The sequence below is a fragment of the Schistosoma haematobium genome, chromosome ZW (assembly GCF_000699445.3).
Source record: "Schistosoma haematobium chromosome ZW, whole genome shotgun sequence".
Taxonomy (NCBI): Eukaryota; Metazoa; Platyhelminthes; class Trematoda; order Strigeidida; family Schistosomatidae; genus Schistosoma; species Schistosoma haematobium.
Window position 1 is genome coordinate 37,577,813 of NC_067195.1, and position 144,179 is coordinate 37,721,991.

Sequence of the window (144,179 nt, forward strand, 5' to 3'; positions counted from 1 at the left end):
TGATAAATATGAACATAAAAACGAAATTTCATCAACACATCCTTGCTACAGATAAAGGAACGACAAGATATGATGTTGCAAAACAAGTCTAGAAATTGCACATATAGTTAAGTTAACAGTGTAACCACATAGAAATTCTTGTAGTAAACAGAGTTCTTATCTCATATTCACACTTTCTTATGCTCCGAGCTATGTCTTATATTACAGAGCAGAGACTACACAAAAATATGTTTGGGAAACTGAACTTTTATCTAGTTATTAGAGATTCTTGAATGATAATTGTGAAATTTCGTTTCGAATTTCATCGCGGACCTCTCACTGTATCCCAAATCTGTCGTTTATCAGTTCCCTATATTTTTAGAGTTTGTAAATACTGTTTGCTTCGTCTTGGAAGAGAAACCCTTGTGTTACTATGGAAGGCATGCCAGTTTACAGGTAAGATCAAATTGTTACAGAAGATACAGTCTTCACTGTGATGGGTTACTCAGTTAGCTTGATATTTATCAATCTATCTGTGTAGTTGGGAGTGGAGTCACATCTTAGCAGTCGGCTTGTGAAGCGTCTTTGGACATCTTCTACTTTTATCTTGTCTGTGGTATTCATGTTTGAGAATATAAAAGAGCAATATTCAGGGAGGGTCGTATATATATTTTGTAATGGGCAAGTTTAGCCTCTGTTGTGAAGGAAAATTTCATTATGAAACCAATTAGCCGTCTAGATTTAGAAATAATAAAGGAGATATGTTCTTCAAACTTTAGGCTTCCTGTGTAAATGATAACTAGATCGTAAACTGATTTCGGTGTTTGAACTCTACTTTTATTTAAGCGAAGTTGTAAATCATAGGGATGTTGCCCGAAACGCATGATCCCACACTTGTTGAGGCTAAATGGTAATTGTCTATTTTTGCTCCAGGTAGCTAGGTTATTGAGGTCACCTTGAATTTGGGATACACTTTCGCTTAGGGCTTCAGGCTTAAATCTGTGTACTATTTTGAGGTCATCAGTGTATAAGTGTGGTCTCCCAAATTGTATGGTGTTACGTATATCGTTTATATACATAAGAAACAAGAGTGTACGTGATACACTCCCCTGGATGACTCCACCAGTTATTGGTCTAGGTGATGAGAGAGAGTCGTTGCACTTTAACATTTGTTTACGTTCTGTTAAGAATGAAGCGAACCATGAATATAGTGGGTTGCTGAAGGACTTTAGTTTGACGGGATGCCTTTTGTGTTGGAATTTATCAAAGGCTTTCTCAAAGTCTAAGAATAGGACTGATACAAGGAGTCCGTTGGTCTGTTTCATAGCTATGTCATTCAGGTAGTCTACTAGCCATGTATCGCATGATGTGGACCTAAAACACCCATGCTGGGAGGTCGAGTTGAGATTATTAGTAAGTGGATGTTGAAATACCACAGCCTTAACTACTTTCTTCATCACTCCAGATACCATTGGGGTTAAGTTCATGAGCCGGTAATTTCCAACATTTGCTTCAGATCCTGTCCTAATTTTGTGAATGATATGCGTAGTTTTCCATGCAGTAGAGCAACACTTTGTAGGGAGTGATATCGCAAATAGTTTGAGGAGTAAAACACACATATCATCACCCCCACTTTTTAGCATGCCAGCCGGAATACCATCCGTGTAGGAATGTTTCAGTGTGCTAATTGTTTCATAAATATTTTGCACATTAAAGTCTACATTAGTAACTTCACAGGAAGGTACTGGGATTGGTTCTGATCCATTTAATGATTTTTGATGGTTGATGATGAACTAAAGTGTTCACCAATTAGTTTCATAATAAGTTTAGGATATTTACGTACTTGTTTGTCCTTAATGAATACGTTTTCTCCCCTCGATTTAGTACTTACTTACTTACTTACGCCTGCTACTCCCAATGGAGCATAGGCCGCTGACCAGCATTCTCCAACCCACTCTATCCTGGGCCTTCTTTTCCAGTTCCTTCCAATTCTTGTTCATTTTTCTCATGTCTATCTCCATTTCTCGGCGTAATGTGTTCTTTGGTCTTCCTCTTTTCCTTTGACCTTCAGGATTCCATGTGAGGGCTTGTCTTGTGACACAGTTGGGTGCTTTCCTCAATGTGTGTCCTACCCACTTCCGGCGCTTCTTCCTGATTTCTTCCTCCGCTGGGATCTGGTTTGTTCTCTCCCACAGTAGGTTGTTGCTAATACTGTCCGGCCAATGGATCTGAAGTATTTTGCGTAGACAATTGTTAAGAAACACCTGTATTTTCTGGATGATGGCTTTTGTAGTTCTCCAGGTTTCTGCCCCATACAGTAGAACTGTCTTGACATTTGTATTGAAAATCCTGACCTTGGTGTTGGTTGACAGTTGCTTTGAGTTCCAGATGTTCCTCAGTTGTAAATATGCTGCTCTTGCTTTGCCGATCCGCGCCTTCACATCTGCATCAGATCCACCCTGTTCATCAATGATGCTGCCCAAATACGTAAAGGTTTTTACATCTTCCAAATCTTCTCCGTCAATTGTGATTGCATTGGTGCATTCTGTGTTGTATCGGAGAATCCTGCTTTTCCCTTTGTGTATATTGAGACCTATTGCTGCTGAGGCTGCTGCCACACTGTTTGTCTTCTCCTGCATCTGTTGTTGCGTTTGGGATAGAAGGGCCAGATCGTCTGCGAAGTCTAGATCATCCAACTGCATCTTAGATGTCCATTGTATCCCGCGCTTTCCTTCAGACGTTGACGTCTTCATGATCCAGTCGACCACCAGGAGAAAGAGAAAGGGTGAGAGTAAGCAACCTTGCCTAACACCGTTCTTCACTTCAAACGACTTTGTCGACTGTCCACCATGCACAATTTTGCAGTTTAATCCATCATAGGAATTCCGTATGATATTGACTATCTTCTGAGACACGCCGTAGTATCGAAAAAGCTTTCATAGTGTTGTTCTGTCCACGCTATCAAATGCCTTCTCGTAGTCAATGAAGTTGATGTAGAGTGATGAATTCCATTCAATTGATTGTTCCACAATGATCCGTAGAGTTGCGATTTGGTCTGTACACGATCGATCCTTACGGAATCCAGCCTGTTGGTTTCGAAGTTGGGCGCCTACAGAGTCCTTCACTCTGTTTAACAATACTCTGTTGAAGACTTTTCCAGGTATTGAGAGAAGAGTGATGCCCCTGTAGTTATCACAATTGCTGAGATCGCCTTTCTTCGGTATCTTGATCAGAAGTCCTTCTTTCCAGTCTGTTGGTACTTGTTCCTCATCCCAAATCTTGCAGAAGAGAATGTGGAGTATCCTTGCAGTTGCCGCTACGTCTGCTTTTAGTGACTCTGCTGGGATGTTGTCCGGTCCTGCTGCTTTGCCACTCTTGATTTGTCTGATGGCCATGCTGATTTCTCCAATTGTTGGTGGGCCAACATTGATTGGGAGGTCCGTGGGTGCTGCTTCGATGTTGGGTGGGTTCAGTGGAGCTGGTCGATTCAAGAGTTCTTTGAAGTGTTCTACCCACCTGTTTTGTTGCTCTTCAATGTTGATGATTACCTCGCCTTCCTTGCTTTTCACTGGTCGTTCTGGTTTGTGGCGATTTCCAGAGAGTTTCTTTGTCGTGTCATACAATTGTCTCATGTTTCCTTCTCTTGCAGCCTTTTCCGCCGTCGTTGCTAAATCTTCCACATATTTACGTTTGTCGGTTCTGATGCTCCTCTTCACTTGTTTGTTTATTTCCGTGTATTCAGCTTGTGCCTTGGCTTTTTCTGCTCTTGTTCGGCTGGTATTGATCGCTGCCTTCTTGTTCCTCCTTTCTAGAATCTTATCCAGTGTATCAACAGTGATCCATTCCTTGTGGTGGTGCTTCTTGTGACCCAGGACCTCATGACATGTTGAAGTGATTGCCTCTTTGATCCCCTGCCAGTTGCTCTCCACAGTAGTTCCTTCTCCATTGAGTAGATCATGAAAGGCCTGGAACTTATTGCTGAGGACTATCTTGAATTCGTTGAGTTTGTTAGTATCCTGAAGAAAGGCCGTATTGAACTTTTGTGATACTGTCTGCCCCGTTGTCCAGTGCTTCTTGAGTTTCAACTTCATCTTGGCGACCAGCAAGTGGTGATCTGATGCTATATCAGCTCCTCTCTTGGTTCTCACGTCCTCTATAGTCCTCCTGAACGTTTTGTTGATGCAAATATGGTCGATTTGGTTTTGCGTGGTGTGATCCGGTGAAGTCCATGTGGTTTTGTGTATGCGTTTATGTGGAAATATGGTGCCGCCTATGACCAGCTTATTGAAGGCACATAGATTTGCAAATCTCTCACCATTTTCGTTTCTTTCTCCCAGTCCATGTCGTCCCATGATGTCTTCATATCCAGTGTTGTCCGTTCCAACCTTGGCGTTGAAATCTCCCATCAGAATGGTCAGGTCCTTTGTTGGGCACTTCTCGACGATTGACTGCAGCCTATTGTAGAATTGATCTTTAGCGTCTTCATTGTAGTCGTTGGTAGGCACATAGCATTGGATGATGTTCATTGAAATACCCTCTTTCTTTGTTTTGAAGGAGGCTTTGATGATCCTTGGTCCATGAGATTCCCATCCTATAAGTGCATTTTGCGCTTGTTTGGACAGCATCAATGCAACTCCTTGTGTATGTGGTGCATTTTCTTCTTCATGGCCGCAGTATAACAGGAACTCTCCTGTAGTTAGTCGTTGTTGTCCAACTTGTGTCCAATGTGTTTCACTGATCCCAAGCACCTCTAGGTTGTATCTTCTCATTTCTTCAGCAATTTGGAAGGCTCTTCCGGTGTCCCACATTGTACGAACATTCCATGTACCCAAATAAATGGTCGCTCTGGTTGTCAGAAGGGGCATCGGCCTCGTAACTTCCGAAGGGATTCGGCTTTCATCATGAGGCGTCATAATTCTTCTAAATGAAGACCTGACTCCCAGGACAGAGTTTAAAAGGTTTGAATAATTTTTTCTGGTTAGCGTTTTTTTAGCGAGTTAGTTTTCTACGGGATGGGGACGCTAACCCCACGCCCAACCCTCCTCCTTTATCCGGGCTTGGGACCGACAGTAGCCCCCGGCGGGACTCCAGGCGGAGTTTCGATTTGGTACGTTCAGGTTTATTTTGAAGGAGATTGATAAGTGCGGAGGAGTTATTAATAAGTTCACTAGCGCGTTTTTCTTGCGCAACTGTGTTTTGTGTACGTACTGCCTCTGCCTGGAAAAATACTTCTGTTATCGTAACTAAGGAGGAAACCTTATTACGGTTGTGGAATCGCGTACAATGTCTTTGAAGACGTATTCGCGTAGAGACCGGTATATTATTAGGTTTCCGGCATCCTAAAGGCGCGATTTTGTTGAGGATATTTATGACGTTGTGATAGAATATATTAGTGTGTCAGTGTTGTTTACAGTAAAGAAGGTTTCCCAATCAGTGCTTCTCAGGTAATTTTGGGGGGTTTTCTGATCGACCTTGTGATAGTTTTTACGGAATGTCACAGTTTTACGCCCACCGGTTGTGGTTCTTATATTGAGGCTACAGATGACAATGTTATGATCGCTACCTGAAAACTTTTTTCCGTTATACACAGTGTTAAGTATGAGACCACTGGTAAGGACTAAGTCCAAGATATTTTGATGTCTGGGAGGGCTGCTGACATACTGAATCCACTGTCCAAGCTCTGGCCATTCGACAAATGATTCATAATGTTTCGGCGCCTTGACTGGAAACCAAGAAATCTCAGGTATGTTGAAATCACCACACATAAGCTTGCCTGTGAATGGAAGGGATAATGCTAGTGTAAATACTTCTGAAAATATTGCTATCTCACCTAATGATACGTTAGGTTGACGGTAGAGACTGATGATGTCACAGGTATTCAGTGTTTGACAACGCTTCTACCAGTAACACCTTCTAATATATTTCGTTCCCACCCAGAGAAATCAAAAGACAGAGTCGATGAGATCGGAAGAGTATATTTGGCGATGACCAATATATCGGAATTCTCTGATCTAATCTGGCTAGCGATTGCAGTTGATGTTGAGCACGGCGTTACCACACGTGATCTGGTGCGGATGCCTGACCGAGCGCCTTCAGCTAGATGAGTCCACTAAAACATATGGTCAGCATCCAATGTCGAAAACTATTTATTTTGGAGATTTATTTACCGCTACAGACCACTCCCCCCCTAGTGGGTTAGTGATGACCCTAAGACGTGACCAGCCATAAGTTTAAACCCAGTGAGTTTGTCGTTGGTAAACACTCTTCTGATAGCTTACTAAGTGTAGCAGCGTCTGGTCGTCTTTCCTTACTATATGGGACCGAGGTACAACATAGTAAAGAAAGAAAGAGTTACAACGAAAATTTCGACTCCTCGCTAACTGCATCGCTCTTTTCCAGTCGTCCTGGAAAAGAAAAAAGAAAGTGTAAGTGCATGTCGAAATACACTCGTATGTGCGTAAAAACACAATGTCGGCGAAAAAATGGAAAATATACTCAAGCACACGTAATAGCGTTAAAAAATGTTTTTTTTTGTTTTTTTTTAAGTAAAAAAATATAAATATATAAGCATATTAAATTTTTTTTTAAAAAAATTATATATCGTAAAAAGAAAGATCGAGATAATATTAAATGTCGAGTAGTGCTTTACGTGCAGTAGTCGTTTAAATGTTCTGGAAATCTTACTCTTCTTCCAGAACGCGTCGTTTTAGGTTTATTTTCAGATACATTCGGAGTATCATCGCTAGTGTTGGTTGTTGGATGAGTCGTTATAAGTGTCGGAGTCGTGTCGTTCGATTGTACTGAAGGAAAATCGACGTAGATAGGATTTCCTTCTAAATACGCTGCTTTGAGGCGATCGATGCTGATGCTATCGTTTGTTCCGTTCTTATCGATTATATAGTACTTCGATTCGCGTTGAAGAACTTTGAAAGGTCCTTCGTATGCTGATTCGAAGGGTCGTCGATGCGAGTCTCGACGAATGAAAACGTGTGTACCATATCGTAAGTCAGGTTGAACGAAAACATCAGTTGATTGAGGTCGAGTGGAAGCAGGTTTAACTGAACGCATTGCGTTTGTAAGCCTGTTCGTGTAGGAGGTTAGATCCATGTTCATTGACGAGGATGAAGGATCCACGAATTCTCCCGGAAGTCGAAGTGTCGTTCCATAAACGAGTTGAACCGCAGTGTATCCAATGTCGGCTTTCACTGCATTGTGAATACCTAGTAAGACAAGTGGAAGAGCGTCGGTCCACTGTGAAACGTTTGCAGCTGATAGTGAAGCTTTTAGTTGTCGGTGAAAACGTTCTACCAACCCGTTTGCTTGTGGATGGTAGGCGGTCGTTCGGAAGCGAGTGATTCCTAAAAGTGTGGTCAGACGACGGAAAAGTTCAGATTCAAACTGACGTCCGCGGTCTGTGGTGATGGTTGAAGGGCAACCGAAGTTTGCTACCCATCGTTCGACGAAGTTGCGGGCCACTGTTTCAGCAGTGATGTCCTTGATAGGTACTGCTTCTGGCCATCGAGTGAAACGGTCTACGCAGGTTAAAAGATAAGAGTATCCATTTGAATCTGGTAAAGGTCCTACCAAATCCAGATGAACATGGTCGAAACGAGCATCGGGAGTTTTAAACGAGCCTAGGGGACATTTATTGTGTCTGATAACCTTAGATTTTTAGCAGCTTACACAGGAGCGTGCCCACTCCCTCACGTCTTTATTCATGCCAGGCCAGCAAAACCGTTCTGCTATAAGCTTGATGGTTGCACGAACACCTGGATGCGAAAGTTTGTGCAATGTATTGAAGACATTGCGTCGATAATGTTTCGGCACGATTGGGCGATCCCTACCTGTGGATGTGTCACAAAGTAAGGTTTCCTTACCTGTTCCCATCTGTTTGATGCGTAGTTTAAGGGTTGTGGACGATAACTCGTGCTGAAGATCAGTGTCTTCTTTTTGAAGCTCGGCGAGTTTAAGAAGGTCGATCCCTTGGAAACTGTTCAAGGAAGTTATGCGAGATGAGGCGTCTGCAACTACATTGTTTGCTCCAGAAATATGTTGAATATCTGAAGTAAACTGCGAAATGTAGTCCAGTTGTCGAGACTCTCGGGGAGAGTACTTGTCTGAAGGAGAGCTTAGAGAGAAGGTGAGTGGTTTATGGTCAGTGAAAAGAGTGAATTCACAACCTTCGATGTAGTGTTGAAAATGTCGTACAGCACAATACATAGCTAGGAGTTCCCTACCGAATGTGCTGTACCTCGATTCAGTGTCTAGTAACCGTCTAGAGCAAAATGATAATGGTTGCCAGGAGTTGTTAACCCATTGTTGTAAAACTCCTCCGATTGCTGAGTCGGATGCGTCTACTGCGATGCTAATGGGTGCTCGAGTGTCCTGGTGTGCAAGCATTGTTTCTTTCGTGATAAGTTCCTTAACTGTGGAGAATGCTTTTCGTGCGGTGTCGTCCAAATTAATGGACTTCGCATTTCCACGAAGTTGGTCGGTATGAGGTTTCATGAGTGAAGCGCATTTCGGTATGAATCGTCTATAGAAACTTACGAGGCCGTTAAACGTGCGTAATTGCTTGACGGTGGTCGGTTCTGGGTAATCCAGAATGGCCGCCACTTTGGTTCTAAGGGGTCGGATACCTTGAGCATCGATAGTGTGTCCCAGAATGTCTAATGAGTCGGTTCCAAATTGGCATTTCTGAACATTTACAGTAATGCCATGTTTTTGTAGTCGGTCAAAAACAAGATCCAGATGCTTGAGATGTGTTTCTTTGTCCGGACTTGCGATTAGACAGTCGTCAACATACGCATGTACGAAGTTGAGACCTCGAAAAACGTCGTCTATGAATCTTTGGAATGTTTGAGCAGCATTCCTTAGACCGAAAGGCATTCGCAAAAATTCATAGAGTTCGAAGGGAGTTATGATAGCTGTTTTCTGTATGTCGTCAGTAGCCATAGGGATTTGGTTATATGCTTTAACTAAGTCGATTTTCGAAAAGACAGTTGTAACTTTCAAGGTAGCTGTCAAATCGTGAATGTGAGGCAACGGGTAACGATCGGGAATGGTTTTCGCGTTCAATCGCCGATAGTCACCAGTTGGACGCCAATCGTTGCTGTCCTTTTTAGGGACCATGTGCAACGGAGATGCATATGGGCTACTTGACGGTCGTATGATTCCTAAGTCTATCATATGGTCGAATTCGTTTTTCGCTAACCTTAGCTTTTCAGGAGCTAGTCGTCGTGCTTGAGAGAATACAGGTGGTCCTGTAGTCGTGATGTGATGTGTAACATTGCTGGTTACACACGGTAGTTCCGGTTGAGTTTGTTGTATCCCAGGGTACTTATCGAGTAGTGGCTGATAGAGTGGGTCTATCATATGTTTAATTGTGACCGGGGATAATCTGCAACCAGAAAAGGAAGTTACGCAAACGGACAAATTAGTGTTTCCGTCTACTAGCCTCCGTTTGCGCGTGTCGATGATCAGATTGTGGTGTTGTAGAAGGTCCATACCAATGATTGGCATAGAAACATCTGCAATAACGAAAATCCAGTGGATGGGTTTGCGTAAACCCACGTTAAGGTAAACGTACCTTTTGCCATACGTAGCGATCGGTTTTCCGTTTGCCGCCTGTAAGTTAAAAGCCGATTCCTGAAGCCGGTCGTTCTGCGCCAGTGTCGACGAGGTAGCGACCTCTCGTTGTCACATCTGTGACGTATAACAGACGGCTTTGTTCGCCGGCTACGGTTGCCGTTAACGCGTGCCGGCTTGGAAGTTTCCCGAGTTGTTTTTCGAGTCACTCGGTTTCGTGTTGGGAAAATTGCAGGGTTTTCTGCAATTTCTGGAAAACTTTCCATACTGGTTATGATACCAGCACCAGTCGGGGTTATCTGTCTCTCGTGGTCTAGAGACAGATCGCTTACGAGAAATGCTTCTACGTGGTGTGCGCGATCTCTTACGGTCGGTACGAAGACTAAGATAACGCGTGAGTGTGTGACATAAGTCGGCTATATCATTCTGAGTCGTGTGAGGCTTTTCTTTGACTGAAAATACCTCGGTAGTAGGTTTCGTAATTTCTAGAATGCGGTCGGCAGATGCAGCTAGCTCGTCTAAGGCGTTGTTCTGGAACCAGACCAGAACTGCTTGCACCTGTTGGGGAAGTTTTGACAAGAAAAGTTGTTTGAATAGACCTTCGTCGAAAGTTCTTGGGCCTATAACCTCTCTCATCCGTTGCAACATGTCTGTCGCAGAACCATGTTGCAGGTCGATGTTATTGAAGAGTTGATCTAACCTTTGTCGATCGGTTAGGTCTCCTCGTTTAAGAATCGAACGTCTCAAGGTTTCGTAAGGTTCAGAAACATCACTAGTAAACATACTAGGTGTTACGTACCTGTTGAATTCGCGCGGTAGTGCCTTGACTACTGCGAGGAAATGTGCACGTGTGTCGATCACGCCGTGCTCGGAGAAGTCGGCTTCTGCGTAGCAAAACCAGGCTTCGATGTTGTCGGGCCAGAAAGGCATCAGTTGAGACGAAGGCGGGGACAAAGTCTTAAGCTTGAGTACTTTAGGTGTCTGTTCAGTCATGATGAAGTATGAAGTACGATAATGAACGAGGGGAAAATATATATATATCCAAGAAAAAACACGAAAAAAATCACAATGTTTAAAAAAAAAATAAATAATAAGGCAATGATATATAAAAATCCCAGAAAGGAACAGACTCACAGTTGCAATGAGGTGTACCAGATCACGTAGGTCTCACCAATGATGATGTCACAGGTATTCAGTGTTTGACAACGCTTCTACCAGTAACACCTTCTAATATATTTCGTTCCCACCCAGAGAAATCAAAAGACAGAGTCGATGAGATCGGAAGAGTATATTTGGCGATGACCAATATATCGGAATTCTCTGATCTAATCTGGCTAGCGATTGCGGTTGATGTTGAGCACGGCGTTACCACACGTGATCTGGTGCGGATGCCTGACCGAGCGCCTTCAGCTAGATGAGTCCACTAAAACATATGGTCAGCATCCAATGTCGAAAACTATTTATTTTGGAGATTTATTTACCGCTATAAGACAACCGAACAGTAAGGAAATGGAATTCGAAGGTTCTAAAACAATACACACCGAGACCCGCAGTTTTTTTAGTCCAGGCGTGTCACACAAGAGTGAGTTTAGACTAGAGTGAGCGTAAATAAACCATCCTCCGCCTCGTCCTTTCAATCTATCACTTCGATATAAGAAATAGTTATAAAGAGATATAATTAGGTCAAGAATATTACTGTTAGTCCATGTTTTAGAATAGACATCAATAAGAGGATAGGAATCCATCTATTTGATATTAAGTAGTCTGGATGCCTGTCTATCTACACTCAGTGACCAATGTTATTTTATTTTCACTACTATACACCAATATTTTGTGTGTTTAACCCATAAATCTGTTTGCATCTCAACAAGGTATATGATGGACAACTAGGTAGTATTTGTGATTTAGGGTGAGATATCCAAAACGTTTTAGCATACCAAAGATACTATAAGTATTCGGAGTTTGACAAAGCCTTTGTCAGTAACGCCTTTGTGTTCGAACTATGGCAACCCAGTCAAATCAGAAGTCAGGAGTGAAGAGTTTCGAAGTTATACTTGAAAGATATCAATATGTAGAAAAGAGTTTGATCTAAACTGGCTAACAGTTATAGGAGTTGCATAGCACGACGTACCCACTCGTGATCTGGTGCAGATGCTTGACCAAGCTCCCTCAGCTAGATGTGTCCAGTAAAACTAATGAGGTCAGCATCAAATGTCGAAGACTTACAGAACTATTTATTTTGGGGTTTATTTGCCTCCACAATAGAATATGACATACAGGTATACGCTTATCAATATCGGCATTGTCACGACGTGATATTTCTCACGTAGCTTATAACGACTGTGGACTCATTGTACAGTATTGTCTGTTATACCTAAACCTTGCTCTGGTTTGTTATTGAAGCACCGTTGATCGAACCACTCGTAAGTAACAGCCCAAAATTCAAGTGAACCATATTCAAGTTGAAGCACTTATAGTTTATTCGTAAATGGCAATTGCCTAATCCAAAAATACTGGTCTTCTAGTAATTATGACAATTAAACAACAGACGTTTATTTCTTTAGGTCCCCGTAGCAAAATTTCCAAAATACGAAATCAAAAGTGTGAAGTTGAGAATGTCCATAGTTAAAGTTATGAACAAATAAGTCTAGAATCTGAATAAAATAAATATCGACATTTCATCATACTTGTGTGTGGGCTGTGATACTGCCCGGGTGCCCAGACCGAAGCAGGTGGTTTTCTTAAAGGGTCACACCCCGAGCCTTTGACCTAAAGGTCTGACTCACAAGGCAGTGGAGTATCGTGAGAAGATGCGGTCCTGTGGTAGCCGGTGACCAACGAATGGTTCACACTCCATTTGTTCCTTCAGGATACTGGAGCCCATGTGCACCATTGGTTTGGTATCCTGTTCGATTTTCGTCCCCTCACTTTCGTAAACAACACTCCCGCCACGAGAAGGCAGTGAGTAGGACCTCCCTGTCAGAGGCTGTATACGCGTGGCCGTGTGAGAGCATTTCGAGAGGTAGGGCGGCCCACCCCACTCTCGATCATACCAGGGCATTTGGGGCAAATAGCGAACATAGCTAAACATCCATTGACGATTGATCCAAACTAAACACTTAAAAGATCGTTGGTCTGTAGAACATTAAGCGTAGGATTGGTACTTTGAACCAGAAATAGTATTTTTGTTTCGTCTGGGTGGATGCAAGTTTGAAAAACGCAAATCCTATGAAAGTAGTACATCATAAACGTAAAGTGTTCTGTTAGGTACATCTAATGGCCCCATGTTTTGAACATTACTTTCTGCAGATTTAATAATTCAGAGGTCATGAAGGACCCATCAGTATATGTGAGAATCCATCTGTCAATGAATAGGAGAGAACAGGAGTCGTAAGTACATGATCCGTCTGTGAGTAACACAGTTCGCAGACACTTTTCAAATTGCTTATTCGTAGTCAGTTTGAGTGACACATACCCTCAATTTAAATCTATCTGGGTTTGGATTATTGGTACAGTATAGGCATGATTCATTATGATCAAAGCCATTACGAGCGAAATGTAGCATTATGATCGTATCGCCTCCATTTTCCAACGTATAGAATAGAAGCTTAATAATAACGATAATATTATGCATATTTCTGACAGGGTACGTGCACGCCATTTTTACAGGCATGATCAGCCATTTACAACATTAGTTTAGAGATAAGACGCCTCTCAAGCAGAGTTGTTAGATACACAGCACTATATTCGTGCAGATGTACCAGCGAGTTGATAATAAGGTTTATGTGTTAGTAATATACTTTGAGTACAGTTTCTACGATCTGTTTCAAGAATGGCATCCTGACTACAATGTGACCCTCATTAAGGCTCATCGGATCCAAACTCATTATCGGTGTATTGGAATTGTGTTGGTAAGTATTCATGCAATATAACACCAAGAGATTCGTGGGTGTTTTAAAGGGCATATGGATGGCGTTTGGTGTAAGTGGTGCTCTTGAAAGATGCGCGCGTTAAGTTTGTTCCAGATATAATCAATGCGTCAGAAGCTCCATAGTTATGCACCGCGGAAGTGATTTTGACAAAAGGAAATAAACTAGTTGCGGGGTATATGGATATAGAACTCAACAATGCCTAGCGGTTTTCAGTGGAACACACAAGCGTATGTTAAATAAATAAATAAAACTCGTAGTAGCTTTGACTACTAGATTAAAATGTGGTTAAAAGGTTTTCAGGTAAGAGAATACAGTGAAAAAGAACAATTAATTATGATGTATAACAAGATAGAATGAGTTTGAATTATGCAGAGAAAATCAAAGTTAGTTTTATCATATGGTTTCATTCATCAGATCATACTGCAAAAGACTGAGTTTGCATGTCTTTAGTTACCTTGGTATAATAGCAAATACAACATAAAACTTGAAACATGACTCTGAGTACCGGACACAGGAGAACAATTCCAGCATCACTGATTGGTCGCCTCATCCTCAGTCATAAGCTGTCCAAAAAACAAACGTTTGTGCCTATAAACATAGAGGGATTGAAGTCATAGCCCTAACCATCAAAGCTTGCTGGTCAGAAACTCCACCCTCCCTCCTTCTGTGATGTTGGACTTTTTCAAGATTATATTTAGATAAAATATTATGTCCCACACGATGCTTTCTGCTTCATATGCTTTTGGTAAACATCATTTCTAGAGGTACTACTTTACAAGCTTGTCAAGTGGTTACAAAGTATAAACTGCAGGTGAGACATCGACCCAGTGATTCAAGTGACAATAGTACAGATTATAGGTTATAAATAAAGCACAAACATTCAGAAGAGTGTAATAGCGGACAAATGTTTACTGAAGTGAGCGGAAAAGTAAAGGAATATATAAATTATGAATAGAGCAATATGTAAAGACATGAAATTAATAAAAAGCCAAGAAAGTGGGGTTCAAGTACTAGGGTCTGGTATCGGGAACAACAGCCAATGGGTGCATCGATTTTAAGCATTTTGCTAGTGAAATTCCGTTGTATTAATTCCATCCTCAGTATGTCAGATAGGCATAAATCAGAAGATAATGACGAACAGAATTCAGCGATAGATCTTACATGTATTATGTTATTAATGATTCTAGATCCATTTTGAAAAATGCATTGAGAATGAAGCCTCTCGGTTTTCGCATTTTAAATGCTTTAGTAAAAACATGATTCCGCATGTTGATGTTCTGCGGTTACTGTCGGTACCAAACCGGATAAAGGAGGAGGGTTGGGTATAGGGTCGGCGACCACAACCCGTAGTAAACCTTTCTAAAAAACGCTAACCAAACTAAACAAATTAAACTCTCCCCCAATAGTTGAAGGATCTTGATTCAGAAGAATTATAACGCCTCATAGTGAAAATCAGAATTCTTCGGAAGCCATGAGGCCGATGCCCCTTCTAACAACCACAGCAACAATCAATACAGGCATGCCAAATGTCCGGACAATGTGGGAAACTGGGAGGACCAGTCAAATAGCTAGAGATGTGAGAAGATACAACTTGGTGGTTCTCGGAATCAGTGAAACCCATTGGATCCAAGCTGGACAGAAAACGACAGATTCAGGAGAGATGCTGATATACTCGGGTCACAAAGAGGAAAACGCTCCGCACACTTAGGGAGTTGCTCTGATACTGTCCAAAGAAGCACAGAAAGCACTCATAGGATGGGAATTTCATGGACCCAGGATCATCTAAACATCCTTCAAAACAAAGGAGAAATTACAGTGAATATTATCCAATGTTGTGCACCCACCAATGATAGCGATGAGGACGATAAAGGTCAGTTTTACGTGAAGCTGCAATCGATCATAGCGAAATGCCCAGGAAAGGACCTGACCATCTTGATGGGAGACCTAAATGTCAATGTCGGAATGGGCAACACCGGATATGAAAATATCATGGGACGACATGGACTAGGGGAAAAGAACGAGAATGGCAATATATTTGCACAATATTCCCCCCCCCACAAAACCATACACCAAGCCACATGGATTTAACCGGATCACACTGCAGAGAACCAGATCTATCATATTTGCATCAATAAAATGTTTAGAAGGTCAATGGAAGATGTGGGAACCAAGAGAAGAGTTGATATAGCTTCAGATCACCACCTGGTGATTGCCGAGATAAAAATGAATCTAAAAAATGCTGGACAAATTTAGATATTGGTAAACTTAACTGATTCAAGATAACTCTCAGCAACAGGTCACAAGACTTACAAGATATACTCAGAGAAGAGGAAACCACCATAGAGAATAACTGAAAGGAGGTTAAATAGAAAATGACTTCAACATGTTAGGAGGTTCTGCGTCGCAAGAAGCATCATCATAAGGAATGGATTGCTATGGAAACGTTGGACAGGATTCAAGAAAGTAAGTATTTTCCATTACATATATCATGCCATAGTGAACGGTGTACGTTTAGTGTACCTGAAGGTAGACACGAGTAGAATGCAGAGTGATCAGTGTGCTTATGATGCTTCACATTGCTCGCTTCAGTGACTGATTTAGATCTTTTTCAAGTGCTATAGGCATCAGAAGAGATTATGTGTCTTTTAGATGGCCTGGACATTATTGGAAGTAATGTAGATATAAAGTTTAATTAAAAGAACAGCGACAGTTATAACTTAACTTATTAGACGTGTAATGTTCTATGGTAGAATGAGATCCAGTATTAGTTAAGAGCAAATATATTAACGTTAATGAGCGAAAAGAGGTAGACAGCGTGAAAACTAGGAAGATTAATGTATGACGTTGAGTCCCAAAATGAGGTGTCAAGTTGACAGAATCCTATCAGTGATGAATTATTTATCACTGACAAATGTTAAGGGAAAAAGCTTATAGGAAAAAAAATAATACCACATGAAAAAAAGTTACAACATTCAAAAACCGCGCTTTCTGGCACTAAGATTATTTTTTGCTTATGTACTCGATATTAATATCTGGGGCATGAGCTTTGTTTTCATTGTGGGAAAATCATTCACTTAGTAGTTCGCAGATGACAGTTTTATCATAAAACGTCACACTTTCGTTTAGTACGGAATGAGTGTTGCGATCCACATTCTCTTTTAACAGATTTTCAAGGCGATGACATAGGTTTCGGAATTAACATGTGGTTGTGAGTACAGTTCGTTCTTCTGCTTGTCTATGCTTTTTATGCTGACCTTGCGCACCCCCAAGTGCAGTGTTTTTGATTCATGACACTGAAATCTCTTGATTTTTAGCACAACCTCAGTTTTCGTGGCTTAACCTTGTTTATTTAACCATTTGAAAAATTTTAATCGCTACAAATAGTAATTGTCACAAGAGTCATTTTGAAGGGACTAACAGTGTCTAGTGGTGATATTCAATAATCCCAGTGTTTCTGAAAGCTCATCAGTAGTAAAGAAACTACTGCAGTCAGAGTGCATCATTGGAAAGAGAGAGTCCCGTTAGGAAAAATAACACAATCGGAATGTTAATCTTTTTCAACCACAGTAAAGGTAATATTTTCTGGAAATGCTCTCACTGGGTTCTTTGTAAGCGTTTCATCATATTTCTTTGTCTATAATCTGGGCAAAAATCTCCCTTTCATGTGCTCTGTATGGTGATATGTCTTTGTTCCTTATTTCGAGCAAAACATATACCCATAACTACATTCTTTTATTTACGCTTAGTCACCATGTTATTATGGTGCTTAAAGATTCTAAAGTAAGAGGGTTTCCTGTCCATTCACATAAGTTGCATTCAGACAAATGAGAAAAGAACACAGATGCGCTCCAAGTTAAGAGCGTCAACTGCTCAAGTGAGAATGCTGAAAGTTTTCTGAACCAAGTGGGTGAGTTGTTTAAACTTAGTAATCCAAATAACGCTCATCTGATAGGAATATCTAAGAAATATGAACCTCAAGTTACGGATCGAGAGCTGGGAATATCCGTCATATCCTTGTTTAGGATGGGATGGAAAATCCGTATGGGAAGTGGATTCCCATGTACGTACGTTCCTCCTTGGTTGCACATTGCATGTGCACTTTTATTGTGCTTATTGAGATGGTTAAACTCCCCAAGTTGTCCGGCTGAAGTTGCTTATTGAAAGCTTATTATTGGATCTCATCACAACAGTCAGGTGTTGGAAGAATTAGCCCGTCTTATTTGTCTCGAACATTCTAACTTTCTTAAAGCTGACTTAGCTGGACGTACATATACTGGAGGTAATAACTTTATCTAGGCTCTGTTCTTTGATCTAATTACGAGGCCAGGTTTACTTGAAAATGTGAAGTCAGCAGTTCGGTACAGAAACAGTCAGACAACATCATGGTTATACTGTACCTTCTAAAGCAAAGAATCTTCAGTTGACAGACACCCAATCCTAGGAAAAGTGATCAGACAGAACTAAAACCTCTAGCGAACCACAAGGGCCGGAAGTTCGAATGATGTGATATGTCACCTTCAAACAACAATTCGGAGCAGGAATAACGAGAAATATACACCCGGTTTGATGTGTATCCTCACGGGGATTTCTTACTGCACAAAATGACACACATCACCCTGATGGCCGAGGAATGCTCAATCAATGATTCATTGTGCTAACAACCAGTGATTCCCTCCGATATCTTCAAAGGTAAGGGGACCCATAAATTCTGACGACACGTATAAAGTCAAGTATCCTCTATATCTGACTCCAATGATATCCTGTTAACTGAGTATTTAACGCTGGCTAAATCTCCTAGTAGAGTTATGGATTTACTCGAGATTATTCAGAAGCCTGAACAGCAGTTGTATAGATATTTTATTAATAAAGATTAATAATATCCGCAAGCGTACAGCAAGCAAGCACACAGTGAAACCAAGAGAGTGTGTGTATGTGTTAAAAATCCATATTTATTTGTTGAGTGTTGGTCAAGTATGGACAAATTATTGATTGTCTGTGTATCAAAACCAATGGGAGAATAGATTAAAAATTGACATGTGCCCAATCAAACTCACACAGAAAATTACATGGTGGATCAAGTGTCTTAATTACAGTGAACGGATAAATAATACAATAGTTTAATGGGCCTACTACACACGCACAACCATCAAACGTCCAGTAACTTTTTTCTTATCCCAACGCCATGCTTTTTGAAAGGTTCACTCCCCACTAACTACTTGTTGACCGAAACAAGTAGATGGACTACAATCCGTGACTGTAAGGGCAAGGCAGACAGTGTATTCACTGATTATTTCAAGCCTTTGATAGTGTTGATCACTAATGTATTATCTGTGAGCTCAAGCTGATACGTTCTCAGTCCCCACTGGTAGACTAATCTGAATCATATTTAAATAACCGGATTCTTAAGTTCAAGGTAAAATACTAATTTTCACAGACTACAAAGTCTTACTGGGGTCACATGGGGTTTAGTACGAGGACCCTTGCTATTTTCAATTCATATCAATGACTTTCCTGGGCAAATACCCAGTAGAGAGTTGGTTTCCGTCGATGGCACTAAGCGTTGAGGGAACGTCTACACCTGGGACGATAAATTTTTACCTCAGGAGGGTATGACTCAACACTTCAACGTGTAAAGTAGTCCATCTTCAATATGTTCTGAACTACAAATACAACTCGCACAACCCCCTCTCTAGTAGTAGTAGTAGTAGTAGTAGTAGTAGTAGTAGTAGTAGTAGTAGTAGTAGTAGTAGTAGTAGTAACTATAATAATAACAATGTACCTGTACTTCTATTACTTCTGTTTGCTTCATATACCTAGACCCCTTCTTGAAGGCACCGATGATCAACCGCCACTAGGCACAAAAGATGGTTAGGTGAAAACTCCTTCCATCCATTCCACAATCATTGAAGCTTTCGAACCATATCTGTCCAATGACCTTTAAAGTTTGAACATTGTAGTCCCTATTTTTGAGTTGTGTTGTATAGCTTGTAGGGTAAGTGTGGATTGTTTCTAGGATTATAGTTCCAGGTGGCTTATATTCATACATACATCTCACAATACTTCAAGAATCCAGTTTCACTCTTACATATTTCATGAATTAAATAGGTGGCCGTAAAGTTCGATAGCCCTCAGGAGCTTATACTTTGGAGTGTTATGGTATTATGTAGATGACCTAATGTGACTCCTTTATCTCTTGGAAATGAACATTTTAAAGCCGTTTACTGATACAGTTCGTCACTGTTTGTCCTCATAATAACGCGCCACCTACTCTTAAATACTACTAATTTGTTTACGTAGAAATTCTAAGTTGGCTTGTATACCTGTTTATAGTCATTACAATGTTTGTTTTCTGTGGTTAAAAGTAGCTGACAGACATGAGAGTAGATATTGTCGACTCTGTCTGGCTATTTACACAGTATGGTAAGATGTTAGTAAGAGGCGAGAAAAAGGACAGGTGATGCTCAAAAAGCTGTTCTTGATTAGATTAGTTTGTATATCTTTAGTGCATATTTATCAAGCGGTTAGTTCATGTTGCCTGTTAACAACACCGATTTTAAGTCTATTGGACGTCTCTATTTCCTTCATTAGCCATAAATTAAGGTGGATGCAGCTCGTTTAGTTGGTGAACTCAATAGCGTACAGAGCATCGTACCTGTAAGGTGGAAAATAATTTCTCATTACCTTTTCGATACATGGTTTTGGGCTGAAGCGGAGATAGGACTATGAAGCGGTCAGTTAATGGGAAGCCAATATACACTAGGTAATATCTAAATCTCCACAGTTCCTACCCGCTAATGAAATAATGGAAAGCTGTGACTATAATGAAATTGGCTAAATCACCGACTAGTTCAATAAGTAAGGAATTGGTTCGATAACTGTTTAAGCAGTCAGCTTTGTATTTATGTTGATCGTTTAGTATATGGTCAACATGCCGAATGAGGAAGTGACGTGAGACAAGGTTGGGAGTGACGGGTGAAGTGGGGTCCGTTGAATGAGCTGTTGGCGAACTTAGTCAGAAAGGTTGGTCAACATATTCTTGGGGCTGGGAGCAGTTGTTATTAAGGAGAGGGGATTGTCACTTTTTGATTGGAGTATATGTAGAATAACCTTAAAAAATGGAGATGTCGCTTTCAACAGTGGATGACTGCATAGACGCGCTACTGATGAGGAAAGAGCTAAAGATGACGAGATGATGTCTCAGGCTATTGGGTGTCCAAGAGTTCTATGGGGTGGCTTAGCTCTTGTAATGTCTAGTATCGTGGGTCAACATCAGTCAGTCAGCTACAACGTAGGACCAGGCACATATGTGCATCGGTCCAGGTTGCCATACCGCATCAGCACAACAAGATGAACACCGGATCAACATAGCCGATTTTGTACGTACTACAGGGCATTCTAAACCTGTTGTTGTCAATTAAGGAGTTTATATCTTAAATTAGAAATGGGGAGATTGCCTGAGATTATTGCTAACACAAGTGTCCGTGTTATGTGCAGCTGTATCCCAGTTCTCGTAACTTGAGATTACCTTTAAAAAGCTTACGGATGTCGTGAGTAGACGTCTTGGTAGTGAGGCGTAACTGAAAGTTAGAATGATTTGGTACTGTTTGCCTTCTGTGTGTGCTTTAGTTCTGTGGGGAAGAAAGAGAGACAAGCAGCATAGTTTAAGGCAATGGCTAGTTTGTCATCGATGAATCGTTGCACTTCTAAATTGCTTGTAATTTAGAAAATTAAGCTCATGATTTCATACAGACTTAGACTTAATGCAGATGGCTACGTCGTATCTTACTGCATATGCCGATTTACATGTTTGTATGAGTACTTAAATAGAGAGAGGTAACTGAGCAATCTTATTAGGGTTTATAAAATATACGCCTAGATAGATTCAAAACCAATTAATGCCAGTTACCCAGGCAAAAACGGAGTGAAGAACCATATTCAGCAATAGCAAAGCATACAGTTAAAACAGTCGATAGAATGGACATCATTACAACTTGCAAAGCATACGGATGTTAAGGTCGAGTTCCTAGGTTTGTAAGAGTCTTGGCTATTCGTGAATCCAAATTCCCTTTTCACGTGAAGAGTCAATATATTGTAACCCGTATTATGCACTGGTAATCCTTAAAACTTTCTACGACCTAGATTATCGTGATCAATTCCCATTCTCTTCATATTAATCCTTTTTATTTTATTTACATTTACCACCCTATATTTATTTGGACTCATGTTTGATTGATCTTTGTCAGTTTTTATACATAAATGCCTTGAGAAATACATTTGTGATCAGATTGTTCGAAACGTATGACGCAAATATATCACATCATTTAGATCAACTTAGTTTTTATTTTACTGTCAAAATGAAAGAGAAACATATTTTTCTGCCCTATTTAGAAATAGTCACGCTGTGTATTTATTTTGGTTTATTACGTCAGTCAGGCACAACGTAGAACCTGATACTTATGTACATCGGTTCACGTTGCTATACCCCATTAGGACACCGAGATGAAACTGTCAGATCCAAATCCAAGAACCGTAGGGTTAGTAACAACGTTAGTAGTAATTGGGAAGATTAGGCATCGGAAATACTAATCGAGAAAACATAAATTAGTGAGATAAAAACAAATAATGTAGTGAGGAATTTAGAGTCTGAGAATTTGATGAAATACTGAATGGATTGACCTACACTACTGGAAACGATTCTGAGCAATTTCATTCACAGTCTAGAACCATCGGCTACGGTAATCATGCATACTCCAAATAGGTGGTCTACACCAATTAAAATGCCCAAGTTTAATTATCTATGACTTCATGAACTGATGCCATGTTTTGGGTGCACGAACGCAGAACCTAAGAAAAATGTTTGAGGCAAGTCACGCACGGTCTATTTATGGGGTGTTTTTGATATGTCAGCACTGCACTTCGAAAGGCCTTATCAATAAATCAGTTTCCTTATTAAGTCCATCAATAAAAAATATCCTACACGGTGTGGACAGCCGGGAAGTGACAACCATCTTCATAACTTTAACAAGACCCCAGATCATCTTTCTCACGATCGAAACCCCCAACTTAATATTTTCTGAAACCACGCTCGAAACCACATATTGAAACCTCATATGGTCTAAACTTGTCACATAAGCCGGCCAGTTTTTTTTTACCAGATCATTGTTGCTACCTTGACTTGGTAGTCGGGCTTGCCTATCGTGATGAAGCAATCGAAATATACTGGCTGCAACAATCGTTCCTCAAGGTCCTACCATGCCAGACAGGTCGGTTGAAGAGCGGTAAAAGCAACAAACCCAAGGTCCGAAGGCGAAGTCGTACTCTTACTGTACAGAGGTGTGACGGCAGTAAGGTGTTTCCTTCAGACAACCAGCATAACAGCGACGCTGCCTTCCCAGAAAGGAAGGGTGGGGTTAGAAAAGGACAACCTAAAAAATGCACGCTTCGCCAAATCCCGTGGATTCCCTTCTCCGTCGGTAAGTTCTCAACAAGTACGCAGCTAACGCAAAACCTGCCCGCGAAAACGTCGTTCGTGACCGATCTCAGGCAGTTGTCCTTTGGGCACTGGGGTCACGCTCTCAGTTCACTAAGACCACCTTTAATCCAATTCCCCTTTCAGGTACCTCCAAAAGAAACTGTCCACGGTGTGGGCAACCAGGAGTTGATAACCGCCCTTAAGACCACTGTATTCATCACCAACCTCTCCAGTTCCTATAATTCCTCATACATCGACCTTCAACACTAGACTTCCTCTTTTGGCTTCCTCCTCAAGTGTCAGCATGGCCAACGGTCCTAGTGCGCAAAACTGTTCCAGGTCTACTGAAACCTCCCTCCAAACTACACATTGGAGCCTTTAACGTACGCACCTTATGTCAAGTCGGCCACTAGGCCTCCTTGACTAAGACCCTAGAACCTCGTACCATTGATGTATGCTACGTCTCTGAAACACGTATACAGGATCCTAGTGTGGCCATTCACTTGACCTCACCTCGGCAAAACGGAGAGCCGACGAGATACACCCTCAGTGTAACTGGCGACCCGATGATTAGTTCTCGTGGACTGACGGTCGTAGGCATAGCACTAAGTACGAGGGCGGAACAAGCACTATTAGAGTGGATTCCCGTTAACAGTTGCCTATGTGCTGTTCGGCTAAACGGCTGCGTAGGAATTTGGAAGAATAGGGACACACGTCGATGCTTTTCCGTCGTTTCTGCCTACGCTCCCACTGACTGCAGCCTGGATGAAGTGAAAGATGGCTTTTACAGAAAGCTTTCTGAACTTCTTCATAAAGCTAAACGCTCAGACATAGTACTCGTAGCAGGTGAATTTAATGCCCAGGTATATAGGTAGGTTAAACCAAACAGAAGGAAATTTAGATGGGTATTTTGGCTCAATGAATAGATAATGGTGATCGTTTGTTGCAACTGTGCTCAGACAATCGTTTATTTTTAGCAAGCACTAATTTAAAGCATAAGGAGAGACATAGTTTAACATGGCGACCCCTTGCACCAAACAAACGATGGACTCAAATACACCATATAGCCATCAGTTATCGCAGGAGAGGCTCGATAGAAGACTACCGCTCGTTCTGGAGTACATGTTTAGACTCTGATCATGCTCTAATACGAGCACGCACTTGCTTGCGCCTCACTCGACGCGGAAAAGCCATACTAAGAAGACACATTAGAATTTAATTGAGTGATGAGAAAGCCGAAACTAGATTCCAGGAACAACAAGACGGTTCTTCAGACTAATAAAAAACTGGAACCAAAAAGTCAAATGTAAGTGAGACTGTCTCGGAAAAAGACGACACTTATCTGTTCCCAGCCCAGACGTTCAGAACGATAAATGAAAAACTTTAAAGAGCAGTTCAACTGGCCTTCAGCTACTCTACAACTACCCACCATCCAAATGGATTAACTCCATGGGTACCACGCAGCTCTATTTTGTGAAGACCGACGAAACTCAACGTTTCTTAATCGCCTTTGACAGTATTCCTAGCCTTTTTAGGATGAATGTTTCCCGCTCAACTCCATATTATTACTTCAAGACATATTTGCATCAGTGCCTAAACTAATAATATGAATTAACGTAGCTGATTTTAATACCAGTGAGTTAACTGCTATGAATTTGTTGTTCATAGTGTTGTGCTAATGAGGTATGACAACTTGGACCAATATATATATTTAACTGGTCCTACGTTATAGCTGATTGGATGTTGTTTTTTGGCTGACTTCAGAATCTCGTGCGATCGATGTGTGCTGTCTGCGAAACGCACATAAACGATCCCAGAACAGCCATCCATTTGACTTCACCTCGTTTATATGAGCAATTGGAGCTGTTTACCTTTCGAGTATCTAGTGGTGGTTGTACCTTCCCATTCTTCCACACCGTGTAAGGATATTTCTTATTAAGGGACCTAAAAGGAAAACTGGTTATCTAATACGAATTCAACCAAGTGATTGCATACAAGGTGTGAACATTACCTTCGATGCAATCATTAATCACTGTACCATAGTCTGTTGAATTAAATCCATAACGTAGTGATTAAGTGAATTCATTAAATATTCAACTTGGAAATGTGGAATCACATGTCTTATCGAGGTTAAGTGAAATTCTTTACTTTGCTTGATCAATGTAAATCACGGTAATGTATGAATCGGCAATAACTTTTCAATCGTTTATGAAATTTTATTGCAGTTTACTAAGACGTTTTGTCTACCAGAATAAAGTTCACTGAATGTCGTCTGTACAGTAAGTTAAGTGTTTTACTTACACTGAGATTTGTCAGATTTTGTGACTCAACTGACGCTAATGATCAAATAACTCAGAATGGATACAATCAATTCAACATTCTTTGTCCGCGATGTTCCAGTATTGTTCTTCGCAAGAATACAGCAAAGCTAGCCAACAAACAAGTAAGAATTTTAAAATCTAACATTAGTTTTCTCTCACTGTAACGTCCCTGTTCAGTAATTATACACCAGATGAATAATTCGATATATCAGTGTAGAATGCCTCACAAAAACCCATAGACTCAAGTTGGGACACATCTTTCCGATTTCTGCTTATACTCTTGCTACCTCTACCACTACGGGATTTGAATCGACAACTGCATCTTTAGGCTAATGTGGTATGGCAACTCGAACCGATATACGTACGTACGAAGTTCTACGTTGTTACTGACTGAGTGACTGAGATTCCAAGAACAACAAGACAGTTCTTCAGACTCATAGAAGAAACTAGAATCAAGAAGCCAAATGTAAGTGAGACTATCTCGGAAAAAGATGACACTTATCTGTTCCCAGCCCAGACGTTCAGAACGATAGATGAAACACTAAGGAGCAATTCGGCTGGCCTTCAGCTACTCTATAACTACCCACCATCCAGACGGATTAACTCCAGAGGTCTTTAAGGATGATGATCTAGTCTTAGCGATTAGGTTGACTAATATTTTAGCTAAGATCTGGGAGTTAGACGTGATCCCATCTGACTGGTCGCAATTACTGGTCGTCCCAATATATAAGAAGGGGTCAAAACCATCCTGTGATAACCATCGAGGTATTAGTTTGACTTATGTAGCATCTAAAATACTAGACTCAATAATTATCGGGCGCCTAAGAGAAATTTGTGAACTACAAACACGAGAAAATCAGGCTGGCTTCAGATGTAATCAGTAAATAAAGTTGTCATTTGCGTATTCTAACTCAATAGGTAAATCTAGTTGATGATCTACCTTTGAAGAGCTAAACGAAGAATTCAAATAAGCATAAAGGGATTTCGTGACCTTAAAGAATATTACTTAATATTGAGCTATCGCTTGACCAATTCAAATACTACCTTCAAGTTAGGAAATACCACTATGGTCGGTAATCATATCTGTGTTCCGAAACCTGACGAAGGTTGAACATTTGATTGGTGCATCTACATACAGGTCTAAAACCAGTTTGATTTTCCTAGGTTCATTCTTCACAAGTCAGTCAGTTAGTAACAACGTAGAACTTTGTACGTACGTACATCAGTTCGAGTTGTCATACCACATTAGCACAGAGATGCAGTTGTCGATTCAAATCCCGTAGTGGTAGAGGTAGTATGAGTATAAGCAGTAATCGGAAAGATTAGGGTTTGAAGATGTTATTCAAGGAATATAATCCAATGAAATAAATCTGGAAAGAGAAAAAAGGGGACAAGGTAGACTCAGGAGATTAGACTTTGGGAGAACACAAAGAGTGGATGCACCTGCACCATTGCACACGATTTTGAGCCATGTCATTATTATTATTATTATTATTATTATTATTATTATTATTATTAATATTAATGGCTTTATTCAATATTATATTTTGGTACAATATAGAATTCTCAGCACAATCGGTTGCTATCATCTCGCGGTCCCCAACCAGGTAGTCTACACCTACCAACATGGCTCAGTCCACTTGTCAGTGACTTCATGGATTTGTGCCATATTTTGATCTGGCCGCCCCTAGCTTTCTTCCAACCTACTCATATACCATAAAACATCGCTCGTCGAGGCAGTCGGTAGTTGGGCATACGAAACACGTGTCTCAGCCATCTCAACTGATGAAGTTTTACTACTTCACCAATGGATTTGCCATCCTTACCTGGTACCCGTTTCCTAACAACTGCGTTACTTACTCGATGGTCCCAGGATATACGAGTAATGTTTCGAAGACATCTATGATCAAATACTAGTAACCTACGAATATCCTCTACTCTTACCGACCATGTTTCACTGCCATAAAATAGGACGGAACGAACTGCTGCGCAGTAAACACGTCCTTTGGTTGATAGACGGATATCTCGCCTACGCCATAAATGACGCAAGTTTGCAGAAGCTAATCGACCCTTCTGTATCCGTGCTGAGATTTCGTCACACACCAGACCACAAGGGTTGATGAGACTTCCAAGATAAGTGAAGCGGTCGACACGCTCAACTAGTAATATATCAGGTGCGCAACATTGTATGTAATAAATCAGAGACTTCTCTTTGGTTATCACAAGAGAATTTCAGTTCTTTATAGGGCGACCAGTGATTGAGATCATCTTGATGGGACTATGTCCAGCCCTCAAACCAGCTGGTACCTCAGTCAATTAAAATGCTTAGACTGAAACACCATACTTTAGTATCTGAACATTTGATCTATTAGATATAGCTGTTCCTCATTGCTGCGATCTAGATATGGACTTTCCAACTTCGCTAAGATTTGGGAGACTTGTTTCAACTTTCCGTCCAGGTAGTTTAGAAACAATGAATAACTAGGGAGTAGCTGAAGATCAGTTAAGAACATTAAAGTGTTCTAGTCATCATCTCATTCCCATGAACTGAGAGTCGACTGCCGTTCCATCTTCGAAAATAGTTTAATTTAATTCCGGCTTTTCTTGATAAGCCTGAACAGCTGTCTGATATTATCTATTGCTGCTGCATTTTGCATCCCTTTTAGCTTCGTTTCCACCCACTAACTACGATCATCGCGTAGGCTTTTTGTCAATCCATTGTAGTATTCCTCGCTCTCTGAGCCTGCTGGGATGAGTCTACGAGCATCCATCAGTTTAGTGGATGTTTCGAAATCCACTGGTCTTTCTAAACCTTTTGATTTATGCTCCTGGAACTTATCACTGTTGCATTTACAACTGTTTGAATATCAATAAAATCTTATTTGGGAGAAATGTTTTCTTCGTAGTCGACGACGTGCTTAGCCAGTTCTTGGACTCATTCTCGACTTGACTGAACACGTAGAAATGTTTGCTTAATAATAAAGTATGGTCAAAATCTAGACGTGTGCTGCGAAACAAACAGAAATTTTCTATCGGATTTTTCCAACGATGGATGATGAAGAGATGCCTTGCTTATCTACATCGTTGTTGGTCACTGAGGTAAACATCGTCCATCTTTATGCTTCAGCTTAGTGCTTACCCCGGCGACATCTATCAGACTGTTCTGTCCTCCATGACCGGTGACGAATGACCAACTTGACGAGGCGGGAGTCCACAAGGAACTCCAACTCCTAGAGCGCTATAAATCACCGGGTCTAGATGACTTGTCCGCAGCTCTTTCTTAAGGATAGTGGAGAACTTCTAATTAGAGGACTGACTAGATTGTTCGGAAAGGTTTGAGAAACAGTGTCCCGACATAGTGAAACCGAGCAGCCGTTTTCCCCATCTTAAAGAGGGATTACCCATTCTATGCAACGAATATCGGGTATAAGTTTTCCCCCATTTGCTCCCCAATGGTTTACTTCTATCGCACTTCTCAGACTGTTTAGAATCCGTGAATAATTGACTGGCGAGGAGCAGTCCGGTTTTCGTTCGGGTTGTGCATTCATTGAACATAGCTTAATTCTCTGACATACTTCAGGCCAACAATCGTTTTTTGATGTCGCGGTCTCCGATATAATGGACAGGACCGTTTTCTAGGATCGTCTGTTAAAAAGAAGTGTGTCTGAAAAGTTTGAAAACACTTTCAAGGCCGTATACACAAACATCAGACAGTGAGAGTATGCAACTACCTACCACTGTTTCATTCAAGCAGGGATGTTAGACAGTGTTTCCCTATTTCATTACTCTTCAACCTTGGTACTGATGAAATTCTGTTAACAGTCCTAATCGAAGTAGGTGGTGGTCGTGTGGTTTTTTTTTACCTGTAGGAAGAATCTGACGTTGAGTACGCGAATGATCTTGTCTAACTCCGCGTTGATACTCAGGCAATCAGCATCTGTAGGTGTTGTATGTTCTTTGCACTTAAGTGCAAAGTGCCTCTACCAGACTGGCAAGAGCTCGTGCTTCTTTGTACTCACTCGGTGATTAGCCGTTAGGATGAGAAAGTTCGTGTATCTGAGTAGTTGTGGAGTGAGTGATGAGATCAATTTACGTATAACGAAAGCCAGAGGAGCTTATTACAATCCTGGCCATCTTTAGCGACGTCGTGATGTTAGTCTCGCGGCAGATGGTTGGTCTACAACGAGTTAATGGGAGCAGTTTTGGTCTATGCTTGAAAACCCAATCTCTCCAAAGGACTGCTGACATCCAGGAGTGACGCCGTTAGCAATGCTGTGGTTCGGGCACAGTGACGGTAGCTAAATTGATGGCTTGTATGTATTTCACAAATGTTATCCTAGCAGATTCCCCATTGTTCATTATTTGCCGACTCTGGGTCCTATCAAAAAAGTGGAGAGGCATTCAGCTTATGAACAGACGTGTCTCAGTAAAAACCTTATGAAGAAACAATTAGTATTGTATTTTAATAAAAAATAACGGCTAAAATGGTGCAAGACCGGTGACTAGTTATTTTAAACTATATGAGTCATGCGAGTTATCTGATATCTTGTAACTCAACAACAATAAAGCTTTTGCGTACTGATCGTGATAGAAATAGTTGACTATTGTCGCCTTTAGTATAAACCATGAGCTACTGCACTGAGTAACTGATTTGCCCTTACAATAATATTCTCTGCTGTTTATTTGTCGAGCAGGATAATTATCTATCCCCCTGCCCGTCTCATAAATCTGCCTTTCCAGGCACAATTGGACATTTCATTGGAGTTGAAAGTGACATATGTTAGTGATCATGATTTCGACTGAGCGGCACAGGTACTTTTGCGCGAAAAAGCCCTTACATGTCAATCTACAATCTTTTACTCTAGTGGAGCATGATATTCCTTTATCACTACATAAGTAAATGGAGATTTCTTTGCAGATGTGCACTCCATTGGTCCAGGATAGAATATTGTAAAAGTCGATTACCCGATAAGCAGCTTTCCAAAATCTCCACATCCTATTACTCACATGATCAGGACCTTCAAGGCCTTTCATTTAGCAAAGGTTTCCGTAATTTATTAGTGTTATAATCTCTTTCTTATGGTTATGACCCCAGCTATTCCTATTGCTTAGTATTCTCGGACACCGATTCACTCGACAAGTCCCCAAATCAGAACACGGTTGAACAGCAAAGAGATTATATTCCAAATAACAAGGTTAGATGGAAGCAAGAAGCAAGTAAAAAGCATAATAGAGAAAACGTTAGTATATTTATAGTTTTTACATGAGAAGATTCCAGAGTATTCTCCAACTATCAACTAGCGCTGAGTGGATAAGAATTAGCCAATCATCATGCACCAAAGCAATCGTGCATTGAGTATGCTTTAATCCAGTCTATTTCCCGCTAACAACTAGTTGCCCAGTGTGTGTGTGTGTTGGTAGGGGGAACCGCACACTTTTATTCTGTTGTAGCGATATTTGGGTACACACAAACTGTGGTCTCTGTGTGATTCAAATATTTTGCGTAAAATGTATTGTTAGTTGATTACCTCATTCAATTTAACACTAACTTGCACTGGTACGAAACAAATATAACAGGTTGGACATAATTTGTCAAAGTACATTAGTGATTGTCAAAAATATATAAGCCAACTAAACCTACAGAATGCATAGCTTAGTTGCACCCTCAATTTTTGTTCATTTAATAAAATTTCTTATTCATTCTACGAAAAAAGCAGATCAGAGTGTCAATAGACAATCTTGGTTGTCACATCAACTGCTTTAGTATATTGTCACTGTACTACTTTTTAGTGTAAAAATTCCATCATCTGCTAACATCGCGTTTGTGACAAGATATAAAAATCCCAGGGTGTTGACACTTAGCAACCACACTTTTCTAACAAGCTCCCAGATGCTTTGTTAACCGCATTATAAGATTCCTAGCTTATATCAAGTAGAGATAACTGCTGTCCCGTTGTTGGTGTTCAACGTCAATAAAGGGACCAATTCCTAACACCATTCTGTGCAACAAATAGAATGACATTTCGGAGTCAATAAATTTTAAATTTTCTGTTTAATACTCAGTTCACATTCAGCAAAGAAACACTACGTCTATCCTTGGAACAGTCTGAATAAGGAAGTATTCTCCTGTTCTTTTTAGCACAACTTGCCCGTATTTGCTAAAAAATCGGAACTATCTAATCCCTCCAAAGAATTCCCTACGGAACTAACTGAAGAATTTTGGTGTGTTAACGATATGTACGCATTTGAAAATGTTGGATTTACAAACAGCGTAAGCACATTTCGTTACCTAACGTGTGCTGATTGCGATCTTGGGCCATTGGGTTTCCATGATACTCAGGAAGGTCCAACTAATGCATATTATATTGCGCTAACCCGTACCACTACTGAAGGTAAATCAAGCTGTAAAAAATAAGTACTTAATGAAGCACTATTCAAATGATGCTGTATCAATAGTATGGTTCGCCTTTGAGAAAAAATCCTACTTACTGAACGCTCACCAGTGTAAAACTGTCAGCAGACCAGTCCCAATAAACTAAATTAATCGAGTTTTGTATTATTTGCCACTAAAAGGATTACATTTTTATTCCTGCAAGTAATCTTTCGTATTCTTAGTGACATTATTTTATAATTATCGTTTGATTTTCAAGTTTGTATTCCATATGATTTACTCACTGACATGTGGCATAAAATTCTTGGGTAGTTTTCCTTAATATTAGATCAAACCATTAGGAGTAATCCATGATGGAGTTACTAATTATGCCATGCAGCTATTCAGTGGCTAATTGTCTCTACCATTCGGTCATCATTGGAAACGTTTTAGACAACAGACCATCAGGACGAGACTATAATTTATGGACGGATCAATCAGACTTACGATAACAGGTCTTAAATTTCGGCGCAAAATTAATTTATTTATGTGGCTAAAGAGTTTCGGGATTATAGCTGATGTCAGTTCGTGATGAAAAGCTTCAATCTAATTCCTAACCCTAACTATCAACTGTAAATACTAATCGTAATTCCCCATACTGGCTTATAACACCGATTTGGACGTAATATGTACGTGGACACTCTCAAGGTCTTTTTAGCGTCGCTCGAAGTCGTCCATAAATTATAGTCTCACTACCGTCAGCGCTGCTCACCAAGTATTACTTTTAAATTTCTAAGGAAAAGCATCTGGTGATTCAGAACATGGTTAATTATTCTGGACAGAATCTCCTTTAGCGAGAATATGGGAAAGTAATAGATATCGATGGTGAGGTTTCCAGTTAACTACTCAACAAAGCAGTTTGAAGGCACTTTGGTTGAACATCCATATATTTTTCGTATAATGTATTTTGACTTACTACTCATCTTAGCATGTGGAGAATCTGGATTTATTCAAATGCAACTTTGCATTTTTGTCAAGTACCATTTTTATTGATGGATGTAACGCCAAACCAGTGACAATGAAATTAACGTGCGCTTGTATTTTCAAGTCGTTCAAGTTTACTTTTTCCACATACTTGGCAGAAAGACTTAAAGGATTCGAAAGCGAATTAATAAGTACGAGATCTATAAAGAGAATAAATGTTGGGTTAATTTTAAATATCATATCCCTCTAAAAAGTGCTTTATTGAAATAATTTCACTGATAACTTCGAAGGTGGATGTATAGTATTTTAAGGATCTAAGGACTTTAGGAGTAGACATATACTCCCCAAGTATACTGTCTATTGCTAAACAATAACTCACAAATTCATTAAACAACTACTAAGCATTTTCAACATTTTAACCGCTGGACGTGAAACTCAAAAAACATTGGTATCGTATTCATTATATATTTAGGCCACTATGTGAAATTTGTGGTAATCACTATGGAAAAAAATTGATATCACAGAACTTCAGTTACAAAACTTTGGGTAATAATTCAAAGTATAAGATGTTAATTAACTAAACGGTTAAGAAATTCTACCAGTTTTTTGAACGGCGCCGTATATAGACAGCAAGTTCATGGAAAAGAAAACTTATAGGTATAACAGATGTCATTAACCAAAATAATCCTGTTACAAATACCCAGGCTCTGCTGAAATGATAAAAAGGAAAGAAAATGACTTAATATATATAAACATGAGTTGCATTACAAAATTTACTCGACTTGTGTGCCCGCTAAAAAATGCAGTGTAATGAGTATCATAGCTTAAAGATCGCACCTTTTCCGCCCAAAAATATTGTCCCTCAAATGATGTATAGTATATTAGCTGACAAACTAGTTCTTCCAATGCTTTAAAAATTCCCAATACGGATGATATATACGAGCTCACACATGTTCACAGAAAGTGAATCTTAGCTTAGTTTACGGCAGACAGTCGAAATTAAGTAGCAATTAGAAAACTACCACTCCAAACAATTGTTTACACAGAAAATAATGTCAGTTAATCTTTTTCACAACCTACCTATAAACATCATAAATGAAGGTGCAATCATGTGGAAGTAAAAACCAATCGAAGTATATTTTTGGTGTGCACACAGATGTGAGGGCTAAATTAGTAGAGTAGAAAGTGAGCGTAACACAAACAGTCAGTAAAACGATGGACCAAGCACGATTAGACTTGCTGACAAATATATTCATACACGAAAAATACCAATCTCCTTCGAAATTTTGTTTCTTGAGATATATAAACGATAAAAGCAAAAGGATTTCATTAAATAAATTTAATGCACAACTCTTCAGATAATTTTTTGTAGTGCACAAAGTGTACGGGTTTCAAGAGTCAGTGTTAAACAGATTTGGATTGAACCGCGAAATGTGACAAATTGTATCATTTCTTTATTAACAATGGATTTTTTTTACTTACTTTGGGCCAACTCGAAAGTAACTTCGAGGACTGGTATCTGATTGTTGCATATATACTCCTCCACAAGATTTAGTTCTTAGGTTAACGTACGATGTGAATAACCCCAGTTTATGTTATGCGGTAGTGCCTCATATTCAGGTTGATAGGCATGGAATACAAGTGAGGTGTAGGTTTGCAAATACTTCTAGCATGGTTGATGTATGAGTGAGTACATCAGATAACAAAACTGTATGTCATGAAGTGAAGGCCATTTAAACAATTCATCGATTTGTATATCGAAGTGATGTTAAAGCGGCAGTGTTATTCACTTAGCAATTAGTGATATCACAAATGATTAGGTTTGAACATATGATTCAACATCCAAACTGGAGAAATGAATATCATTTGCAATAATCTGCGAAATTTAAGTGAAAAAAAATGCACGCCGTATGGGTTCTCACGATAGGGAATTTAGGGTGTGATAACCTAGTGGACAGCGCCGCCACTCAGAAATTCTAACCATGAAATTCAGCAACTAGTCAGATATCTGTCACCTGAAACAGCGTGTTTCCATCATAATATCAAGTAATTGAGGTTTTTGACTACGTTTTTTAACATAACCTCTGTAGATTAAATTAGTGATCTCGTGAAGCTTGAAAATTTTAATTCTTAGGTGACGACTAACCCCAATCAATTTGACCTGATCACTTTACTTGTCGGTGCAAAAACATGTGTATACTGCACAAAATAAATCAATGGTAAATGGTTCCGCAATGTAATTGAGGTGAAATATTTGCTAAACGATTTGATTTTCAACTTGGGTCATATAATTTTTCTAAGCGTTTGGTTACTTTCTATGTATACATATAGATGATATTATGTATGCGTTTCATATACGCTCATGTATAGAGACTCGTGTGTTGCACTGAAACTTTTAATATTTGCTAACCAGCTACTCCCAGAACATAAAATGGTGGTTTTGCGGTTTCTACTTTTAAAAAACTTAACTGACGACCTTTGAACTATGCCAATGGGAAAAAGCAAACGTCACTCACATTAGTATCACGAAATATACATACAGTGTGTTTCCATAACCCAAATACAGTGAGCTTACTTCCATTTTTCTCTGGTTTATTTCCAAGATATTGGGAATCTAATAACAAATATTTGACGTAACAGAAACATTCTTTTGTAAGGGAATTTTTCGTATAAAAATTACAGAACAAAAATCAAATTTTAGAGCATATCAACCCATGAGGGATCTCAAGTAATTATAGCCAACGTAATGATCCCAAAATTTCGACGTCTGTACATAGATTGTCAAGGTGTAACTCCATTAAAACCCATCAGTGTATATAACATTTGAATTAACCCGAAATATTTGGGTTAACGTAGCTATTTATTTAAGTCGATTCGTTTTACAATGGATTTCGATGCTGGAAGGAGAGCCTTCTCAACGATGCCTCATTACGACTGAGGTTTCTAGATTCCTTTAGTCTTTTACACTTACCAGGACTACGTTGCATTTCCTAAAACCTCTAAAGGCGATCACTTTAGGTAAGTAGCCTTTCGTTGTCAATAAATTCCGTGTATTGGTTTCAATGTAAGCCACGCACGTATACACGAAATTTAGATGACTTGTATCAACAGATGATAATGTGTCTAAGTATTGTTTATCTCTATTCACACTGTTTAGTTCAGTCGTTAGCGGTTTTCATTTAGTCAGCGTATAACTTCCGACCTATACTAATATTCCACTTAGTGTGGACAAGTTAGAATAGCATGTCTTGGTTGACCACCGGATTACATAGATACTCTGTTTACACATCAACTATGGCTAAAAATTAGAGGTGGTTTTAATGTCCAGATTTTAACCGAATGGTCACAGATTTGTACTCCATATTACCTGCTTCATTAGTAACACTAAAACTCCTTGAGGGTCACAAATATATGCCAAAGAAAACTTCCTACAGCTAAATCTACCTACCTAACAAATTACAAACAAAAGCAAACTAACTTGACAGGATTGTATGGTGAAGACTGCGTGTATGTATATTTCGTATAATTTGCACAAGGTGTAAGCAAACCACAACGAGAATATTGTACATTATTATTTCTCTATAGAGTAGCTTATTCTCCAAATTTACAGGTATAAGCATTGTGAAATACCATAACAAAAGAGTAGTAACTGAACATTTGTAAATCACATTAGTATCACTTTGTGGAAAGAAACAAAAAAAACAGGTAAGTTTTTTATCAGTGAATTTGAATTAAAGACTTCAGTATTTGGTTCACTGTTTTGCAAATTTACGAACAACTCGAGTTAAATTGATGGATTTCCAATAATCATAAGTCGTTTACGAATGAATATCACATTTGCTTACAATCAAGATGCTCTTATTCCATTTAGGCACATGTTGCACGTAATGTGTTTTAAGTTGAATAAAATAAAACTGCCGGGAAACACTAGGAGTTGCCTCATTTATAGTTAAACCTTCCCACAAATTAGAATACGCAAATAAAAAAGTGTACCAAAATATGAATAGCTTGAATTAAAAAATCTGATATCAAGAGATAATTTGATGATGTTATTAACTCAGTCATGTGGTACAACTGCATTGATTCAAGGGGAGGTGGCATAAAAAACTAGATATTGTAAAGAGATTTGTTAATGATCTATCCAGTTGTCTAAAATTTGCAAGTGGTGCGGGTAGGATTTACTTTATTGGCATAAATGCAACCGGTAGGAAGTGTCTAGTTCCTAGCAGCTTTTGTCTGGACACTATGCATTTTTCCCAGCTTCCTGGCACCTATTGTCATGACAGGTAAGGATAAATCGAATATGTCCGGGACATTTCAGTTGGTGACTTAACCTCATGAGTAATCACAAAGAAAGGGAATTGTTCTGAAGACAGTTAATGACAGTAAACGTTGTATTTGGAACGTAGTGGCAACATTCCAGCCAAACAATGAGACTAAATTAACAAATAAAATGCTTATCCGGCGTAGGTTATCAATACAGGAGAAATAAAATAGTGAGTTCTAAACATGCCTTCTGTGATGTCGAAAAATCTTAACAACTCGTACCAACATGCAGATATTTAATTGGGATTATTTTATTAAATAAAAACCCTCAAAAAACGTTCCAATTGATGGAGTTATTTGTAATAAAAAACACTGAATTCATCTGATCTTAACACAACTAGATACGATATGACCATTTGTGCCACTTATGATACCATTAATACTTATCCCTCGCTGTGATAGATCAAGTATAATGCTATTGAATTTGTCTTCATATGTACAAAAGTACTGATTCAAAAGTGTAGTTGTTGAACCAAATTATGTCCAGTACTGAGACATTCAACGTGGAATCTAAATCCACTGACTATAAGTGAGTATTATGCACTAACAAACAGTTATCAGACTTATCTGTATTTTGAAAATATCAACGTCTTTATGTTATTTGATCTTTTAGCTACACTGGATTATTTTCTTAACTTGGATGCAGTCTCAATAGGTGTAGGAGAAAGCGTGAGAACAAACATGATCACATATTACGACGCTTCTAGGTTATGACCATATGTTTTTACACAAGAATTAAGTTGACAACCATATTATTCGGCCACTTTTTTAGTTACATGTAAAGTAACACATGAAGCCAGCCTTGTTGGATCAAGTTAGCGATTACAGTGAGATTATATCGGCTTTTTAAATACAATGCGAATTTATAACCAGATATTTTAAATGTTTGCTACCGAAGTCCAGTTCCCGCTTAGTGAAAAAGATTTCAAGAAAAATACGACGTTTCTTTAATTCGAATTGTTTGCAGGATCGGAAGGAACCTCACATTAGTAGAGACAGGTGATGATGTAGATCGTAAGATAGCAAAAGATAAGGCATTTAGGGATCTGATTTTGAAACAGTTAAACGATACAGGTGAAAGTGAATCATTCTTTAAAAGAGTACTGGTCAACTTGGGACTACTTAATCCAAACAGCCTAACAGTATGAAGACTTAGCAGATAAATCACGGATAATCAGCGGGCCAAATATTGTTACTAATGAAATTGTCTTTGTAAGTCATCGCATGCAATTCAAGGAATAATTTTTGACTTTATGTGATGTATTATCCATAACATTAAAAATACAAGAATGTTTTACCTACGAATACGTAAATAGTGATAATTTGAAATACAGTGTTGGCACTAAAATTCGACATTTTAAGGTGCAACTTGGTTACACATTCCTATTTGTCATTCAATTCTAAAATATGTATGCAACCACAAATTTTGTTGACAAACGGTTGTTTGTTCTGACGGTCCCATTGAGCTTCAATCAATACTATTTTTCATAAGTTAGTTATTATCACTAAATGCGTCATATATTTGATTGTAACAAGGGAAAAAAGGAATATGTTCCGCTTCCAGAATATTTCTCCGGTTTTGAAAACACACAAAGAAACAAATTATTAAGCAGGGAGGTTATTGTAAAAATTAAATTTTGTTTGACAAGTTTACTTTTGTATGGTTGTGACTGGAGGTTTTATTACCACGTCTAGATAAATTTGTACTTAGGATATTAGTACGATGCCCAAAGATTAAGCCCAACATAACATTTTGTGGACTCAAATCATTAGGATTTGTGGCGCGTGGTGATAAAGATATGCGAGAATGGTTAGTCATGGGGACACTGGAAGTATTAGTATTTGAGCGAAGGGCTTTGTCATGAATTAAATGATTTTGGGGTGCCGTTAAGGGTATGAGGACGGTTGTCACTTCCTGACTGCTCACACGATGTAAGGGTATTTCTTATTGACGGATCTGAAAAGAATCCGGGTCAGTGGTGATCTTAGAGACCCGTCAACGTAACCACACAGTCCAAGGGACAACTGCCTGAGGCCAGTCGCGCACGAGATGTATTTGATAAGTTAGCTTCACATTTTAAAATGCCTAACCGTCGGAGATGGAAATCTGTGGGGTATGGTGAGGAGTGACATTTTTAAGGTCGATCATTTTTAACCCTACCCTTCTGCTGTAAACGGGGAGCACAACTGAAAACACTGGTTGTCTAAGAGAGATTGCTGTCATACCGCTCTACAGTCAGAGGTATGAATTCGCCTCGGACCTTAAGTTGCTGCTTTTATCCTTACCGTTCCCCAACCCACCTGCCTGCATAGTGGGACCTAAGAGAACATGTGTTCCAGCCAATATGGCTTGGTTGAGTGATCACGATAGGGAAGACCGACCACCACATCAAAGTAACAGATACGGTCGGGATCCTTATCTGTCTAATTTGCTGGATTGGTAGTAACTGTTACGCCCTTTTTCTAGATAATCTCAATAACATCTAACTCCTCAATATTTTTTCTTGATATGTAGGTAGAGTTCTCTAATATTACTTATCATTGCTTTCTAAAGATAAACTATTTAGAGGGATATATACGGTAGTTTATTATTTGTACTATGCAATTATGAGTATTTAAATGTAGATTCATCCAATTTACACCTATCGCTCAACGTTTACAATCACTACTACTAGATTGTTCATTCACGATCACCACACCTCTCCGTTAGGACTAAAGGGGAAAAGTGGACTATTTTTGTTGCTACCTTGACTTGGTAGTCGGGCTTGCCTATCGTGATGAAGCAATCGAAATATACTGGCTGCAACAATCGTTCCTCAAGGTCCTACCATGCCAGACAGGTCGGTTGAAGAGCGGTAAAAGCAACAAACCCAAGGTCCGAAGGCGAAGTCGTACTCTTACTGTACAGAGGTGTGACGGCAGTAAGGTGTTTCCTTCAGACAACCAGCATAACAGCGACGCTGCCTTCCCAGAAAGGAAGGGTGGGGTTAGAAAAGGACAACCTAAAAAATGCACGCTTCGCCAAATCCCGTGGATTCCCTTCTCCGTCGGTAAGTTCTCAACAAGTACGCAGCTAACGCAAAACCTGCCCGCGAAAACGTCGTTCGTGACCGATCTCAGGCAGTTGTCCTTTGGGCACTGGGGTCACGCTCTCAGTTCACTAAGACCACCTTTAATCCAATTCCCCTTTCAGGTACCTCCAAAAAAAACTGTCCACGGTGTGGGCAACCAGGAGTTGATAACCGCCCTTAAGACCACTGTATTCATCACCAACCTCTCCAGTTCCTATAATTCCTCATACATCGACCTTCAACACTAGACTTCCTCTTTTGGCTTCCTCCTCAAGTGTCAGCATGGCCAACGGTCCTAGTGCGCAAAACTGTTCCAGGTCTACTGAAACCTCCCTCCAAACTACACATTGGAGCCTTTAACGTACGCACCTTATGTCAAGTCGGCCACTAGGCCTCCTTGACTAAGACCCTAGAACCTCGTACCATTGATGTATGCTACGTCTCTGAAACACGTATACAGGATCCTAGTGTGGCCATTCACTTGACCTCACCTCGGCAAAACGGAGAGCCGACGAGATACACCCTCAGTGTAACTGGCGACCCGATGATTAGTTCTCGTGGACTGACGGTCGTAGGCATAGCACTAAGTACGAGGGCGGAACAAGCACTATTAGAGTGGATTCCCGTTAACAGTTGCCTATGTGCTGTTCGGCTAAACGGCTGCGTAGGAATTTGGAAGAATAGGGACACACGTCGATGCTTTTCCGTCGTTTCTGCCTACGCTCCCACTGACTGCAGCCTGGATGAAGTGAAAGATGGCTTTTACAGAAAGCTTTCTGAACTTCTTCATAAAGCTAAACGCTCAGACATAGTACTCGTAGCAGGTGAATTTAATGCCCAGGTATATAGGTAGGTTAAACCAAACAGAAGGAAATTTAGATGGGTATTTTGGCTCAATGAATAGATAATGGTGATCGTTTGTTGCAACTGTGCTCAGACAATCGTTTATTTTTAGCAAGCACTAATTTAAAGCATAAGGAGAGACATAGTTTAACATGGCGACCCCTTGCACCAAACAAACGATGGACTCAAATACACCATATAGCCATCAGTTATCGCAGGAGAGGCTCGATAGAAGACTACCGCTCGTTCTGGAGTACATGTTTAGACTCTGATCATGCTCTAATACGAGCACGCACTTGCTTGCGCCTCACTCGACGCGGAAAAGCCATACTAAGAAGACACATTAGAATTTAATTGAGTGATGAGAAAGCCGAAACTAGATTCCAGGAACAACAAGACGGTTCTTCAGACTAATAAAAAACTGGAACCAAAAAGTCAAATGTAAGTGAGACTGTCTCGGAAAAAGACGACACTTATCTGTTCCCAGCCCAGACGTTCAGAACGATAAATGAAAAACTTTAAAGAGCAGTTCAACTGGCCTTCAGCTACTCTACAACTACCCACCATCCAAATGGATTAACTCCATGGGTACCACGCAGCTCTATTTTGTGAAGACCGACGAAACTCAACGTTTCTTAATCGCCTTTGACAGTATTCCTAGCCTTTTAGGATGAATGTTTCCCGCTCCAACTCCATATTATTACTTCAAGACATATTTGCATCAGTGCCTAAACTAATAATATGAATTAACGTAGCTGATTTTTAATACCAGTGAGTTAACTGCTATGAATTTGTTGTTCATAGTGTTGTGCTAATGAGGTATGACAACTTGGACCAATATATATATTTAACTGGTCCTACGTTATAGCTGATTGGATGTTGTTTTTTGGCTGACTTCAGAATCTCGTGCGATCGATGTGTGCTGTCTGCGAAACGCACATAAACGATCCCAGAACAGCCATCCATTTGACTTCACCTCGTTTATATGAGCAATTGGAGCTGTTTACCTTTCGAGTATCTAGTGGTGGTTGTACCTTCCCATTCTTCCACACCGTGTAAGGATATTTCTTATTAAGGGACCTAAAAGGAAAACTGGTTATCTAATACGAATTCAACCAAGTGATTGCATACAAGGTGTGAACATTACCTTCGATGCAATCATTAATCACTGTACCATAGTCTGTTGAATTAAATCCATAACGTAGTGATTAAGTGAATTCATTAAATATTCAACTTGGAAATGTGGAATCACATGTCTTATCGAGGTTAAGTGAAATTCTTTACTTTGCTTGATCAATGTAAATCACGGTAATGTATGAATCGGCAATAACTTTTCAATCGTTTATGAAATTTTATTGCAGTTTACTAAGACGTTTTGTCTACCAGAATAAAGTTCACTGAATGTCGTCTGTACAGTAAGTTAAGTGTTTTACTTACACTGAGATTTGTCAGATTTTGTGACTCAACTGACGCTAATGATCAAATAACTCAGAATGGATACAATCAATTCAACATTCTTTGTCCGCGATGTTCCAGTATTGTTCTTCGCAAGAATACAGCAAAGCTAGCCAACAAACAAGTAAGAATTTTAAAATCTAACATTAGTTTTCTCTCACTGTAACGTCCCTGTTCAGTAATTATACACCAGATGAATAATTCGATATATCAGTGTAGAATGCCTCACAAAAACCCATAGACTCAAGTTGGGACACATCTTTCCGATTTCTGCTTATACTCTTGCTACCTCTACCACTACGGGATTTGAATCGACAACTGCATCTTTAGGCTAATGTGGTATGGCAACTCGAACCGATATACGTACGTACGAAGTTCTACGTTGTTACTGACTGAGTGACTGAGATTCCAAGAACAACAAGACAGTTCTTCAGACTCATAGAAGAAACTAGAATCAAGAAGCCAAATGTAAGTGAGACTATCTCGGAAAAAGACGACACTTATCTGTTCCCAGCCCAGACGTTCAGAACGATAGATGAAACACTAAGGAGCAATTCGGCTGGCCTTCAGCTACTCTATAACTACCCACCATCCAGACGGATTAACTCCAGAGGTCTTTAAGGATGATGATCTAGTCTTAGCGATTAGGTTGACTAATATTTTAGCTAAGATCTGGGAGTTAGACGTGATCCCATCTGACTGGTCGCAATTACTGGTCGTCCCAATATATAAGAAGGGGTCAAAACCATCCTGTGATAACCATCGAGGTATTAGTTTGACTTATGTAGCATCTAAAATACTAGACTCAATAATTATCGGGCGCCTAAGAGAAATTTGTGAACTACAAACACGAGAAAATCAGGCTGGCTTCAGATGTAATCAGTAAATAAAGTTGTCATTTGCGTATTCTAACTCAATAGGTAAATCTAGTTGATGATCTACCTTTGAAGAGCTAAACGAAGAATTCAAATAAGCATAAAGGGATTTCGTGACCTTAAAGAATATTACTTAATATTGAGCTATCGCTTGACCAATTCAAATACTACCTTCAAGTTAGGAAATACCACTATGGTCGGTAATCATATCTGTGTTCCGAAACCTGACGAAGGTTGAACATTTGATTGGTGCATCTACATACAGGTCTAAAACCAGTTTGATTTTCCTAGGTTCATTCTTCACAAGTCAGTCAGTTAGTAACAACGTAGAACTTTGTACGTACGTACATCAGTTCGAGTTGTCATACCACATTAGCACAGAGATGCAGTTGTCGATTCAAATCCCGTAGTGGTAGAGGTAGTATGAGTATAAGCAGTAATCGGAAAGATTAGGGTTTGAAGATGTTATTCAAGGAATATAATCCAATGAAATAAATCTGGAAAGAGAAAAAAGGGGACAAGGTAGACTCAGGAGATTAGACTTTGGGAGAACACAAAGAGTGGATGCACCTGCACCATTGCACACGATTTTGAGCCATGTCATTATTATTATTATTATTATTATTATTATTATTATTATTATTATTATTATTATTATTATTATTAATATTATTAATGGCTTTATTCAATATTATATTTTGGTACAATATAGAATTCTCAGCACAATCGGTTGCTATCATCTCGCGGTCCCCAACCAGGTAGTCTACACCTACCAACATGGCTCAGTCCACTTGTCAGTGACTTCATGGATTTGTGCCATATTTTGATCTGGCCGCCCCTAGCTTTCTTCCAACCTACTCATATACCATAAAACATCGCTCGTCGAGGCAGTCGGTAGTTGGGCATACGAAACACGTGTCTCAGCCATCTCAACTGATGAAGTTTTACTACTTCACCAATGGATTTGCCATCCTTACCTGGTACCCGTTTCCTAACAACTGCGTTACTTACTCGATGGTCCCAGGATATACGATACACAAGCTAGAGGTGCTTGAGATCAGTGAAACACTTTGGACGAAAGTTGGACAACAACGACTAGCTTCAGGGGAGCTTCTGTTATACTCCGGCCATGAAGAAGAAAATGCCCCACATACACAAGGAGTTGCATTGATGCTGTCCAAACAAGCACAAAATGCACTTATAGGATGGGAATCTCATGGACCAAGGATCATCAAAGCGTCCCTCAAAACAAAGAAAGAGGGCATTTCAATGAACGTTATCCAATTTTATGCGCCTACCAACGACTACAATGAAGACGCTAAAGATCAATTCTACAATAGGCTGCAGTCAATCGTCGAGAAGTGCCCAACAAAGGACCTGACCATTTTGATGGGAGATTTAAATACCAAGGTTGGAATGGACAACACCGGATATGAAGCATCATCACAAGGAATGGATCACTGTTGATAAACTGGATAAGATTCAAGAAAGGAGGAACAAGAAGGCAATCAATACCCGCCGAACAAGAGCAGAGAAAACTAAGGCACAAGCTGAATACACAGAAGTAAACAAGCAAGTGAAGAGGAGCATTAGAATCGACAAACGTCAACATGTGGAAGATTTAGCAATGACGGCGGAAAAGGCTGCAAGAGAAGGAAACATGGGACAATTGTATGACACAACAAAGAAACTCTCTGGAAATCACCGTAAACCGCATCGACCAGTGAAAAGCAAGGAAGGCAAAGTAATCACCAACATTGAAGAACAACGAAACTGGTGGGTAGAACACTTCAAAGAACTCTTGAATCGACCAGCTCCACTGAACCCACCCACGGACCTCCAAATGTTGGCCCACCAACAATTAAAGACAGCAGCATGGCTGTCAGACAAATCAAGAGTGGCAAAGCAGCAGGATCAGACAACATTCCAGCAGAGGCACTGAAGGCAGACGTAGCGGCAACTGCAAGGATACTCCACATTCTCTTCAGCAGGATTTGGGATGAGGAACAAGTACCAACAGACTGGAAAGAAGGACTTCTGGTCAAAATACCAAAGAAAGGCGATCTCAGCAACTGTGATAACTACAGGGGCATCACTCTTCTCTCAATACAAGGAAAAGTCTTCAACAGGGTATTGTTAAACAGAGTGAAGGACTCTGTGGACGCCCAACTTCGAGACCAACAGACTGGATTCCGTAAAGATCGATCGTGTACAGACCAAATCGCAACTCTACGGACCATTGTGGAACAATCAATTGAATGGAATTCATCACTCTACATCAACTTCATTGACTACGAGAAAGCATTTGATAGCGTGGACAGAACAACACTATGAAAGCTTTTTCGATACTACGGCGTGTCTCAGAAGATAGTCAATATCATACGGAATTCCTATGATGGATTAAACTGCAAAATTGTGCATGGTGGACAGTTGACAAAGTCGTTTGAAGTGAAGACCGGTGTTAGGCAAGGTTGCTTACTCTCACCCTTTCTCTTTCTTCTGGTGGTCGACTGGATCATGAAGACGTCAACATCTGAAGGGAAACACGGGATATAGTGGACATCTAGGATGTAGTTGGACGATCTAGGCTTCGCAGATGATCTGGCCCTCCTATCGCAAACGCAACAACAAATGCAGAAGACTACCAATGTGGCAGCAGCCTCAGCAGCAGTACGTCTCAATATACACGAAGGGCAAAGCAAGATTCTCCGATACAACACAGCATGCACCAATCCAGTCACAATTGACGGAGAAGATTTGGAAGATGTAAAAACCTTTACATATTTGGCAGTATCATTGATGAACATGGTGCGTGTGATGCAAATGTGAGGGCACGGATCGGTAAAGCAAGAGCAGCATATTTACAACTGAAGAACATCTGGAACTCAAAGCAACTGTCAACCAACACCAAGGTCAGAATTTTCAATACAAATGTCAAGACAGTTCTACTGTATGGGTCGGAAACCTGAAGAACTACGAAAGCCATCATTCCGAAGATACAAGTGTTTATTAACAGATGTCTACGCAAAATACTTCGAATCCGTTGGCCAGACATTATCAGCAACAACCTACTGTGGGAGAGAAGAAATCGGATCTCAGCGGAGGAAGAAACCAGGAAGAAGCGCTGGAAGTGGATAGGACACACATTGAGGAAAGCACCCAACTGCACCACGAGACAAGCCCTCACATAGAATCCTCAAGGTCAAAGGAAAAGAGGAAGACCAAAGAACGTATTACGCCAGGAAATGGAGAAAGACATGAGAAAAATGAACAAGCATTGTATGGAACTAGAAAAGAAGGCTCAGGACAGAGTCGGTTGGAGAATGCTGTTCGGCGGCCTATGCTCCATTAGGAGTAACAGGCGTAAGTAAGTAAGACACACTGATGGAAATGACGTTCTAGTCGACTGAATTTTCGGGCATTGATCTCCTCCTACCAGGAGGTCCACTTACTGACTTAGAATACGCAGATGATATAGTCCTGTTTGGTGAAGACGCTGACAAAATGCAGTCTTTCGGTAGCACTGAGCAACAATGCCAGGATGTTTGGGATGCGTTTCTCCCCTCTAAATGCAAGTTGTTGCTTCATGATTGGCCTGTGTCAACACCTGAACTAAGGATAGGGAATGAAATAGTCGAACGCGTTGACAACTTCACTTATCTTGGAAGTCTGATCAGCCATAATGGGTTGGTGTCTGACGAAATCTCAGCACGGATTCGGAAAGCTCGTTTGGCTTTTGCCAACTTACGTCACCTATGGCGAAGACGAAATATCCGTCTATCAATAAAAGGACGAGTATACTGCGCGGCAGTCCGTTCTGTCTTACTTTACGGCAGCGAAACATGGCCATTACGAGTAGAAGATACTCGTAAGCTACTAGTATTTGATCACAAATGTCTTGGAAATATTTCCTACATCTGCTGGGATCATTGGGTTAGTAATAGTGAGGTTAGACGCAGGGTATTAGGGAGTGAGGGTAAATCAGTTGATGGGGTTGTGAATCTTCATCGACTGAGATGGTTGAGCCACATGTTACGTGTGCTTGAACACCGATAACCACGACTCGCAATGTTGACTACTGTTGAGGATGCTTGGAAGAAAGTTAGGGGCGGTCAAACCAAAACATGACATCAGTCCATAAAGTCACTAACTTCTGGTCTGAGCCGTGTTGGTGGATGTATGCTACTTTGTTGGGGTCTACGCGACTATCGCAACCAATGGTTGGAGACCCTGTGTGACATGGCTCACAATCGCGTCGGTGTATACATTCTCTATATTCCCTTGAACTGTGAGATCGAAATAGCTTCATATGTCCCTTTCTATGAACTATTTCTTTCTTTCTATACTATATCCTTACACAAAACCATTCTTTTATATATCACACCATTGAGTTGACTGTTTTTATGAATCCGGTGTTCGTCTTGCTGTGCTAATGAGGTATGGCAACTTGGACCGATGCATATATGTGCTTGGTCCGACGTTGTAGATGACTGACTGAAATAGGTGAACCCAATAATGTGATATGGATGAGTGATGAGTACACACAAAAACGATGTCTGTCCAAAACCATGGATGAACTGACATCGAAGAAATAACCTCTAATCAGAATAGTAAGTTTTTTCTCTGATAAAATAACGTACTTATACACAAATTATCGGCAGAAAAAGAACATGATTCAATGTCATAAATGATCGTAGGATATCAACTTTGAAGGTCAGTTGCTTACCCATGACATAAGACCTGATATCAATGGACAGATACTTAGTGTATTATTTGTTTCACAAGGAAACAGATATGACGTACATATTCACTGAAATAATGGAAATAAAGACATTTTAGACGTACTAAGACAGGTCATATAAATTTGTGAAATTTACTAGGTACTAGATAATACAAATAAGGTAATCGTTTGCTCACAAAACATAAATGGACAGCAGTCACATACCACTGAAAAACATTGATGATATCTAAATAGAAACAGATTTCTGGTAATACAACCACGTTAAAATACCATACCAGCTTAAGGAAATTATATTGCAACGCACCTTAGAAACCCGTCATACCTATCAGACGATCTGTAGAAAAGGAATGTATCTTCTAAGGGACATGTGGGTGGAGCGACTACAATAACGACATTGAAACATACGACCAAACATAAAAGAAGAGTAAGCACAGTAGCAATTGGATGTAGTGATGCGATACCAAATAACACTGGAAGAAGCAATGGAAAGACAATGCGTGCTTGTCTATACCTTGGTCGATGTTTTGAAACAATTTTCGTCACCTGCATTGACATAGAAATACTGAAAAATAAATTTCAAATGGAAAAATTTATGTAAAACATTGTGTCTGTTAATAATTATTTCTAAAACATACATGTGAGTAACAAATGGATCCCAAGTTTAAGCCCACACCACGTTTTATAGTCAGGTAAAATCAGAAGTCGCCAAATACAAGTGATTCATACCATGACATTCTTTCGGAACAAAAGAGTAGATACTGCTGGCTATCGCAACTTCTTCGTGTGATGTACTGATAGTAATAATTTTGACTAAGATTTATTCCAGGGGGAAGTAAGACACAAAAACTAAAACATTCGTAAATCAATAAGGATAAAAACCGAAAAAAACAATCCCGACCGAAGCTGCCACCTTGACGCGGTGGTCGGACTTGCCTATCGTGATGACCCAACCGAGCTATATTGGCTGGAACATATGTTCCTGTAGGTTCTACCATGCCAGGCAGGTCGATTAGAGAACGGTAAGACTAAAAGCAGCAACTCAAGGTCTGAGGGCGAAGTCGAACTGCTGACTGTACAGAGGTGTGATAGCAGTAAGGTGTTTCCCTCAGAAACCAGCATCTGCAGCGATGCTGCCTTCCCACAAGGAGGGGTGGGGTTAGAAAAGGTCGATCCTAAAAATGTCACACCTCACGGATTTCCGTCTCCGGTGGTAAGGCCCTTTGAAGAACGGAGCTAACACATTAAAAACCTTCCACGAAAAGGCCGTGCGCGACCGGCTGATTGAAACAAACAATTTATAGCTTGGATTACATTCTACTGAGCACGAATGATGATAGGATATTTCAGATGCTGTTTCGCTAGTCTTTAATTTTATGAACTATGTATAATCTTAGCAATATTATTTGGTGAACAGTAACATGAGTTCAATAAAAGTTAAAACTGACTGGTGACCAGAAGCTAGTATTATTAAAGAAAAAGTGAATCCATGGTGCAGAATTTACGTAGATTCTGTGGACCCGATCAGTGGTATTAAATATCTGATCTCGAAATGACCGGAAATTTTCTCCGTGGTACCCCTAAAGCCCCCAAATGCCCTGGTACGACCGAAGATGGGAAGAGTTCGCTCCCTCTCTTGAAACGCTCTCACATGGTCACGCGTATACAGTCACTATCAGGGAAGTCTTACTCATTGTCTTCTGGCAGCGGGGCTGTTGTATAGGAAATTGAGAGAACGAAAAGCGAATGACCGGCGCTTTAACTGCGTTGGTGGGTACAAAATACCAACCTAGGGGAGTCGAAAAAACCTGATTCCAAACCAATGGTGTATATGGGCTCCAGGATTATGAGGGAACAAATGGCGTATGAACCTTTTGTTGGTCACCGGCTACCATGGGACTACATCTCCCAACGTCGCTCCATTACCTTGTGGATTAGACCTTTAGAAAAAAAGGCTCGAGTGTGACCCCCTAAGAAAGCCATGTGCTCAAGTTTTGGCGCCTGGGTAGTATTCTATCCCTCACACAAATCGAATGACAAAGCGTGGCTCATATATATTCGGTGCCTCCTTATACCAATATTTATGTGCTTAAATAAATAAATATAAACTGAACAATATACCGATCAACTTCAATAATTATCGACAGAGCAGTCACCATATTAATGTTAAGTAACATTGGGCTCATTAATACGATGAAAGGCTTTCAAACTCATACGGAATAAATCAATACAAATGGAGGTGCACTGAGATTAATTCAGCAGAACTAGCTATAAATTAATTTATGGACCTTAAGGTTGTTTTCTTCCTAAATGTCGTACTTATGGATTTAATACCCACAACACCCCTTTCAAATAACATATAACCCCTTGGTTCACTTGAGACTGAACCATTCTCCGCCGTTGTCGTCTTCACCATCTTGGACGTAGTCTCACTAATTCTAAAGGTGTTATTTCTGTCCTTTCTAGTCTGTTGTTCGGGGGCTGTGGTTGACCGAGTGTGCCTATTGGTGTTTCTAGAATCGAGTGGCTTGTTCATGTATGTTATCGACGACACGTGTCTTTGTAATTGATTGGGTGTGGAGTCCGTTTGTCTTTTCCAACTTCATACATTACCTGACCGAATCTTCTCGTCACTCACCTTTCTACCTATGCGTCACGTTTCGATCTGTAATGTTGGGAGAACACGAGAGATCCCATTCCAAAATCTGAGACTTTCGGTTTTGTTATTTTCCCATAGCTAATCCTTTCCAGTAGTAGGTGAGGGATTCTCAATCTACGACCCGTGAGGATTCCTGATTCAGTAGTGCATCGTTTGGCGATGAGCGCCCTCCTTTGATTTTGTCAACGTTGTGTTTGAGGGCGTCCATAAATCGCTCTGCTTTTCCATTTGATTGAGGATATAATGGCAGTGTACAGATACGCATATCGGAATTTTGTTGGTAAAATTCCTGAAGTAGGGGAGGTAAGCTGCTGTCCGTTATCTAACCTTTATTGTTGGGCGCTCTGTTCCAGGAAAAATCCTGTGCCCAGAGGGTCTTTGTTATTGTGAAGGGTTGTTAGTTAGTTATTTGTTTGAATACATAAGCATCGGTACAAGGAGACACCAAGTACATATGTGCCACACAATAACAATCAGGCTAGTAGTAGTTATTATTGATTTGTGTAAGGGCTTTGATACTTCCAGGGTTTCCAAACCTAAGCATGTGGCTTTCTTAGGGGGTCACACTCGAGCCTTTTTTTCTAAAGGTCTAATCCACAAGGTAATGGAGCGACGTTGGGAGATGTAGTCCCATGGTAGCCGGTGACCAACAAAAGGTTCATACGCCATTTGTTCCCTCATAATCCTGGAGCCCATATACACCATTGGTTTGGAATCAGGTTTTTTCGACTCCCCTAGGTTGGTATTTTGTACCCACCAACGCAGTTAAAGCGCCGGTCATTCGCTTTTCGTTCTCTCAATTTCCTATACGACACTCGTGCCGCGAGAAGGCAGTTACAGTAGATGTAGATTCAATCGTTGAAGCAGGTATTTATTGCAGCAACCAAGTGGCTTGTTGGTGAATAACTTCTCTTACATCCTGCTAACTTTGTGGATATGTACGTGGAGAACGGTGCTCAACTACATAACAATTGGTCGGTTATCAGGTGTGGGATTATCTACTACTATGGTCAATTATATACACAGACTTACTTCCTATAGATGGTGTAGACTATTTTATTTATTTATTTATTTGAACACATAAATATTGGTACAAGGGGGCATCAAATAGATATGTGTAGACTGCGACAGATTTGTTGGTTTTGTTCAGTAAACTGACCGGCTGTCATGCCAATAGTTTAACTGACGAAAATACATTGCGATCGAATGCAGAAAAACCCAAGAGTTAAGCATAACAATCCTATAAATCTTTTGTAGTGATGCGTCGAAACAGAGATCGGGGTATCTGTAGAATTCAGTAGACATGGATGTAACTGAAATGCAGGCTGAAAACAGTCACGTTCAATATCTGCAATTCAGTTTGCTGGACATTCAAGTATATATATTTATAAATGCATATAAATAAATTCGGCACAAGCAAAAACGTTACCGCCGACTTCCACGCCAACACCTATTGGCAATCGGTTTGCGGCTGAAATGTGAAATTTAAGTCTATTTTTCAGATCCACATAACTATACGCTGTTCCCCATTAAATGTCATAATATCAAACATGAGTGCTAATGGTATGCAGCTAATGTTAGTCTAAGTCTGATGCGCGCAAAAACCCACAGAGCATTGATACTGGATCATCGAGTTTCCATTCTCCTTTGTCGTCTGAAAAGGAACGTTGGACTCATGTCTTCAGCAAGAAGGCATGGACAAATCCGTAGTTCCACTAAATGTATTGGATTATTACTTCACAATCTAGATGGTCATGGTGATGAGAATAATGGATGGTAACTCGAAAACCTTCATGCGCTACATCATTAAGCCTGAAGCTGCTAGCCACTGTACGCTACTTGGTACTACATCTATAAGGGCATTTCAGAGGTGTAAGTCTTATGGCAGCATACGAATAGTGTACGTTTTTGTTTTTAATCATTGGGTGCACTAGCACTATGGTGTTTATCATTAAGTACCACACAAAAAGACCCTCAAAAATCTTGATATGTCAATGTAAGGTCGTTTCTGTGACATGAGATACAAACTCATAGAAAGAAAAGAACGTAAGTTATAACTAGATAATAACCCTTGATTGCTTTTCTATAGGTGGTGTCTATTGTTAACGAACACTTTATGCAGTTAGGTGTTGGTAACAAAAAATACGGAAGTGAAATTATCATAAAGTTTCGTTCGTCTTAAATTCCAGAATTCAAAAGACGGTTACTAAGATTCTGAATAGTAAAATCGATGTAGCAATGGAGCCCTACCGGTTTATAAAATTGGTTGTATTTTAATCCTAATCTTCCAACAGACTGCCATTTATATATGCATCTACTATATCACTTACATACAGTACGTTGAGGAAAATTAGACGTATGTGGTGACAGTGTGTATGATTCCATATTGGGTTGAAAACTAAGACACATCCCTAATAAATAATATCAACAGGCAACTATGACGTTGTTGCAGGTCTTGGTTAAAAACAAACAAACTTTGCACTAACAAAGAAGATGTATGGCAAACGTCGGAGTGTTATTAGCCTCTTTGTAAACTATGGTCTCATTTTCTGTAAATCAGTGTCTTTACCCAGGTTTAAACTTCAGAAAATTAATCTAGTGCTTGAACGTTAATTTTGTAGTAAAAATATAGGCAAACAAAGGAAACATTTGGACTGAGCACATAGTAGTGAGTGAACTTCGCGGAAGTTTAAGTGAGTAGTAGGCTATTTGGTGAGTCATCTACAACGTCGGACCAAGCACATATATGCATCGGTCCAAGTTGCCATACCTCATTAGCACAGCAAGACGAACACCGGATTCATAAAAACAGTCAACTCAATGGTGTGATATATAAAAGAATGGTTTTGTGTAAGGATATAGTATAGAAAGAAAGAAATAGTTCATAGAAAGGGACATATGAAGCTATTTCGATCTCACAGTTCAAGGGAATATAGAGAATGTATACACCGACGCGATTGTGAGCCATGTCACACAGGGTCTCCAACCATTGGTTGCGATAGTCGCGTAGACCCCAACAAAGTAGCATACATCCACCAACACGGCTCAGACCAGAAGTTAGTGACTTTATGGACTGATGTCATGTTTTGGTTTGACCGCCCCTAACTTTCTTCCAAGCATCCTCAACAGTAGTCAACATTGCGAGTCGTGGTTATCGGTGTTCAAGCACACGTAACATGTGGCTCAACCATCTCAGTCGATGAAGATTCACAACCCCATCAACTGATTTACCCTCACTCCCTAATACCCTGCGTCTAACCTCACTATTACTAACCCAATGATCCCAGCAGATGTAGGAAATATTTCCAAGACATTTGTGATCAAATACTAGTAGCTTACGAGTATCTTCTACTCGTAATGGCCATGTTTCGCTGCCGTAAAGTAAGACAGAACGGACTGCCGCGCAGTATACTCGTCCTTTTATTGATAGACGGATATTTCGTCTTCGCCATAGGTGACGTAAGTTGGCAAAAGCCAAACGAGCTTTCCGAATCCGTGCTGAGATTTCGTCAGACACCAACCCATTATGGCTGATCAGACTTCCAAGATAAGTGAAGTTGTCAACGCGTTCGACTATTTCATTCCCTATCCTTAGTTCAGGTGTTGACACAGGCCAATCATGAAGCAACAACTTGCATTTAGAGGGGGAGAAACGCATCCCAAACATCCTGGCATTGTTGCTCAGTGCTATCAAAAGACTCTGCATTTTATCTGGCGTAAATGTAGATCAGAGGTTGACATTTAGTTGTATATTAAGGCGAAAAGCAGACACTCCGCTGAAAATTCAGCGAAATAGCTAGGTCAGGAAGACAAAAATGGCAAAGTCTCACTATTTTCTCACGTCTGGAAACCAAGGAGGCTTTAAACCACAACACTAGATAAAAAGCGATATCATCGAGACACTAAAATATTAACTTGTGTCATTAGATGCTCCGTCAAAAACTGAACATTGTGGTAAGTTAAAGCATACAAGGAAAACGATGTTCTATACTAATATGCTGACCTTGAAGGGGACTGCAGACACCCTTGATATGTTTTGCACTACTCATTTACCACTGGACAACTAAACTATTTTAAACAAGACACTCTGTATAATCCTGTGTTTTTGTGACTAGATAGTATTGGAGTTTTTATATCTTTCAACTATCGTAATTCATCAACGATGTTTTCTAATTCCTCTCAAAGAAATAAACATGCCAATCTTTGCTTCAGAACCCTCGCTTATTTTGGTCCTGCATACAGATACAACAAAACGTGGTCATAAAAGACAATATGATATATCAAAGCACAAACCCTGCATGGGACACAATAATCACCACGTGCTAATTAGTTTCTTAATACTGAAACGATGAGGTGTTTGAATAAACAAATGGTTCAAATGGTTGTGGACGGAATAGAAGAAGCTTCCACTTAACGGGTTTCCGCGCCTAGTAGCAGTGGATCACCAATACTCCAAGGCAGGGACCTAGGTATATTAACTATAATGGATTAGAAAAAAAGAAATCGGTAAATCATAGTAAGATATTATCCTTAGTCCTTAAGAATAGGTCAAGTTTCCTCTTAAATGACTCCTGGGAAGTCGCTTGCACTAGTTCAGTCAGCAGCGAACCCCAGCATTTGATAACTCTTAAGGAGTAGACGTTGTGTCTACAGTCCATTCTGCTATGTTGTATCTCCAATTTCTGGGTGTTACCCCTTAGATTTGTATTGGGACTGAGCTTAAGTAGGTGTTTGGGGGGATGTCCAGGAGTGTTAATGATACTGTAGGCCATTAGGTCACATCTAAGACACCTATACTCTAATGGGTAAAGGTCAAGTGATTGGAGACGCCCTTCATAAGGCTTGATTTTGAGTCCCAGAACTGATTTCGTGGCTCGCCGTTGGATACGCTCCAGAGTGTCCTTATCCTTTTGGAGTGAGGGAGGAAATACAATGTTTCCGTACTCTGAATGGGGACGAATAAAACTGTTGAAGATTATGTGGAAAGTTTTCCTGTCAAACTGGCCAAGAATGCGCTTCAATGTTACCAGTGCAAGATTTTCTCGAAAGGTATTTTTGTCACAGAGTATGACTTCAAACCGTAGGGTACCAGCACTCCTAAATCTTTTTCAACTTGAGATACTTCTAGAGAGGAGTTTCTTAAGTTGTAGTTGCAGTCTGAAAAATGTCTCAGATGGACTACTTTACATTTTGAAGTGTTAAAGATAAGTCCGTTGTCATACGCCTAACTTTGAAGTCGAATCAGATCCTCCTGAAGTGCCTGTATATCGTCTTGGTTGCGTATCTCTCTCCAAAGTTTCACGTCGTCGGCAAAAAGTAATAAGTCTGACGATACCTGTTGTGGAAGATCTTTTATATAAATCAAAAAGAGAAGAGGTCCTAGCACCGAGCCCTGAGGGACCCCACTAGGACATTCCATAGCCTGAGAGAAAGTGAAGTTAACCCTGACCTTAAAATGTCAATTTTTTAGATATGAAGTGAGCCAATCAATTAGAGGTGATTTGATACCCAATCGTTTGAGCCTAATAATAAGACATGTGTGGCTGGACATTTTAAAAGCTTTTGAGAAGTCAAGGTAAATGACATCAACCTTAAGCTTGCGATCAAGGATGGTTGTCCATCTGTCCACCGCAGTCAGCATGTTGGTCATACAAGAATGAAACTTCCTGAAACCATACTGTTGAAGTGAAGATAAGTTTAAGGATAATAAATAGTCGTGTATAGCGTCGCACATCACCGACTCCACAATTTTTGGAGGTATAGAGAGAAGAGCCACCGGTCGGTAGCTTGAAGGTTCGCTGCGTCGACCTCCTTTGAAAATTGGTGTGATGTGAGCCAGCCTCCAAATTTCCGGTAGTTTGCCTCGGCTTAGCAAGTGTGAGAACATCACGCTAAGCGGTGCTGCCAGGAGTGAAGCTGCCTCCCTCAGTATAGCAGGATGAACTATATCCGGGCCAGGAGAAGTGTCTTTTTTACGTGCTGTAGTTTCTGGACACAACAAGTCAGAGCTCAGGTTTACTTTGGAAAGTCCTGTGAAGCTTTCATCAATATAGTTGATGTGGGCCGATTGAAATGTCCGAGAGTATAGTCTAGCCGAAAGGTTAGCGGCGTCGCCGTCGTTATTAATCAGGCCATTAGGACCTAGCAGTTGGGAAACTCCAGTTTCGGACTGTCGAAGAGAGGCTGCATAACGGAATAAGCTTTTCGGATTGGAGATAAATTTATCGATAAGCTTTATCTGTTACTGAAGCCTGTCTTCTCTTACTGCCTTTGTGCATATGTTCCTCATATTTTTGTATTGCCAGTTCGTTTGTATTCTGCCCAACAGTGACTTTTGCGCTTAGTAGGCGAAGAGTGCGGCTCTTGATGATTGTAGGTTGCTTGTAGCTTTTGTGGACCATTTGAGGAACTGTTTGCTTTGTAGCAAGTGCAGTAAGAAGTCCCAATGAACATCGACATCATGTTGAGGGTGAACATACCAATCCACCTGTTGTAGATGTTCCTGTAAAGTTGGCACATTCTACCGTTCGAAATTCCATTGCCTGTTGTTGTTGTTGTGATATCTTAGCTCAGTTTTGCTGATAGAACCGAAGGCTATGACAGCGTGATCGCCTTCCCCCAGGGGAGCCAGGATTGAGAGGTAGTCAACCAGTAATTCTTCGTTTGTAAATGCCCAGTCTCATCGCGACGGTGTCTGACTGTTTCCACAATGCGTTGCCGACTCCACATTTTCGAATAATCCCAAATCCCCAATGAGGTTGAAGAACGGAGCTTCAGTTGATTTTTCACCTCCAATATACGTATATTCTGCGAAATTGACTCTAGGGAGATTTAATTCTGTATGCTTTACTGAGTTTATCCCCTCTAATTCCCTATATTACATGTGTTCAAAATTCTTATTTCGAGGTCACACGTTAACTGTCAAGAGGAACTGCTGCTCAGTTTTAGTTGATGATTGACTGCTGAAGTGGAGAAAACTAGGGCCACCCAGTGGTCAATGGACCAGATATGAACAAAAATAATCGTTAATGAAATACACTTATTTAAAAACTCAGATATAAGCGTGTGAGATTCTCAAGCGCCATAATGAGGTGGGTAAACAGCTAAAATACATCTATTGTACTTTGATGAGGAAGACTCAATACTTCTAACAATTTCATCTAGCGCCTTGGTATAGAATGAGATCAACAAACCACCACAATATATATTTCTAGATTCAGGTATAATCAATAGGATACAATGAGGTTTATAATAAGTGTTTATAGATAGAGCAAATGCTCAGTAAATTAATAAAATAAGGATTAATAAACAGTAGCATAAGATGAAGTATGGGTTTCCAAACAAAAGGAGCTATCAGGAACAAAGTTTTAGGTGAAAAAAATAGAATCTAATACTTTGAAGGAAATGAGTGAAGATTCGAGAGAAAATGGTTAGACAAAGAAAGATACGATAAAAAGACGGGACTAACATTGTTATGGTTAACAATGGTTCTTATGGACGCTTTCTGAGTGTTTCTGAATATCTACTCGAGTAGTCGCTAGTTGCACTAGGTTTCATGTAGACCGGATACAGTTTATTTCTGGGGCCCAGGGTGAAAAATATCATTAGTAGCTGAGCTGCATTTTGTGGAAATGAATAGAAAACTCAAGAGGCACGATCATTCAGTTGTTATGAAAAGGAGCACAACGCATAAAAAAGGGAAACGGATAAAGAGCGTGTTGTTGGCACTGCTTAGTGTAGAATGTGAACTAGAGGCTACAGGAAGTTGAACAATTTGTGGTTGTTGAAGTGACCAAGGGTTGTCAACAGGTTGCTTTTTCACAAGGTTAGATGTTGTGTGGCACATCGTTAAGTATAGCTTAATTTAGATAGGCTGTACAGAGCATGTAGGAAACTTTGAATCGGTCCATAAAGCAGTTCATAGAAGATTTGAACTGGGTTGTAGTCGAACATGATTAAATATTAACTAATGACATATTCCGAAGGTTAGGGTAGAGCGTAACAAAAGACGTTACGAAGGATTAACTCAGTACGCAGCAAAATATATGTACCCAAGATTTTGTGTAACAGAAGAAAGAAACCATGCTTTGGCCAAACGTAAAGCTATCGAGGGTGTCATCAACAAATACAATGAACGATAGGAGTCCTATGACTAACCCCTGGAAGACACAGTCGCATTCTGTGGGTCCTATTTTCACTATCTGTGATCGGTCCTTTAAGGAGGGTGGGATCTAGTTATGAATTTACCCGTTACCTCGATTGCCTTTAATTCACACAAAAGAAATGAGTGTCGTACTGTACCAAACGTTTTAGTGAATTCGAAGCACTAAGTGACGACTAGTTTCCTAATATCCTCATTGTTTATTACATAACCAACGTATCCCAGATGACAGTTTACGCGCTACCTTTCAGAAATGAATCCATGCTATGACTATATGAAAAGTTGGTGATAAACTAAATGGTTACCAATTGCCTCAACAATTTTCTTCATAATTCTAGACGAAGCATAAGTGTCGTTAATCGAGTAACAGTTATCTAGGTCGTCTAGAGCCCTATTTGCAGTGTTGGATAATGTATGTATTTTTCACTGCCAAAGGAAAATGCTCCACCAGAAAGACTAATTAAGTATTGTATCAAGCAAGACAGGAAAGTCTGAGCTGTAATATCTTTCCAGTTAACCGGTATTCAATTAACAGCTTTGAGCAGTAAACCTGACTTCTTTCAAATTATACCTTGTTGTCAGTGGTACGGCACTGGGTAAAAATAATCTAAGAGATGACGGTGGACCCCAACCAAAGTCGAAGGCCTTTTTAAACAATCCTGGAAGATTTGAAGGTTTAGTTTCGCTACTTTTAAGTAGAATTAAAACTGCGGACCATGGATAATAATCAACAAATAGCAGTACTGTTGAAGGAAACACTGGAGAGTCTTTTGAAATATTTGTTCTCTCATAGAATTGGAAGCTGAGTTTTCTAAGCCATATGATCGAGTCATTTCAAAGTCCAACGAACAAACTCGTCAAGTAGAATAGTTACCGACTCCTCTGTCGAAAGATCACACTAGAGTACACTGAACAATCCAATATGCTCTGACTATTGTTAGTTTGGGTGCCATCAACATAATCCGCCACACCATAAAACAACTTAAGGAAATAGCATCACCTCTGAGGTAATTATATTTTTCAGTGCTTCTGAGTGCATGATAGCTAACAACTTACTTTCAGTAAACATATCCTTTCGTCAACTGAGATCACGAGCGATAGACTTTATTCTCTGTGCTATCTTCGTGGGTTTCTGTCGCTTCGTATCCCAATACATCCCATAGACAACAGTAATTAAGCGCTTAGTTGACTGATCATACACACTACACACAATATTACATCTATAGACCCTTTTCTCATCATTAACATGGCTTCTCGCGGTTATAAACAATTCCCTCTCAAAACAACACCCTCGCAAATGAATTTAGTCTTAGTTCAAGACTTCCATTTGTATTCACATCAGCTCTTATGTCGCAAATCTAGGGGACAGGGACTCCTAAACGACCGACCGCAAAAGATTCAGATTTAGTTAATGATGTGAACTGGAGTCCATGGTGAAATCAGATCCTAAAAAAGATGATTATCACTTCAATTTTTCGTATAGTGGCAGTAATTTGGCCTTATTCTCCCACTTAGTTAGTTTACCATACAACAACTTCAGCAGAACATAAGAACATTTAATCCAACAACGTTTTTTATTAAGCTCACTGATGTTATCTCGGCTAATACCAGTTTACTTATACTTCAACCGTACAAAGTGCAAAAGAGCTATAGCTAACTTCGAGATATTTTAGATAGGATTCAGTAACTGAGATTAATATTGAAAACTTGGAGCATACAAGCCTGATCATTCCGACGTAGATAATAGGTATTCATATAATCGATCTCAGAAATATGTAAGAATTTACTAATGAAAGTCATGTTAATGATTATTTTGCAATGGATACTAAATTTAATGACCAGTGATGGATAGTCATTCTGAGTTTTAATCCAGTTCATTATGCGATCCGTTCCACCCAAATTTTAGGGCGTGTCTTTAATCAGGAAGCTTAAATTGACGCATATGGTCAAAATCAGCTGACGACAATCTCTTGTTCAATCAGATAGACATAAAGTTTGATTATTCTCATTCATAGGTCACGATTTATGTTGCTCAAATGATTGACCCATCGATAGAGTCCTCTGCGTTTAGCATGAGAGGGCATGCAGGGTAGAGTACGTGAAAAAAGCCGGAGAGGAGGACAAGAAGAAAAGTGAATTGACAGCCAAAAGGTGGACATGATGTATTTTCTTTTAATAAAGGACTTAACTGACAACAGATAAAATAACACAAGCATGAAATTGAAATAATCTGAAAGTCAAAACTAGGAGTTGGTGCATTACTTTTTGAACCCGTTGAAGTAACAAATCATTTTTAAAATAGGCCCTTTAGCTCCTTTGCTGTGCATGCAGTTATACCGTCAGTCAACGATTTCCGAATTTCAGTGAAGCAAAAATACAATAACCAGCAGAGTTGTTAATAACCAACTTACTTGAATTCGTTCTACGTGGTCTAAAGTTCGTAACAACTTATCGACCAACCAGACTGCATTATTAACATAGTTTGAACGAGGTTCAATACACGATATGTTATCTTAACACTTTTCGTTACATTAAACATTGTTAACGTTGATCGGATGACCTATTCAGTATACAGTTAACCGGAGAACCATTTACCTATCTATATTCGATTATTTTGATGCTTGATTATAATTCCTTGAAAAAGCTTGGACCAGATTGCCGGACGAAACGTTGGATTTACCTCAAATATATTCGCCGAGATTTGACAAATACATTCTTTCACTTCAAGAGAAACACTTCTGACTCACGCCAACCTCATTGAAAAATACCGATTCCATCAGAACATATTTTTATCTGCTAAAACTAAAAACGTCTGCATCGATATCACAGATAAAAATCTATGTTTTCAATAACGTCAAGTTTATACTAAAGGCGTTACTGAACAACTCATGGACTACCTTGACAGGAGCCCTGGAGAGAAACCTAATAAAGGAAAGCTTGATGTTACGTTCTTTCGTATAGTAAAAGGTCAACATGATAATGAAAACTGTTTTATTATGTCCAAACAACGTGCCTTTACTTGATTTAGGATTCATCATCAACCTCCCATGATTTCATTCTTCCAACCCTTCTCATTTGCTCTATTCTGTATCACAGTCCTACACTTTTGTTGTTAGTTCCATAATTTATCTGAATACAATACAACAGCATAGCTACTAAAACAAATGTTAAATCCTAAATACATAAGTGTGCGGGTTTGCATGAGAGTTAAAACATTCCTCCAATATGCACGTTCTAGGACAACGGCATTTTTTCTTCGTTATTACTAAGTTTTCATTATAATGCATCGTTGTTTTGTACATCATACTCAATCTTTAATTCAGGTAAAGGTAGTGCTGAGGCTAACTTGCAGTTATGCGTCTCCCATTGTATTATTTCTCATTTTGATAGTCACTGGAAGATGCAGATTTTGTTTCACTTGATATTTGATTATGGAGGCTGTCATGTTGGTCCACAGACTTTCAACTGGACTTGCTAAAACTAATTGAAATGAATGGGTTTTTTCTGAAACGAAGTGCATTTCTAGTTCGTCCACTAAGTTTGATAAGCAGTTAGTCCTTGCGATACTCAGCTCTTTGGTTAGTTTGACTATTCAGTTTTGAATGGATTAAATTGATCTTTCCAGTAACGTAGATACATTTCCTCTGATCGGCAGAAATATAGTCCTTCTCTGACAAGTAATTAGCTAAGTATTTCCTAGCATTTTTGTAATTATTTTTTTATAGTTCCATTCTATCCAATTCCAGAAGTACTGATCGACTTTTCTAAAACTGCCCAGGTGTGCTGTATATTTTGCAATCATAGTTATTTGTAAAAAATCAGTAACAGGTCTTTTTAGTTACTGATTTTCGGCCATATGCATCGCTATTCTTTACCAGAGAGGAAATAAGGTCGCATAGATTACGGTTTAGGAAGCTGAGTGTTTCTGTACACTATGATCTATACCTCCTTTCAAGTGATAGATTTAGAAATTTCATAAGCATATAAGACTGCTAGATATAGACTGAAATCTGCTTCTGGCTCTCAGTCTATATATCAAGCTTCATGAAGTCATAAAGGTCTCGTAACACTCGGAACTAAAGAGTTTCAGAGGAGAGCGGTTCAGGTGTTACCTTAGGTTTACCACTTTCATCACTGATCACCATTTCCGTCCTCTTGGTTCCGGTAGAATAGAACAAGAATTATATCTCCTTTAAATTAAGGACATTACTACCCAGGTGAATATTCTACGGAACAATAAGTTTGTTTTTTCTATTCAGTGATATTCGAAGTTTCAGTCTCAGTCGTCTGCATTTATAATCGTGCCTAGCTTTGTCGCCGTTCAGTGATCTTGACCGAGCCATTACTCTTTTTGGTAGCAGTATTATCGTTGCTAAAACTTTTATCAAGTAACATTTTCAAAAGACGAAGCATATATAGGTTTCATGAACATTCAGGGATTGAAAACACTCATGCTCGTAACATAATTGAGGACCGGAAGTCAGGAAGGAAGCCTAAGGACATATTTGGAAGATAGTTGGTGTGCCAAAAACTGTGTGAGGATTTATTTGCAGCTACAAATGTCCATTGTAAGCAAATAAATACACCCATAACTTGCGTCTTTGGTAGCAGTATTTCATGCTATCAATATAGTGACATAAATATCCGTTGTGTGGTGGTAGTGAATTTACAGCGCTTCGATCAACTCCTAATGATAGCAATTCTTATATATGCCAACGGGATCTATATAAAAGTAGGACACCATTATTCTAATGGCCCAAAACAGCAAGTACTGAGAGCATGTGACGATGTAAACCTAAGATAAATCAGATTATTCATTTATTAGACACTTCAAAAGATATAACAAAGGGTATGAACTCAAAACTGACATCTCTTGTGCTAATGTCACTAAATTTCAATGTTGAAGTACGTGAAGCAAAAATCTTGAAAAACTAGTTGGTTTCTCGTATTTCTTTCTAAAGAATCACCAAACTATGTGTTGTATGTTTACCAAAAAACAAAAATATATGGAATTATGCAGAAAACATAGCTCATCCATGCCAGTTTTCTTTGGGGCCAGCTAAAATTCGCCTTCTTCGGCCTTTATTGATAATTTATTTATAATTGTCAAAGACGAGCACGCATCAGCTCAATTCAGACCTAACGCCTGGAAATCAAATATACGAGGTATGGTACATTCAGCATCGTCAGTGGATTGGACAATAGAGCCAGAGTCCTCAAATGAAACGGCTCGGGACGTCCTTCAATATTTATACTTAAAAGTTACCGCACCCTACATCTTTTGGACCACACCAATGGGGCCGAGAAACTCCCCACCATGGTTCAGTAGGGAAGTTCGCATACTTCTCCGTAAGAGAAGAAAATTGTAGGATAGATTTCGGTTACTGGGGACTGATGAAACTAAATCCCAGTATAGAAAAGTCCGGAATACTTGTGCCTCGACCCTCCGTAAGTCTAGAAAGTTGTACGAAGAAAAGATTGTTAAGGAATCCATAGAATGTCCTAAACGCTTGTATTCTTATATAAACCAAAGGACAAAGAGCAGAGGAAATATTCCTGCTCTCTGGGGAGACAGTGCTGCCGCGTCACTAGTGGAGGACGACTTTGGTAAGGCTCAAGTGTTCTCAAACTACTTTAGCAATGTATACACCATAGAGGCACCCTTCCCATCGGCGCATACAAATCCTCCACACATACACTGGATAGCGTGACCATTAAAGAACTCGATGTCTTTGGTCTACTAACTAAGCTTGACATAGGTAAATCCACGTGGCCCGATGAATTGCATCCTAGGCTACCGAAGGAATTATCTAACTTCGTTGCGAACCCTTTAAGTATATGCTTTAACCTATCCGTAACGCAGGATCGTTTACCCAAAGACTGAAAAAACGCCATAGTAAGTCCTGTCTCCAAAACAGGTACGAAACACAAACCTGAGAATTACCGCCCCGTTAGCCTAACTAATGTGGCTGTTAAAATCATAGAAAAGATTATTCGGAAGGAGTTGTTTAAGTATCTCGATAAAAACCGGATTCTTTCGGAGAAGCAGCACGGTTTCAGAATAGGTTACTCTTGTCTCACTAACTTATTAGTGGCTCGTGAAAGCTGGTGCGCTCTTAAGGACCAAAAGTTACCTGTAGACGTAGTCTTCATTGATTTCAGCAAAGCTTTTGACAAGGTTCCGCACAACCGGCTGTTATATAAGTTAATAAATGTCGGGATTGGAGGCAATATATTTGTGTGGATAAAAGACTTCTTAGTTGGGCGTCAACAAAGAGTTCGGGTGAACTCAAAGTTACCTAGCTGGGGAATTGTGCTTAGTGGAGTGCCCCAGGGTACAGTTTTGGGGCCAATGCTATTCCTCTTGTATGTTAATAACCTTCCTCGTCCCCTATCATCATTGGTCTTGCTATATGCTGACGATGTCAAGATATGGAGAACGATACGATGTGAGGGTGATAGCTTAGAACTCCAGAATGACCTGGAGAATTCATCTGGATGGTCTCAAACCTGGCAGTTGCCAATAAATACTTCCAAATGTATTGTGATGCATATCGGTCATCAAGATACAGGTACATGCACGATGAACAACACAGAGCTACTTGTTGTCCAGATACACAATGACTTAGGAGTCATCGTTAGCCAAGACTTAAAGACTACTGCACACTGCCGTGCAATAGCCGCCAAATGTTTCAGAACGTTATGGTCAATACGTGGGGCCTTTAGTCATGTCAGCGCTAAAACATTTTTGGCTTTGAATACAGTGTTCGTGCGTCCTAAACTTAAGCACTGCATACAAGCGGCTAGCTCCTGCTTAGAAAAAGACATTGAGGTTTTGGTGAAGGTTCAGAGAACAGCAACTAAGCTGATTCCCGGAATAGCAAACCTACCGTATGATGCTCGACTGGCCAAACTGAACCTTTTCCCGTTGTCATATCGAGGAACTAGAGGAGACTTAAGTACAGTTTTCAAAATGCTTACTGATGAATTTTCACGTGATATGCTCTCACTCTTCTAGTCTTCCAAAACAGAGAACTTACGAGTTTCCAAGCCCGAAACAAATTACTTGTCAGCTGACTATCGACTTTCCCATAGAATCATTAACGAGTGAGATTCATTACCCCAACACTTGGTTGAAGCTCCACTCGTCAACTCTTTCAAAAGAAAGTCGGATCAACTAAGAGACCATCATTGCCAGGACTAACAGGCCATCAATCCTCCTGTCCTTTTCAAACTGAAACTGAGATCATCAGATGGATGGCTCATGGAGAACGTAGAGCCATTATGACATAGGAAGCGCCACAAAGCAGTAAAAGGAGGGCCTTTATTTCAAGGATATAATTTAAACTTTTCGGATGTTTATGCTTATTCAATTGACAATGAACATATCGTTGACAATTGAGGCTTATTTTGTTTAGCTGCATGAGCTGGCAGTGGGCCGACTGAGATCATAGGATATGGTTTCGGAAATCCACAGAAGGGTATGTTCATCTTCTTCCTACCTTCATTTTAAAACTATCATTGCAGTCTTTATTTCACAGAATTGCTGATTCAATTACAGGGTTTGTTCCATCGTCGATTTTACCGGCAATTAATGTAAGTATCGGGTTTCCCATTACCACTATCCAGGTTTCTCCTGCGAAATCGGTTGACCCACTTAAAGGAGATTTGAGAGCTAACCTCAAAAGGACCAATGATGTTCTTGATCATTGTAGTGAACCAGGACCCAAGGATAAAGCATGGGGCTATAAGGAACACAGCTTGAGATATACGAATGTTGACCTTGATGCCACAGATAAATCAGAAAGTGAATGCAGCCTCCACTCCTTTTCTACGAGTGGAGTTTCATCGTTAATGCCTAAGTCGTGGGTATTGGGATGCAAAAACGGCCAAAGTAGATCTACGGCTCAACGTATGGAATTGTGCTCAGATAGCTATACGAACACAGTAGTGTGCAACCCATTAAAAACAACCTGTTGTAAACAATCGCCTTCGTGCCAGACCTCCCGGAGTGACTTCAAAACATATCCTTATCCCTTACCAAAACGCCAGCGCTTGTCCACAACGCCGAACCTTAGTCCTTCATCTACTTGGCGTTCTCGTTTAGGAACTACATACGGGGGAGCTGCCAGTTGTCGTAATGCTCGGGAGTTGTTCGAAGTAAGTTTACTTGTAGTTACAGTTGAATTATTGTCGTTAAACTATAGTACGTTGGAAGAGTGGGTGACCTGTAGTGTTCCCTACGATTAACGATATGACTACGACTTTAGCATTCATAGAGATCATCTCGTGTCTATGTGTAGCACTGTCAGTTGTTGCACACGTGCTGGGTTATATGTTGATTACGACTGATTGAATAACGTCTGGTTTGGTGTGTGGTTTCATGTGCATAAACCAAGCCCAGCGTCTTGTTCTCGATTCCGTGCCAGGCGCGTGTTCTACAAGTTCTAATATTCTTATATGGTTTATGACATCGAATCATGTTAATCTTGATAATATATGAGGACATAATTAGTCATACCGACATATTGTCGTCGGTGCTTCACTACAATATTAGTTTACCAGGTATTCTAAGCCAGAAGTCCGGTTACGTGGGTAGCTACCACTAAATCATATTTCATTCTATTATTGATAAGTGACACGTCCATTTTAACGCCGATGACGCTCATCGAAACCAATCTTTCATAATTACTAGTATTGCGAATTACTAATAAAACGAAACGTTTCTATGACCGTTTTCAATTAACCGGTTATCTGCAAAAATCAACTCTAGTTTAAATTCTATTGCTTTGCCTCCAATTGGATCCTAACCTTATGGTCGGGTTCGTGTTACTGCATATACATGGAACTATTTTTTTAAATTTTAGTTCACTACGCCGTTGAAATTTGACCTATATTCAGATCGAAATTCTCAACTTGGAAGTGCCCCAAGCGCTAATTTGAGTTCTACTGCTCGGAGAATTCTCGAGACGTTAGAAAATCTTTCGGCTCCACTCACTTCAGGTTATTTACAGTCTTCTGTACAAAGACATGTGAAACAGGTATGTATTTCTTTAAGTCCAGTTTCGTCTGAATTTGTAGTTTATTTACATATGTTTAGATTTAGTTTATCAGTACTTTGAGTGCGGTTGAAGATATCTACTCCCATTAACACAATAATATTCCACATAGTTCGGAAACTAAACTGCAAAACTTTCTCTTGGTTTCTCAAGTCACAAAATCTAGTGTTTAGGTATTAAACTTTCTTCCTCATCATTTCTAAGGATTGTGATACATAGGTTTTTGATCCTGCTTACGTGAGCTCTATGTTTGATCGGTCTTCGTAAGCGCACAATTACAACATTCTGATTAAAAAACGGAAGTAAGCGCGAATCATCATACGTAGGCGAAAAGCTAATTATTTTTAATTTGTTCCTGTAATATATCCTTATATGCAATCTTTCCTCTATATATTACGCCATTGAGTTAATTGCTTCTGTGAATTTGGTGTCCATCTTGCTGTGCTAATAAGGTGTGGAAACTTGGACCGATGCACATATGTGCCTGGTCCTATGTTGTAGCTAGCTGACTGACATTCTCTGAACAGGATTAGTGGCCATAACTTTCTTCAGCTGTCTGGGGGCATCGATGCTTGATCATGAGCAAAAGATATACATTTTTTCAAATACCTCATTTTTACTGCTTAACAAGTACTGAAATATTTAGGTACAATTTCTTAAGTATATTGAGTTACTAAAGTTTAAGTTTTCAAATCATTCATTGTTATAATTTTCTGTCTTATAAGGTCAAGGCTCGTGTGAAATCTCATCGGTTTCCACCGTTCTTAAAAAGTTATGAAAAAGTCTATTCTCTTTGTAAAGATTGCAAGTCGCATTCATTTTGTGAAAACGGAGTTCAAAATCATATACAGCCTCATGTTTCATCGAAGCCAACAGTATTTCCTGAGAGATTGCAAAAACAGAGACATGTCACTGTCGAATGTTCAATCTCAGAGACTTGTAAATCAGGAGACAAATTACTACCTGTATACACATTCGCAGATCCAATTCACAACTTTTCTCTGCATGATCGCAAAGCCGCTGTGTCACCTATAGCTCACCATGAATATCTTTTCAGCTGTCCAAGTCGTTCGTGTTCTAAATGCTCGGCAGGTCTAATTGGTTCGGAATCTAACATACAACAAATCACTACTGAAAGTAATTCCGTCAAATCAAAAAGTAAGTATATCTTGATACTATCAAGTATAAGATCTTTTATTGATTTTACTGTCTAACCCTGTTATTGTACTATAACTGCATAACTTAATTATTAACAGGTTAGGCATATGCCAGGTTAATCATTTCTAGTCGCCGACGTTATCTGGTTTCACAAGTAACATCTGGAACATTGTTTTGCCGTTCAAGTTTCTATGCACTTTCTCATCCATATCTGCTGGTCAGCCTTTTCTAGACAGTGGTAGTAGAATAAAGCTACAAATCGGTGATAGCTTACATTGGTCATCGATTACTCGTGATTTGTGACAACATGCTATTGAGTACTACTTTGAATCTAGTCTGCATACTCCGGAGTGTTTACAGACGACTAGTTGGAAGAACTATCCAAAGTCCAAAACGATTTCATGTTCAGAAAGTAGTTTCACACTACCATTAAATATTCTGGGAGTTTACGAAGAAAAAAGGTGGAGTTCCCGTGAAAGTGCATTAAGTAACGTGACTTTAGAGGTAGAATATTCTTGGATTACTAGTATTCGATCATATTTATTTCTCCCGTCCATAGCTTTTATCTTAACGTGGTGGTCGGGCTTGCTGAAATCTGAGGACTGGAAGTAATTTCGTCTGATTGGTCTCGACCGCTATTAATCCGGTGTTCATCTTGTTGTGCTGATGCGGTATGGCAACCTGGACCGATGCACATATGTGCCTGGTCCTACGTTGTAGCTGACTGATGGATTAGCCCATGCGATTTTTAAGAATGCTGGTGCAGTTTGACAGTTAGATTAGCTGAAATCTTAGCTAAAATCTAGGGAATGCACGTTATTCCATCTGGTTAGTCTCGATGGCTAGTCGTCTCACTTTATAAAAAAGACAAGATTCCTCTTTTGACAGTCATAGGAATCAGTAATGTGTCAACCGTAGTTATGTTCTTTGAGCGCGATGGACGTCCTACTTACTGTCTTCTTGCGGAGGGGATGTTGCTTACGAAATCAAGAGAATGTCCGGCGCTTTAACTGGGTGGATATGGAGGATCAATCTAGGGGGAGTTGAGAAACCCTAATTCCAAACTAATGGTGTATATGGGCTCCAGGATCCTGATGAAACAAATGGCGTATGAACCTATTGTTGGTCATCAGCCACTATGGGACTGCATCTCCTGACGTTGCTCTACTACCTTGTAGGTCAGGCCTTTAGGTCGAAGGCTCCAGGTGTGGCCTCTTAAGAAAACCACCTGCTTTTGTTTGAGCACCTTGGCAGTATGACAGCCCCCACACAAATCAAGTGACTTGTGTGGCGGATATATATTCGGTGCCCCTTTGTACCAATATTTGTGTTCAAATAAATAAATACATAAAAGAAGAGTGTTCGACTCGGTCCTGAGGTTCTGTCCCAGTGTTTGTCATTAAAAGGCGTGGCGAAGCAAACTCTGTGCATGCTCTCTATTCAAACATTACTGGTTGAGTTAGCTTATGGCGAAGTGTCATCGGAATTAGTTACTTGGAATAGTGTTCGTCGGGATTGTCCACTTTTCCAATTTTTATTTAACTTTGTCATAGACCTGCTTTCAGAAATAACGTCTCATCGTCTGACTTTTCAGGTATTGATCTTGTACCAGGATGTTACCTTGTTAACTTGGAATAGCTAAATGATTTAGTTTTATTCGGTGAAAACGTTGACAAAATGCAGTCTTCTAACAACCTTTAGCAACAATACTAGCATGTTTGAGATGAGTTTCTCTCGCTTTTAATGTAAAATGTTGTGCCAGTCTCTGAATTAATCATAAGGAGTAAAGTAGTTGAGCGCGTCGACAGCTTCACTTGGGATTTTTATCAGTGCTGATGTCCTTGTATCTGATGAAATTTCGGCACGGATTAAAAAAGTTTGATCGGCTTTTGTTAACTTTCGTAACTTGTGGTGTAGGCGAGATATCCGTCTTCCAATCAAAGGGCGAGTTTACTGCGCAGCATTTCGCTTCGTCCTACTTAATGGATGTGAAACATGACCATTAAAAGTGGGGGATATACGTAGGTTACTTATATTAGCTCATAGGTGTTTACGAAATATTGCTGGTGTGTTTTGGGACCACAGTAAGCAATGCCCAGGTTAGGAATAGAACACTAGTTAGAAATGAGAAATCGATCGATGAAGTAGTAAATCTTCATCGACTGAGGTGGTCGGGGTGCTATGTATGCTCAATCACCGCCTACCTCGATAGATGGTTTTCTGGTGTAGGAGTATGCTGGAATAAAGGTAGTGGTGGCCGAACCAAAACGTGGCATCAGTTTACGAAGACGTTGGTAGTTGGACTGAATTATGATGGTAGGTGCCAGCTTCTTAGTTGAAGTCTTAGCGGTTATACTGACCAATGGTTTGAGACGACAGGTGACATGGCTTGGAATCGGTCACAATAACGCGAACGCGCTCACTTTATTTTCATACCTTACATACTACTTTTTTCATTCATTTTTAAGTTTTTGTATCCCACGAATCCATGTTTTTGGGAATTCGCATATTCATATGTATCTTACTGACCATTAAAACCACAAGCAGTAAAGTTACTGAAAGCTACTTGTGTTTTGAATTGACTCCTGTACGTCTACACTGAATGCAACAATTAATGATGAGTTCGCTTTACGTTAGCAAAGGTAATGTCCATCTTGCCGGCACAGTACTTATTTTCTTATTTAGTCTTCCTAAATTTTGATACTGTAGAGCGCCATCTTCGAAGAACGTCGGATGCCAATGCTTTGAACATAATCTGTAGTAAACTTGACACCTGGAAGTTGCTGCATAGATTACGTAGCCACTTGCTGAGAATGTTGACGACTGACACTTCATCCCACGATGTTTGAACACTCTCAAACCTTTCGGAACGATAAAAAATTCTCTAACCGTAAGTTCATCGTCGGAAAATGTGTAGTAGGTCACCTGAGCTTGATTTTAGAAAGTTGATTCTTTGCTGTCCCCAGTTTCGTTGTAGGAAACTTGGAAAATTTTTGTCTGTAAGCCGCAAGCAACATAACACCGTTTTCATTTCATGAAAATAACCGATGCTTATCTACATTTCGATGCACCCAAAGCTAGACCCAACTCTGGCTTGGTTTGTTATTTGATTGGAACGGCAACTGCTTCAGGATCCTAAGGGAACAAATGGCGTATGAACCTATTGTTGTTCACCGGCTACTATGGAACTGCATCTCATGATGTTGCTGCACTGCTTTATGGATTAGATTCTTAGGTCAAGGGCTCGGGGAGTAGCCTACTTGGAAAACCACCTGCTTAGGTTTTGGCACCCGGGAAGTATCGCAGCCCTCACACAAATTAAATGACGAAGTGTGGCGTATATGTATTCGATGCTTTCTTGTACTTATGTGTGCGTGTTTAAATAAATAAATAAGCAGAACGGTATTCGTCCTCTCAAAATCCCAGAGTCTATGTACACCATCTGTTAAGAATCAAAATTCTCTTCCCTCGAATAGACCCTGTCAACCAACCCTCTGTAAGTGCTGAACATCTACTTCTCATCCTCTCACTTTCGTAAATGATTCTTTAGTTGCGTGAAGATAGGGAGTAGGATTTATTTGAAAGAGATTAAAAACACTTAACCATATGTGAGGGTGTAAAGAGGGAAAGCGAGCTCATCGTTGATATTAGAGCATTCGTGGACCCTGTGATATCTAACATTGATCAGTCTATGCGAATTTCTCCATACCCAATCCCTAATCAAGACATGAAAACCATAAGCTAACTCATTTTTTCAATACGACTGAAAAACAATATATACATCAATTACTAAACCATAACCCCATATATAGGAAATTGAATCTGTACATAATTATTACAGGTACATAAGGAAATGAAATTCATGAACGGTAAGAAAACATTAACATAGATGCATATCTATAATCAGGATAATACATTTGTACCGTAGACCAAGTGTTCATTGTGTATACAATAAATATCCACCAAAAATATTTCTCACAGTCCCCTTCTAGATTTAAACTTTTCTGCTCATGTATAACAGCCCTTAGAATGCGGATCCTGTGCCAAGTACATCTGAATTTTCCATTTGTTAACTAGTTCGTCGACAATCGCGAAAATGCTACTAGAGTATATTAGTGTATAAACTCCCTAATCTGTACCAATTATTTTTTGACTGTAGTTCCGTCCCAATCTTTACAGCTGAATAAAATTTTATGGCAGAACTTTGCTATAGCGATGTTCTTGTGAAACCAGTAAACTTTCGCAAAAATTAATTTGACGTGGATACGATGGTATGCGTTGATAGTATTACAACTAGACGCTTTATTTTCATATTTTCATTAGTTTTCACTCAAATGAATCATCGACAATTTATAGTACTAGATAACAAACTTCAGTTAAAATCTTATAATAAATATTTTTGTTATGTCCCAGTGGGTAGAAAAATTGTATTTTTGACATTTCGTGACTTGATGTAAGCCACTTCAGAGTAAATAAATAACCGGGTTAAGTTGACACAAGTTTAAGTAGTATAAAGGGAACAATGGAGAATATTTTTAGTACGATGAAGATCATAAAAAGTCTGAATATGTTATTGTCAAGTTATTCTTGGTCAAGGTGAATTTTTATAACATGTCACCGTATTAATTTGTGCCTCAGAACGTGGGTATGGTATAAAAAATATACATTTGTAACATGAAGTAGGGTTAAGTTCGAGTTTCTGTCTGTGTATAGATTATATGGGAAATAAATAAGATCAAATGTGATTGTTTGGATAAACGGTCCAAGTTAGATGAATATTCAGGGCAGTGGGATCTAGCGTTATGTGAAACGCTTCGGCTACTCGCCTCTTCGTAATCGGAAAAGCCTTTTTGAATTATTTTAATATTTTTGATTTCAATTTTGGTGATTATTGAAAATAGTATGTACTGCTATTGCTAATGCAAACTGTAAATTTTCCCATTACAGGATTTATTAATAGGTCTTTTTGTATTGCGCAAATATCACATAAATCTGATAACCTTCGTCTTCTTATTGCGTTATCGAAATTTAGCAAAGAGACTAATTGTTTTAAACTTTTGTGTAAATTCCGTGCACCTTAGAATTAGTCGAGATCTAACGGGAAGACTCCAACTCATCGCAATTGACACAACCTAATCTGTAAATAGATAGAATCGTTCATAACGGCGTCGACACGTCCACTTTTGATCTTGACTTTTAATGTTTCTTCGTATATGCCTTTATACCCTATCTTTTCAAATCCTATTCTTAATGCTTCGTATTTTTAATTACTATTGGTTCTACATTATTCCGATCTTTTGGTTGTACATCTCGTTAATTCCGTCTTATCGTGCTAATGTGGTATGTTAGCCTAGCTCAACTCACATCTGTCTCAGGCTCTATGTATATGATGATTGACTGACACAGTTCAATTTCCTGCTCCGGTTTGGGCACCCGGGCAGTATCACAGCCCACACACAAATCAAGTGACTTGTGTGGCGCATATGTATTCGGTGCCCCTTTTGTACAGTTCAATTTACCACCATTTCAGAACGATGAGATGAAATTATCAAAACAAATGCTAGATCATTTTGAGTAATAACAGCATCAAAACTATTAGGAAGCACCGAATATGGGCAGTATGATTTTTAAAAAAATGAATTTTTGGGACAAAAATGTATGTTCTTCAAAACTGAAGAACTAAACGAAGGCAGTAAATGCATTGGCACCTTTGAAAACGGTTATAGGTCATGCCACTTTTATCGTCTGAAGTCGCTTGTTGCAGTTAAGTTGTAGAACTGTATGATAAATGTAGAGGTGTGTTTTGCATATGCTTTTCGTTTTCATGAGTTTTCATTTTTTACTAAACTTCATACTTTCATTAATAAAGCGCTACTATTTGGTAAACCAGAAATGCAAAGCCATATATAATTTAGTGGGATTATATTAACTTATCTGGATTTTATTGACTTCAGAAACTGATTTTATTAGATTAAAACAGTCATTGTCGATTATGGATATGCGTTAATTACTAGTTAAGATTTTAGATATATGAACCATTAAATAACTTTTAAGGATTGTAATAGTAACAACTCAAAAAGAAAAAATGTGAATAAGATTTCTTATTTTTAGTGGTCCTAATTAACACTCGTTAAGCATTCACCGAGTTACTCTATACCGATTACCCAATTGAGATATCTGAGCGTAAATGTTCCCCCTTGCTTTTGCGACTCGCCGCCAAGGTTGAATAGAAAGTACCGTCTGATTTTCAGTCAACATAAACAGGAGTCGGTACCATAAGTGTTACAGCCAAATAGCTCGGTAATTATCATAACTTTAACACTAAGTACTGTGAATAATATTATTACTACAAAATAGTTCACTTTTTTCTCAGTCACAGAAAATAATACATGGCGTTGTGAAACTTGTTTGTTGGAGAATTCAGAGACAAGGGTTGCATGTCAAGGCTGTTCCCTTCCAAAATCAAACCCTCTGCATGCAAAGGATTTATATTATGTATCGTCTGCCCCAACGTCTGTACATACAGTGGAAACATCAGTATCAAGCTTATTAGCAGTCAACAATGAGGCTCCGCAATGGGAGTGTCCTACATGCATGGTATTCAATGAACAAAATGCGACCAATTGTATATGCTGTCAAACTTTAAGGCCTACAAATATCTCGACAAGTGTGTGGGATTGCCCCACTTGTTTGGTACAAAATAACGAGAAATCGGATAAATGCTGCTGTTGCTCTACAGGAAAACCAAATAGTCACATAACTACAAATAACCCGAGCTTATCTAAATTAACTGGTCAACCGTCTGGTCATTTTGAGTTCGGGTTTGGTGTTCGAGGTCCTGCTAATTCGGTAAAGTTAGAAGCTTTTCTTTCGAATGATGTTCGTAATTCGGAGCAAGATCGTAAAGCCCATCCCAATAAGGAAATGAAGTCTTTTGATACACTCAGTAAATCACCTCGAGGAAAACAATCAGAACCATCTATTTGTGGTGGTTCTATTTTGCAGACAAATCATACACCTCAACTCAAGTTGTCATCTCAGTTTGGTATTATTAACAGCAACAATGACTTCAAAGGTATTGAACCGAGTAGTACTACTAGTGTACGTTCGTCCTTGGAGCAAACTCAGTTACTGAATAGCATCGGTTTTAGATTCACATCCACAACCACTAATAATCTTGTTTCAGCCAACCCTATAAATTCAAGTGTTCAGGAAAATAATGCATTATTATGCACATCCAATCCAAGCAGTTCGGCAGCAGTAAACGTATATACGCGTACTTCTCCTTTGACTTTCCCCAATCACTGGGAAACAGGTGTATTTAGTTTCGATCCAGCTTTTAGAATGAGTGGCGACACAATTTCATTCACAACTTCGTCTCAACCTTCAAATTTCATAAATTCAAACGAAGGGTAAGTTAAAAATTTACCAGGTAACTCAAGTAAGGAATATTGTGTTCTGAATAATTTACTTACCTCGGTATCAATATTTTGTGCGACCTAAATATATACATCAGTAACAGTGAATAATGTGCATATAGTCGCTACTTCGTATTGTCAATTAGAACACCTCTAATCCAATTTCCTTTTCGGGTACCTCCAGAAGAACCCTTCCACAGTGTGGGCAACCGGGAAATGATAACCGCCCTCATACCTCTAACAGACCACTGTATTCATAATCAACCTCCATCTTCAACTCTCATTATTCCTCCTACATCAACTTTCAACTCTAATCTACCTCCCTTACTTCCTCCTCAAATGTCACCATATCCAACGATTCTAGTACTCAAAACACTGTCCCAGGTCTACTGAAACCTCGCTCCACACTACACATTGGAGCCTTCAACGTACGAACCCTATGTCAAATCGGTCAGCAGGCTTCCTTGGCTAAAACCCTAGAATCTCTTACCATTGATGTATGCTGTGTCTCCGAAACACGCACACAGGATTCCAGTGTGGTCATTCACTTGACCTCACCTCGGCAAAACGGAGAGCCAACGAGTCACACCCTCCGTGTATCTGGTGGCCCGATGGCCAGTTCTCGTGGACTGGCAGGTATAGGCATAGCACTAAGCATGAGGGCCGAACAAGCACTGCTAGAGTGGATCCCCGTTAACAGTCGTCTATGTGCTGTTCGGCTAAACGGCTACGTAAGAACTCGGAAGGATAGGGACACACGTCGTTGCCTTTTCATCGTTTCTGCCTACGCTCCCACCGACTGCAGCTCAGATGAAGTGGAAGGTGAATTTTACAGAAAGCTGTCCGAACTTCTTCAGAAAGCTAAACGCTCAGACATAATACTTGTTGGGGGTGACTTTAATGCTCAGATAGGTAGTTTAAACCAAACAGAAAGGCATTTAGGTGGATATTTTAGTATTCCGACACAGCGAACAGATAATGGTGATCGTCTACTGCAACTATGCTCAGACAATCGTTTATTTTTAGCAAACACAAAAGGAGAGACATCGTCTAACATGGCGACCCCCTACACCAAACCAACGATGGACTCAAATACACCATATAGCCATCAGTTATCACAGGAGATGCTCGATAGAAGACTACCGCTCGTTCTGGAGTACATGTTTAGACTCTGATCATGCTCTAATACGAGCACGCATTTGCTTGCACCCCACTGGACGCGGAAAAGCCACACTAAGAAGATCCATTAGAGAAAGCCAAATACATATTCCAGAAACAACTGAAGTCACACTTTGGCAATTTCGAAAAGGAGACTGATCCGGATGTTGCTTGGAAAAGTATACAAACAGCTGTCGAAACAGCAGCAACATCCATTAGCGATTTGAACCAAAGGTTTACGAAAACCCAGTGGATTTTTGCGACGTGTGTTGGACTTTCGTAAACTTGTCCCATTCAGCTCTGAGCACGATGAACAAAACGAATCAGATCTAAGTTAAACGGAAGCCTACGGGTCGTCGTAAGCAGTGGTGAGCAACGGAACTAAGATATAGAGAAGGCAGTGTCTGTAGGCAACACCAGACGGCTTTTCAGACTAATAAACTGGGATTAAGTAGTCATGTGCAAGTGAGACAATCTCTGAAAAAGACGACACTTATTTGCTCTCAGTCTAGACGTTTAGAATGAGCGGTGGAACACTTTAAGGAGCATTTCAGTTACTCTACAGCTACCCAAAATTTCTAAACAGTCCGAATGACCCCCTGACTGTAATTGGAGGTAAATAAAGCTAGAGCTGACCTTAAACGAGAGATAGCAACTGGTTCACATGACTCCAGAGGTCCAGTTTTAGCGGTCATATTGATTAATATTTTAGCTAGAATCTTGAAACCGCACGTAATCCCATCTGATAGCGAGTGAACGCGTCGACAACTTTACTTATTTTGAAAGTCTGATCAACTCTAATCTGTTGTTGTATAACAAAATCTCTGTACGCATCCAGCATACTCGTTTGGCTTTAGCTAATTTACGTCACTTATGACAAAGACGAGATATCCGTCTATCAATTAACGGACGAGTATACTGCACAGCAGTTGGTTCTGCTCTACTTTACGGCCTCGAAATGTGGCCATTAAGAGTAGAAGATACTCGTCAGCTACTAGTATTTGATCACAAATGTGGTATCGCTTCTTAGTGCAAATTTTTTAACGCATGAATAATGTTTTGGTGAATTCAGATTTCGAACGAACTCCGTTAATTTCGAAAAAATATATATATATATATATATATATATATATATATATATATATATATATATATATATAACTCCGGAAGATCAAAAACTCATCAACTGACGACTGGTTCACAAGGATTCGAAACTGAAATGTCCAACTGTCCTAAGAACCTACATATACAAACCATAAGCACTTTAGTTAAAAATACCATCAGTGAGCGTTGTTTTCAGCTATGCAATTCAATGCATAATGTTGTAAAAGTGAAGTGAGTGATTTCATTCAAAACATCGTTTATCTTGAAAGGCTTATCAGCTCATGGGCTCAAAATCTAAAGAATATTGACTCAGAATAAGGTAGCACGCTAGAGTTTCATCATCCTGCATCACAGTTAAAATCGTCACAATTTTTGCGTTTAGTAAATGTTAATTTGTTCAACGTGTCTTCGAATCAGCGTTCATCTATTTGATATATATCCACTGATGCTTATATTTAAATTTATGCTATACTTTTAAACCCATTGATTCATTCCACGACGTATCTTGTCACCACATGTCACTTTCATAATCGTTACAAGTAAAAAATCATTTTCGTTCCGCTTATAAACCGAAGCAAACCGAGTTGATGCTAGCACATTTGAACCAGATATAATGTTACAAATTTAATGCAGTGATATATTATTTAATTTACACTTGATTATGTCATTCAAAATTTCTAAAGCTTATTAATTTGAATTCTTATCCTTCGTAAATTAGCGCTCAAGAAAACAAAGAAATCCGTAAAAAAGCTCATGCAGTACGCCGCTTACGCCGATGAGATAACCAGAACATGGTCAATTAAGAATGAAACCGAGCATAACATCCTATCACTTGTTTGTAAATATAGACCTAATAATGCTCACTATTTGTAAAGACATTAATATCATTACAAACTATTATAAAATCATGTATTTGTTATGTGGTAAACGTCAAACTGTTCCGTTCAAATGGGAAATGCCCATAATCTTACTCTAGAATAATTCCGTCCCTCTGATAAAAAAAAGTATAACCAAAAAAAACTAAGGTTTACAAACTAATCACCACCTCCTGAATGTATCATAAAATCTTAAAAAGCAAGGTAATGATCAACGGAAAGCTTCTCACAAAAGTTTGACTAGGATATGATTATTTGCCGCCTACCACAGGATCGATTCACCAGAACACTGAAATGTACGTTTGGAAGTGGTGTCAGTGTTCGCTCAATACAGTGTGTTTTAATAAACCGTGAGAATTCGGAGATTAACTTCTCTTATCTGTTGTTTGGATCAGAATTGTCATCGGAAAATTAATTACGATAATTCACTGGTGTGAACAGATCGGAAAGGAAAGACAAATGGTTGGAGGAGCTGTTGTTATTAAATTAAATTATCAAGTAGAATGGAAAGAATATGTGTAAGCACGAAAATAATTAGATAATAAATTAGGAGCGATATACTGGATGAGTGATTCGAGAATCAGTCTGAATCGTCTTCCAAGACATGTTGCATGGAGGAGACATCAAGTGACAATCACTTATCTAGAGGTGTTGGTCAGTGAAGTGTCAGACCACATCTAGTCACTGTGTCTGGTGTTGTAGTGGATTGACACTATTCTCAATATATTCTATGGTTGGTTCCGAGCTGTGGTTGATGGAGACAGGTTTCCTGTGGGTATTGACAGCATCTGACTAATTCGGTCTGTCGATTGTGGCTAGCTGATTACTGCTAAGTGACGATGTAGTGTGTGGAATTGCAAGGTGGAAAGCGATTATATTTCTCATTCTCTCCGTTGTACCAATCGGTTGGTAGTATTCTCACTTATATTTGTAGACATCCAAGTTTCCTCGATTCAACCAACCTCCTTATTCATGCTAATGACAGTTGGATGAGAAAGTTGCAAAGTGTGTAGTGCTTCGGTTTGACTGATCACATTTTACCAAATTATAACAAGGGATAATCGATGTGACTATATATTTAATAGCACAAAACCAGGAGAAAGTGTATTGGAGTTAAGACAAATAGTAGAATAAATAGGTTCACAATTCAAGATTTAGACAGGATTATGGCTAGTAGGTGATCAAATGAACTGACTTGATTGGATTATTCTCACGTTGTGAACAAGTGTTCTCCTCAGAACTGTAGTGTTGATTTTATTGACCAAGTTTGTGAAATGCGTCACCAAGTAGATTACATGATGTAGTATAATTTGACCAGTTGATTACACCAATTCAGTGTTTATTCATTCACAGGACGTCTATCAAATGAACAATCTTGTTGAGGAGCATCTGAGATGTTGCTTGATGAGAACTTGTTGTGATTGAAGAAAAGCGAAATGCTTTAAGTAGAACGAAGTGAGAATAAGTCGCATCCGGTGACGTGCCAAATCTCCTCCCCACTAATTTACAGATAAGTGATAATCGATTAGACAACAAGTGTATGTATGCATAGTGCAAGCACCGGTTGATTACCAGTATACACACGTATGACTGTGAGGAACCGATAGTTACTGAAATATAGTTAACCGAATTCACAAGTCTGAGTGATTGATTAAAGGTAATATTGTCTCAGGTGTTATTCGTATGTCAGGTGCGAGGACACTGTTCTCACATAAATAATCCAACTTGTGCACACAGAACCCTTTACGATGAGTTTGTGATACAAGTTTGACTAGGATATGATTATTTGCCGCCTACCACAGGATCGATTCACCAGAACACTGAAATGTACGTTTGGAAGTGGTGTCAGTGTTCGCTCAATACAGTGTGTTTTAATAAACCGTGAGAATTCGGAGATTAACTTCTCTTATCTGTTGTTTGGATCAGAATTGTCATCGGAAAATTAATTACGATAATTCACTGGTGTGAACAGATCGGAAAGGAAAGACAAATGGTTGGAGGAGCTGTTGTTATTAAATTAAATTATCAAGTAGAATGGAAAGAATATGTGTAAGCACGAAAATAATTAGATAATAAATTAGGAGCGATATACTGGATGAGTGATTCGAGAATCAGTCTGAATCGTCTTCCAAGACATGTTGCATGGAGGAGACATCAAGTGACAATCACTTATCTAGAGGTGTTGGTCAGTGAAGTGTCAGACCACATCTAGTCACTGTGTCTGGTGTTGTAGTGGATTGACACTATTCTCAATATATTCTATGGTTGGTTCCGAGCTGTGGTTGATGGAGACAGGTTTCCTGTGGATATTGACAGCATCTGACTAATTCGGTCTGTCGATTGTGGCTAGCTGATTACTGCTAAGTGACGATGTAGTGTGTGGAATTGCAAGGTGGAAAGCGATTATATTTCTCATTCTCTCCGTTGTACCAATCGGTTGGTAGTATTCTCACTTATATTTGTAGACATCCAAGTTTCCTCGATTCAACCAACCTCCTTATTCATGCTAATGACAGTTGGATGAGAAAGTTGCAAAGTGTGTAGTGCTTCGGTTTGACTGATCACATTTTACCAAATTATAACAAGGGATAATCGATGTGACTATATATTTAATAGCACAAAACCAGGAGAAAGTGTATTGGAGTTAAGACAAATAGTAGGATAAATAGGTTCACAATTCAAGATTTAGACAGGATTATGGCTAGTAGGTGATCAAATGAACTGACTTGATTGGATTATTCTCACGTTGTGAACAAGTGTTCTCCTCAGAACTGTAGTGTTGATTTTATTGACCAAGTTTGTGAAATGCGTCACCAAGTAGATTACATGATGTAGTATAATTTGACCAGTTGATTACACCAATTCAGTGTTTATTCATTCACAGGACGTCTATCAAATGAACAATCTTGTTGAGGAGCATCTGAGATGTTGCTTGATGAGAACTTGTTGTGATTGAAGAAAAGCGAAATGCTTTAAGTAGAACGAAGTGAGAATAAGTCGCATCCGGTGACGTGCCAAATCTCCTCCCCACTAATTTACAGATAAGTGATAATCGATTAGACAACAAGTGTATGTATGCATAGTGCAAGCACCGGTTGATTACCAGTATACACACGTATGACTGTGAGGAACCGATAGTTACTGAAATATAGTTAACCGAATTCACAAGTCTGAGTGATTGATTAAAGGTAATATTGTCTCAGGTGTTATTCGTATGTCAGGTGCGAGGACACTGTTCTCACATAAATAATCCAACTTGTGCACACAGAACCCTTTACGATGAGTTTGTGATACAAGTTTGACTAGGATATGATTATTTGCCGCCTACCACAGGATCGATTCACCAGAACACTGAAATGTACGTTTGGAAGTGGTGTCAGTGTTCGCTCAATACAGTGTGTTTTAATAAACCGTGAGAATTCGGAGATTAACTTCTCTTATCTGTTGTTTGGATCAGAATTGTCATCGGAAAATTAATTACGATAATTCACTGGTGTGAACAGATCGGAAAGGAAAGACAAATGGTTGGAGGAGCTGTTGTTATTAAATTAAATTATCAAGTAGAATGGAAAGAATATGTGTAAGCACGAAAATAATTAGATAATAAATTAGGAGCGATATACTGGATGAGTGATTCGAGAATCAGTCTGAATCGTCTTCCAAGACATGTTGCATGGAGGAGACATCAAGTGACAATCACTTATCTAGAGGTGTTGGTCAGTGAAGTGTCAGACCACATCTAGTCACTGTGTCTGGTGTTGTAGTGGATTGACACTATTCTCAATATATTCTATGGTTGGTTCCGAGCTGTGGTTGATGGAGACAGGTTTCCTGTGGATATTGACAGCATCTGACTAATTCGGTCTGTCGATTGTGGCTAGCTGATTACTGCTAAGTGACGATGTAGTGTGTGGAATTGCAAGGTGGAAAGCGATTATATTTCTCATTCTCTCCGTTGTACCAATCGGTTGGTAGTATTCTCACTTATATTTGTAGACATCCAAGTTTCCTCGATTCAACCAACCTCCTTATTCATGCTAATGACAGTTGGATGAGAAAGTTGCAAAGTGTGTAGTGCTTCGGTTTGACTGATCACATTTTACCAAATTATAACAAGGGATAATCGATGTGACTATATATTTAATAGCACAAAACCAGGAGAAAGTGTATTGGAGTTAAGACAAATAGTAGAATAAATAGGTTCACAATTCAAGATTTAGACAGGATTATGGCTAGTAGGTGATCAAATGAACTGACTTGATTGGATTATTCTCACGTTGTGAACAAGTGTTCTCCTCAGAACTGTAGTGTTGATTTTATTGACCAAGTTTGTGAAATGCGTCACCAAGTAGATTACATGATGTAGTATAATTTGACCAGTTGATTACACCAATTCAGTGTTTATTCATTCACAGGACGTCTATCAAATGAACAATCTTGTTGAGGAGCATCTGAGATGTTGCTTGATGAGAACTTGTTGTGATTGAAGAAAAGCGAAATGCTTTAAGTAGAACGAAGTGAGAATAAGTCGCATCCGGTGACGTGCCAAATCTCCTCCCCCACTAATTTACAGATAAGTGATAATCGATTAGACAACAAGTGTATGTATGCATAGTGCAAGCACCGGTTGATTACCAGTATACACACGTATGACTGTGAGGAACCGATAGTTACTGAAATATAGTTAACCGAATTCACAAGTCTGAGTGATTGATTAAAGGTAATATTGTCTCAGGTGTTATTCGTATGTCAGGTGCGAGGACACTGTTCTCACATAAATAATCCAACTTGTGCACACAGAACCCTTTACGATGAGTTTGTGATACAAGTTTGACTAGGATATGATTATTTGCCGCCTACCACAGGATCGATTCACCAGAACACTGAAATGTACGTTTGGAAGTGGTGTCAGTGTTCGCTCAATACAGTGTGTTTTAATAAACCGTGAGAATTCGGAGATTAACTTCTCTTATCTGTTGTTTGGATCAGAATTGTCATCGGAAAATTAATTACGATAATTCACTGGTGTGAACAGATCGGAAAGGAAAGACAAATGGTTGGAGGAGCTGTTGTTATTAAATTAAATTATCAAGTAGAATGGAAAGAATATGTGTAAGCACGAAAATAATTAGATAATAAATTAGGAGCGATATACTGGATGAGTGATTCGAGAATCAGTCTGAATCGTCTTCCAAGACATGTTGCATGGAGGAGACATCAAGTGACAATCACTTATCTAGAGGTGTTGGTCAGTGAAGTGTCAGACCACATCTAGTCACTGTGTCTGGTGTTGTAGTGGATTGACACTATTCTCAATATATTCTATGGTTGGTTCCGAGCTGTGGTTGATGGAGACAGGTTTCCTGTGGATATTGACAGCATCTGACTAATTCGGTCTGTCGATTGTGGCTAGCTGATTACTGCTAAGTGACGATGTAGTGTGTGGAATTGCAAGGTGGAAAGCGATTATATTTCTCATTCTCTCCGTTGTACCAATCGGTTGGTAGTATTCTCACTTATATTTGTAGACATCCAAGTTTCCTCGATTCAACCAACCTCCTTATTCATGCTAATGACAGTTGGATGAGAAAGTTGCAAAGTGTGTAGTGCTTCGGTTTGACTGATCACATTTTACCAAATTATAACAAGGGATAATCGATGTGACTATATATTTAATAGCACAAAACCAGGAGAAAGTGTATTGGAGTTAAGACAAATAGTAGAATAAATAGGTTCACAATTCAAGATTTAGACAGGATTATGGCTAGTAGGTGATCAAATGAACTGACTTGATTGGATTATTCTCACGTTGTGAACAAGTGTTCTCCTCAGAACTGTAGTGTTGATTTTATTGACCAAGTTTGTGAAATGCGTCACCAAGTAGATTACATGATGTAGTATAATTTGACCAGTTGATTACACCAATTCAGTGTTTATTCATTCACAGGACGTCTATCAAATGAACAATCTTGTTGAGGAGCATCTGAGATGTTGCTTGATGAGAACTTGTTGTGATTGAAGAAAAGCGAAATGCTTTAAGTAGAACGAAGTGAGAATAAGTCGCATCCGGTGACGTGCCAAATCTCCTCCCCACTAATTTACAGATAAGTGATAATCGATTAGACAACAAGTGTATGTATGCATAGTGCAAGCACCGGTTGATTACCAGTATACACACGTATGACTGTGAGGAACCGATAGTTACTGAAATATAGTTAACCGAATTCACAAGTCTGAGTGATTGATTAAAGGTAATATTGTCTCAGGTGTTATTCGTATGTCAGGTGCGAGGACACTGTTCTCACATAAATAATCCAACTTGTGCACACAGAACCCTTTACGATGAGTTTGTGATACAAGTTTGACTAGGATATGATTATTTGCCGCCTACCACAGGATCGATTCACCAGAACACTGAAATGTACGTTTGGAAGTGGTGTCAGTGTTCGCTCAATACAGTGTGTTTTAATAAACCGTGAGAATTCGGAGATTAACTTCTCTTATCTGTTGTTTGGATCAGAATTGTCATCGGAAAATTAATTACGATAATTCACTGGTGTGAACAGATCGGAAAGGAAAGACAAATGGTTGGAGGAGCTGTTGTTATTAAATTAAATTATCAAGTAGAATGGAAAGAATATGTGTAAGCACGAAAATAATTAGATAATAAATTAGGAGCGATATACTGGATGAGTGATTCGAGAATCAGTCTGAATCGTCTTCCAAGACATGTTGCATGGAGGAGACATCAAGTGACAATCACTTATCTAGAGGTGTTGGTCAGTGAAGTGTCAGACCACATCTAGTCACTGTGTCTGGTGTTGTAGTGGATTGACACTATTCTCAATATATTCTATGGTTGGTTCCGAGCTGTGGTTGATGGAGACAGGTTTCCTGTGGATATTGACAGCATCTGACTAATTCGGTCTGTCGATTGTGGCTAGCTGATTACTGCTAAGTGACGATGTAGTGTGTGGAATTGCAAGGTGGAAAGCGATTATATTTCTCATTCTCTCCGTTGTACCAATCGGTTGGTAGTATTCTCACTTATATTTGTAGACATCCAAGTTTCCTCGATTCAACCAACCTCCTTATTCATGCTAATGACAGTTGGATGAGAAAGTTGCAAAGTGTGTAGTGCTTCGGTTTGACTGATCACATTTTACCAAATTATAACAAGGGATAATCGATGTGACTATATATTTAATAGCACAAAACCAGGAGAAAGTGTATTGGAGTTAAGACAAATAGTAGAATAAATAGGTTCACAATTCAAGATTTAGACAGGATTATGGCTAGTAGGTGATCAAATGAACTGACTTGATTGGATTATTCTCACGTTGTGAACAAGTGTTCTCCTCAGAACTGTAGTGTTGATTTTATTGACCAAGTTTGTGAAATGCGTCACCAAGTAGATTACATGATGTAGTATAATTTGACCAGTTGATTACACCAATTCAGTGTTTATTCATTCACAGGACGTCTATCAAATGAACAATCTTGTTGAGGAGCATCTGAGATGTTGCTTGATGAGAACTTGTTGTGATTGAAGAAAAGCGAAATGCTTTAAGTAGAACGAAGTGAGAATAAGTCGCATCCGGTGACGTGCCAAATCTCCTCCCCACTAATTTACAGATAAGTGATAATCGATTAGACAACAAGTGTATGTATGCATAGTGCAAGCACCGGTTGATTACCAGTATACACACGTATGACTGTGAGGAACCGATAGTTACTGAAATATAGTTAACCGAATTCACAAGTCTGAGTGATTGATTAAAGGTAATATTGTCTCAGGTGTTATTCGTATGTCAGGTGCGAGGACACTGTTCTCACATAAATAATCCAACTTGTGCACACAGAACCCTTTACGATGAGTTTGTGATACAAGTTTGACTAGGATATGATTATTTGCCGCCTACCACAGGATCGATTCACCAGAACACTGAAATGTACGTTTGGAAGTGGTGTCAGTGTTCGCTCAATACAGTGTGTTTTAATAAACCGTGAGAATTCGGAGATTAACTTCTCTTATCTGTTGTTTGGATCAGAATTGTCATCGGAAAATTAATTACGATAATTCACTGGTGTGAACAGATCGGAAAGGAAAGACAAATGGTTGGAGGAGCTGTTGTTATTAAATTAAATTATCAAGTAGAATGGAAAGAATATGTGTAAGCACGAAAATAATTAGATAATAAATTAGGAGCGATATACTGGATGAGTGATTCGAGAATCAGTCTGAATCGTCTTCCAAGACATGTTGCATGGAGGAGACATCAAGTGACAATCACTTATCTAGAGGTGTTGGTCAGTGAAGTGTCAGACCACATCTAGTCACTGTGTCTGGTGTTGTAGTGGATTGACACTATTCTCAATATATTCTATGGTTGGTTCCGAGCTGTGGTTGATGGAGACAGGTTTCCTGTGGATATTGACAGCATCTGACTAATTCGGTCTGTCGATTGTGGCTAGCTGATTACTGCTAAGTGACGATGTAGTGTGTGGAATTGCAAGGTGGAAAGCGATTATATTTCTCATTCTCTCCGTTGTACCAATCGGTTGGTAGTATTCTCACTTATATTTGTAGACATCCAAGTTTCCTCGATTCAACCAACCTCCTTATTCATGCTAATGACAGTTGGATGAGAAAGTTGCAAAGTGTGTAGTGCTTCGGTTTGACTGATCACATTTTACCAAATTATAACAAGGGATAATCGATGTGACTATATATTTAATAGCACAAAACCAGGAGAAAGTGTATTGGAGTTAAGACAAATAGTAGAATAAATAGGTTCACAATTCAAGATTTAGACAGGATTATGGCTAGTAGGTGATCAAATGAACTGACTTGATTGGATTATTCTCACGTTGTGAACAAGTGTTCTCCTCAGAACTGTAGTGTTGATTTTATTGACCAAGTTTGTGAAATGCGTCACCAAGTAGATTACATGATGTAGTATAATTTGACCAGTTGATTACACCAATTCAGTGTTTATTCATTCACAGGACGTCTATCAAATGAACAATCTTGTTGAGGAGCATCTGAGATGTTGCTTGATGAGAACTTGTTGTGATTGAAGAAAAGCGAAATGCTTTAAGTAGAACGAAGTGAGAATAAGTCGCATCCGGTGACGTGCCAAATCTCCTCCCCACTAATTTACAGATAAGTGATAATCGATTAGACAACAAGTGTATGTATGCATAGTGCAAGCACCGGTTGATTACCAGTATACACACGTATGACTGTGAGGAACCGATAGTTACTGAAATATAGTTAACCGAATTCACAAGTCTGAGTGATTGATTAAAGGTAATATTGTCTCAGGTGTTATTCGTATGTCAGGTGCGAGGACACTGTTCTCACATAAATAATCCAACTTGTGCACACAGAACCCTTTACGATGAGTTTGTGATACAAGTTTGACTAGGATATGATTATTTGCCGCCTACCACAGGATCGATTCACCAGAACACTGAAATGTACGTTTGGAAGTGGTGTCAGTGTTCGCTCAATACAGTGTGTTTTAATAAACCGTGAGAATTCGGAGATTAACTTCTCTTATCTGTTGTTTGGATCAGAATTGTCATCGGAAAATTAATTACGATAATTCACTGGTGTGAACAGATCGGAAAGGAAAGACAAATGGTTGGAGGAGCTGTTGTTATTAAATTAAATTATCAAGTAGAATGGAAAGAATATGTGTAAGCACGAAAATAATTAGATAATAAATTAGGAGCGATATACTGGATGAGTGATTCGAGAATCAGTCTGAATCGTCTTCCAAGACATGTTGCATGGAGGAGACATCAAGTGACAATCACTTATCTAGAGGTGTTGGTCAGTGAAGTGTCAGACCACATCTAGTCACTGTGTCTGGTGTTGTAGTGGATTGACACTATTCTCAATATATTCTATGGTTGGTTCCGAGCTGTGGTTGATGGAGACAGGTTTCCTGTGGATATTGACAGCATCTGACTAATTCGGTCTGTCGATTGTGGCTAGCTGATTACTGCTAAGTGACGATGTAGTGTGTGGAATTGCAAGGTGGAAAGCGATTATATTTCTCATTCTCTCCGTTGTACCAATCGGTTGGTAGTATTCTCACTTATATTTGTAGACATCCAAGTTTCCTCGATTCAACCAACCTCCTTATTCATGCTAATGACAGTTGGATGAGAAAGTTGCAAAGTGTGTAGTGCTTCGGTTTGACTGATCACATTTTACCAAATTATAACAAGGGATAATCGATGTGACTATATATTTAATAGCACAAAACCAGGAGAAAGTGTATTGGAGTTAAGACAAATAGTAGAATAAATAGGTTCACAATTCAAGATTTAGACAGGATTATGGCTAGTAGGTGATCAAATGAACTGACTTGATTGGATTATTCTCACGTTGTGAACAAGTGTTCTCCTCAGAACTGTAGTGTTGATTTTATTGACCAAGTTTGTGAAATGCGTCACCAAGTAGATTACATGATGTAGTATAATTTGACCAGTTGATTACACCAATTCAGTGTTTATTCATTCACAGGACGTCTATCAAATGAACAATCTTGTTGAGGAGCATCTGAGATGTTGCTTGATGAGAACTTGTTGTGATTGAAGAAAAGCGAAATGCTTTAAGTAGAACGAAGTGAGAATAAGTCGCATCCGGTGACGTGCCAAATCTCCTCCCCCACTAATTTACAGATAAGTGATAATCGATTAGACAACAAGTGTATGTATGCATAGTGCAAGCACCGGTTGATTACCAGTATACACACGTATGACTGTGAGGAACCGATAGTTACTGAAATATAGTTAACCGAATTCACAAGTCTGAGTGATTGATTAAAGGTAATATTGTCTCAGGTGTTATTCGTATGTCAGGTGCGAGGACACTGTTCTCACATAAATAATCCAACTTGTGCACACAGAACCCTTTACGATGAGTTTGTGATACAAGTTTGACTAGGATATGATTATTTGCCGCCTACCACAGGATCGATTCACCAGAACACTGAAATGTACGTTTGGAAGTGGTGTCAGTGTTCGCTCAATACAGTGTGTTTTAATAAACCGTGAGAATTCGGAGATTAACTTCTCTTATCTGTTGTTTGGATCAGAATTGTCATCGGAAAATTAATTACGATAATTCACTGGTGTGAACAGATCGGAAAGGAAAGACAAATGGTTGGAGGAGCTGTTGTTATTAAATTAAATTATCAAGTAGAATGGAAAGAATATGTGTAAGCACGAAAATAATTAGATAATAAATTAGGAGCGATATACTGGATGAGTGATTCGAGAATCAGTCTGAATCGTCTTCCAAGACATGTTGCATGGAGGAGACATCAAGTGACAATCACTTATCTAGAGGTGTTGGTCAGTGAAGTGTCAGACCACATCTAGTCACTGTGTCTGGTGTTGTAGTGGATTGACACTATTCTCAATATATTCTATGGTTGGTTCCGAGCTGTGGTTGATGGAGACAGGTTTCCTGTGGATATTGACAGCATCTGACTAATTCGGTCTGTCGATTGTGGCTAGCTGATTACTGCTAAGTGACGATGTAGTGTGTGGAATTGCAAGGTGGAAAGCGATTATATTTCTCATTCTCTCCGTTGTACCAATCGGTTGGTAGTATTCTCACTTATATTTGTAGACATCCAAGTTTCCTCGATTCAACCAACCTCCTTATTCATGCTAATGACAGTTGGATGAGAAAGTTGCAAAGTGTGTAGTGCTTCGGTTTGACTGATCACATTTTACCAAATTATAACAAGGGATAATCGATGTGACTATATATTTAATAGCACAAAACCAGGAGAAAGTGTATTGGAGTTAAGACAAATAGTAGAATAAATAGGTTCACAATTCAAGATTTAGACAGGATTATGGCTAGTAGGTGATCAAATGAACTGACTTGATTGGATTATTCTCACGTTGTGAACAAGTGTTCTCCTCAGAACTGTAGTGTTGATTTTATTGACCAAGTTTGTGAAATGCGTCACCAAGTAGATTACATGATGTAGTATAATTTGACCAGTTGATTACACCAATTCAGTGTTTATTCATTCACAGGACGTCTATCAAATGAACAATCTTGTTGAGGAGCATCTGAGATGTTGCTTGATGAGAACTTGTTGTGATTGAAGAAAAGCGAAATGCTTTAAGTAGAACGAAGTGAGAATAAGTCGCATCCGGTGACGTGCCAAATCTCCTCCCCCACTAATTTACAGATAAGTGATAATCGATTAGACAACAAGTGTATGTATGCATAGTGCAAGCACCGGTTGATTACCAGTATACACACGTATGACTGTGAGGAACCGATAGTTACTGAAATATAGTTAACCGAATTCACAAGTCTGAGTGATTGATTAAAGGTAATATTGTCTCAGGTGTTATTCGTATGTCAGGTGCGAGGACACTGTTCTCACATAAATAATCCAACTTGTGCACACAGAACCCTTTACGATGAGTTTGTGATACAAGTTTGACTAGGATATGATTATTTGCCGCCTACCACAGGATCGATTCACCAGAACACTGAAATGTACGTTTGGAAGTGGTGTCAGTGTTCGCTCAATACAGTGTGTTTTAATAAACCGTGAGAATTCGGAGATTAACTTCTCTTATCTGTTGTTTGGATCAGAATTGTCATCGGAAAATTAATTACGATAATTCACTGGTGTGAACAGATCGGAAAGGAAAGACAAATGGTTGGAGGAGCTGTTGTTATTAAATTAAATTATCAAGTAGAATGGAAAGAATATGTGTAAGCACGAAAATAATTAGATAATAAATTAGGAGCGATATACTGGATGAGTGATTCGAGAATCAGTCTGAATCGTCTTCCAAGACATGTTGCATGGAGGAGACATCAAGTGACAATCACTTATCTAGAGGTGTTGGTCAGTGAAGTGTCAGACCACATCTAGTCACTGTGTCTGGTGTTGTAGTGGATTGACACTATTCTCAATATATTCTATGGTTGGTTCCGAGCTGTGGTTGATGGAGACAGGTTTCCTGTGGATATTGACAGCATCTGACTAATTCGGTCTGTCGATTGTGGCTAGCTGATTACTGCTAAGTGACGATGTAGTGTGTGGAATTGCAAGGTGGAAAGCGATTATATTTCTCATTCTCTCCGTTGTACCAATCGGTTGGTAGTATTCTCACTTATATTTGTAGACATCCAAGTTTCCTCGATTCAACCAACCTCCTTATTCATGCTAATGACAGTTGGATGAGAAAGTTGCAAAGTGTGTAGTGCTTCGGTTTGACTGATCACATTTTACCAAATTATAACAAGGGATAATCGATGTGACTATATATTTAATAGCACAAAACCAGGAGAAAGTGTATTGGAGTTAAGACAAATAGTAGAATAAATAGGTTCACAATTCAAGATTTAGACAGGATTATGGCTAGTAGGTGATCAAATGAACTGACTTGATTGGATTATTCTCACGTTGTGAACAAGTGTTCTCCTCAGAACTGTAGTGTTGATTTTATTGACCAAGTTTGTGAAATGCGTCACCAAGTAGATTACATGATGTAGTATAATTTGACCAGTTGATTACACCAATTCAGTGTTTATTCATTCACAGGACGTCTATCAAATGAACAATCTTGTTGAGGAGCATCTGAGATGTTGCTTGATGAGAACTTGTTGTGATTGAAGAAAAGCGAAATGCTTTAAGTAGAACGAAGTGAGAATAAGTCGCATCCGGTGACGTGCCAAATCTCCTCCCCACTAATTTACAGATAAGTGATAATCGATTAGACAACAAGTGTATGTATGCATAGTGCAAGCACCGGTTGATTACCAGTATACACACGTATGACTGTGAGGAACCGATAGTTACTGAAATATAGTTAACCGAATTCACAAGTCTGAGTGATTGATTAAAGGTAATATTGTCTCAGGTGTTATTCGTATGTCAGGTGCGAGGACACTGTTCTCACATAAATAATCCAACTTGTGCACACAGAACCCTTTACGATGAGTTTGTGATACAAGTTTGACTAGGATATGATTATTTGCCGCCTACCACAGGATCGATTCACCAGAACACTGAAATGTACGTTTGGAAGTGGTGTCAGTGTTCGCTCAATACAGTGTGTTTTAATAAACCGTGAGAATTCGGAGATTAACTTCTCTTATCTGTTGTTTGGATCAGAATTGTCATCGGAAAATTAATTACGATAATTCACTGGTGTGAACAGATCGGAAAGGAAAGACAAATGGTTGGAGGAGCTGTTGTTATTAAATTAAATTATCAAGTAGAATGGAAAGAATATGTGTAAGCACGAAAATAATTAGATAATAAATTAGGAGCGATATACTGGATGAGTGATTCGAGAATCAGTCTGAATCGTCTTCCAAGACATGTTGCATGGAGGAGACATCAAGTGACAATCACTTATCTAGAGGTGTTGGTCAGTGAAGTGTCAGACCACATCTAGTCACTGTGTCTGGTGTTGTAGTGGATTGACACTATTCTCAATATATTCTATGGTTGGTTCCGAGCTGTGGTTGATGGAGACAGGTTTCCTGTGGATATTGACAGCATCTGACTAATTCGGTCTGTCGATTGTGGCTAGCTGATTACTGCTAAGTGACGATGTAGTGTGTGGAATTGCAAGGTGGAAAGCGATTATATTTCTCATTCTCTCCGTTGTACCAATCGGTTGGTAGTATTCTCACTTATATTTGTAGACATCCAAGTTTCCTCGATTCAACCAACCTCCTTATTCATGCTAATGACAGTTGGATGAGAAAGTTGCAAAGTGTGTAGTGCTTCGGTTTGACTGATCACATTTTACCAAATTATAACAAGGGATAATCGATGTGACTATATATTTAATAGCACAAAACCAGGAGAAAGTGTATTGGAGTTAAGACAAATAGTAGAATAAATAGGTTCACAATTCAAGATTTAGACAGGATTATGGCTAGTAGGTGATCAAATGAACTGACTTGATTGGATTATTCTCACGTTGTGAACAAGTGTTCTCCTCAGAACTGTAGTGTTGATTTTATTGACCAAGTTTGTGAAATGCGTCACCAAGTAGATTACATGATGTAGTATAATTTGACCAGTTGATTACACCAATTCAGTGTTTATTCATTCACAGGACGTCTATCAAATGAACAATCTTGTTGAGGAGCATCTGAGATGTTGCTTGATGAGAACTTGTTGTGATTGAAGAAAAGCGAAATGCTTTAAGTAGAACGAAGTGAGAATAAGTCGCATCCGGTGACGTGCCAAATCTCCTCCCCACTAATTTACAGATAAGTGATAATCGATTAGACAACAAGTGTATGTATGCATAGTGCAAGCACCGGTTGATTACCAGTATACACACGTATGACTGTGAGGAACCGATAGTTACTGAAATATAGTTAACCGAATTCACAAGTCTGAGTGATTGATTAAAGGTAATATTGTCTCAGGTGTTATTCGTATGTCAGGTGCGAGGACACTGTTCTCACATAAATAATCCAACTTGTGCACACAGAACCCTTTACGATGAGTTTGTGATACAAGTTTGACTAGGATATGATTATTTGCCGCCTACCACAGGATCGATTCACCAGAACACTGAAATGTACGTTTGGAAGTGGTGTCAGTGTTCGCTCAATACAGTGTGTTTTAATAAACCGTGAGAATTCGGAGATTAACTTCTCTTATCTGTTGTTTGGATCAGAATTGTCATCGGAAAATTAATTACGATAATTCACTGGTGTGAACAGATCGGAAAGGAAAGACAAATGGTTGGAGGAGCTGTTGTTATTAAATTAAATTATCAAGTAGAATGGAAAGAATATGTGTAAGCACGAAAATAATTAGATAATAAATTAGGAGCGATATACTGGATGAGTGATTCGAGAATCAGTCTGAATCGTCTTCCAAGACATGTTGCATGGAGGAGACATCAAGTGACAATCACTTATCTAGAGGTGTTGGTCAGTGAAGTGTCAGACCACATCTAGTCACTGTGTCTGGTGTTGTAGTGGATTGACACTATTCTCAATATATTCTATGGTTGGTTCCGAGCTGTGGTTGATGGAGACAGGTTTCCTGTGGATATTGACAGCATCTGACTAATTCGGTCTGTCGATTGTGGCTAGCTGATTACTGCTAAGTGACGATGTAGTGTGTGGAATTGCAAGGTGGAAAGCGATTATATTTCTCATTCTCTCCGTTGTACCAATCGGTTGGTAGTATTCTCACTTATATTTGTAGACATCCAAGTTTCCTCGATTCAACCAACCTCCTTATTCATGCTAATGACAGTTGGATGAGAAAGTTGCAAAGTGTGTAGTGCTTCGGTTTGACTGATCACATTTTACCAAAGTACAACAAATTGATAATCGATGTGACTATATATTTAATAGCACAAAACCAGGAGAAAGTGTATTGGAGTTAAGACAAATAGTAGAATAAATAGGTTCACAATTCAAGATTTAGACAGGATTATGGCTAGTAGGTGATCAAATGAACTGACTTGATTGGATTATTCTCACGTTGTGAACAAGTGTTCTCCTCAGAACTGTAGTGTTGATTTTATTGACCAAGTTTGTGAAATGCGTCACCAAGTAGATTACATGATGTAGTATAATTTGACCAGTTGATTACACCAATTCAGTGTTTATTCATTCACAGGACGTCTATCAAATGAACAATCTTGTTGAGGAGCATCTGAGATGTTGCTTGATGAGAACTTGTTGTGATTGAAGAAAAGCGAAATGCTTTAAGTAGAACGAAGTGAGAATAAGTCGCATCCGGTGACGTGCCAAATCTCCTCCCCCACTAATTTACAGATAAGTGATAATCGATTAGACAACAAGTGTATGTATGCATAGTGCAAGCACCGGTTGATTACCAGTATACACACGTATGACTGTGAGGAACCGATAGTTACTGAAATATAGTTAACCGAATTCACAAGTCTGAGTGATTGATTAAAGGTAATATTGTCTCAGGTGTTATTCGTATGTCAGGTGCGAGGACACTGTTCTCACATAAATAATCCAACTTGTGCACACAGAACCCTTTACGATGAGTTTGTGATACAAGTTTGACTAGGATATGATTATTTGCCGCCTACCACAGGATCGATTCACCAGAACACTGAAATGTACGTTTGGAAGTGGTGTCAGTGTTCGCTCAATACAGTGTGTTTTAATAAACCGTGAGAATTCGGAGATTAACTTCTCTTATCTGTTGTTTGGATCAGAATTGTCATCGGAAAATTAATTACGATAATTCACTGGTGTGAACAGATCGGAAAGGAAAGACAAATGGTTGGAGGAGCTGTTGTTATTAAATTAAATTATCAAGTAGAATGGAAAGAATATGTGTAAGCACGAAAATAATTAGATAATAAATTAGGAGCGATATACTGGATGAGTGATTCGAGAATCAGTCTGAATCGTCTTCCAAGACATGTTGCATGGAGGATAGTGACTGCATCTGCAGCAAAATGTGAGCCATTATCAGTCACCAGCACCATAGGAACCCCTTCTCGACTAAACACCTTTCTTAATGCTTGTATTGTGAAATCAGAATTTGGTGAAGTTGTAAAAAAAACTTCAGGCCACTTTGATAAAGAATCAATGACTACTAGTGTGTAGTATTTACCAAGAAATGGTCCACAACAGTCTGCATGAATCCTCTGCCAGGCCCCAGACGATACTGGCCATGACCCCCAATTCGAAGGATGATTTTTCAACTGATGACATTGTAAGATCCATTTTGAATGCTCTGTGTGTTTGTGAAAATCCCTCCATGTATATACTTGCACTTTGTTCCTATTGATCCTCTTAGTTGTACATTGTTAACTTTTTGGCTACATTTGAATTGTTAATATTTGTATTTTATTATAGTTTTCGTTTTTACTACACCTTCACTAATTCCCCATGTTTCTTCCCGAACTGCACTTATGTTGTTTTACTTTATACTAAGTCTGGGCGGCAGCCATTTTGGTTTATCCCTGCTTTTGATTGCTTGACCTGTGTTGACTGGAATTGTGCATTTTGGTTGTGAATTGAAGCACTCTTCCAGAATTGAAAACACTCTGTGTTATAGAGCGACCAATTATTACCTTTTGAACGAATCTGTACGTGATCTATCCAGACAGGATAGAATAACAATTATTTGTGGTGATTGTTTAGATTTGATCAATTGAACAATTATTGGTTGGATAGCTGAGTGGTTATATTTGTTTAGAACCGTCATCTTACCCAATTACTTTGTTTTGGTTTCAGTCGGGCGAGGGCGCGTATCTAACTCATCCAGACAGCTGTCCTTCACTCCAAACCGTAGTTTGGATCTTACAGTTCTAAACAAATATTTTGGTCGAATTCGTTTGGCTTTCGTTTTGTTGATTCCAACCATTGTCTCTGGGAATATTTGGTCGTTCGCTTGCGATGCCAAACAATCGTCGAAGGAAATTAAGTCCAAGGCTCGTGGATGCTAAAAGAGATGAACAAAAGAATGGATCCCCTCAATCAAGGCAAGTGCCTTCTGATGCCTCTATGTGTCATGGTTCATATTCTAATATGGACGATTGTAATTATAGTGAATCTAGTTGTGATATAATGGCAGGTGGCATAGAAAACCTTAGTTTAGACGTAAAGCAAGCGAAAAGCGCGATGCCTACGGCGCCTTTCGTAGGTCTAGAGTTACCAAAGGTTGAGTTAAGTCATTTCGACGGTCAACCTAGAGGTTATTGGAGGTTTTTAAAGGAGTTTGAGACCTATGTGGAATCAAGGGTCAAGGATGATGATCAGCGCTTGCTTTACTTGATACATTATTGTAAGGGTAAAGCGAAAACAGCCATTGAGGGTTGTATTATGTTGGAAGACTCTTCTGGTTACAAGAAGGCCAAAGAGATTCTAAAACGGTTATTCGGACAGGCGCATGTAATCGCTCGAGAGACACTAGAAGACTTATTCAATGCCGTGAATTTTGATTATACTGACGGAGAGCAACTAACAAACTTGGCTATTAAAATAGAAAACTGTGCTATGATCTTGGAACAGATAAATTATGTCTCTGATCTAAATTCCTTAGTTACCTTGGAAAGAATAGTGAGACTCTTGCCTCAGCCTATGCAAACCCAGTGGGCGGACTGGGTGGATGAATTGACTGAAGATAACAGGGAACCGACCTTTGGCGAGCTCACTCAGTTTATCGCATCGCGTGCGAGAGTGGCTTGTAGTAGATTTGGACGGTTAGCAAATCGTTCAAGAAAAGGACATAACGTAAAGACGAACTGTCACGTGCAATCGGAGCAAGGGAATAGTTCGACAACGAAAACTAAATGCAGTATGTGTTCCTACGACCATGCTATTGATAAATGTCCCCAGTTCTTAGCGCTTACAGTTCAAGACCGATGGTCTCACACTAAAAGCAAGGGTATCTGTTTCGTCTGTCTTAGACAAGGACATAGAATTACTGAATGTAAGCTGACAAAGCGTTGTAACGTTGAGGGTTGTGAAAAGAAACACCATTCTTTGTTGCACAGCGAGAGTGAGAAACCTGGTATCTTGAGTTGTTGCGGATATACTAAATCACTAATTAGTCAAGTGTGTTTAGGCATGATTCCCGTACGGTTGAAATCGCGAAAAGCCGAGATTGTGGGTTATGCTCTCTTGGACAACGGTTCTGATGTGACACTGATAAAATCAAACTGTTTGAGGTCTCTCGAGCTGAGCGAAGACTAAGCATCAGTGGTAGTTGAGACTGTGGGCGGTAATAGAACAATGAAGGTCACAAGTGCGCCTTTTGAGGTATATTCTTTAGATCGATCTGAACATGTTACGATTGAAGGAGCTCTGATTGTAGCAAGTATACCAGGTCATAAGCCAACAAAGTCAGCGATGAACAACCTAGTTAAGTGGCCGCATTTAAGTGATGTGCCAATAGATAGCCTAGACTCTGAAGAAGTTTTACTGTTGATTGGTTGCGACGTACCAGAAGCACATTGGGTGTTAGACCAACGGTTGGGTGGAAGGAAGAACCCATACGCTGTGAAAACGTTGCTGGGGTGGACGGTTTTCGGACCTGCGTCATGCCCGGAATATAGGAGAAGTGTTGTTAACCATACCAGTAAGGTACAGACATTAGAGAACGAAATACGTGAGCTTTATGATGTAGAGTTTTCAGATGCTTATTCAAGTGATAAATCATTATCAGTAGACGACAAGGCGGCTATAAAGATTGTGGAAGGGGGCACGCGCTTCGACAACGGTCATTTTGTAGTTTCTATACCGTGGAAAAAGAATCCAGATATGAAAGTGGATAATTATGAAGTAGCAAACCGTAGATTACAAAGTTTGAAGGGTATGTTGTCGAAGGATGCCAGTCTGCACATCAGGTATACCAACAGTATTGAGAGTAAATTTACTAAGACTTATGCGGAGAGGGTCCTTGAAATATATTTGCAGCCTAATTATCGCCCTCGAGGGTATTTACCTTATCATGCAGTGTTAAACATGAAGAAACCAGAAGAACTTAGAGTGGTCCTTGATTGTGCCGCCAAGTTTGCAGGGGTTTCCATGAATGATATGATTTATCAAGAACACGATACCACTGCTGAGTTAATGTGCATATTATTAAGTTTTTGCAAGGAGACAGTTGCAATCCCTGCAGATGTTGAAGAAATGTTCATGCAATTGAAGGTCTCTGAGTCTGATCGAGGAGCTTCAAGATTTCTGTGGTGGCAGGAGGGGGACATGTCGAAGGAACCATCTGAGTTTCAAATGACAACTCATGCATTTGGTGCCATTTGGTGCGAACTTTGCCTTCAATAAGACCGCACAAATATTCTCTGACGATAGTGAGTTTAGAAAAACTGCTGTGGTTAACTTGAGTAGTATAAAGTACAACATGTCACCTATTCTCTCTCATTACTCCGAGTGGTTGAAATTAGTCAGGGCCGTAGCCTGGCTTAGAAGGTTCATAGAATTCCTGATGGTACTTCGTTCCCCGGGTCATGAAGGATCCGTTCATCTAGGATGTTTAAAGGTCAAAGAGTTTGTCATCGCCAAGCATAAAATTTTATTGATGGTTCAGAAAGAAGTGTCTGGAGAAATACTTAGTGGATTTAAACACAATGGTAAAGTAGTTAGTCACAATGATCTGAAGGGCTTATCACCGATAATGCTTGATTGGTTACTCTGCATTGGAAGTCGACTAAGATACTCAGATTTCCAAAATGCTTTTAAACATCCAGCAATTTTACCCAGTCGACACTTAGTGACGGAAATGATAATCAGACATTGTCCTAAAGAACAAGGACACATAGGAAGATCATTAGAAAAAGGGTATGGATATGTGTTTACTTGTTTGCAAACATGGGCAGTACATATTGAAATGATGTGTAGTTTGATTACTGATTCATTTATAATGGCCTTATTACGTTGTATTGGAAGAAGAAGGAGACCTCCGGAGATTTACAGTGACAGCGCGTCAAGCTTCGTGGGGGCATTTTCTGAGTTAAGGAAGTTTGTGCATCAGTCGAATCAGCAGAAGATAAATAGTGAATTGTCAGCGAGGCCCTCATCCAACAGCATGGGTGGAGTTTGGGGAAGAGTGATTAGGTCTATACCACAAGTGTTATTGTTGAACACCAGAGAACAAGTGAAGCAGGTCTCCTTGAATCTTCGGATTAGTCTTTGTTGTTATTATTGTAGGTAGGTCGAGTAGGCGTACTGTTGTGAGTCCTACTCGTTCCTATAGTGTCATATGCTACATAATGAACCATGACCATAGGCATCAAGGTAGCTCGTGTGATATGGAGGGATTTTGGGGGCCGGTGTAAGATCCATTTTGAATGCTCTGTGTGTTTGTGAAAATCCCTCCATGTATATACTTGCACTTTGTTCGTATTGATCCTCTTAGTTGTACATTGTTAACTTTTTGGCTACATTTGAATTGTTAATATTTGTATTTTATTATAGTTTTCGTTTTTACTACACCTTCACTAATTCCCCATGTTTCTTCCCGAACTGCACTTATGTTGTTTTACTTTATACTAAGTCTGGGCGGCAGCCATTTTGGTTTATCCCTGCTTTTGATTGCTTGACCTGTGTTGACTGGAATTGTGCATTTTGGTTGTGAATTGAAGCACTCTTCCAGAATTGAAAACACTCTGTGTTATAGAGCGACCAATTATTACCTTTTGAACGAATCTGTACGTGATCTATCCAGACAGGATAGAATAACAATTATTTGTGGTGATTGTTTAGATTTGATCAATTGAACAATTATTGGTTGGATAGCTGAGTGGTTATATTTGTTTAGAACCGTCATCTTACCCAATTACTTTGTTTTGGTTTCAGTCGGGCGAGGGCGCGTATCTAACTCATCCAGACAGCTGTCCTTCACTCCAAACCGTAGTTTGGATCTTACAGACATTTCTCACGATTGTTTGCCGTACGACATATATCTGCATTTATCTCTGGCCACCAGCGTGTGAGCCTTGCCATGGACTTCATTTTCTCAACACCTAAATGACCACTATGAAGATCTTCAAGAACAGATTTACGCAATGAAGGAGGAATGACAACACGATCATTTAAACACAGAATACCATCAGGGGTAGTAGATAGCTCATCCCGCTTTGAAAAATAGATAGGAAATCTACGTTTCAAATTAGCATTCCAACCTTTTCTTATAGCACTGAGTATACATCCAAAATATCTACGCGTTTCTCTAATGAGATCTGAACGTCTCACTGGTAAAGGTTGCACTAACAAACAATCCGAAGTATTAATAGGTTTATCTTGTAATGACTGTCGAGAAATGTAATCAACATGTTGAATCTGTTTGGCACTTCTGTGCTGAACCGTATAGTCATATGCACTCAAAGCAATACTCCATCGCTGAACCATAGCTGCTGAGGAACGTGCTAAGGATTTTTCGAGATGATAAATAAACTTTAAAGCTTCATGGTCAGTAACAATAGTGAATTTCTTTCCGAATAAATATTTATGAAGTCTTTTAACAGCCCAAAACACAGCTAATGCTTCTCGCTGAGTCTGTGAATAACCTTGTTCAGTAACAGTAAGTTTGCGTGAAACACAAATAACTGGTCTACCTTCCTGTTCCAAAACTGCACCAATTCCCACAGGTGATGCATCAGTAATAAGCACAGAATGTACATTAGGGGAGTACGTTCGAAGAACAGCATCACTTTGAAGAAACTTCAGTAGACTTCGTAAGCATGACTCTTGTTCCTCACTCCATTTGATTGAATTGGATGTTAAAATATTAAATAAACAATTTGCACAACAAGAAAAGTTAGGAATAAAACGGGAATAGTATTGAAGAGCACCCACTAGTGAACGTAATTCTGTAAGATTTTTCGGAGACGGTGCATTAGTCAGTGGAGCTAGTCGTTTCATATCTGGTCTAAAACCATTACCATCAACTAGGTATCCAAGGCATTCAAAACTAGATACACAAAATGAACACTTATTTGGATTCACTGTAATATTCTTCTCAACTAAACGACGCAATAAAGCAATAAGTCTCTGGTCATGAACTACCTTATTAGAACCATGAACAATGAGATCATCTTGATAAACTTCAACACCTTCAAGATCACTAACTACTTTATTCATAACTTCTTGAAATATGGCTGGAGAACAACTTAGACCAAATGGAAGGAAATTGTATTTGAACAGACCAAAATGAGTGTTAATTGTCGTCAAAATAGATGAATATTCATCTAAAGGAATTTGAAGATAAGCATCTTTTAGGTCACCTTTTGAGAACACTTTAGAACCATGAAGTCGATTTAGAATATCTTCAGCTTCTACCGTCGTGCACGTTTGCTTCAACAAACGGGAATTCAGAGTTAATCTATAGTCACCACAAATCCTAGGGGTCTTGCCATCCGACTTCACTGGCGTAACGATAGGAGTACCCCATGCTGAAGACTGAATTGGTTCAATTATGCTTTTCGCACACAAGTCGTTTAATGTCTTACGTACTGCTTCTCGAAGACCATAAGGAATTATTCGTCTTTTAAGAAAGACTGGATCACCCTGTACTTGAAGTTTTATAGGCTTAATTTTCATACCTCCACTGCACTTAGCACACATAGCTATCAAATCTTTAAGTAAAGTATCAGGATTTTCTTTAGAAACTAAGAAGGACAACTCCACCTTAAGCCTTTCCAAATTCTTTAAACCCAATACTGACAGTCCTGTTTCGCTGACTAAAAATTCACAAGGTATGTATGAAGAATTATCATCTCTTATTAGCAATTCACAACATCCTCGTATGGGCAGTCTGTGTCCAGTAATCCCCAATATTGATACTTCAGTGGGTCGTATAACAACATTAGGATCTAAAGATTTCAAGTTCTTGAATAAAATAATGGACTCTATACTACCTGTGTCCAGAATAAAGTCATGAAATGAACCAAGCGATGTATATAGTCGCTTCTGAATATGAGCATTACCTTTCGAAATAGTAGACAAAGATAAATGATCACTAAAAACATCCGAATTATTGAAATTTAAATTACAAGATTTAGTACAGCTTGAACCACAATGGACAGTAGCTTTGCATATTGACTGAATGTGTCCTACCTTACCACATTTAAAACATTTAGCATTACGAAATACACATGAATTGCGAGCATGAAACTTTCCACATGATAAACATTTACCAAACTTCATCTCACCTTTGTGATTTGCTTTGTAATTCCTCGTTGAAACATCTTTCATATTTACACGAGAATAGGAATCACTGTTAAATGAACGCAAGTTTGATTGACCCTGAGATTGAAGTTCATCACGACGACTAAGCAAAGTACTAGAAATCTTCATCGACTGGATATCAAGTTCATTCACTGCTTCGTAGTTAATACATGCAGTTTTAGCATCTTGAAGGGAACAGTTTGGCATTGTTAACAGCTCTCTTTCCAAACTTGGTATGTTAATTCCTGCAATTAGTCGACCTCTCAATTGCACATGAAGTTGATCACCGAAATTACACTTGGCATCTTGTTTCTGTAATTCAAGGATGAATTCCTGAGCCTTTTGGTCATTTTGACGAACCATCTTATGAAACTTCGCCCTTTCACGGCATTCAAAACTGGTGCATTTTACATGACTAAATAATAGCTCTTTAAGAGTTGCATAAGGGAGTGAGATAGGTTTTTCTGGATATGCCAAAGTTTTTAATAAGCTGTACGCTTCTCTCCCAATGAATGTCAGAAAATGTGCCACAATTTTATCACCTTTAACATCTTTCTTGGTCATGCTCCAGATTTCGAACCTTTCCAAGTAATCCTCAAAAGCTTCAGGACTTGAATGAATAACTAACTTTTCCATTGCAGGCTCCATCGCGACGCCAATATGGCATTCGAATTTTCGTATGAACTAGGAATTCCAGGATTAACGCAATTGAATTAGGAAGACACAGGCACAAACGAATGTATTGTATTTTGAATTCGAAATCAAGCATTCAACCAGTACAAAGGTATTATTAGTTCATTCAAACAACAGAGATAATCGATGTGACTATATATTTAATAGCACAAAACCAGGAGAAAGTGTATTGGAGTTAAGACAAATAGTAGAATAAATAGGTTCACAATTCAAGATTTAGACAGGATTATGGCTAGTAGGTGATCAAATGAACTGACTTGATTGGATTATTCTCACGTTGTGAACAAGTGTTCTCCTCAGAACTGTAGTGTTGATTTTATTGACCAAGTTTGTGAAATGCGTCACCAAGTAGATTACATGATGTAGTATAATTTGACCAGTTGATTACACCAATTCAGTGTTTATTCATTCACAGGACGTCTATCAAATGAACAATCTTGTTGAGGAGCATCTGAGATGTTGCTTGATGAGAACTTGTTGTGATTGAAGAAAAGCGAAATGCTTTAAGTAGAACGAAGTGAGAATAAGTCGCATCCGGTGACGTGCCAAATCTCCTCCCCCCACTAATTTACAGATAAGTGATAATCGATTAGACAACAAGTGTATGTATGCATAGTGCAAGCACCGGTTGATTACCAGTATACACACGTATGACTGTGAGGAACCGATAGTTACTGAAATATAGTTAACCGAATTCACAAGTCTGAGTGATTGATTAAAGGTAATATTGTCTCAGGTGTTATTCGTATGTCAGGTGCGAGGACACTGTTCTCACATAAATAATCCAACTTGTGCACACAGAACCCTTTACGATGAGTTTGTGATACAAGTTTGACTAGGATATGATTATTTGCCGCCTACCACAGGATCGATTCACCAGAACACTGAAATGTACGTTTGGAAGTGGTGTCAGTGTTCGCTCAATACAGTGTGTTTTAATAAACCGTGAGAATTCGGAGATTAACTTCTCTTATCTGTTGTTTGGATCAGAATTGTCATCGGAAAATTAATTACGATAATTCACTGGTGTGAACAGATCGGAAAGGAAAGACAAATGGTTGGAGGAGCTGTTGTTATTAAATTAAATTATCAAGTAGAATGGAAAGAATATGTGTAAGCACGAAAATAATTAGATAATAAATTAGGAGCGATATACTGGATGAGTGATTCGAGAATCAGTCTGAATCGTCTTCCAAGACATGTTGCATGGAGGAGACATCAAGTGACAATCACTTATCTAGAGGTGTTGGTCAGTGAAGTGTCAGACCACATCTAGTCACTCTCTTTGGTGTTGTTTTAGATGTACAGTTTTCTGTATGTTTTGTGTTGCCGAATTTCGTTTAGGCTGAGTGATTTCTGCTCGAATGTGATTCTGTTTTCGTTTGGTGTTTTTACTGTTCATTTTGGTTTCGTTTTCGCCAGCGATTTTTCGTTACCTTTTCCTATAGACGATTTGTTTTCGGTTTCCTTCGTTTGATGTGATAGATTGCATGCATAGTCATTTTTGCCTTGAGTTTCGTATTCTTGTTGAAAACGCATGCCAACTGGGTACGTCAGCTAATTTTTTGTCGTTTAAATAATAATGTAGATGGAATTCTGATTTTTCTAACCATTTGTTGATGAAATTGTCTTTGTTTGTTATCTAAGCTGTTCACAAGAACCGTGGCTCAGTTAACCTTATATGTCTGTCGTCGTAACCAATTACGTTTTTATTGTCGATTCCTCATTGTATTAAATCAAAAGTGGTATTTGACGAAAACCTGCAGGAAATATCATTGATGACTGTCCAATATAATCAGTTTGTCCTTACTGGGGGTCCTGGAATATTCTTCCGTCTTCTCTTAAAGTACTAAACTTTCCGTAATTAACATCTTCAGATGGAGAGGAGGTGTATTGAAGCTGATTTCACTTGACCTCATCATATTTGCTTCTATTTATACATTAATAAGCTGTTTGTATCGGTTTGCAATTTCTGAGAACGCACAAAGGTGAGCAATTTATATTGATAGATAACTGACATCTTAGAAATTTTGAACGTCTGATTCTATTTACTTCCAGATTCCAAGCTATGATTCCGGTTGCATTTATCCTTGGTTTTTATGTTGCCTTAGTTTTCGCACGCTTTTGGAACTATTTCACGACGATTCCGTGGGTGATGAGTTTCGCACTTACTCTTGTTACCCACCTTCCTGGTAGCGCAGAACGCAATCGTCTGATACGTCGGACATGCATGAGATATATAATGGCAAATCTTATAATTGCAGCTGCCCATCTTAATGTCGTCGTCAAGAAACGTTTTCCAACTTTTGAGCTTTTCGTTGCTTCAGGTAACTTATTTTGTTTGCTGTATGTTGTGATAAAGGCTGTAGTCAACTAATGTTGACCAACATATTAGCTTTCAATGTTGCTAGTTTTTATTTTTATCTAAGACTGAATGATTCTGAGGTAGTTTTGGTTTCGTGACAGTGTACAGAAGTTGGATGTCCAGGCACTGGTTTGATTGCACTTTTCGGTCAGTATACTAAACTTTACTTGAAGGATAAAAACCACTAAGTTTGCATTTAAGAAGATGACAAAATATGACTGAAGTAATTAAGGGACATATTTTCGTCTTGTATTCACATACTACAGATGACAGACAAATCCTGAAATCAGACAACCGTATATTAATTTTGGAGGGCTTAGTATTAGGCGGCTAATGGAACATATTACAGCGAAGTACCAATTAATGATTCTTAACTGCAAAAGAATATAGCTTTTAAGCTACATGATAACTTCCAAACCATACTTCTGCTACTATTGCATACTAATACAACCAAGTCATCAGAACGTCTAACCGTACGGATTTATCTTTAACCACTTTCAAGTCACTGAGTGTAATGATTTGTTATCATCCGGCTACTGATTTCTGAATTAGAATTCCTGAAGTTGGTCAATGCTTATTTCCTCGGTAAAAATGTACTTTTATTTATGTTGTGCCCAGTGAACGAGTTCGAAGTATATAAGTTTTGAAAACTTTACCTGGGTCTTAGCGAGCTTGTAAATGCTCTACGTTATTATATTATAGTGAAACGCTGCTGATGGTTTTTTATTTTTGAACAACTTCAATTTACTGATATGATAGCATTTACCAAGGTTTAAAAAATGTTCACTGTTGAACCTTTAAGCTAGGGATGGCGTAGATTTGTAAATAAACGACAGTATCCAATATCGTTAGGCTGTGCGTTAAATGTTTATGTGGGAAATGGGTTCATTTATTATATTGAGAACCCTATCGCCACAAAATATCTTTCTCTCTAATCACTCAGCAAATTTCCTTCATGGACTATTAATGAGTACCACACCTAACCGTCTGAGTTATGAATCTGTAGCAAATAAAGCATAATACTAGTATACAATGGAATTCAGTAATCGGCGTTAATACGTTGACACAATCCGTAAGGTGCTGGCCAAGGATTTCAAGTAATTTCATCATATGAAACCCTGTGCAAACAAGCAGGATAATTTTTCGGTATTCGACTTACATCAGCATAAATCACATGGCATCATATCTAACGAGCATGTTATTCCAATTGTTTCACTCTCAGATGACCATAGTGAAGACCATCTAGCACTATAAATTTAAGCAATGAAGATAATTATTCTGTCATCAAAGGACAAAATGAACTCCAGTATGTAGTGATGTATCTTCTCTCATTTTCTAAAACGTATTCCGACTCATATCAGATTGAAACTCCTTGAAATTTAATATAACCTGGGGAGTTGATAGAATTAAGTTGAAATGGGACTTGGATAAGTTTGTCAGAATATTTGTATCATAAAAGCGTCCGTCTAACTTTAAAGGATGTTCATTGCGCAACTCAATATTTGCAGCATAAATTAGGAAATCATCTTGATACGATTGAACACCATCAAGATCGGTAATATTTTTAGTTACAACCTCCTGGAATATCTCACGGGAAACGCTTAATCCGAACGGCAGGAATTTGTTTCAGTATAGCCTAATTTGTGAAATAACAAGTCAGTTCGCTAGAGGTTTTGTGGTGAACGAGAACACAAGTGGAGACAATCGAATGTATTTGAACACAAAATTACAGAACATTTTATTAAAATCTGAGAACCATATAGTAAATAATTAATCTGCAAAATATCAATAAATTGTCTCAGGCTTCACAGTTCTTTCGATTCTACATCAATCATTCTTTGTTCTCGTTCTCTTTCTTTGATCTTAATTTGTGCTGCCAGACATTTCACTTTTGATTGATGATACATACTACTTATATCTGTCGGCATCGGCAGCACACTACAATTCCATCCAGTGAAGTTTGTAAATATACATATTTTAGGTCTATCTTATGAAGACACTTTGACCTTCGTAATTATTATAGTATATCTTCAATCTCATTACTTAAATTGATGATTGACTCTGTTATCAGTATCGACGTTAAATGATTGGGATTTGCCTGTACTGGTCATGTGTAAGGTACTGACACAGTTGGTAGTAAGTGATAAAAAGTCTATTCCTATGTTCAGATCAGCTGATTCCACTAAATGATTACCCACTATTTTAGAAGCGACTTGGAGATTTTAAAATTTTCCCCAATATGTCCTACTCTTCCACATTCATGGCGACATGCATGATGAAGCTTTCACGAAGTACGAAGATACAATTTATCACATGAAATGTAGATTTCGATACCCATATGCGAATTTGAAGTAATTTTAGAATTATTAATTTAGCTGAATAAATTAGAGCGGATTCTGTCCGAGGAAATCTGGAGTTTATTAGTGTAGTGTGTTTATTCACATTCAATAATGGTACATCATACTGTGTCTCAACAGCATCGTTATTATAAATACTAACGTTTGAATATGTGAGTCATGGATCTTCAACTATCCGAGGGTGTAAGCCGTCGCTTCAGCTTACAATCAGTTAAACTGGGAGTCAACTGGTCTCTAAGATGAATATTCAGATGTCCACTACATCTAAAGCTGTAGTATAAAATTTCTGGTATTTTGATTCGGAGCACGAAATAATTTGTTGAACTGCTCCTTTTCACGTGCTTTATGCAATGTCACGGGAAAATAATTTATTAATAATCCTTTTAACTTGTCGAAAGAAATTAGAGGTGGCCTTCCAAATAAAAGATCTCGAAATTATCTGTCAAAGAGATCGAAACAATGCTAGGCTATGATGTTATATATATATATATAAACTAGTATTCTAATCGATAGAGACTTAGAGTTTATGGATGGCTTACCAGAGAATGACAATACTCTATGCATCAGATCTCGTTATGCACAAGATTAATCATGAAGTCCCTCAAACCATGCTTAGATTCAACGCTTTCTACCTCTGAAGAGACGTTATGCAAATAAAGAAATGAAGTGGCCATGAGATTTCTAACGTCTCCAATGTTTGCTAATTTACTTATGTTTCATATTGAGTCACTGATTTTTGTCAGTACCATCAGGTCATACATCTGGCTCAGATATGTAATGACACATTTATCATCACTAGAAAGACTATCATATTTTATTTTTGATTGAACTAAATGTTCTCCCTTGTTCCTATATACTATTTAAACTTTTTTTAATTAGTTAATTACTTATTTGTTTGCTCTGAAGAAGTGGCTTACATACAGTTAAAAAACAGAAGTCTGAATTTCTACTCATTGGAATATCACAAATATATCTTTGTTTAGGCAGATTTTTGAGCTTAAACTCAATATACATTATTCAGTAAAATTAACTTAAGAAAAGCACATAAACAAACACTTAATGGTGGTAGTTATTTGCATATATGAAAACTGTCAGATTATTCAAGAGAATTTATTACTTAGGAATAGCAATAAAAATGGACTACATGATTAGTCGTAATGAATAAAGTAAGAATTGGTAGTAAGAGGGTGAATACAGAAGTAAATCTAAGAAAAATAAACAACCTGGTAAAGAGACAAAACACACAGAAAGTTGGTCAAAGGTTTAAAAACCAAACATTTAAAATTATTATCATCTATATTACAAAGATAATTATATTTGACTAAGAAGGGTTGTATGTACTTTAGTCAAACCAGGTCACTTAATAGTTCAGATTGCTATCGATTAATTGCCCATGAGGTTCGCCAAAGTAAGAAAAACGGTTAAAGATACTTTTATGCACACTTAGTTGTGGCTTCTTAATCAGAATGGCTATCGCCTTTGTTTTTAAAGGACAACCTTTCTTAGTCAAATATAATTGTAAGAAAGATTGGTTCAGCTAAGAGTTCTCATTTCAGTGAATTTATTTTCATAGCTGTATAATCGCAAGTAAATACTGATTTTTCAAGTTTATAATAATTACAATAGTAGCGATATTAAAATTCTGTTAAACATGGTAGCTGAGAAAGAATAAAGAATGGACTGAAACGCTATTGTTATCAGGGAAACTGAAAATACACTTGGCATTGTTTGCTTGTATCTTCCCATTGTTGTTTAGAATTGCAATCGATCAGTCTCTTGTTGGCATATGTGCATCCTGTGCGGGCTGCCTCGATATTACAGGTACATACAGCTGGTGAGTTCCGAACAGGACGAAACGCGCGTCCTGGATTCCACTGCTAGCCACCATCCATCTTTGCTTATGAAACTGAAAATAGTTTTATTGTTGAGGGCTTGAATATTCATCAAGAACATAGATAGGGAAATTATAATTGAGAAAGGAAGGCTCAGCATGATAAGATGAAATGTTGAAATTGAGATGAAATATAATACAATATAACGGTATAATATAATAATATAATTCTCTTCTTACTATTACTGTTGTTATTATTGGTTTACTATCACTATTAATCTATTGAACACATGATCAATCTACTTAGCACCATTTCATCTAAAGTATAAACCTATTTAAATTAACATTGCATATTATTCATATCAACATGAACAATTTTATTTTATTTCACAACCCTAAATTCGTATGTTATAATTTTAAACGATGTACTATGCTGGCCACTTTTTGGATTATCGATTTGGATGTATATCTGTAGAACTTAAAGAAAATTTATTCAAAAGAATACTCTTCATTTTAAAGGTAGAGGTGTTACAAATTTATTTTGAATGCAGAAATGAAGGTTTTTAGCTCGAATTCTTGTAGCTCCTGCTAACAAAACGTCTAGGGAATACAACTTTTTGTCAAGCTACTCTTCACAAGTAAACGTGCCTGATGAATGGAAATTGGTAAATGGACCTAGGAGTTGTTTATTCTTGGAATACATTTTCCTGATGTCAGTACGTGATAAAAACGAACATCAAATAGTCATATAACCCTTCATATTCATCCGTTAGCTTACTTGTGTGTAAAGCGTAACTAATTTAAAAGAAATCTAAAAGGTAGTTTACCGAAATTCAGCCCAAGGTATGCTTATTAGTTTTTAAAAGTTTCCTATTGTATAAAATTAGCGTTGGTCGGATTTTGGATGTTGGTCATAAAAGTGCTTGTCTCCTTTCCATTTCCATTTATTCGTCAGTACACATATCTTTTCAGTATTTCATAATACTCTTCAACTATGTGGTTTACGACGAGATGTGTGTTATTAGTTTCATGGTCATAAATTTGCGTTTAATGTTTTGTACGCATGCAGAGTTCATACAATGACTAAAATTAATGTTGACATCTAGCATAAAATGGTCGTGTTTCAAGATATTCAGTTATATACTTCTTAAACTGAACGGATAAGGCAGTACATATGCGTTTTTAATTCGACAAGTAACATTTGGGCTAGAATTACTTATCTTCACTTTAGTAAGTAGATTTTTTAACTTATCTTTTATTGACATTTTGGCAGGAAACTTAATAAAATCTACCGTTATCAGATTTTATAAATTAAATCAGATTTTCGTTGGAATTCATCGTGTTCTAAAATGACTGACTGAAATAAGCTCATCAAATTATTGCTAAATGAAGGTATATTCAATCAACTAGTGGTGATTTAGCAATGAAACATTTTGCTTGTAGTCATATTCAAAGTTTACCTTTGATACTATTTTAATATTATGAATTATTAAATCAAATAGAATATATTTAATGTTGTAAAATAGTATATCTAGATTACAACTCATTTAAATGGCAGCGTTCTGAAACTTAATAGTGGGTTGTGCGTGGTATCACTCTGTTTAACACGGGATTATTATGTACCATTCTTAAGTTTCTAATGAATAGAAATGAAACAAATATAAATATTTTGTGTCGAAAAAGTCCTGATTAATTTTAGGTTTGGGATGTAGATGTGGATTATCAAAGGACAATGATCGTGGGAATTTTCAGAAATCTGTTTAAACATAAATACTGTTGTTTCAAGGTTGTAAGCATATGAAAATAAGCCGCAGAATAAATGAATTCATAGTATTCTGCTGCAATGGCTGTCTTTGAATTTAAGATGTATGACGAATAGTAACCTCATGGAATTACACAAACTGCTTGGAAATGCTTTAAGTTTAGGAAAATACCATCAGATATAGGCTTCCGAGAGTTTTGTATACTCTCCACTTGACTTTTTGATTGATTTTTCTCGGAAATTGAAACTAGTTTTTACCTAAAGAAGCATCATTAAATTATGTATTCACCATATCAGTTTGCAACTATATAAGATATTTCACCTTTTCATTTTGACAGGCGTACTTACCGAGGATGAAGCAAGAATTATTAGAAGTGTACAATCTGTTCATATGCAACCATTTGTTCCTGTTGTATGGGCGACTTCTCTTATCACTTTAGCTAGAAAAGAAGGACTAATCAAAAATCCGCATGCATACGTTCTTTTGGTAGACGTAAGTTGTTTTTCAGCAACCCCAATGATTTAAGAATTGACAGCTTGAAAGGATTTTATTAAAAATGACAAACATAAATGTTTGAAAAGAATAACTCATAAGCATTTCTGAGTCATGTGATAAGATGACAAAAATTTCAGATACTCAGATTTTTTGTCATAGGAAGTCTTAAGTTTTGAATTCAGCTATTCTTGAAACAGCCTCAGTATTAGACCAAATATATACCTTTGTGGCTGACTGTTTACCTTACATTATTTAGATCGTGTATGTCAGAAATACTTCTTAATGGCATGTATTCATCTGGATGTAATATATACGCCGACTGGTGATTAACAGTAAACCGGGATACCAAGTTATTGACAAAACTTCAATCCGAAGTGAAACGTTCAAACTCATGTGCTATTGATCAATCAATAAATTAGTTATTAGTTTCATATTGGAAAAGTAATTAAAATTTAGAAGTTTTTAGAGTGCTTGAATGCATTATTGTCATAGTGAGTGCATGTGTTTTGCTAGCCTACGTCAGAAATGCAATTGATTATTGTCGCTAATAAATATTTTGAAATAGTTTGTCAAATGACTGCTGGCATTAGAACTGTGCTTTTTTGCCATAGTGTAATGTGTGTAGTTTGATGTTTTTTAACAAACGATTATTCATCATATTGAGAAACTAGGTGTCTTAACAATGCAGTATTGATTTAAGCTTATGCAAAAAGCTTAATGTTGTGACAAAGATACAATCATGCAGTTGAGATAATAAATTAAAATTTCATTTTCACTTCGTTACGGATTTTTGCAATTATAGTCCTCTTTGTGTGACTGAATTCAAATGCTTTATCTTTTGATGTGTACGATTTAATAAACAATGAATATCTCACTTGACGATCCGGTGACTTTTAACATCAGGTCTACGATCAATTTTAAACAGTAATAAGACGACGGAACTACTATAGCTGAACGATATTCCTTATATTTGATAAAAAATTTGTTTCATAGACTTTTGATTGTAGTTTCTTTCCATTTTATTTATAGCTGAAATTCCTAATTTTCCACTTTCTTACAGGAACTTAACACTTTCCGTCAAAAAATATTATATATAATGATGATGGATGATGTTTGTATTCCGTTGGTTTATACACAGGTTAGTAATAGTGTCATTTTATTCCTTTGTCTGTTCAGTCGATCGATAAAGTTTCCTACTATAGTTGAAAATCGAAGTACTTGTTTTCTGTGCACAAATGTTAGTTTGCTTCTAGCGAATTAAACATTTTCTCGCTAGGCTATAAACGAAATGAACCCATCACCTTTTTCAGGCCTAGAAAATTTATATTCACAACCATCAGTTGACCTTATGCAAAGAAAACTAGATAACCACGTTTATTCAGAAATAATTCTTTCAAAATATTTACCGACGAAGGTTTAACCAATAACTTATTTTTCAGTTGCGCTTATATCATCCGTAAGATTAAACTGTAATTGAGCGTCATTACTGTTAACAAACAGTGTTCTTAATCAAAACAAAGAATTTTATAACGTCATTCAATACCTATATATCTAAAACCATTTGTGGATAATGTTGTGAGAGTTCCTTCTTATGCAGACAATCAGGACGAAGCATATTTTTTGTCTCTATTATATATAGTTTTCTGTTAATACTACCATTAAGCTACTTACTACATCCACAAATCAAATTTTACTGAAGACTGTCACGAAAGTTAAAACTGACCTGTAACACATGTGACATTCACACCGAAACAGACGTTCTGCAGTTTATTTTAATTTTTCTGGAGTCCTTCGTCTAGTCAGACAACCTCATTTCTTTGATTAATAGCTGGGGCGATCAGTTTCGGTTAATTGCACGTGTGGAGGAATTATTGCCAACTTTACCTGTAATAAACTAAGAGGTCTTTTCAAAAGTTCATGGATGAAGTTTGTGTTTGTCTGAATTAACAAGATATCGTACACAAGTATATTACACAAGACATATAGGATTTGTTGATTGGATCTATTTTTTTCCCATAATCATTTAGGTTGTCACACTATCTGTGTACTCTTATTTTGTCGCGTCTCTTATAAGTAGTCAATTCATCATCAACAGTTCACCTTTTGCAGGCATAGCACGTTCGCATGATCTTTTCTTCCCGTTTTTCACATTTCTGGAACTTTTTGTTTATGTGGGATGGCTAAAAGTGAGTTAAAAGTAATAAAAAGTGTCAAATCTACTGTAATTTACCTTTTGCTGTTTTTCCACGGATAAAATAGGTACTATAGTCCAACTGGCAATCATTAGTTTGTCTACGATAAAAAAATTAAACAAATCTTAAACATAATTGAAATTTCAAGCCTGTGGTTAACCACAACGTTTTTACTGTTCGATAAGTGTGATGTACTAAGCACTTTCGGTCATTTTTCTGTTCATTTATTAAGTGCTGTTTACCAGAGCGTAATTCTTACTAAATATTTCATTACAAACCCTCACTTTCATTAAATTTGTGTTGTTTAGCCAGCGATTTGTATTATGTTTACAAGTTCACCTCAGATGGTCGAGGACATCTTCCACCGCTTAAAATGACATATAGAATACAGCACTAATCCAATAAATAAACTGAAAAACTCCCTAAATGGTTGTATTCAGCATATATATTGTACGTTGAATGCATCGCTTATAATCTCATCGAATATCAGTGTTAACAGTAGTTTAAATGAATCACATTGTAATCAACTTTTATTCTGAACTAATAACCAAGTTAAAATGTTTGTGCTTCGATTCCAATACCTATTGTTTTACCTTTCTTACGCAGGTTGCTGAAACACTTGTGAATCCAATGGGAGAAGATGATGAGGATATTGATATTAATGAGATAATCGACTTTAATTGGAGAGTGAGTCACTGCTTTTCGGTTGTTTATTTTTGATCAGTCTAGTCTAGTATATCATAAAAATTTTGATCACTAGCGTAATGAACATATGATGAAATAAGGAAAAACAATTTTTAAGAAGTACTGATTACAGATAAAATTCTTGTTTACTAGTTAATATCAACTATATTTCAAAGTAGCCGCAAAAATGTAAAATACTCAAAGGTGCTAAATGCTACATAAATAAAATTCGCACGTTAATTAGGTCTATCTTTTACGACCATATTTCAGTGATTCGAAGGTTTTGTATCACAGACAAATTTTAATAAATTATAATAGTTTGATTTCAAAAGCTAAACCCATAATCCCATTTTATGAAGTAACTTTCAAATGTTCAAGTTAGATTTGTCAGTAATAATAATGTATTGTAAACTAATTAAGATGAAGCATATAATGATTTCTAATCCAATGAATCACTTTTTCATAAATGATGGCAGTTATACAATAATTAATACTAGAATGCAATAGAATTCCCCATTACTAATCTGTATATCTATTTATTCATAAATTTCAACATGTTTCAATAAATAACCTACATATTGAACTATAACAAGAACTTTCTAATTGATGTACAAACTATCATTCTGCTGATCGTAAAGAATTCTGTCTCTTTCACAGTAGTGAACTAATATTAGTTTTAGGAATTAGTATGCTAAAACACAGCAAATTAATAAACGTTTAATCTAAATGGATAAAAATTACATTAAAAAGTTTGTCACAGATGTCACTAATTTCACTTATCGATACAGTTCTAAAATTTAGAAAGCAATGAAGAAGGACCGGCGTATTAAACATAAGTAGATGATAATTTAAGCTGCTGATAATTCGTTTTATCTTTTGCCTAATGTCTTGAGGATTCATTTGATATTAACTGTATCACAGCCTAAAAAATAAAAACTATTTATGATTGCTTGAATACAAGAAAGAGCTGTTTTGTGTAGTGTATTTTAGACTAAAGGGCTGAAATAGATTAACTGAGATGTCTGCTAAACACGTAATCCTACATCTATTTGTTTTCAGTTGATTCAACTTTTTCTTCTAAATAATTATAACATTTTTTTATTGATTTGGTGTTTGTATGGTATCTCAAAGTCTAATGACTTGACAGATATATTAAAATTTACAATCTGTATTGTTGCTTCCGTCTATATAATGAAATATTTGAAATAAATGTAACAGTAGCTTATGCTATCATGTGACATTAAAGAACAGTCTTTGACTGTTAAATGATTCCACTTCATGGTCAGTGTTATCAATCTGTTTTAATCTTCGCTTCGAAGATTTCGTGGTGTGTGGTAGATGGAGTAAGAACAAGTGCACCCGCCATTGTACGAGACGCCCATTGGAGACAATCCGTTGTAGAACTTCCCCATACGGAACGGTCGAAACGTTTAAATGTTGGATCAAGGAAAGGGTCAATTTATGATCTGAAGTAAGTACAGAACGCTGCGTTAATTTCTATGAGATGTTCATTTGAAGATATGGTACTCTTTAGACAAGATTACTTAACTTTTTTCTCAGAAGTGCTATGGTTATGCTTTTTGTATATTAACAGCGATATACTATAATGATACTAGGCTTATTTTAATTCGGGTTTCTCTTAACCGGTGCTCTTTTATTGTCGATTTATCACAAATAGTGGCTGTTAAATGTTTGACTCCGCTCTTACCGAATCGTCCAAAAAATATTCGTAAACCTAGTTTGGTGACTCAAATGTTGTCTTACATATGTAGTAAAGGGTTCAAGTATTTCTTTTCTTATCTTCATCTAATTAATTATTTATTCAAATAAGTGAACTATGAATGTAAAATAGACTACTTCATTTTATTTTAAATCTGTATAATTCTAGCTTAGAAATATCTAAATTACCAGATTTAAAGTATTAACTTTTTTGTTCGTCTTTCGTTCTGTTTATGGATTTGCATATCGCACATTATACGACGAACCAATTGATCGAATAAACGAAAAACATCCATTGAGTCATAAAAACAAAGTTGTAGTTCGATGAAGAGGTTGGTTTAAGGAAAGTCTTGTAAGCATATCCTCAAAGAGATCACTTAACGGAACCACATTATTGCTTCCAATTAGTTAGTTGGTCTATTTTCTTGTAGACACAAAGGATTTTTAGTATGAATTTGTAAAGGTTGTTAAAGTTCACTAAAATCACATGTACATCTAAGTTAGACAATCACTTAAAACTTGGAAACACTGGACTTCCATTTAGTCCAGGAGTGGAAGTAATAATTACTGCATACGCACGACGCCACACCCGGAAATCGAACCCCGGAGCTTTGGTTTTATGTGCAAACTCTTAACCTATTGACTAATGGGCCGGAGCCCAATAGTATAAAAGCCTGACTTCAATCAACCCATGGTGTTTTATCTGGGTAACGGAGTTTTAGAGATGGTGAAATAATAATAGCCCTATGTAACATCATATGTTTAATGCCTTATGAAATTCGCAGTATGTCGGCTGTAGAAACTGGCCATCTGTGCTATGGTCACTGAAAACTGTTCTTTCACTAAGTACTAGATGACATCTCTTTTATTCAAGAGGTTTTGGCTTTTAATTTTAGGTTAGTTAGTCTATCAAAACTTAATGATGTTTTATGGATTGTGTTATAATGTAAGCAAGCATCCATTGATATTGGATATTCTATTTATTAACAACTTCATTTCGTTACTCGGAAGCAACATAATACACACTCATAAAAAAACTCATATTCCTTACGGTTACATGAAACAGATAGCTCTGCGGTGTTTATAATATGCATCATAGAAAAACGGTGAAAATGTCTCTTGAAATTATCAAACTAATCAGTATTATATTTATTACTTTCATTTCCTAATCTATAGCTATTTCACTCCTAAAATCCGTTATTCATTAGGTCTAGGTATTAATAAACATACTTGAGCCATTTTTTACACCCATCTCCTAGATTATTGTTTGCAGTGACTTTGCTTCGTCAATCAATCACCCTTGCAACCGTTATTATATAAATTTCAACGGTGTTTGAAATCAGAAAGCGATGAGAGGCGGCAGCTACAGTTTATTGGTGGATGGCGCAGATCACAAAGCTATGAACAATCGAGCGAATTCGAAGCGGAGAGGCGAATAAGTATATACAAGCAATTACATAGGCAAATTTATAGTTAAATTGCATAAGGGCACAGTAAGGCAAAGCAAAGGCTAATAATAGGATTCGAGTTCATACATACATGGGGAGGAGGATGAGTCATCGAGTGATATTTAAGCAATCAACATTTTGGCTCGAGTCTGTCATGTGATCTGGTCTATAGATCATAACGATACAAAAAATTATGCTAATCGTCACTGTTCCAATAACATAGCCTGTTAAGTAGGTTAATAAAAGGGCTTAACCAAAATTAATCATAGTCGAAATTGGTTGTAGGATAGTTGCTATATATTGTCGTTTGATTAAAATTCAAACAGGCTTTACAATAGTATTCGCTAAAATTTATACGGTTAATGCGTTGTGTAAAAATTGTAGTTACTATTCTATGAATTTATTTGTATTTTTTGATAGTTTTATGGTCTCAATTGTAAGCTATCGCTCCATTCACTAACTGTCGAGACAATATTTCACGTTAAATAAACTATAGGTCTGTAATTCGTTTTATGGCGAAAATGATCCAGCTGTGCACTTATTGAGATGTACGAATTGTGGTGGATTACATTTTGTGTTTTAGGGATATTACGTGAGTAATGAGTCTACATAATCATAGGGTACTTGTGACTAAATATCTGGCTTTTAAGCATTTTGACTGTAAGTTTGAAATTTACCGTTTTGTGTGATCTTGTCAATTGTTTAAGAAATCCTGTTATGAATTTTGTCGAATTATTATTTATGGCTTAGTTAACAACATAAAAACGCCCTGTTAAATTATGATTACTACAATGCCATCAGTGTTCATTTTATTGTTCCTCTCTTGCAAATGGAAGATCTTGGGGAATAAAGAAGAATCAGTAAAATAAATAAACAGCCTATAACCGCTTTACAATTAATTCTTGTAGTTCCTGATTTATTTTACATTTTGTTCTGAAAATGTTTACTCGCTGAAACATACACCTTTTGAAAGTTCAATTGAGTAAATAGATAAGCCCTCCACTTATGAACTCGACTTATTCAAATTTCAGATTTCAGCTTAGAGACGGAATACTCGAATCAATATTGAACATGACTAAATAAAAATGATTCTTGATCATATTACTGCAGATAGAAGCTGTGCTAAGTTGCACTTAGTTCATTAATGAAGTAAAACTGTTCGCAATAGTGACGACTCAATTAAGTTTTGGCTGTGGTGATATGCAGTGCATTACACCATCTTAATGAAAAATATCCTAGCGTCTTGTATGTGCAACAAACTTGACGCACCATCTTCGTCCATACTAATTTTTAATGGGAAGTTTTTTCAACCTTAGGTTTACAAGTATTTTATTTATAGTGATTGGCTTCAAGAGGTATTTCCTGGAGTTCTTGTCAGAAGCAGTGACCAGTGGAGTTCAACCGGGTCTGTTATGAGGTAGTAACTCACTGAAGACAATGGTAGACGGTGGCTCAATTTCGTGGATTGGTTGAAGTTAGACATTAACACCGTTGGGTGCTGACTCAGTGGTCTAGAGGTTAAGCGTTCGCTCACGAGACCGACATTTCCTGGGTTCGGATCTCGCTGGGCGAGTTCTTGGGTGCGCACTGCTGTGGAGTCCCATGATGGGACGAAACGGTCGTTCAGTGCTTCCAGGTTTTCCATGTTTGTCTAACTTCAATTGGCTCATGCATCCAACTATAAAATTATTAAAATCTCCATAAAACCCCTTCTTATAATTTTATTTATTATCATTTGATTACCATTGTCCTAGATTTGAAAAAGAAATATATTTGCGTGAAAGGTGCACTATTGACTTCCTACAACGTCGTATGAGCTTTATTTTCAAAAGATTTCATTCTATCTAACTTAGCTTTTGCTCAGATTATTATCAGTGCGTTGAATCAAAAAGTGTGTGATACTGTTATTCAGCGTAAACTAAGAATGTGTCATTTGCATATAAATATGTGTCTTGAACAAATGTTCCACAACCTTAAAAGTATTTTTTTTCAGTTCTCTGGAGGTTTATATTCACTCAACTCCGTGTTTAACTTTTACGATTTAAATAACTGTTACAATATGTTGATTTTATTCTTTCAACTTGATGAAATATTTTTTGTTGTTGGTGATAGGTTATTTCTTAGAAAGCGATTATTATACCACTTTTATAATTGTATCTCTTATGATTTCCTTACTATGCTCATAATTCTTTGACTACAATTAATCTTCTTTACATGTTCATCTTTTTAAAGCTTTGGAAAATTTAAGTGTTGGATTTTCTAATTTCAAACAAGTATACACGTTGCTTGATTGAGAGGCTAACTACTTAAGAATAGGTTGATTCAACGCTTGATTTATTCATTAGAAATGAGATTCATTGTTTCTCAAATTTAATTGATATTAACTACTTTGTGACAAGAAATGGTTTAATTTACATTTTTAGCAATTAACTGTTAGAATATTCCAAACAAAACTTACCTTTCACTTTCTCTTCTATAATGAACTTTAAGTTGAAGACTCACTTCAAGGGTTAAATATGATAACTCAAAATTGTGACATTTATTAATTGTCCAATAGTCTAGACACCATTCACAATATGTATTTTACCGGTATCATAGCTGACTTTAACTCATTCTTTAGTACCATCCTATTAGACTGATCAAATTAAAAGTGGCTGTGCTCTTGTTTTATATATGACATACTGTATTTCTATACAAAAACTTATTTTTATACACTGTTCTCCTGCAAAATTCAGTAACCATTCACATTTTTTTCTGACTGAATTTTAAAACTTTGTTTTTACGAAACAGCACAATTGTTGCAATACTTCTTAAACTAATTAGCTTTGTCTTAGAATACATACTCTGAAAACAATCTGAAATATATCATCTTGTCGTTTAAAAAGTCTTTTGACTGTTTATTGGCTATCATTATTTGATTTTGTATGTTATCAGAAGTTTTGACATTTAAAATTCTATTTCATTAAAGTGTTAATACTAACCAAAGATAACTTTCAAGAAGTCACAATATATATAATTTATTTACTCTCTAAAATGTAAACTTAATACCAGTATTGTTCAACTTGTAGTAAATTTTTATACTGATCTGTATGAACATAAATTATAATTGGTTATTGCTTATGAAATGGATTTTATGATTTATTGTACTGTCTTATATTACCTCGGTTTAAATACATTATCTCTTTATTACAGCGGTGCCTCGGCTTTTTGAGGTTAATGGAAAAAACTTAACGTAACTCTGAATATTGTACAAAGCTTGTGATTATTCACATTTCTGATAATAAATGATCCTTTATAGTGCATGATTTAATGCACAAAAGCTTAAGCCGATAGCTGAATTTGAAGTCCTAATAGTAAAATAGTACATTTTATTCTGACGAATGCAAGTGGCTTGTACTGTAATACGGGTTACCAGTCTGAAGTATTTTGAAAATGGATAAACTTAAAGATCTATTTGTTAAAAAACAGGAACTTTGATAAGGAAACAAGCTTGTTTTTGAGAGCGACTGTTTTTTCAACTACAATTTTTTCAGTGTACATTGTAAACTTGTAATCTTCACTGAGGTTTAATGGAAATATTGTTTTCAAAAATTCCTGTTAAAAAAATCAAAATTGTTTTGCTATAGTTTTCGGTTGAATTTGCTATGATTTGTACGTAGCTTTTGCATCTGAAATACTTATTGTTTGGATTTATGATGCTTACAAATCACACGAATTATGTTTATCTTCAGTGTTCCTGTTGGTCCAGAACTACGCGATCTTATGGCAGCTTTATCCACAGCACGACAGATGCAGATGGTAAGCTAGTAGCTAATTTGTTTTAAATCAAAAATATTTTTTAGCTATCCAAACATATTATTTTGATTCAGCACTTTTACGCCAAAAAGGCGCCATACTACAAATTAAAGAATTTTTTTGGTTTGGATCAATAACAGTGTCTATCTGGCTCAGAATATTAACAACGTGCGATTCACACACATATTACTTTGCATTTTTTTATATCGAAAGTAAACCGAATAATCGATGTAAACGTTTACCTAACCATGAAATTTACTGTAATACCCTCCCAGATTTTAAAAATTATCCTAAGTGCTTCTCATGAGCTTTCGTATATTTACGAAACGGAACAGAACTCTAAACTCCTTGTAGTATTAATTACTTACGCCTGTTACTCCTAATGGAGCATAGGCCGCTGACCAGCATTCTCCAATCCACTCTATCCTGAAACTTCCTTTCTAATTCCATCCAATTCTTGTTCATTTTTCTCATGTCTATCTCTATTTCTCGGCATAATGTGTTCTTTAGTCTTCCCCTCCTCTTTTGGTCTTGATGATTCCATGTGACGGCTTGTTTTGTGACGCAGTTAAGTGCTTTCTTCAGTGTGTGTCCTATCCACTTCCAGCGCTTCTTCCTGGTTTCTCCCTCCGCTGAGATCTGATTTCTTCTCTCCCACAGTAGGTTGTTACTGATAATGTCTGGCCAACGGATTCGAAGTATTTTGCGTAGACATCTGTTAATAAACACTTGTATCTTCGGAATGATGGCTTTCGTAGTTCTTCAGGTTTCCGACCCATACAGTAGAACTGTCTTGACATTTGTATTGAAAATTCTGACCTTGGTGTTGGTTGACAGTTGCTTTGAGTTCCAGATGTTCTTCAGTTGTAAATATGCTGCTCTTGCTTTACCGATCCGTGCCCTCACATTTGCATCACACGCACCATGTTCATCAATGATACTGCCCAAATATGTAAAGGTTTTTACATCTTCCAAATCTTCTCCGTCAATTGTGACTGGATTGGTGCATGCTGTGTTGTATCGGAGAATCTTGCTTTGCCCTTCGTGTATATTGAGACGTACTGCTGCTGAGGCTGCTGCCACATTGGTAGTCTTCTCCTGCATTTGTTGTTGCGTTTGCGATAGGAAGGCCAGATCATCTGCGAAGCCTAGATCGTCCAACTGCATCCTAGATGTCCACTATGTCTCGTGTTTCCCTTCAGATGTTGACGTCTTCATGATCCAGTTGATCACCAGGAGAGTGAGAGTAGGCAACCTTGGCCCACTGAACCCACCCACGGACCTCCAAATGTTGGCCCACCAACAATTAAAGACAGCAGCATGGCTGTCAGACAAATCAAGAGTGGCAAAGCAGCAGGACCACACAACATTCCAGCAGAGGCACAGAAGGCAGACGTAGCGGCAACTGCAAGGATACTCCACATTCTCTTCAGCAGGATTGGGATGAGGAACAAGTACCAACAGACTGGAAAGAAGGACTTCTGGTCAAAATACCAAAGAAAGGCGATCTTAGCAACTGTGATAACTACAGGGGCATCACTCTTCTCTCAATACCGGGAAAAGTCTTCAACAGGGTATTGTTAAACAGAATAAAGGACTGCGTAGACGCCCAACTTCGAGACCAACAGGCTGGATTCCGTAAGGATCGATCGTGTACAGACCAAATCGCAACTTTACGGATCATTGTGGAACAATCAATTGAATGGAATTCATCACTCTACATCAACTTCATTGACTACGAAAAAGCATTTGATAGCGTGGACAGAACAACACTATGAAAGCTTTTTCGATACTACGGCGTGCCTCAGAAGATAGTCAAACACGGGACATAGTGGACATCTAGGATGCAGTTGGACGATCTAGGCTTCGCAGATGATCTGGCCTTCCTATCGCAAACGCAACAACAAATGCAGGAGAAGACTACCAATGTGGCAGCAGCCTCAGCAGCAGTACGTCTCAATATACACGAAGGGCAAAGCAAGATTCTCCGATACAACACAGCATGCACCAATCCAGTCACAATTGACGGAGAAGATTTGGAAGATGTAAAAACCTTTACATATTTGGGCAGTATCATTGATGAACATGGTGCGTGTGATGCAAATGTGAGGGCACGGATCGGTAAAGCAAGAGCAGCATATTTACAACTGAAGAACATCTGGAACTCAAAGCAACTGTCAACCAACACCAAGGTCAGAATTTTCAATACAAATGTCAAGACAGTTCTACTGTATGGGTCGGAAACCTGAAGAACTACGAAAGCCATCATTCCGAAGATACAAGTGTTTATTAACAGATGTCTACGCAAAATACTTCGAATCCGTTGGCCAGACATTATCAGCAACAACCTACTGTGGGAGAGAAGAAATCAGATCTCAGCGGAGGGAGAAACCAGGAAGAAGCGCTGGAAGTGGATAGGACACACACTGAAGAAAGCACTTAACTGCGTCACAAAACAAGCCGTCACATGGAATCATCAAGACCAAAAGAGGAGGGGAAGACTAAAGAACACATTATGCCGAGAAATAGAGATAGACATGAGAAAAATGAACAAGAATTGGATGGAATTAGAAAGGAAGTTTCAGGATAGAGTGGATTGGAGAATGCTGGTCGGCGGCCTATGCTCCATTAGGAGTAACAGGCGTAAGTAAGTAAGTAATACGTATTCACTGTTCAACAGCTAATCACTTTATTTTAGTGACTTTAATCTAGTAATTGAATATTGTATTATAATTAGTGTTAAATGGTGAGTATTCGAAGGAAAGGTAGATAGGTAACATAAATTAGAATGACTTTAAAATATGGCTGCAATCTAAATTGAGTTTGCGTACAGGACAGTTGAAATATGCCAATTAACATATGAAGCTGTAATTCGTCTTGTTTGTCAAGAATGCTGACTATAAATGATATACATTCAAGTTGTTGAGATACTTTTTGACTTTTAGAGATCATATTCAAATCATGCGTAGCCGAATATATTTGAGTAACTTTGTATTTTACTGATCTTAGACAACAGGGAATCAAGTAAATGTTAGGTTAACGATAAATGCAATCAAAACAATAGACTTGTCATTAAATAATGGATATTAAAAGCAAATAATCAAATAATATATAGGTAAGTAAATTTTTGCAGTAATTTATCTGTCACTTTCTACCAGTTTGCAGAAACTACATGTATCACTTCTTAAGGAATTAAAAATTCAGCGGCTAATAGTTTAGACCCTCTAGAAAGTAATGTGAAATAAGAACCCTTTCAATACTTAAATCGATCACATAAAATATGTAACAGACTTTCGGAAAATATTCAGCTTTTGTAGCATACCAGTGTTAAAGTATGTTGTTTTATCAGCATGAGGAATGTATCACTTTTTACGAGGATTGTTCTCTAGATTTGCATGACATCAACCTCAACTCACACTAAACTTTGAATACATTAAATTATGAAAATATTTGTACTCCATTACCTCATCAAACAGCCAATGGTCAAATCTTGTGCAATAAATATTTTGATTTATTGTGAATGATGTCTTATAATAACGAATAGTTACGTCCATATGATAAAATTCATATATATATAAAGCGCTTAAGTAACGATTAAGTCTACCTAGATAATGTAGCTTTGCCACGAATTTTACCAACATATTTCATGTTATTACTGAACTACTGTAAATAATTAATTCGGTTAATCGGAAACGGATTAAAACCCAAAGTATTTCTTTGATTGCATCGCTCTCTGTTAATTTACCTAGAGAAAAGCTTCTAATCGAAAAGACTGAGGAGTGTTGAGTAAGGTTACAATCAGTTTTGTTTAAATAATTCTAGAAATAGTTGTGTAGTTCTTATCAGTTATAGGTAGAAAATGGGAATATTATCTAATCCAACGCTTTATAACACAGATCTTCGAATGAAAATATGAATTTAGGATTCATTTTAGTAAATAGTCAACAACGCTGTACATGTTCACCTATATTTACACTGCATTTCATTACTTCCTCAAAAATATAGTTTTGCAGCTAACTTTTAACATATTTGTTCATTAATTAAGTCAAGTACAAACTCACCAGCTCCTTCAAAGCCTACTTATCCTAATGAAAGTGATAGTCCACATGGTGTATCAGATGACCATAGACATTCGTTTCCTCACACCACAACTACTAATGTTGTTCGTGAACCCATAAAAGAAGAGGATGAAGAACTAGAAGATGAACAGTCTGGAAAAGATTTGAAGGAAAATAAAGTAAACGATGAAACTAACGGTAAGAAAAGCTCCAATCTGTTTAACTAGTCGTAACTGAGTTCTACTTCATAATTTTCGCAGTTTATGTTCGTTTCCTCATAAATTGAAAGGACTGTATAGTAACACTTGGCTATTTTCTTTTCCTGACCAGGACTTTGACTTGTATAATTTAGTTTATCTCTTCACATTTAAAATTAATGTATTAAGTGATAAATTAAGTTTATCCCACTTGAAATGTTTGTTTTCATATGATGGGTAAAGTCAGTCGTAAAAAGGTGCGCTTCTTCATTCATGGTTCATAGAATCAATGGTGTGTAATATATAGATTCACAGTTGAACAACCTATCAATCGCTGATAAATCTTGAGGCAATACTGAATCGAAAAGAACTTTTGGTCTTTAATAACAAATAATTTGAGGTTTTAATTTCTTTTGAGAGGAAAAGGTGTAATTGGTTCGTAGTAAATTCTGTACCACGTACTGAAATGCGTAATATACTGTCGATGAGTCGTTTAGTTTATCAGTGATGGGCTTTACAAGATTTTTTGCGAAATGATGTCCCTGTTTCCAATAGATGTGTATAAGTGAAATCTGTTCTTATATTTATCTCTTGCATTATATTAGCTTACTTTCATGCTTGTTAAGCACAAAATACATACTATTCTCCTTTAAGATTAAAGTTTACATACTGATAAAAATCTCCCGTCTTTGGTTTCGTTCCAGCTGCCTGATCTATATATATTCTCAGTTAAACAACACCATTTTCCTAGTTTTTCTTCAAGCAACTATAAATTTATGAGTACATGGTTAAGTGTATACATCGGAGACTATATTTAATATTCAGATTCATATGGAGATATCGAGAAATAAAAATAAGATTCGTTCGCTTATTCACCTAACAATACCGAAACTTTCAATAGGTACTGTCGTAAAATCTATTTTTAAAACAAAACGTAAAACGTTTTCATCATGGACTAGCATCAGCTAGACAGCGCTTTTGTATCGATCATCTATTACATAGTGACAAACTTTGAGACGGAATTTCGACGTTCTAATGAGAAGCCAAATTTTTGTAGATATGAAGAACTTTTCCCCGAAGTTTTCGAAGGAATGTCGCACTTTAATGTAAACTGACTAAAGATGTAAACGGTGACCACCGGATTCCGACTCAATCGTTTAAATTATTATGCTTTGCGCTAGAACTGGAGACGGGGATTCGGGACTGCTCAGTAGTTCGAAACTAGGACAACGTTATCCATTGTTCCATGATTCCCTAACTGATGTCACTATTTGGTAAAAACTATCTTTGGTTTGATTGACTTTCATCGGCTACCTTTTATTGCCCCCAAATGCCCTGGTATAGCCGAGAATGGGGTGGACCGGCCCTCCCTCTTGAAATGCTCTCACACGGCCACGCATATACAGCCTCTGCCAGAGAAGTCCTACCCACTGCCTTCTCGTGGCTGGGGTGTTGTTTACGAAGATGAGAAGACGGAAAGCGAATGTCCGACACTTGAACTGGATTCCAAACCAATGGTGCATATGGGCTCCAGTATCCTGAGGGAAAAAATGGCGTATGAACCGAATGTTGGTCACCGGCTACCATGAGACTGCATCTCCTTACGATGCTCCACTGCCTTGTGGGTTAGACCTTTAGGTCAGAGGCTCGAGGTGTGGCCCCGTAGGAAAACCACCTGGTTCGGTCTGGGCACCCGAACTCAACTAACTGTTTCTTATTGTTGGTAAATTCCTGAAACTTATATAGGCATGAAGTTTTCAAAATTTTCATAGTTAGACATGCCAGCTTTGTGATTTTCGTTGGTAAATTTGGAGGGAAATCGGTTTAGAAAATATTTAGAACAGTGATGATAGTATTTCTTTATTATAGTAAAGTGTAAACTGGTAGGCAATCATGCATTATACAATTGAAGTTTTGTCAGTGTGTGCAAACCATTTGATCTCTAGCATTTCAGAGGAAACGATATTATGATTATCAACACCAACAACAGATTTACTGTTGTTTATTGTTGTAACGTATTCTCTTTTCTAAATCAAAATTTGGCCGTATTAAAGTTTTTTCAGAGAATAATCATCGCGGATTAAGGAAGAAATATCTATACTTTTTAAGTTAGTGATGATTTTTCTTATTTCTGTCAGTGCGTGAAACAATTTTCGGTAGTTTGTGTTATTACACTGATCAAATGGTGCATCAGACTTAATGGTTTTGAAACAGCTAAATATTTCAGCCTAGTCACTCAACAAACGGATACAAAATTGAGTGCTATATGCAAAATATGGTTAGAATTTCTATCATTATTTGAAAAATATATTCTGAAAAGTTTGCATATCAATTATTTCGTAGTATACTCATAAAAACAATAAAAATAATCCACATCATAATCATGCAACACTGTTTCTAATGTATCATTGAATGCTTTTCATGTTATTCTATTTATTTTACTGCTCGTATTTTTCTCGTTAGATTTATCAGGTAGTCATACGCATGATCACTGTTCAAGGCTCTAATTATTATCTGTTCATGGAGTATTAATATTTTGTTTATTTGTCGGTTTAGTGGATTGCAAGGTGGTGATGAATACACTTCAAAACGTTTGCGAAAAAAGATGCCTAATATATTTATTTGTTATTATTATTTATTTTACTTCAACTGCTTTGATGATATCTGCCTATATTCAGCCTAAATTTATTTTTCATTAACTTTTTGCCCTTGAGAGTTTTGTTTAACTCCTTCTTTAGTTAAAATCATGATTTATTTTGGCTGAGATTATATTTTAAACATCTGTCTGTTCTCTACTTGTCTTCCATAAATTGTATTTTGCTTAACAAACTCAATTTTATAGTTTATAATATTTTTGTACTTGGCTTTATGAATATTGAAATAATAGAAAGTTTAAATTTCTTTCACTTAGGAACATGATTAAAGCTATTTACGACGATGGAGTGAATTATGTGGTTGGAAAAAAATGGCTGACTAAGCATTTAGTCTGAATTTAGCGCTTTATATTTCCTGGCTTAAAAAATGTGGTAGTGACAGAAACGTTTTCTGAACATATTTCTAACTCATACTATGTGTAGGAAATGATTGTTCGTTCAGTAAAATGATGTATACATCAGGCACATACGAGTACTGAAGTAGCCCAGAGAACATTATAGAAATAAAATAGGTCGAAAACTCTCTTACAATTACAGAAATAATTTTAAAAGACTGTCTACTGTCTATTACTATGTAAGCCGAAAACAAGAAATGTAAAAATATTGTTAATTAGAAACGGAAATGTAAAAAGTTGGTCAATTAGTATCATTGTTCAGACTTGGAAAACATTACATTCAACTGTATCTAATACAGTCCATAAACACAGGGAAAGACTGTGAACAGCAGTTTGACTTATCGTACAGTTTAAATACTTCGCTACTATTTGGACGCAATTCACCTGATTTAGAACCACAGTGTTTTATTTCTAAATTCGTGTTCCAAATGGATTTAACTCTTGCTATAAATCCCAAATGTAGTTCATATTCGGAGTCACTGCAGTCGTAGACCTAAGAGACCATGGAAAGTCGCTTCTAAATGCGTTTTTGCGTGAAGCTAAAATCTATTTAAAATGCTTTATCACCTATTTTTCATTCAGAGATTTGAAAGGTATTGAGATTTTTGTGTATTTTCTTACTGCAGTTAGAAGACGGAAATAAATCTTGTTGGTGAATCTAATTTCCTAGATCTTTTTCATAGCAATAAATTGAAGCTAATACTTCCATATAGCACCAAGTGAGGCCCGCCTATGGTTACTGACAGTCCTATATCCATGTAATGTAGGAGGATTAGCCGCAAGATCAACATCTTTACCGCGTGAAAAACGACCCTACTAAGTAAACTGTAACTGTAAACATCATTTAAATCATTTGCACTCTGTAATGGTAAATAGACGGTTTTCATATACAGGGGTTATATTACATCATGGTGGAACCAGGGATTCTTCGAAACTCACAAGACGGATTTAAGGGATTTGTAGTAATCCATTATTCTCCTGTACATTATTCAGCGGCTGGTTCGAATCATAAACGCTTTACCTTCGACTGTGCTCACAGTCCTCTCTGACTTGAGTACTGGTCCATACGTGGCTACTGGGGCATGAATTGAACGGTCCTCGGTATCAATAATTAGCACACAAACCTTTATTGCTCCGAAATATATTGGCGTCGCGTTAGAGCCTGTGGTTGGATAGTTGGAGTGTATGGAAGGTTTCAAAATCTGGAGTATGATAACGAAAAGTCTTAAAAATGATAAAATTGTGTCTCATTTACTTACGTTTATCGGAAAGGAAGCCTAGAGCTGAATAAAAAAAATTGGTATTTTCAAAAGGGCATATTTCACTCCCCTTTTAAGCTCTCAAAGAGCCACTACTGAGTTGTTCAAATTGAATGAACTTTGGATGCTGTGAAAGAGTGAAATTGCACAAGATGATTCATGAGGAACACTGGAGAGTTAGGTATTTTATTTTAAATCGCAGAAACAGCAAGTCTTTAATTTATGGACGAACCAACGTAGTTAATGGCAGCAAGTCTGAGATTTCGGCGCTAAATTCATTCGTCCATGTAGACAAATAGCATTTTGGCATTATAGATTGTCGCATTCTTTATACTAGTTCAAAAACCCTTTTAACACTGGTACGTAGGCAGCTTGTTTCAAAATCACTTTAGCATCTCTCATAGGTTGTCCGTAAATTATGGTTTCACCACAGAAGCAAACGGCTAAATGTAAATTTGATGGTCAACTTCATGTCTAACTCTGATTCTGATGCTTTACGTGAAGGTTTGATAGCTGCATGTGTCAACTGCAGTACAGAGATGAGAGTCCTGCATATAAAACATCATGTATAGGGTGGTCCACTCATTCCTAAAGACATATAGTCCTTTAGTTTTCAAGAAGCAGTGCGTAAGTCACAGGATGGCTTGCGTGAAAAAAAGAATCGCTGAATCGATTCAGTGTACAGCTCGAGGAAGTGTAGTATCAAAATTCATTGATTGCACATTTATACATAATTCCGTGGCTAATTCAATTTGCAAAGATAAAACATCCATTTGCACTTATTGAGTTCTGTCTGTCTTTAATTGGACTATAATGGGAGTTCTTAGTTTGCACACCAATTCGCCTATTTCTAATCACCATAGGTACTCTTATTCTTACGCCTTTCAACTCTTGTGATCATATTCCTATCAGAACACCAATTTGGTTGTTTCCGTGCTTCCTCTCGAATAACCTTTAAATTATCCAACACGCTATCCGGACAAGTAGAACGTCCATTTGTGATGTTGTATTTAAATAATCCAATTTGTACTAAATATATATAGTTAGTCTGTAGTAATTTTCTATTCCGTTCTAATTATCTTTACGTATTCATATTCAAGTCAGAATATTTCCAGTTCTGTTTCAGTATCACAGTGAGTAAACCATTCTGTTTATTATTTACTTCCACACAACTGCTCGAATTGATTGAACTACAAACATGTTGACTAAAGAATAAGCATTCATCCAGATTTCACTGGTATTGGTATTTCGCGTCAATTCATATTCGAAATCGAATAATCACAATTAGAATTCCTCGATCAATCACTCCTAGTTCACCATATTGATAGGTTATTCAAAACAGAAAACATACAACATTTCAACGATTCCTATATCACTTTATAAAATTATTAATAAATATCAAATTTACGGTGATCACCAAAGACGAAATACATCAACATCTTCGTTATAAACATCTGTATATTATGGTGAATTGTATGCCACTCAACTATAATCATTTGTCGTTTGCGCGAAATGTTGTAGACATCACCGTTACTGAATAATAATAATAATAATAATAATAATAATAATAATAATGATTATTATTATTATTATTATAAGAATTATAATAATAATAATAATAATAATATAACACACAATGCTTGATAGTCGATGGAAGCTTTGTGTATTAGTAAGTTCGTATGTTATAGTAGGGAACAACATCGTTTTGAAACAGATCCTCTACAAACATTGTTACATGTATGTAAACATAAGAATATGTACGCGAACTGAGGAGTCAACGAACACAATGATGTAGATTACACAACATAGGATAGGACAAAGCAGCTCTATTAGAGAATGATCGAGTTAATTATATAGCTGGAAAATCGGACATCGAGAGGAAGGTACACTACGGAAGGGTCGCTTGTCGAGTAGCACTGTGAAGCAATCGATATGTTATGAAACGATGAAACCTTACTCACACGTAAAAGAGATGATGTTGATAGATAATCTCGATGAATAAACACACTGGACTGGTTACATATCATTCAAGTTAAACTGACTGACGATCACTAGTACTGTGCAACACACAAAAGAGTGAATCCTATAAAGAAATGATGTTTTATACATTGAGTTCCGTTCTTGAATTCTAATGTTTACGCCTAATAAAGAGTCACCGAACACAATAATATCGATTACACCACATATCTATCAATACTGTCAATATTGTTAATTTCAAGATCTATTCAGGTTCGTATTCACCGAGTGAATTATTGTAGCCTTCCATCTTTTCTTATCTAACATACATTATGTTTGTATAATTACCCGATCAACACTTTTTAGTGTTTAGTATTATTAAATAGTCATGTATCATTATTTTTTCCTGTTGATCTAAGGATTGTTGAGTTTTATGTGAATTGTTTACATTAAGCTAATAATCAACTTTCTTGACTAATGTTTGCATGCATGTACTAAACAGAATAATTTGAAATAGTGTATTCAGTGTTTGTCGAAATCCATTTAAAGTTTTATTGCACATCAAATTTGAATGTGCACTCATCTAATTATTTAATTGATTCAAATCTTTCATACATTAAATTTTTATTTTAATTTCATACTACTTACTCATATTATTGTATGAGTAGTATAATCATTCAAATTAGTAGTACAACTTAGTTAAATATCAAGTTTGTGTGTTTTGAATTGATTAGCTTTACACAGCGTTCTCTGTAGCATAAATTGATGTTGATAGACATATGAAAACATCATTAATGTAAATTATGTTTATGAACTATTCACTTGGATTTTTTAACCATATAATTAGTGGTGAATAGTTTAATTCCTAAAAACTATACAGCACGTAAAATTAACAACATCTCTAATGATCATTAAACAACCAGGAAGCATCGCAAAACTATTTCATCTAATTAGTCATAGGTAGGAGATCAGTATGAAAAATAGTAAACGAACTCCAAATTCAAGTTATATAATTTTGGATATGCAACTGTTGACTGAATAAGTAGTTAGCTGCTACTAATAGGGTTGTATATAAAACAAAAAACAACTAATATAATTACACAGTAACAGTTATATTCCACATTCAGTAAATATACATCTAAAAGTGTATCAGAAAGCAGAAAATATATTACCACAATAATTATGACAAAATTTAAATTACAGACATAGAATAAGCTTAAAAACAGCAATATTAAACGTCTATAAATCTAAAAAAAAGAATCAGAAAACATCAAAAACAATGCCCTTAATATACAAATGGAAAGTAATAAAGTGACAGACGAAAAATGAAACCAATCGACATAAAACGGAAATCAATAAACATTTACCAAAATCAATCCGCAGAACACCAAAACCAACACCGCTACAAAAATACCAAGAAAAATAATGAAACATATTCCAATATTCACAACATCATTAAGAAAAAGGGCGGTCTCTTAAAGAAAGAAACCAATATCAAAAGGACTGGAATGGGACATATTTTCCTCACCCTCCTTGTTGTCATCCGGACCGACAGAGTTGTTTCCGTGTGAACCTGTCTCCTCATGTGGGCCCACTGACTGTACAGCATCCGACACAGAACCCGACTGCAGTCTGTCCTCAGTCAATGACAGCATCGGAACCGTGTTGGTTTCCACATCCAAGCTGGTCTGGTCGATCGGCTCAGGTGTCGCTTCGATTTGTGACTCCCAACCTACATCGGGTGCTCGTGATGCACCCTGTAGTTCGTTGTCCACAAATTCGTACTCACTAACTGATACCATCTTGTCCTCACCAACTACCTGTGTCACAGTCTCACCGTCCATGTCTAATGCGACCGACCCTCTCTCGCCTTCACGTGATTTATCCTCCTTCGTCACACTCGTCACATTATTATCCACACTCCAACGCTCATCCACATCTCCACTGTCACTAACAGTGCTGTGTCCACCAAAATCTACATGACTCGTTCGACCGGATTGTGACACATTTTCCTCACCCTCCTTGTTGTCATCCGGACCGACAGAGTTGTTTCCGTGTGAACCTGTCTCCTCATGTGGGCCCACTGACTGTACAGCATCCGACACAGAACCCGACTGCAGTCTGTCCTCAGTCAATGACAGCATCGGAACCGTGTTGGTTTCACATCCAAGCTGGTCTGGTCGATCGGCTCAGGTGTCGCTTCGATTTGTGACTCCCAACCTACATCGGGTGCTCGTGATGCACCCTGTAGTTCGTTGTCCACAAATTCGTACTCACTAACTGATACCATCTTGTCCTCACCAACTACCTGTGTCACAGTCTCACCGTCCATGTCTAATGCGACCGACCTCTCTCGCCTTCACGTGATTTATCCTCCTTCGTCACACTCGTCACATTATTATCAACACTCCAACGCTCATCCACATCTCCACTGTCACTAACAGTGCTGTGTCCACCAAAATCTACATGACTCGTTCGACCGGATTGTGACACATTTTCCTCACCCTCCTTGTTGTCATCCGGACCGACAGAGTTGTTTCCGTGTGAACCTGTCTCCTCATGTGGGCCCACTGACTGTACAGCATCCGACACAGAACCCGACTGCAGTCTGTCCTCAGTCAATGACAGCATCGGAACCGTGTTGGTTTCACATCCAAGCTGGTCTGGTCGATCGGCTCAGGTGTCGCTTCGATTTGTGACTCCAACCTACATCGGGTGCTCGTGATGCACCCTGTAGTTCGTTGTCCACAAATTCGTACTCACTAACTGATACCATCTTGTCCTCACCAACTACCTGTGTCACAGTCTCACCGTCCATGTCTAATGCGACCGACCCCTCTCGCCTTCACGTGATTTATCCTCCTTCGTCACACTCGTCACATTATTATCAACACTCCAACGCTCATCCACATCTCCACTGTCACTAACAGTGCTGTGTCCACCAAAATCTACATGACTCGTTCGACCGGATTGTGACACATTTTCCTCACCCTCCTTGTTGTCATCCGGACCGACAGAGTTGTTTCCGTGTGAACCTGTCTCCTCATGTGGGCCCACTGACTGTACAGCATCCGACACAGAACCCGACTGCAGTCTGTCCTCAGTCAATGACAGCATCGGAACCGTGTTGGTTTCCACATCCAAGCTGGTCTGGTCGATCGGCTCAGGTGTCGCTTCGATTTGTGACTCCCAACCTACATCGGGTGCTCGTGATGCACCCTGTAGTTCGTTGTCCACAAATTCGTACTCACTAACTGATACCATCTTGTCCTCACCAACTACCTGTGTCACAGTCTCACCGTCCATGTCTAATGCGACCGACCCTCTCTCGCCTTCACGTGATTTATCCTCCTTCGTCACACTCGTCACATTATTATCAACACTCCAACGCTCATCCACATCTCCACTGTCACTAACAGTGCTGTGTCCACCAAAATCTACATGACTCGTTCGACCGGATTGTGACACATTTTCCTCACCCTCCTTGTTGTCATCCGGACCGACAGAGTTGTTTCCGTGTGAACCTGTCTCCTCATGTGGGCCCACTGACTGTACAGCATCCGACACAGAACCCGACTGCAGTCTGTCCTCAGTCAATGACAGCATCGGAACCGTGTTGGTTTCCACATCCAAGCTGGTCTGGTCGATCGGCTCAGGTGTCGCTTCGATTTGTGACTCCCAACCTACATCGGGTGCTCGTGATGCACCCTGTAGTTCGTTGTCCACAAATTCGTACTCACTAACTGATACCATCTTGTCCTCACCAACTACCTGTGTCACAGTCTCACCGTCCATGTCTAATGCGACCGACCCTCTCTCGCCTTCACGTGATTTATCCTCCTTCGTCACACTCGTCACATTATTATCAACACTCCAACGCTCATCCACATCTCCACTGTCACTAACAGTGCTGTGTCCACCAAAATCTACATGACTCGTTCGACCGGATTGTGACACATTTTCCTCACCCTCCTTGTTGTCATCCGGACCGACAGAGTTGTTTCCGTGTGAACCTGTCTCCTCATGTGGGCCCACTGACTGTACAGCATCCGACACAGAACCCGACTGCAGTCTGTCCTCAGTCAATGACAGCATCGGAACCGTGTTGGTTTCCACATCCAAGCTGGTCTGGTCGATCGGCTCAGGTGTCGCTTCGATTTGTGACTCCCAACCTACATCGGGTGCTCGTGATGCACCCTGTAGTTCGTTGTCCACAAATTCGTACTCACTAACTGATACCATCTTGTCCTCACCAACTACCTGTGTCACAGTCTCACCGTCCATGTCTAATGCGACCGACCTCTCTCGCCTTCACGTGATTTATCCTCCTTCGTCACACTCGTCACATTATTATCAACACTCCAACGCTCATCCACATCTCCACTGTCACTAACAGTGCTGTGTCCACCAAAATCTACATGACTCGTTCGACCGGATTGTGACACATTTTCCTCACCCTCCTTGTTGTCATCCGGACCGACAGAGTTGTTTCCGTGTGAACCTGTCTCCTCATGTGGGCCCACTGACTGTACAGCATCCGACACAGAACCCGACTGCAGTCTGTCCTCAGTCAATGACAGCATCGGAACCGTGTTGGTTTCACATCCAAGCTGGTCTGGTCGATCGGCTCAGGTGTCGCTTCGATTTGTGACTCCCAACCTACATCGGGTGCTCGTGATGCACCCTGTAGTTCGTTGTCCACAAATTCGTACTCACTAACTGATACCATCTTGTCCTCACCAACTACCTGTGTCACAGTCTCACCGTCCATGTCTAATGCGACCGACCTCTCTCGCCTTCACGTGATTTATCCTCCTTCGTCACACTCGTCACATTATTATCAACACTCCAACGCTCATCCACATCTCCACTGTCACTAACAGTGCTGTGTCCACCAAAATCTACATGACTCGTTCGACCGGATTGTGACACATTTTCCTCACCCTCCTTGTTGTCATCCGGACCGACAGAGTTGTTTCCGTGTGAACCTGTCTCCTCATGTGGGCCCACTGACTGTACAGCATCCGACACAGAACCCGACTGCAGTCTGTCCTCAGTCAATGACAGCATCGGAACCGTGTTGGTTTCCACATCCAAGCTGGTCTGGTCGATCGGCTCAGGTGTCGCTTCGATTTGTGACTCCCAACCTACATCGGGTGCTCGTGATGCACCCTGTAGTTCGTTGTCCACAAATTCGTACTCACTAACTGATACCATCTTGTCCTCATCAACTACCTGTGTCACAGTCTCACCGTCCATGTCTAATGCGACCGACCCTCTCTCGCCTTCACGTGATTTATCCTCCTTCGTCACACTCGTCACATTATTATCAACACTCCAACGCTCATCCACATCTCCACTGTCACTAACAGTGCTGTGTCCACCAAAATCTACATGACTCGTTCGACCGGATTGTGACACATTTTCCTCACCCTCCTTGTTGTCATCCGGACCGACAGAGTTGTTTCCGTGTGAACCTGTCTCCTCATGTGGGCCCACTGACTGTACAGCATCCGACACAGAACCCGACTGCAGTCTGTCCTCAGTCAATGACAGCATCGGAACCGTGTTGGTTTCCACATCCAAGCTGGTCTGGTCGATCGGCTCAGGTGTCGCTTCGATTTGTGACTCCCAACCTACATCGGGTGCTCGTGATGCACCCTGTAGTTCGTTGTCCACAAATTCGTACTCACTAACTGATACCATCTTGTCCTCACCAACTACCTGTGTCACAGTCTCACCGTCCATGTCTAATGCGACCGACCCTCTCTCGCCTTCACGTGATTTATCCTCCTTCGTCACACTCGTCACATTATTATCAACACTCCAACGCTCATCCACATCTCCACTGTCACTAACAGTGCTGTGTCCACCAAAATCTACATGACTCGTTCGACCGGATTGTGACACATTTTCCTCACCCTCCTTGTTGTCATCCGGACCGACAGAGTTGTTTCCGTGTGAACCTGTCTCCTCATGTGGGCCCACTGACTGTACAGCATCCGACACAGAACCCGACTGCAGTCTGTCCTCAGTCAATGACAGCATCGGAACCGTGTTGGTTTCCACATCCAAGCTGGTCTGGTCGATCGGCTCAGGTGTCGCTTCGATTTGTGACTCCCAACCTACATCGGGTGCTCGTGATGCACCCTGTAGTTCGTTGTCCACAAATTCGTACTCACTAACTGATACCATCTTGTCCTCACCAACTACCTGTGTCACAGTCTCACCGTCCATGTCTAATGCGACCGACCCCTCTCGCCTTCACGTGATTTATCCTCCTTCGTCACACTCGTCACATTATTATCAACACTCCAACGCTCATCCACATCTCCACTGTCACTAACAGTGCTGTGTCCACCAAAATCTACATGACTCGTTCGACCGGATTGTGACACATTTTCCTCACCCTCCTTGTTGTCATCCGGACCGACAGAGTTGTTTCCGTGTGAACCTGTCTCCTCATGTGGGCCCACTGACTGTACAGCATCCGACACAGAACCCGACTGCAGTCTGTCCTCAGTCAATGACAGCATCGGAACCGTGTTGGTTTCCACATCCAAGCTGGTCTGGTCGATCGGCTCAGGTGTCGCTTCGATTTGTGACTCCCAACCTACATCGGGTGCTCGTGATGCACCCTGTAGTTCGTTGTCCACAAATTCGTACTCACTAACTGATACCATCTTGTCCTCACCAACTACCTGTGTCACAGTCTCACCGTCCATGTCTAATGCGACCGACCCTCTCTCGCCTTCACGTGATTTATCCTCCTTCGTCACACTCGTCACATTATTATCCACTCCAACGCTCATCCACATCTCCACTGTCACTAACAGTGCTGTGTCCACCAAAATCTACATGACTCGTTCGACCGGATTGTGACACATTTTCCTCACCCTCCTTGTTGTCATCCGGACCGACAGAGTTGTTTCCGTGTGAACCTGTCTCCTCATGTGGGCCCACTGACTGTACAGCATCCGACACAGAACCCGACTGCAGTCTGTCCTCAGTCAATGACAGCATCGGAACCGTGTTGGTTTCCACATCCAAGCTGGTCTGGTCGATCGGCTCAGGTGTCGCTTCGATTTGTGACTCCCAACCTACATCGGGTGCTCGTGATGCACCCTGTAGTTCGTTGTCCACAAATTCGTACTCACTAACTGATACCATCTTGTCCTCACCAACTACCTGTGTCACAGTCTCACCGTCCATGTCTAATGCGACCGACCCTCTCTCGCCTTCACGTGATTTATCCTCCTTCGTCACACTCGTCACATTATTATCAACACTCCAACGCTCATCCACATCTCCACTGTCACTAACAGTGCTGTGTCCACCAAAATCTACATGACTCGTTCGACCGGATTGTGACACATTTTCCTCACCCTCCTTGTTGTCATCCGGACCGACAGAGTTGTTTCCGTGTGAACCTGTCTCCTCATGTGGGCCCACTGACTGTACAGCATCCGACACAGAACCCGACTGCAGTCTGTCCTCAGTCAATGACAGCATCGGAACCGTGTTGGTTTCACATCCAAGCTGGTCTGGTCGATCGGCTCAGGTGTCGCTTCGATTTGTGACTCCCAACCTACATCGGGTGCTCGTGATGCACCCTGTAGTTCGTTGTCCACAAATTCGTACTCACTAACTGATACCATCTTGTCCTCACCAACTACCTGTGTCACAGTCTCACCGTCCATGTCTAATGCGACCGACCCTCTCTCGCCTTCACGTGATTTATCCTCCTTCGTCACACTCGTCACATTATTATCAACACTCCAACGCTCATCCACATCTCCACTGTCACTAACAGTGCTGTGTCCACCAAAATCTACATGACTCGTTCGACCGGATTGTGACACATTTTCCTCACCCTCCTTGTTGTCATCCGGACCGACAGAGTTGTTTCCGTGTGAACCTGTCTCCTCATGTGGGCCCACTGACTGTACAGCATCCGACACAGAACCCGACTGCAGTCTGTCCTCAGTCAATGACAGCATCGGAACCGTGTTGGTTTCCACATCCAAGCTGGTCTGGTCGATCGGCTCAGGTGTCGCTTCGATTTGTGACTCCCAACCTACATCGGGTGCTCGTGATGCACCCTGTAGTTCGTTGTCCACAAATTCGTACTCACTAACTGATACCATCTTGTCCTCACCAACTACCTGTGTCACAGTCTCACCGTCCATGTCTAATGCGACCGACCTCTCTCGCCTTCACGTGATTTATCCTCCTTCGTCACACTCGTCACATTATTATCAACACTCCAACGCTCATCCACATCTCCACTGTCACTAACAGTGCTGTGTCCACCAAAATCTACATGACTCGTTCGACCGGATTGTGACACATTTTCCTCACCCTCCTTGTTGTCATCCGACCGACAGAGTTGTTTCCGTGTGAACCTGTCTCCTCATGTGGGCCCACTGACTGTACAGCATCCGACACAGAACCCGACTGCAGTCTGTCCTCAGTCAATGACAGCATCGGAACCGTGTTGGTTTCCACATCCAAGCTGGTCTGGTCGATCGGCTCAGGTGTCGCTTCGATTTGTGACTCCCAACCTACATCGGGTGCTCGTGATGCACCCTGTAGTTCGTTGTCCACAAATTCGTACTCACTAACTGATACCATCTTGTCCTCACCAACTACCTGTGTCACAGTCTCACCGTCCATGTCTAATGCGACCGACCCTCTCTCGCCTTCACGTGATTTATCCTCCTTCGTCACACTCGTCACATTATTATCCACACTCCAACGCTCATCCACATCTCCACTGTCACTAACAGTGCTGTGTCCACCAAAATCTACATGACTCGTTCGACCGGATTGTGACACATTTTCCTCACCCTCCTTGTTGTCATCCGGACCGACAGAGTTGTTTCCGTGTGAACCTGTCTCCTCATGTGGGCCCACTGACTGTACAGCATCCGACACAGAACCCGACTGCAGTCTGTCCTCAGTCAATGACAGCATCGGAACCGTGTTGGTTTCCACATCCAAGCTGGTCTGGTCGATCGGCTCAGGTGTCGCTTCGATTTGTGACTCCCAACCTACATCGGGTGCTCGTGATGCACCCTGTAGTTCGTTGTCCACAAATTCGTACTCACTAACTGATACCATCTTGTCCTCACCAACTACCTGTGTCACAGTCTCACCGTCCATGTCTAATGCGACCGACCCTCTCTCGCCTTCACGTGATTTATCCTCCTTCGTCACACTCGTCACATTATTATCAACACTCCAACGCTCATCCACATCTCCACTGTCACTAACAGTGCTGTGTCCACCAAAATCTACATGACTCGTTCGACCGGATTGTGACACATTTTCCTCACCCTCCTTGTTGTCATCCGGACCGACAGAGTTGTTTCCGTGTGAACCTGTCTCCTCATGTGGGCCCACTGACTGTACAGCATCCGACACAGAACCCGACTGCAGTCTGTCCTCAGTCAATGACAGCATCGGAACCGTGTTGGTTTCCACATCCAAGCTGGTCTGGTCGATCGGCTCAGGTGTCGCTTCGATTTGTGACTCCCAACCTACATCGGGTGCTCGTGATGCACCCTGTAGTTCGTTGTCCACAAATTCGTACTCACTAACTGATACCATCTTGTCCTCACCAACTACCTGTGTCACAGTCTCACCGTCCATGTCTAATGCGACCGACCCTCTCTCGCCTTCACGTGATTTATCCTCCTTCGTCACACTCGTCACATTATTATCAACACTCCAACGCTCATCCACATCTCCACTGTCACTAACAGTGCTGTGTCCACCAAAATCTACATGACTCGTTCGACCGGATTGTGACACATTTTCCTCACCCTCCTTGTTGTCATCCGGACCGACAGAGTTGTTTCCGTGTGAACCTGTCTCCTCATGTGGGCCCACTGACTGTACAGCATCCGACACAGAACCCGACTGCAGTCTGTCCTCAGTCAATGACAGCATCGGAACCGTGTTGGTTTCCACATCCAAGCTGGTCTGGTCGATCGGCTCAGGTGTCGCTTCGATTTGTGACTCCCAACCTACATCGGGTGCTCGTGAT

General features: G+C 38.8%; 4 protein-coding genes across 9 annotated transcripts; 3 read left to right on the forward strand and 1 right to left on the reverse strand.

The window, feature by feature from the left end:
• The first annotated feature begins 19,429 nt into the window (after positions 1–19,429).
• MS3_00003469 (uncharacterized protein) lies at positions 19,430–54,785 on the forward strand. The gene is made up of 5 exons (XM_051211276.1): positions 19,430–19,491; positions 25,197–25,250; positions 25,288–25,414; positions 31,432–42,199; positions 42,248–54,785. The coding sequence occupies exon 5, from the start codon at positions 46,721–46,723 to the stop codon at positions 47,270–47,272; it is 552 nt and encodes a 183-aa protein (XP_051071316.1). The 5' UTR covers positions 19,430–19,491; positions 25,197–25,250; positions 25,288–25,414; positions 31,432–42,199; positions 42,248–46,720; the 3' UTR covers positions 47,273–54,785.
• MS3_00003470 (uncharacterized protein) lies at positions 33,096–54,650 on the reverse strand. 4 transcript variants are annotated; one of them, XM_051211277.1, is made up of 6 exons: positions 54,617–54,650; positions 48,262–48,519; positions 36,125–36,324; positions 35,222–35,260; positions 33,727–33,938; positions 33,096–33,356 (listed from the first exon to the last, which is right to left on the reverse strand). In XM_051211277.1, exons 4-6 carry the CDS (start codon positions 35,225–35,227, stop codon positions 33,242–33,244), a joined length of 333 nt encoding a protein of 110 aa, XP_051071317.1. In that variant the 5' UTR covers positions 35,228–35,260; positions 36,125–36,324; positions 48,262–48,519; positions 54,617–54,650; the 3' UTR covers positions 33,096–33,241. The 4 variants fall into 4 exon arrangements, with proteins under 4 accessions (XP_051071317.1, XP_051071319.1, XP_035587658.2 ...); XM_051211279.1 differs by having other exon boundaries at positions 33,727–33,811; positions 35,163–35,260; XM_035733770.2 differs by having other exon boundaries at positions 35,163–35,260; positions 54,529–54,650.
• Positions 54,786–66,181: 11,396 nt separating the features above from the next.
• Positions 66,182–79,714, forward strand: MS3_00003472 (uncharacterized protein). Of its 2 annotated transcripts, XM_051211282.1 has the most exons (7): positions 66,182–66,255; positions 66,302–66,370; positions 66,404–66,934; positions 67,642–67,815; positions 68,559–68,991; positions 75,365–76,403; positions 79,390–79,714. In XM_051211282.1, exons 1-7 carry the CDS (start codon positions 66,232–66,234, stop codon positions 79,448–79,450), a joined length of 2,331 nt encoding a protein of 776 aa, XP_051071321.1. In that variant the 5' UTR covers positions 66,182–66,231; the 3' UTR covers positions 79,451–79,714. The 2 variants fall into 2 exon arrangements, with proteins under 2 accessions (XP_051071321.1, XP_051071320.1); XM_051211281.1 differs by having other exon boundaries at positions 66,302–66,934; positions 67,642–79,714.
• A 26,400-nt stretch (positions 79,715–106,114) lies between these two features.
• On the forward strand, positions 106,115–131,425 carry BEST2_1 (Bestrophin-2). Of its 2 annotated transcripts, XM_035732582.2 has the most exons (12): positions 106,115–106,508; positions 106,608–106,806; positions 106,838–106,948; positions 106,986–107,287; positions 113,614–113,768; positions 114,832–114,909; positions 115,799–115,957; positions 116,570–116,650; positions 117,967–118,118; positions 123,546–123,612; positions 127,655–127,865; positions 130,328–131,425. In XM_035732582.2, exons 2-12 carry the CDS (start codon positions 106,739–106,741, stop codon positions 130,369–130,371), a joined length of 1,428 nt encoding a protein of 475 aa, XP_035586939.1. In that variant the 5' UTR covers positions 106,115–106,508; positions 106,608–106,738; the 3' UTR covers positions 130,372–131,425. The 2 variants fall into 2 exon arrangements, with proteins under 2 accessions (XP_035586939.1, XP_051071322.1); XM_051211283.1 differs by having other exon boundaries at positions 106,115–106,806; positions 106,986–113,768; positions 127,655–131,425.
• Positions 131,426–144,179: the final 12,754 nt, after the last annotated feature.

What these genes read in the sequence shown, in the direction of transcription:
- BEST2_1 (XM_035732582.2), top strand. Translation starts at nt 106,739, where the DNA reads ATGACTGTCCAATATAATCAGTTTGTCCTTACTGGGGGTCCTGGAATA. An exon ending in TTTATGTGGGATGGCTAAAA is followed by an intron (nt 115,958 to 116,569) that starts GTGAGTTAAAAG and finishes TTTCTTACGCAG; the next exon opens with GTTGCTGAAACACTTGTGAA. An exon ending in TAATCGACTTTAATTGGAGA is followed by an intron (nt 116,651 to 117,966) that starts GTGAGTCACTGC and finishes TTCGCTTCGAAG; the next exon opens with ATTTCGTGGTGTGTGGTAGA.
- MS3_00003469 (XM_051211276.1), top strand. Translation starts at nt 46,721, where the DNA reads ATGCAGTCTTTCGGTAGCACTGAGCAACAATGCCAGGATGTTTGGGAT.
- MS3_00003470 (XM_035733770.2), bottom strand. Translation starts at nt 48,512, where the DNA reads ATGTCAATGCAGGTGACGAAAATTGTTTCAAAACATCGACCAAGGTAT. An exon ending in GTATATTTCGTGATACTAAT is followed by an intron (nt 33,939 to 35,162) that starts GTGAGTGACGTT and finishes ATATATCTCAAG; the next exon opens with AAACAAAATTTCGAAGGAGA. An exon ending in TTCATTTATGATGTTTATAG is followed by an intron (nt 33,357 to 33,726) that starts GTAGGTTGTGAA and finishes TTATCATTTCAG; the next exon opens with CAGAGCCTGGGTATTTGTAA.
- MS3_00003472 (XM_051211282.1), top strand. Translation starts at nt 66,232, where the DNA reads ATGGTTTCGGAAATCCACAGAAGG. An exon ending in CGATTTTACCGGCAATTAAT is followed by an intron (nt 66,371 to 66,403) that starts GTAAGTATCGGG and finishes ACCACTATCCAG; the next exon opens with GTTTCTCCTGCGAAATCGGT. An exon ending in TAATTCCGTCAAATCAAAAA is followed by an intron (nt 68,992 to 75,364) that starts GTAAGTATATCT and finishes CTTTTTTCTCAG; the next exon opens with TCACAGAAAATAATACATGG.